At 40.1% G+C, this 143,442-nt stretch overlaps 6 protein-coding genes, 2 long non-coding RNA genes, 7 other non-coding genes and 4 pseudogenes across 21 annotated transcripts; 1 reads left to right on the top strand and 18 right to left on the bottom strand.

The window, feature by feature from the left end:
- Positions 1-12,508: 12,508 nt before the first annotated feature.
- On the bottom strand, positions 12,509-25,755 carry LOC145657510 (N-acylneuraminate cytidylyltransferase-like; annotated as a pseudogene). The gene is made up of 7 exons (XR_014123249.1): positions 25,141-25,755; positions 24,877-25,020; positions 24,282-24,437; positions 23,857-23,990; positions 23,463-23,551; positions 23,126-23,297; positions 12,509-15,843 (listed from the first exon to the last, which is right to left on the bottom strand). The product of XR_014123249.1 is annotated as an N-acylneuraminate cytidylyltransferase-like (transcript).
- Positions 22,338-22,478, bottom strand: LOC145657737 (U4 spliceosomal RNA). Its single transcript, XR_014123612.1, has one exon. It is a non-coding gene; the product is annotated as a U4 spliceosomal RNA (small nuclear RNA).
- Positions 25,756-25,917: 162 nt separating the features above from the next.
- Positions 25,918-32,252, bottom strand: LOC145657509 (N-acylneuraminate cytidylyltransferase-like; annotated as a pseudogene). The gene is made up of 8 exons (XR_014123248.1): positions 31,642-32,252; positions 31,378-31,521; positions 30,783-30,938; positions 30,358-30,491; positions 29,970-30,058; positions 29,635-29,806; positions 27,563-27,728; positions 25,918-27,093 (listed from the first exon to the last, which is right to left on the bottom strand). The product of XR_014123248.1 is annotated as an N-acylneuraminate cytidylyltransferase-like (transcript).
- On the bottom strand, positions 28,847-28,987 carry LOC145657736 (U4 spliceosomal RNA). The gene has a single exon (XR_014123611.1). It is a non-coding gene; the product is annotated as a U4 spliceosomal RNA (small nuclear RNA).
- A 166-nt stretch (positions 32,253-32,418) lies between the features above and the next one.
- Positions 32,419-38,682, bottom strand: LOC113569165 (N-acylneuraminate cytidylyltransferase-like; annotated as a pseudogene). The gene is made up of 8 exons (XR_014123247.1): positions 38,282-38,682; positions 38,018-38,161; positions 37,432-37,587; positions 37,007-37,140; positions 36,480-36,574; positions 36,132-36,303; positions 34,064-34,229; positions 32,419-33,594 (listed from the first exon to the last, which is right to left on the bottom strand). The product of XR_014123247.1 is annotated as an N-acylneuraminate cytidylyltransferase-like (transcript).
- Positions 35,345-35,485, bottom strand: LOC118241004 (U4 spliceosomal RNA). The gene has a single exon (XR_004775777.1). It is a non-coding gene; the product is annotated as a U4 spliceosomal RNA (small nuclear RNA).
- A 1,794-nt stretch (positions 38,683-40,476) lies between the features above and the next one.
- LOC145657352 (uncharacterized) lies at positions 40,477-42,880 on the top strand. The gene is made up of 3 exons (XM_081711711.1): positions 40,477-40,822; positions 41,489-42,381; positions 42,795-42,880. The coding sequence occupies exons 1-2, from the start codon at positions 40,477-40,479 to the stop codon at positions 42,373-42,375; spliced, it is 1,233 nt and encodes a 410-aa protein (XP_081567837.1). The 3' UTR covers positions 42,376-42,381; positions 42,795-42,880.
- LOC113569273 (N-acylneuraminate cytidylyltransferase-like) lies at positions 42,774-45,285 on the bottom strand. The gene is made up of 5 exons (XM_035523769.2): positions 44,813-45,285; positions 44,553-44,692; positions 43,983-44,138; positions 43,503-43,634; positions 42,774-42,869 (listed from the first exon to the last, which is right to left on the bottom strand). Exons 1-4 carry the CDS (start codon positions 45,034-45,036, stop codon positions 43,621-43,623), a joined length of 534 nt encoding a protein of 177 aa, XP_035379662.2. The 5' UTR covers positions 45,037-45,285; the 3' UTR covers positions 42,774-42,869; positions 43,503-43,620.
- Positions 45,286-49,303: 4,018 nt separating this feature from the next.
- On the bottom strand, positions 49,304-55,134 carry LOC145657508 (N-acylneuraminate cytidylyltransferase-like). The gene is made up of 8 exons (XM_081712691.1): positions 54,888-55,134; positions 54,625-54,767; positions 54,104-54,259; positions 53,628-53,761; positions 53,217-53,311; positions 52,862-53,033; positions 50,769-50,934; positions 49,304-50,278 (listed from the first exon to the last, which is right to left on the bottom strand). Exons 1-8 carry the CDS (start codon positions 55,100-55,102, stop codon positions 49,815-49,817), a joined length of 1,545 nt encoding a protein of 514 aa, XP_081568817.1. The 5' UTR covers positions 55,103-55,134; the 3' UTR covers positions 49,304-49,814.
- LOC118241001 (U4 spliceosomal RNA) lies at positions 52,096-52,236 on the bottom strand. Its single transcript, XR_004775774.1, has one exon. It is a non-coding gene; the product is annotated as a U4 spliceosomal RNA (small nuclear RNA).
- A 5,997-nt stretch (positions 55,135-61,131) lies between the features above and the next one.
- On the bottom strand, positions 61,132-74,548 carry LOC145657511 (uncharacterized). Its single transcript, XR_014123250.1, has 3 exons — positions 72,797-74,548; positions 65,081-65,543; positions 61,132-64,297 (listed from the first exon to the last, which is right to left on the bottom strand). It is a non-coding gene; the product is annotated as an uncharacterized LOC145657511 (long non-coding RNA).
- A 10,919-nt stretch (positions 74,549-85,467) lies between these two features.
- LOC118240984 (N-acylneuraminate cytidylyltransferase-like) lies at positions 85,468-92,646 on the bottom strand (annotated as a pseudogene). The gene is made up of 8 exons (XR_014123246.1): positions 92,033-92,646; positions 91,769-91,912; positions 91,174-91,329; positions 90,749-90,882; positions 90,361-90,449; positions 90,026-90,197; positions 87,924-88,089; positions 85,468-87,424 (listed from the first exon to the last, which is right to left on the bottom strand). The product of XR_014123246.1 is annotated as an N-acylneuraminate cytidylyltransferase-like (transcript).
- Positions 89,238-89,378, bottom strand: LOC113569629 (U4 spliceosomal RNA). The gene has a single exon (XR_003409814.1). It is a non-coding gene; the product is annotated as a U4 spliceosomal RNA (small nuclear RNA).
- Positions 92,647-92,809: 163 nt separating the features above from the next.
- Positions 92,810-105,293, bottom strand: LOC118240986 (N-acylneuraminate cytidylyltransferase-like). Of its 3 annotated transcripts, XM_081712694.1 has the most exons (11): positions 105,157-105,293; positions 104,328-104,483; positions 103,848-103,979; positions 103,119-103,214; positions 98,406-98,548; positions 97,820-97,975; positions 97,395-97,528; positions 96,868-96,962; positions 96,520-96,691; positions 94,452-94,617; positions 92,810-93,982 (listed from the first exon to the last, which is right to left on the bottom strand). In XM_081712694.1, the coding sequence occupies exons 3-11, from the start codon at positions 103,862-103,864 to the stop codon at positions 93,747-93,749; spliced, it is 1,215 nt and encodes a 404-aa protein (XP_081568820.1). In that variant the 5' UTR covers positions 103,865-103,979; positions 104,328-104,483; positions 105,157-105,293; the 3' UTR covers positions 92,810-93,746. The 3 variants fall into 3 exon arrangements, with proteins under 3 accessions (XP_081568820.1, XP_081568819.1, XP_081568818.1); XM_081712693.1 differs by lacking the exons at positions 104,328-104,483; positions 105,157-105,293 and adding an exon at positions 103,438-103,532 and having other exon boundaries at positions 103,848-104,312; XM_081712692.1 differs by lacking the exons at positions 103,119-103,214; positions 103,848-103,979; positions 104,328-104,483; positions 105,157-105,293 and adding an exon at positions 98,669-98,907.
- Positions 95,733-95,873, bottom strand: LOC118241005 (U4 spliceosomal RNA). Its single transcript, XR_004775778.2, has one exon. It is a non-coding gene; the product is annotated as a U4 spliceosomal RNA (small nuclear RNA).
- A 4,356-nt stretch (positions 105,294-109,649) lies between the features above and the next one.
- On the bottom strand, positions 109,650-115,487 carry LOC118242551 (N-acylneuraminate cytidylyltransferase-like). Its single transcript, XM_081712674.1, has 8 exons — positions 115,241-115,487; positions 114,978-115,120; positions 114,457-114,612; positions 113,981-114,114; positions 113,570-113,664; positions 113,207-113,378; positions 111,114-111,279; positions 109,650-110,624 (listed from the first exon to the last, which is right to left on the bottom strand). The coding sequence occupies exons 1-8, from the start codon at positions 115,453-115,455 to the stop codon at positions 110,161-110,163; spliced, it is 1,545 nt and encodes a 514-aa protein (XP_081568800.1). The 5' UTR covers positions 115,456-115,487; the 3' UTR covers positions 109,650-110,160.
- Positions 112,441-112,581, bottom strand: LOC118241002 (U4 spliceosomal RNA). Its single transcript, XR_004775775.1, has one exon. It is a non-coding gene; the product is annotated as a U4 spliceosomal RNA (small nuclear RNA).
- A 951-nt stretch (positions 115,488-116,438) lies between the features above and the next one.
- On the bottom strand, positions 116,439-118,405 carry LOC145657641 (N-acylneuraminate cytidylyltransferase-like). Its single transcript, XM_081713869.1, has 2 exons — positions 117,777-118,405; positions 116,439-117,296 (listed from the first exon to the last, which is right to left on the bottom strand). The coding sequence occupies exons 1-2, from the start codon at positions 117,967-117,969 to the stop codon at positions 116,887-116,889; spliced, it is 603 nt and encodes a 200-aa protein (XP_081569995.1). The 5' UTR covers positions 117,970-118,405; the 3' UTR covers positions 116,439-116,886.
- Positions 118,406-121,671: 3,266 nt separating this feature from the next.
- On the bottom strand, positions 121,672-134,034 carry LOC145657506 (uncharacterized). Its single transcript, XR_014123245.1, has 2 exons — positions 133,155-134,034; positions 121,672-125,897 (listed from the first exon to the last, which is right to left on the bottom strand). It is a non-coding gene; the product is annotated as an uncharacterized LOC145657506 (long non-coding RNA).
- Between the last annotated feature and the right edge of the window lie 9,408 nt (positions 134,035-143,442).

Below are 143,442 nucleotides of genomic sequence, written 5' to 3'. Positions count from 1 at the left end.
TCTGCTTGTGATAAATTCAGTGAAATCTAAAAACAACAGTTAAGGATCTTGGAGTAACACATGATGCAGGGTGAACATTTGATTCACATATAAACAGTTTCAGTTTCAGTACATAAGCTTTAGCTGGTCCAGAATGTTGCTGCCCAATTCTTGTCCAGAAGAGAAAGTCCTGGCAATAAAAAAATAACATAGGAATATAGGTAAAAATACATAAAAATGTGCATAGTATTTTTATGTACATTTTACTGCTGTAAAATCAAGTACAACATACTTTCCAATTTTAATTAAAAAGTTCTTACCATTTATTTTTGAAATATTCAGTAAATGTTACTTAAATATATTAACTTTACAAATTATATTTATTTAAATGAAGCCAATTTAATGTTTTTATAGGCAGTCATCAAAATATTAAGTATATTGTCAATTTTTTATGAAGTAAATAAGTAGATTTTATTTTTATTGTCACTTAGCTTATGTCAAGTTATATTACTAACATTAAATATGTAAATGTTGCTCATTTTTATTTGATAAATGTCAAATAACATTAAATAACAAATAAATAATCATTTTCTATGCATTTAAAATATTTTAATCTCAAATCACACACCTAAAATACAAATTAAATGGTTTATTTTATCAACATTAATCACCAATTAATCACACACATTCACATTACCTGGGAAAGTCTGGAAACAAGTTTTCAATGGTGCATTCCATAAAACTTTTGATCATTTGGAACAACTGCATAGAATTAACCTTCTACCATTTGACTATTATGTCAGGGAATTTCCTCGCTGAATGTTCGACGGGATGGGGTGGGGGGACTGGAGCCCTTATTACAAATGAAAAATCAGCAGCCGTAAATGTAACAGTCGCACAAACATGCATACCCCCCACTGATATAGAACCTTTTTGTTTGTTATTGCTTTGTTAAAAAAAGGAAAAAGTATGTGTGAATGTAAATTAATTTGTCTGTGGTTCCATAAAACAATCCAGTTTATTCACCAACATGAACTTATCAAAACACAAATAAAATAGCACCATTAATATGACTAGAATATACAATGCATTTAGTTTTCTTTCATACTCCAGCAGGCATAACATATAGAAATGCATATAACATGATAGGAGATCAACAGGAGATAAGGCTTAACAACAGGAGAAAAGGTTTTAACCTGACAGAGCTGGTTAATATTGACATTATCAAAATTTTAATAGCTATATTTTAAAATTAGCAACATTAACAATCAATGCTTCTTAACTGCTTGGACAAATCCATATCAGTATCTCATCCATCCACTTCAGCCCCTACCCAATGTTCTTCTCTCAGTGTAGCTTTGACTGGTATGTTAGAGGTTCCAATCTATAATGCATTAAGATATCTAAACATTTCCATGTCCTGAAGTTGCATTTTTTGCATGACCATATAGGCCCACTGTTTCTCTCTATTGATACTGGCATTGAAACCTGTCAATCTGTCCTGATGTGAATTTGGAACCCTGATCAGACTGAACCTATGTAGGTAAACCGAATGTAGTACAAAACTTCACAAGTGCCTTTATGACGGTTTTTGACTTTAATTAACATAATGGCATTGCTTCTGGGAATCTAGTAGTTGTACGCATAAGTGTTAGCAAATAACAATTTCCTGAACTAGTCTTTGGTAATGGCCCTACACAATCAATCAAGAGTCTCTTAAAAGGTTCACCTGTTACCAGAATGGGACACAAGGGAGCAGGAGGGATGACTTGATTTGGTTTTCCAACAAGCTGACATGTGTGACAAGATGGACAGTAACTAATGACATGTGACTTCATAGCAGGCCAAAAGAAATGTTTCAACAAATGCCTATATGTTTTTTGGATACTTAGGTGTCCTGAAAAAGGGTGATCATGAGCCAAAGACAGGACATGTGTTCTATAGGGCTTAGGAGCCACAATCTGCTGCACCTCCTCCCATTCACCACTTGCATTTGAAGGAGACCATTTTCTCATTAAACCCCCATTTAATATAAAGTAGCATGTTGGAGTACCAGAGTTGTCTGTACTGGCCTCAAAACAAGTGTCAAAACTAGCATCATCTTTCTGAGTAGCAGTCAAAGCAGTCCTATTAATAGGATCTGGGGTCATCCTGGGGTAAAGGCTGCTCATTCTGACGCTCTGGATTCCGAGACTCTGAACTCAAGACCGATTCATTACCTAAAAATGTTTCTGATAAGTTCACGTCACCAAACTTACATGACTATGCACGGGTCATGATGCATGCAGGGAATACATGCTCTAAAGTCTGATCAGAAATGGTCACATTTTACAGTAGTTTACCCACAACCTCAGGAAGTCGAAATAGTGTACCACCAACAATATCATTACCAAGGATAGATGAAACCCCCTTTACAGGTAACTCAGAACTAACTGCAACTTTAAATAAACCAGAGCTCTGATTTGTACACAAATTTACATGATGAAAAGGAATTCTACATACCCCTAGTTCAATTCCTTGTACTAGTACATCACTTCCGCAATATGACAACTCCGAAAACGGTAGTATACTGTCCAAAACAAACGATTGAGCTGCCCCAGTATCCTGCAGGATATTTATGGACTTGCTCTGCTCACCTTCTGTCAATGCAACAGTACCTGAGAATACAAAAGGCTTAAAGACAGGTTCAACCTCAGCAGTAGGTACTTCACAATTCCCAGGGTCTATCGTCATCTTGCAATATGCATTCACTTTTTTTACAGATGTGCTGTTACGAGCGTTTTTGCATTTCAAAACAGGACACATGGCAATAAGGTACCCCTGATCGTGACAATAGAAACACTCATGGGTATCCAAACCAGTGGTCTCATCTGGTGGTGGTGGCTCTGAACCAATAGTGGCTTTGCCGATTGGTTTACTAGTCATCGAACGACCTGTGGTCTCGCTGCGTGGAGTTGAGTAAAAGAAGGTTTTGTGTGTTAACACAAATTCACCTGCCAATATGGCTGCAGCAGACAAATTATCTACCTTTCTCTCATTAAAAAAAATAAAAACAAACATAATTTTATCTGGAAGACAGTGTCTAAATTATTCCAACAAAATCAGCTCTTTAAGCTGTTCGAAAGTAGTCACTCCACTCGCTGCACACCATTTCTCAAACAACCCAAACTTCTCTCTGGCAAATTCCACATACGTTTGGCTGGGCATTTATTTTGTGTTTCTGAACTTCTGGTGATAGGCTTCTGGCACCAGTTCATAAGCTTTCAAAATAGTAGACTTTACCAAGTCATAATCTAAACACTGCTCCACAGTCAAAGAAGAGCATACTTCCTTTGCTTTACCTGTAGGTTTGCAATGTACAAGCAAAGACCAAATGCTAGGTGGCCAGTTGAGTGTGCCGACTTGCATCACACATTGCATTTTCTGGAACAGGAATAGCTGGATGAGCCATTGCACTGGAGGAGCGAGGCTTAGGAACCGGCGCTCTGGCACATGTGGCAGAAACTGCTGCTGGTGAGACCACTTCCTGAGGAAGAGACACAGGCTATTCCAAGCCCATACTTATCCATACTTAAGGAAATCTCTTTTTCAGCCTCCACCTGAACCCCCGCAATCTGTAGTTCTGTCTTTGATTTCCAGCTCAAGTTCTTTTACCCTTATTTCCAACATAGGATCCCTCCCAGGAGACGGATACCTACCAGAGTCCATGGCCAACCTACCTGCAAAGCAAGTCTCAGCCTCCACTGTTTCTGTGCTCTGGGCTGAGTCAGCGGCAGTATCTGAAGAACTGCCTCTATGCAGAAGGACCCCATCTTTGGCTATGCGTGCCTCCAACATCAACTTGATATCCCTCTTAGGAGTGGAACGAGGCACAACCACATCATAGAAGTCAGCTATGAAAAGCAGTTCAACCTTACGGCATTTATCAAACTGCTCAATAGTGGGACGAACAGTAAACTCGGCCAGGTCAAAACATGGACATGGCCCACAGTCAGAAAACCACAAGCTGCCCCACCCAAAAAAAAAGGGGGAAAAAAACATCTGCCAAACAAAGACCAAACCAACCAAACCAAAGATAGAGAACAACAAAACCCCAGCCCCAAAGAAAAAGAGGGAAGGAACACAACAGAGCACGAGCCCCCAATTCTGTTACGACCCTGTCTAGGTGGTGAGGTTGCAACAGCACTGTGAAAAAAAATAAATAAATTGTAGCAGGATGGTATGTGGAATCATTAATCACTGGACTGAACTGGCAGATGAGGTGAACATACACACACACATACATACATATATATATATATATATATATATATATATATATATATGTGTGTGTGTGTGTGTGTGTGTATGTGTATATATGTACGTATATATATATATATATAGGTGTAGAATCAGTGGTCATATAAATATTCCACAAATATTTTGGTCTTCAGTCTGCGTTTGAAGACTGCATGGGACTTTGCTGTTCAGACAGCCAGTGGAAGTTCATGCCTCCATCTGGTAGCCAAGAGAGAGAATAGTCTTGACACTTGTCATCCCTGAAGCTTGAAGCATGGTGTTTGAAGCCAAGCTGTACTTGAAGTTCAAAGTACTCAAGGTAACATTTCAAAATGAAAATTAATGTCCAAAATGTACACGGACCCTGACTTTAGCACTGCCATCTAATACAACCTGATTCTAAATGTTTTTTCAGTGGGTCTAGTTTACACTGCCTGCCTGTCAAGCCTGTCAAGGTTCTGTTAATGACATAAACCATTAAAAAGTATAGACCTGATATATCTTACTGACCACCTTAGCATTATAGACCATCTCAAGGACTTTGTTCAGCTGAGGCAGGTTTACTATTAATCGCGAAGGTCAGATGTAGCTCAGTCAGTGATAGATCATTTTCTGAAATTGCCCCTAAACTCTCAAATAGTGTCCCTAGGAAATTAGGAATGCAAGTTTTATATATGTTTTACATCAAAACATCAAACATCCAAACTAAAAATGTATTTCTTCAGGTTAGCTTATTCATGAGATAGTATGTATGTGGATTGTTTTATAATTCTAACTGCATAATTAACTCTCATACTGTTGATATTAGATATTTTATTAATTATATTTTATTTTGTCTGATTTTATGACTTGATTTCATTGTTTTAATAATGTAAAGCGCTTTGAGATTTTGTGTTTTTGAGATTTTCATAAATTCTTCTTCTTCTTCGTCTTCTTCATCTGTGTTATTTTAACATGTTATTTTAAGACAAGCTGAAGTTGGGGTTTGTTTTCTATAGAGCTGTTATGTTTTGTTGTTTATACCCTTTTATACACTTTTGTTGATTGTGACCGTGCTTTCATAGTGGACCAGCTTGTTTGTGGCCTGCAAGTTGCAAAATGATTGCTTTTCAATTGTAGAGTCAATAAACTATATAATGGCTTTTTTTGGAAAGTACATGTATGGTGCAAGCAGTGTGAACATTAAAACAGGAAAGAAATGACTACTTAAACAAATAGAGGTATTCTAATTTTCTTTGCACCTTTCTCTTGTGTGATGATGTCCAGTTCAATTCTGGGCCTAAGATTTTCAAAGATTTCCAAAAGGTATGATGTGAAAATTGTCATTTTGGATTTAATGCTCACAGATCACGGGCAGTATCTGAATTCCATCCTGATGATCTTTCTGCTAAAGAATTACAGAGTGAATTTGTTGCAATACAAGGTGATACTTTGGTTAACTCCTTAATTAAATTGGAATGTACAAACCACTGATTTCATATCTGCAGATTTTCTTATGGATACTCATGCAAATAACAATGCAGATAAAAAAGCATACAACTAAAATATTTCAGGCTGTGAATCAAGCAAAAGTGTTATGAGACCAGAATGTAAAAATATAAGCAACAAAACAAGTTGAACAGTTACTATCAAACTCCAGTCTTGATTATTTGTGCCTTTCTGAAACTTTGTTAACCCCCACAACCCAACTGGGTGTGCTTAATTTCCCATGCTTTAATATCTACCAGCAAAATAGAGTTTGAAGTAAAGTGGGTGGTGTATTGATTTATATGAAGGACTGCATCCAGTATAAACAGGTGGATATTTCTAACAGTCCTTGTAGTTATATAATCTCCTGAAATGTATTTTATTGTAATAGTAGTTTATTGATCACAAACTATAAAGGCTGTGTTTTGTAGCTTTTTATTTAATGTTCTTAAACAATACATTGGCACAATTCTAAATTTTAAGCAGCCCCACTTGTTCAATATTCCCCCTGGTTCCTGACCCTTAATATCCTCCTTCTTATACAGCTTTTCTCAACTTTCTTTTTGTGAACTATTGCCAACCCTTTTTTTGCCTGCCTGCCATCTTGTGTATTGACCTGTGCTTCCATCCTAAACTATGCCCTCTGCCTAACCCTAGGAAAACACTTGGACTCTGATCTCCACTTATGACCCTGGAACGGAACAGCTACAAGCAAAGCCCCCCGCTCTTGACTCTTAGTTTAAATTATCGGTCTCTCATATTCATACTCTGCTTGTTATTAGCCTTCTTATCAGAAAAGAATTTAACCTCTTGCAATTGGATCCTTCCGTGACTGAAGTGTTTCCTATCATTACATAAATGACATTGTCAAAATATTCCATTTGATTGAAATGGGACATAGTCCAACAGCATTAACAAAGTCATCTCAATAAAATGGAATGTATATGCATGTGCACAATCTTATTTTAGTTGCTAGAAAGCTGACAAAGACACAATAAAGACAAATTTTGTGTCATATATCCCAAAGAAAGCCTTGGAGCAATCCAAGAAAGAAATAACACAAACCAAATAATAATCACCAAGAAAAACAGACCTGTGATAAATTATTGGTAAGAATTACATAAAATATATATAAATTTACAAAAATAAAAGATTGTAAGCATAATGTAAAACAGAGTCGACCTTGGTTCAGTGACACAATATGGAAGTTAATAAAGAAAAGCAATGCAGCTTTAAAACAACTATTATGATCAGGATTGAACACTGATTACTTGATTTTTAAATCTTAGAAATATGACATATGATAACAAGTGAACTTAGGAAGGTAAAGCAGTGACACTTTATTTTGAGTGGTCCTTTAGATTAAATAAACTCAGCAGACTCAGTCAACAGACTCTCACGCAACAGAGTCTCAGTAATATATCAGTGATGTAGAAGTAGTGAAGCATCTAAATATAGTTGTGTTCAAAATAATAGCAGGGTGTTTTAAAAAGTGAGTAAAGCTCAAAATTCTTATAATAGCTTTTATTGTCATATGCACAAATGCATTGAGAACACTGCACATTCTATTCCAAATCAAAATTAAAATTCTTCAAATGTGTTATTACTTTACAGAAAGTGAAGAAAAGGGAACATTAGGCTCTTAAAAATAGCAGTGTCAGTATTTTTCTTTACAAACTCACATGTTTACTATATAAACTGAAAAATGCTTGAATATTGAGCTTTCTTGTGAATCACTAAACTAATATTTAATTCTATAACCACTGTTTCTGAGAACTGCTTCACATCTGTGCTGCATGGAGTCAACCAACTTCTGGCCCCTGTGAGCAGGTATTCCAGCCCAGGACAACTAGACTACATTCCACAATTCCTCTTCTTTTCTTGGTTTTGCCAAGCATTTTTGACGTCACCCCACAAGTTTTCTATTGGATTAAGGTCCGGAGAGTGGGCTGACCACTCCGTAAAATTAATCTTCTTGGTCTGGAACCAAGATGTTGTACGGTTACTGGTGTGTTTGGGGTCACTGTCTTGTTGAAGCATCCATTTCAAGGGTATTTCATCGTCGGCACGATTCAACACGACCTCTTCAAGTATTTTGATGTATTCAAACTGATCCATGATTCCTGGTATGCAATATATAGGCCCGACACCATAGTATGAGAAACACCCGCGTTTCAGGATGCCTGCGCCACCATGCTTCACTGTCTTCACAGTGTACTGTGGCTTGACTTCAGTGTTTGTGGGCCCTAGACCCAAAAAGAACAATCTTGCTTTCATCAGTCCCCAAAATATTGCGCCATTTCTCTTTAGGCCAGTGTTCTTTGGCAAATTGTAACCTCTTCAGCATGTCATTTTTGCAGCAATGGGACTTTGCAGGGGCTTCTTGTCGATAGCTTGACTTCACATAGGCGTCTTCTAATTGTAACGTTTCCCAGGTAACTGTAGACCTTCTTTGATCTCCCTGAAGCTGATTCTCTATTCTTCAATCCATTTGAATGGGAGTTTTCCATTTTTCTTCCATGTCTTTCTGGTTTTGGTTGCATTGTAAAGCATTTGAGATCATTTTAGCTGAGCAGCCTATCATCTTCTACACTTCTTTATATGCTTTCCCCTCTCCAATCAACTTTTTAATCAAAGTACACTGTTCTTCTGAGCAATGTCTGGAACCGCTCGTTTTACTCAGTTTTTAATGCACTATAACCAGTATGCACAACATCTGCTGCTTTCATCCTGTAATAGGGACCACCTGTTTGACACCTGTTTTTTCACAGAATTAATGACCTCCCTAATTGAACTTCACACTGCTATTATTTTTGAACACGCCCCTTTTAGTTAATTATTCAGTTACACAGAATCAGCAGCATACATGTCATGAATGCTGGGCCTGTTGATTTTTATTACTCTATCACACCAACTAGTACATTTTTAGCCATGTAGAAATATAATCTCTACCAAAAACAGTGATTGATATAGTTAGTGATATTGGACTGCTATTATTTTGAACACAACTGTACATTCAGTAGGTTAATCAAGAGACTTTTGATTAACTGTTTAATTATTATTTCTTTATAATGTGAATAATTCTGTGTTTTTTCATTTTATTTACAATGACCAAGTTCATCAGTAGATGTTAACCTGAGCAGTAACTGAACACATAACAGGTATAATACATACCATTTTAGCATACTCAACAAGCTGTTAGATAAGATTTTGATATCCTGTAACTGGATTTTACCTCGATTTTGTTTAGGGTTAGGGTCAGAATTAGGTCCAGGATAAAGGTTAAGACTAGGCTATGGGTTGAGTTTAAGGTTGGGGTTAGGATTAAGGTTAGGATTAGAATTAGGTTTTGGTTGAGGTTAAGGTTAGTTGGGTTGGTTTGAGGCCTGTTCACTGGTGTCTAACCCTTCCGCTTATGAGTAAACTTAACAGCATCATGAACACCCCCCTCCCCCATCATCTTATATAATGTAGGATCAAATAACACAAAAGCAGGCAACCTTTCTTGCATCCATGAGGCCATCCCCTGGAACATGACCTGTTGACAACATGCTTGATCCCTCCCATTCCAAGGGATTTGAAATTCAGCAACCAAGACTCTGAACCTGCATACACCTCTCAACACGACTTACAAAATCTGAGAGCTCCTGGCACATGTCCCCTAGCAATGGACACCCTGGAACCATTTTTTCTGCAATATCTTATTTCTGCTCAGTACTGCTGGTCTTCCTGTACTGTGTGCAATGAGGCTAATGTCACTTGATATCTTTCCATACATTAGCACCTTTACCTCTCTGTCATTGTCCCTGGTGGCATAGATTTCATTAAAGCCTAGTCACTGAAACCTGGTAATAGTGGTCCACTTCTCAGAAGGCCTGCTGTTTGATGCCAATAACTATCATGCCATGTGTTTTGTCACTGTGGTATACCTAAGGACATCATGGTTGACAAGGAGTCAAAATTCACTTACCCAAGTTTGGCATAACTGAGTGAAAATTAGTTTATTTCTAGGCCTGATCCTTCATCTCCAGGCCCAAACAGCAGGCCAAACACCACAGACAAGATCTGCATTTCACTGACTATTTATATTCTTTGTATAGATCAACAGTGTTATCAAAACTGATTCTTAAAATAAACAACACATAAATACCTGCACAAAATGTGTTTATTATGTCTAACCAATATAATTCAAAACTATATTTTTAACATATAGTTATCAACCGTTATAATATGCAGTGATTACTATCTGTTGCCTTCATGCATTTTCTGCAGTAGACAACACCTTTGATAGAACCTTCACCTGGGTAGCATGAATATGTGGTTCCTGCCATCCTGAGCTTACATCGTAGCAGCAGATATTTCCAGTAGACTCAGAGGGCTATGAATCACAGGACTAATGCTGTATCCATGTTGTGGATATGCTGAACCCCATTATGATGGCAGGATCATTTGGATTATCTGATCCAGTGTCTGCACTGTTCCCTATAAGGACACTCTTTTTCCTCAAGACGTTTTGCAGTTGTGTAGTTGTGCAGTTGTAGCCTTTTGTGTTTTTTATGGTTGTGTCATTATTTTCCCTAAAGTTTCATGTTGCCTCACTATACTTGTAAATTTTGCTTGTATTATTCTGTCTCATTAAAGAATCCCTTGCATGCAGTCTGCTTGTGAGTAATTATTCCATTATAAATTCACTCTGGTCCATTCTTGCTCATCAAAACAATATAAAACACTGTAAACAGTGTTAATTATAGGTATTGTGTCATTGTATGATTCACTTGAAGATTAAATCTAAAATGGGTAAATAGAGGTATTTAAGAATTTATATTTTCCTAACATCAGGTCCAAAAGCTCACATCTGAAGTCAAATTTGCTAAGGAATTATCAGAACAGAGAATATAATTGGTTGCTTTCTCTAACTTATTAAATTGGCAAGTTTGTAAGGAAATGTTAAACTTTCTTTCACACCAATTTTGGACAAAGATTTGCTTTAATAATTACAAATGGTTAATTTCTTTGAGCCAGTACTTGAAGCATAAGTTTTAGCAAACACTGCTCACGTAGCTGCTTCACTGCAGAAGATTTATATTGTGCATAAACATAGACAAAGATAATTGTCATACTACACTACACTGCCGTCACCGGATGGCACCTCATCCAATCAGAGACATACCGTGAGATCATCACCTGAGTATTGATTTCACCTGCTTTCACTTAAGTCCATGTTTAAACACTACCCAGAACTGATCTATGTTGCGAAGTATTGCCTCCAGTATTTACTGTGCGTACCGAGCGTTATTATCTAGTTTTATCTACTGTGTTTCGGTTTTGTCTTTTCTCTTTCCCGATTATCGCTTTCCTGATTATCGCATTAATTTACCTGGTTACCATAGCTCTCTGTTTTCTTTTGGCTCGGACTGATTTGCTTCATGATCTGGATTACCCCTAGCATTTCCTTACTGGTTTTGACCCTGGCCTCTTCATCCACCATTAATTTGAGTTGCAATAAAACCCCTACCTTCTGTCCGCGAGCGTCTGACTTTGCTTATCACGTCACAATAATACGCACGGAGACCTCTTGCTTGTCTTTTTGTAACGGGGAAGGGATGATTTGCGAACACACTTGCGAAGTGCCGGCGCTTTGGATGTTATGAAGGACAAGATTTACGGAGGAAGCCATAATGTGAACAACGAGGCGGATATTATAAATGATTAATAAATTTAATAACAGAAACAGAACAGCACAGAACGGACAGGTTAACATAAAACAGGCTAACAAGTTGAGTACGTGAACTGGTAGACTAACGGAGAATAATGAGAAATATAACTAGAACTAAAGGGGAATACACAGAACTGGGTTGCTTATTAATGACCACCAACAACACAGGGAACAATAAAAAACTAAACAAGGAAAGCAACATAGACAGCGGTGGTAACTAAACAGGGAGCGCGGGGAGAAAGTGCATAGAAACGACGGGCGAGATCAAACGGGAATATATTAAACACATACGAGCGAAGACAAATGTGATCTAACCAGAAACAATGAGCGACAAACAAGAGACGCAGAAACTGGGTTTACATAGGAATGCAATAAGGGGCAAACTCGGAACAGCTCTAGACAAAGGGGAGGAGACACGGAACTATGGAGACTGACAAAAACCCGGAAGTAACTCGGTTGCTAGGGAAACGGGGTGTGACACTTCAGATTATGATTTTACAACAGTGACATCGTGGAGATATCATGGAAAGTCACTTAGCTCCCTAGAGTACCACACAACATATGTTGAATTCTGGGAGACTCTTTTACAGTCCCATCCTTTAAAATAACAAATTATTTGTAGTATTTAATTGTCGAAGTCCAGGAAGAAGCCATGTGTAAATATGAGACTGCAGAAAGGACAAATATTCCTGAGCAATAAACATATTTGAATAGACAGCATGTGACTCCCTCTTCTTGACAACAGTCAGACCTGTTGTGTAAGTTACGTTTTTACATAACTACTAATATACCTCATGCACAATGCTGGTATAACAGCTTGTGGAGAAGTACACTCTAAGAAAATATATGTTAAAAATGACACAATTTGTCTAAAATTTTAATACATGTAAAAAGTGTATGCAGGGACAGTTATTGTGACAGTGATTTAAAGTTATTGTGTACGTTTTTTTCTATCCAGCGAGTGTATAAACTAATCAACATATAAATACCTGCACAAAATGTGTTTATGTCTAACCGGTATAATATTCAAAATGATGTATTTTTTTAAATGAGAAAAACATCAAAACATTTACTTAGTTACTATTTATTAAACAATAGTAACATTGTCACATAATCAATCAGAACCATAGTATTAATACACAAAAAAGCACAAGATAGTAATAGTACAATAGTAATTACAATATAAGAACACATTTTCAACATTAGTCAAATAAAAAAGTATGGTTCACTTTAAAGAATTCAATCTTATTACAAATTCATATACAAAGCTAGGATTAGATGTGATCTAAATAGTTAAAAATTGTCACGGAACGCTCCCCTTCCCCCTGATAACATGGTATATCCCGCCACATACAGTGGGAGATCATTGACCGTCTCATTTGTAACCATGCCCCTGTTGTCAGCACACACCTGCACATGGTTTATTGTTGTGATGTCTGTATGTATTTAATCCACTGTTGGTATGTGCCTCTTCGTCTGTCTTTGTTACGTCTTTAGTCGTACTCATAGTCGTCTGTTTGTGATGTACATAGTCACTGTCACAGTATGGCCCCTCCTCCCAAACATCTACCCTTGTGTGTGTGTATGTGTGTGTGCTTGTGGCCACGCCCCCATGTATTTCAGAGCTGCTCCTCATTGTGTTGTTAATGTGAGCGTAAATAAGTCCTTACTGTAAACATTAGTATTGTCAGTGTTTGATTCCCCGATGGCCTTAGAGCTATGTTGTCTTCTGTGTCTATAAATAAACGTCATTGTGTGTATCATGGCTCCTCTTTGCATCCTGCTAAGCCTCCCCCCGTCACAGAAACACTGACCGCTGAAGGATGCCAGGAAAGAGGAGCAAGAAGAAGAAGGGGAAGAAGGCATGTAATCGTTCCTCCCCAGCCCTTGTGGGGAAATCCCCCATGTTTTTGGGAACTCTCCACACCGGTACAACAGGGGAGAGTGTTCCTGGGAAATTTTTGGGGGGCCCTGAGAGTAGTACGGGGTTGTACTCGGCGGAGTACCGTAACAGGTATGATGGCGACCAGAGCAGAGTGAGGAGTGTCAGGACATCAGCGTCCGGTCAGACTCAGAGGTCGACCATTTGGAGAATCCCGTAATGGAGGCCCTCCATGAGGATTCCCCATCTGTGATGGACACATGGTCAGCAGAGTCAGAGAGCGACGAGCCTCCAGTGCCCAAGGTTCCGCCCAAAGCACATCGAACTCGAATCAGCAAGCCCCGCGTGACTCACAAAGAGGCGGTGCCATCATCGTCTGAAGACACTCCCTCACCTGGGGCACACAGCCCCAGGGCTCACATGCTTGCACGCAAGCCTCAAAAAGACAAAAAGGAGGCGTCACCAGTGCCCGCCCCAGAGACAGGCAAAACCACTGGTGCGCCTCCTAAGGCATATGCCCCAAAGCCAGAGAAGCCGTCGCCACCCAGCTCAGCAAAAGGTGATCCCCCACAGCAGAGTGAGACTCCGAGCCAGCTGATGACTCGGGGACAGGCTGGGGCTCCTGCCAGCTTCCCCGGACTTATTCATAACTCATTGTTTAATTACATGCATGTACCTGTCCCGGTCACTGTGTCAGTCCCAGTCACATTTAATGTATCCATCGCTTTGTCTCCATTTGTGTCTGTGCCTGTGCCCATCAGTGTGTTTGTCCCTGTGTCTGTTATTGTTCTGTCTCTGTCCTTCCCCCCACTGTCCTGCTCGCACTGGCCCATGATGGTTCGCTCGGTCCTCCGGCTTCGGCATTCGGCGTAGGATTCGGAGCCGTAGCCTGATAGGCTGCCGCGCCGGGAGTCTCGCCATCGGGGAGGGGCTCTGTCACGGTACAGCCCCTCCCCCCAAACGTCTACCCTTGTGTGTGTGGGTGTGTGTGTGTGTGTGGCCATGCCCCCATGTGTTTCACATCTGCTCCCCGTTGTGTTGTTAATGTGAGTGTATATGTAAACGTTAATGTAAACGTTAGTATTGTCAGTGTTTGATCCCTCGATGGCCTTAGAGCTATGTTGTCTTCTGTGTCTATAAACGTCTTTGTGTGTATCACAGCTCCTCCATCACAGCTCTCCCTCCATCACAGTCGCTGTTGAGTGTTACTCCGTTTCACCCTGCATGTTATACATGAATGCTGTTATGTTTACCATTATTGTTTTGTTAATAAACATCTGTCCACAACGAGGAAGTCAGTGCGTCCTGCTCCTTGCCCTGCGGCACACGGGCAATTACAAAAACATTTGCATTTGCAACTAAAAGTTCATTTTATTCTTATACAGTGTCTAATGTCAACATTGAACTTTTTTATAAATTCATCACAGCTTGGAAGGTTGTTAGTTTCATTTTATGTGAATTACAATATTTTTATTCCTAAAATGTCAGTTAAAACACTATAACAAATAGTTCTCATATAGAAATTTCATAAACACAAAAAAAGGTTGAGGATAGCAACCACACCCAGGTCTTCCAGGTAGCAAGTGTATGCTATGACTACTAGCATAGCATATGACTTTGTTATAGCAGACAGAACACACATTTAACTTCTGGCTGACCATCACACTCCATCTCACTGCCCACTCCTTCAGGGAGCATACCTGTGCACTTCACACCTTCCATGTGTCCCTCACACCTCCACCCTTCATTCAAGGGGACCATGCATGCCCCTCACCAGGGGTTCACACCAGACCATCCCATTTCTGACACCATTTGTGACAAAGGCTGAGGGCAGCAACCACACCCAGCCTCAAACCTGGGTCTTCCACAGAGTAAACATGCTCTGACCTCCAGAGCTAGCTGAGTAGGTGAGCACCTGAGGGCAATGTATAAAAGAAAATAGAAGGCACTTCTGATAAGATGTGGAACTGAGATATTGTAATTTATCATGAGTAAAATAAAAGATGACCACAAATGTTTTTGTCAAGTAGGTGGTGCTAAAGAGATGTTCTAACTCAAGGGTGCCTAAATCTCGTCCTGGTGATCTACCACCCTGCAGAGTATAGTTCCAAGCCTAAACTTTATCCAATTAATCATGGCCTTCACTGGGTCCTTACTAGTAGTGCCAGTTGTGCTAGATTAGGTTAGGTAGATTAGGTAAACTCTGCAGGGCAGTAGATCACAAGGATAGCACTTAAGCATCACTGTTCTGAAATTAGTCTGTGAATATTTTTGCCACAGTATTAGTCCTGTGGTCTGACTTCACTCAAGAGCTTTGCAGCAGTTAAGAGGAGAAGCCATTTAATGTAATAGGATTGTACATATTATATATGTAGATTTTATGATTGTATACACACATGAGGGAGCGGATTGAAATGCAAGCAGTTTTATTGATGAAACACGACAGGTTAGAGGAGTCAGGCAGGTACTCGTAATCACGAAGTGTCCGGAAGGCATCCAGGGGTCAGGAAGGAGACGAGGTCTGAAACACAGACAGGATTCGAAAACCAGGAAGTATCTGGAATGCTTGGTATGCAAAATGGAGTTGGCAATAGCTCACAAAGTGAGTGCGAGGGAGGGGAGCTTAAATAGGGGGGCAGTAATGAGAATAGCATTTAGGTGCGTACTTAGTACTCTGGCGAACCAGATTGGAGATGTCTGTGCGAAGAGGTAGACGTGGCAGTGCGGGGATAAGTGGTTCCTAGTGTTTGTAATAGTAGAACTGAACAGAATAGTCACTGTAAATTGTGGAATACAGTGGATTGTTTGTAACCGACAAACTAGTGTAAATAGCCAATGAAAAAATGTTAAAAGGCATCACCTTCCATTTTCTTTCATTACTTCAAAGGTTACAAAGGAGGTAGCTGAGTTACTTCATGTACCTATTAACGATGTAGGGAATTTGTTATCTCTCCTCACTATTGATCCAGTCCATTTCTAATTCTTTTGGCAATTATGGGAGAGCAGGCAGGAAAAGGTTATAGGGTGTTTAGTAAATGGCATTTTCCAAGAAACAGACATGAATGATGATGAGTGAGGGAAGAGGGAGATGCTTCTGGAACTTGGAGAAAGGTTAAATTCGGAGTGATAAATGATCAACTGTACTGACTGCACTGTTCTGGGCCCAGAGATGATTTACAAGATTTTTTTTTTAAAGTAATGGTTTGTTTATAATAAATGGAAGGATTTTAAGGAAGGCATAGAAGAGAAACACTCCTGAATATTTGAAAACATTCTCTGATGGCTCCCATCCACACTGTAAGTCTTCCTGTTTACCTAGGAAAGTATTCTGGGTCTAATATAATAAAAAGTGAATAGGGGCATAATATTATGTATTACTAATTCTAGTCAATACCTCTATAGTGTTTATAAAATTTTAATAGGCAGTCATCCTGCATTTTGCCAAAATCTGCTCTTTCCTATGTATTCTAAAATTTATTCTGTACCTTCAAGCTGGACATGAGGAACTACTTGTGCTCTTTTTGACTGACAAACACCACCCTGTAAACACCACCCTGATGGACTGTGTTTCTTTTGTCCTCTCTGAAAGATCGACAAAGAAAGTTGTCCGATTACACTGCGCAACCAGACACCTACCCTAATCTCCCTTATCTATTCCTCTCTGTCTAGCCAAAGTCCTCCCTCTCTGTATAGCCATGAACCTGGGTTTCAACTTCCTTTTTTGAAAGCCTTTTCAGATACTTGCTAATGGCTTTTACTGAAGCCAGTAATCTTCTCCAATACTCCCCCTCCACCCCACAGTTCCCAAACAACCGGACCTCAGCCTGCAAGACATTAGGTCATGCCCCTTATAGAAAAAGTATTCTGGGCATCTCGCTTCCATATAAGGACAGTGACAAAAACACAAAAGCAGCTCAGAAGTGATCAAAGCTTTGACTGACTCACTCTAAATTTCAAGCATCTTTTGTGCACAATTATTGAACTACAATGGTTTAGGAGCTATCAGAAGTCGCAGAGGGAATGGTCTCATTAATGGAACTAAGAAAAGTGTGATTGCTTTGCATTCATTTGAATTTTTAATTCACATTTTACACAGCTCCACCCTCCTCAATATTCAGGAATTAGTATGGTAGCAAAATCACCATAAGTTATCTCAGGGGATTGTGATTTGTTGCTTGAATATATTTGACTTTTGGTGTTACCTCGCTACCCCCAAACACTTTGAAGTCTAAAGAGTCATCTCAATTTGTTGAAATTAACAAGAACTATTGGCTTGTTTTATAGAGCAAGTCAGTTTACAACAAACATTTTTGATAGCTGACATATCAGATTCATGTAATGAATTGAAATTGTGCATTTCAAGGTTGATAGTGTGGCTGACAATGATGAAGGGAGCTTTAAAAGCAGGAAGGGAAACCAAACTTTAACTGTGTCCACCTAAGAATGAAAAATGTCCTTACTACATATGACAAACCTTTTATTACAGCTGAAGGGAACAAGTAAGAATGAGCTGATCCAGCTCTTAAACCCTGGTCCTACAGGTGGTAAACATGTGCCCCAACAACTGCTCCAAAGAGCCAGCTCTCTGGCATAGCAGCCAGAGCACCCATTTCACCTCCCTGAGCTGACGATCCCCATCACACCCCCCTCTCTCCTTTAGGGGGTGACTGCCTGTGTCACCACACTGCCGTTCCTTTTTGGATGTGCGCACCTGCACTTCACCCCTTTCCTGGGTCCTTTAACACTATTCTGAGACTGATGAACTCCTAATAGTTTGATGCATGCAAGTGTGGTTTTACTTAAACCAGAAGTAGTATCTCAGTGTTGTCAGCTCAGTTTAAACTGGTACGGTTAAATATGCTTGATCACACTTTACCATGGTAGGACTTGTACAAAACACAAGGCATTATGTTCTTACTTGCAAAGACTGTGTGAATGTTCACACTCATCTCAGAACTAGTGGATTTTTCTTTGCAGGAGTGTGACCCATTTGCTGTTATCACAGGCACCAGAAAGCAGAGCTAAACCCAAAGGTATTAAAATATCCATGTGCTGTCTTCTGTTTGCTGTCAGCATCTAATAAACCTCCCATGTGGATGATGTATGAACATGTCAGCTGTGAAAATCATGGTTCTCTGACCCTTTGGGAAGCAGCTGCAGCTTAAAGCCACCAATGCACCACAGCTCTTTTTGTGTGTGTGACTTTGATGAATTGAGTCACATATAGAACATATTGTATGAGTCTGGGAGGGCAAAGAAAAGTCTTTATGACAGTAAGCTCCTGCAAAAGCCAAAAAGGGTTGTCATAAGACTCATCAAGTCTTAAACAATGTATGCTTATGTACAATAACTTTCTTGCCCAATGCCTACAATGCCAAACAAAATAGAATTCTCTCATTTCTCCAAATCATAAAGCAAAATAATTTTCAATTCGGACATCAGCATGCACACTGCAATGAACAAGTCAGATTCCTCAGAGTTTCTCTGCTGCACTATAGGTAACGATGCAACAGATGTAGATTGCTTGAACCTGGCTGGACTGAGGGCTGTGCCCCTGGACACCTCTGTGATGGCGCTCAATGCAGCAAAGTACCAGTGCCAGAGTGCAGCAGGCCATGGTGTGGTGCGGGAATTCTGTGAGCACATTCTGCTGCTGAAGAAGATGCGCACCCTCCAGACAGCAGGGAATCCTCACTGCAAGAGCTTACTTTTTTTAAATTTTATTAAATTTTTTTATGCAGCACTCAATGGGCATCCTTGTTTAACCCCTCTATGTATTTCAAATTCTTCAGTTAACACACCATTAACATTAATTTGTACTTTTGATTTACTATACAATAATTTAATCATATTTACAAACCTCTCTGGGAAACCATAATGTTCCAATGTACACCATAAGTAGTCTCTAGAAATATAATCAAAGGCCTTTTTCTGATCCAGTCCTATTATATAAAAATCTCTCTCAGACCCTTCAATAACCAAATTCCTTATTATTCCTGAATCCTCACAGAGCTTATATCCCGCCCTGACTTCGATGCTTGCCACCAGGTCGAGTATCACTGCGCTTTCCTCCCCCTGCGGGGCCGAGGGCTTGGCCGAACCGGACCTGGTCGCGGCACACCGCCGCGGAGAAGTGTGTCCGGCGGCGGCCAACGGCATGCTCTGCTCCGCACTCCCGTGTCCCTCTTGGGGGACAATGGGGGCAGCGTAAGTCACAGGACCAGCCCTCGTACCAAAGTACTCAGGGTCACACTATCACACGCTGACAGGGGTTTAAATACAGACAAAACACTTAACACCAAATCCTGTGCAGGTGTGTGTTATCCCAGGGGGGCGTACTTACAATTTAGACAACCGTGAATCCCCCCTACATGCAGCGGGCCGTACCACGTGACTCGTAGAGGGAGGAGCATTCCTTGACAGAATTGAATTTGGCCCAGTTGTACTATAATTGGTAGTTTATGAAAAATATAATTTAAAAAAATCAAATGTTTCTTAATCTGGGACTAATCAGACATCACCAAAGAAAGACACTGATATCAACATGTTATGATTCAGTGTTTTTTAAATGTCTAATTTTTCCACTTCCACTTCACACAGTATGTTGCATAGGATTTAATGTTCACTTTAGTTTCTTTTAGGAAGGATAGCTGTTTTATTTGCTATGTTTGTTTTAAACACTCTAAGCTTGTGTGAGGTTTATGTGAGAGTAAAAAGTGGTGGTGTTATGAAAATGTGATGTGTGAAGGGTAATGAAGATATATTATGTTTCTATACATTGAACATGGGTCATTCTTAATACATATGCATTAAAAATAAAATGGTCATTTTTAAATTCAGATAAGATAATTTCTGTACTTTTGACATTGACTGGGCCTTTTGACATTGACTTTCTTGCCCACAAGGTAGCGCTATGCTCAGCTCTGTTGCCATCCTAGATGAGTGCGAGCCACTCCCACCTCGTCTCTAATGGACAATTGTAGTAGCTCAGTAGCTGCACTCCTTCACTGTCAGTAAACTGGTCCCTCAGCACCGATGCAAGCATGTGTCTTCCAACACTGTCTGGGCCGATGGATTGCCCTCCACATCCCCTCCCATTATCATGTATTCCAAAAGCTGACTGAGTGATTAACTGATTTTGCACTAATGAACTCATAGGCATTGTGACATGGCAAGTACAATTCTCTTAATGCTGTGCAGTTACAGTTATAGTATCAAGGAACTCTAAAAATGCTGGCCACAAAACCAGAGAAACAGGAGTTTGTTATGCTTCCAGATTAAAATATCTCATAAAACATGTCTGCTGAGAATTTTATGAAGCAAATCCAGTCCTACCAAGCCCACCTGTGGCCCCATGGCAGGCTGGGGATCTGACGGCTGTGTTTACTGAGGGAGAGTGGCAGAAAGCCGGGGGCGGGGGGCTCTAATAAGGTGACAGGAGCCAGCAGGAGCTAGGCTGCTGCTGCCAGCATGTCAATCACTAGGTGCACCTACGAACAACGCACAGGGTCTCATAAGGCCCTATTGATCCTCTTTAATTGGTTTTGTCACACAAACCATGAGCCAGACTTCAATGAGTAGGAGCACCTCCAACTGTATTGATCCTACTTCTGGGTCTTAACCAAAATTCTTACACTGACCTTTAATTAACTAATTACCCATCTCTGGGAGAAAGAGGAAAAAATACATGTCATGGAATATACATTTTCAACACTTCAAAAAATAATAGGTTATATAAATGCTAAAAGAATTTCCAAGCAATAAATGGTATCATGATAATCCACAGTACTGAACAAAAGCTCTCCTATTTAGCAAAAGAAGCATCGCTAAGCTACAAATGGAATTGAATTCATTGGGTTCCTGAATAAAAATGACATACTATCTCTCTGAAACATGCAAAACGATAGCAAGTGTTACATTTGAAATACTGATTTCAAAAAGTTCTGTGAGGCTCCATTATGTCATAGGTTGCTATAAAACATCAACCAGTTTTATACAGAAAGAAGTAATGCTACAAGAAGCTGTAACTGTAGGCGTCAGGTACTCTGACTCTAGAAATGTGGATTACACTTTGAAATCCAAATGGATCTGTGTAAAATATTTTCTCTCTATTTTTTTTTTTTTTTTAAATGCGATGGAGGAAGATCCTTTATACAATGACAGTGAATATGGCACCATGGTAAAAATGTAATGATGCATACACAAGCGTAACATTTGGCACGTCAAGTTCCCAGATCAATCGTTACACTGTTTCATACACGAAGTATAACTCAGAGCAAAACTTCTTTCAAAGGATGTAACAATGTCCCACAGGTGGTAGTTTATTTATAATACTTTATGGCTATTTTCTAAGAGCTTGTTAAGCATGTCTTATTTAAGAGACTACAAAACTAAACGATGTGACATGAGCAAAGGTTCTTTTTAAAATCGCACGTGTACAAAAATCAAATGATTAACTGTAGACAGCTTTTATAGAGGCTTTTGCTGTGTTGTGTGATGTATATTTAGGCATATTCCTGCCAAACTCCATTTAGAATAGTTATAAAATTAGACTGCCTACATCAACGACCTGATCTAGAACTTTAGCTAGTTAGCGAACTAAAAAAGGAAAATCAATAAAACAAATACAAATTGTAGAAACCATAGTTTTGCATCTAGTAACTATTATCTGTGTTTTATTATTATTATTGAATATAATTATCATCATCATCATTTTAAAATTATTTTCCCAAGACTCGTCCTTGTAACAAGGAGAGCACCTGGGATTAGGAACAGAAATATAGGCAGCTGTTATTTCCTACGGCAATGTTTATCCTACATCTGTTTTGTACTTTTCAGGTAGACGTTTCAGTAACGCCCCCAATGAAACAATAACTCATGTCTCCTCCAGAATAAAAGAATTTGATTAAACCTTTATATACAGGCATTCATACCAATGACACAATACCATATAAACATTGCAAAACTACTCTAACCAATGAAAACGCATTTCTTATTTTCAGACAATAACATCAACCTCCTGGAAGACCACCAAAAATTGCCAGTGCCAACTATATCTCAAGTTGCAACAGCAGGGTATTGGGTAAAGTTTTCAACTAGCAATAATCACGCCTCAGATAAACCTCATAGGCTACGATACTGCCGCTGCGCAAAGATAACCTACCATCCTAGGAGTTCGAGCATCTGAGTAACAGGGTCCCTATGCACGTTGACAGTTCTTTGATTTGCCTTAACAAAAACTCCAGAACTACTAGACATGCAGGCTGAAATTAGAGTTTCATATAAAATAATCAACAATGATCAACACTTCTTGATCAGTGTTTTGTGTAAAAACACAAATACTTCGAATGTTACAAAAAGTGAAAGAACGAACACAATGCATGATGGGTAGTGGACAACAGAGTAAGGGTAAGGGGATGATGGTAGAGGTGGGGGGTTAAATTAGTGTGAACCTTTTGGTCAATCACCATAAGGGGTGTGGATTGCACCAAAGCGGGTGGGGAGAAATTACATTGTTGAAGGCCCAACATGAACACCCTGTAAACATACATGCTCTTTTGCGACTGAAAAAGTGAATTCACAACCTACAGTTCCAATATACAGCAGTACAGAATCACCCAGCATTTTTACCAATGCCTTCGTCAAGACCGTTTTGATTCAAATTTACAGACCCTATGTAAATATAAAACACACAGTCTTGATTTTAAAAAGTCTCCACTGCCCTACCCTAAACACACAAAGAAAGCTGTGGTTTAATTAACCTGATCACAGATCAGCTTAGCATGACCTCTATTAATACCTACCTCTGTTCCTTCTCTCTGCAGCATGGTGATACCATCCAGATCTCTGCTGTTAATGGACACCCTCTCGTCTCCACTTGCAGACAGAGAGATCTGCCTATCTGTCAAACAGCCCAACACATTACAAAGGAGAAGCCGCACCAACTCCGGCTTGTCCTTACCGAAGTAACCAAACCTGCATGGAGGCAAATGTGCACGCACACACACACACACAAACATACACACACACCCCTGGATGCTGATCTTAAGGCTAGTGGCCATTCTTGCCCGAACACTAAGAGAGCAAAAGACGTGAAGGAGTGAGCTGTGGAGATGGTTCTGTGCTGTTCTGCTGGTTTACCTGAGCACCCTCTGTTCTGCAACAGGCCAATCTATGTCAATATCAATGCTGTACTCTGCCGGCATCTCAAAATAGGCCATCTTCCCTCCCTACAAAAGGCGAACAGATCACACTTCATGCCCTTTTCAATATTTTAAATAAAGCTCATAAAAGATTATATAATAAACCACTAACAACTTCTGGGACAACTAATATTCTGCAATAAGAAGGAGGCTCAGGTCATCATCAATAGACAGTGGTGAGTGGGCAGAAACTTCTGACTGGCATTAGACCTGTGATAAAAGTGAGTATCTGAACAATTGTTATAAATGTTTGTAACAATTAAATTAATATTAAATTCTGAGATTAGATTAATTTGCTGCCTGCAGCTTGAACACTGTGGAATTCAGCTCACCTGCAGGACTCCTTCATCTATAAGTTTTTTGGTGGCGATGTAAAAGGATCCATTTTCACAGAGCTCCCCAGCCCAGTCCTGGTGATGGGGCCTCTTGGCTGGGTTCAGGTTCAGGGCCTTAGTGTCGGTGCCCTCTTGAGTAAAAAGAAGAGACAGGAAACACTTCAATTAAACAGCTGTGCAGTAGGCTTGAGAAGAGCTGGAACAATCTTCAACCAAGAGGTCTTTCGGTTCAAGAACACTGATCACAGAACTTGATTTGCTTTCCATTTAAGACTCATAAATGCACAATACATTTCAGAAACATAGCCTAGAGACCTTGCCAAAGAAAGTAAACTACTTAGTTCCATCCCAATGTGACTGAATTCCACTTATACCTCAAACACATCCATCTATGTAGGCTTATCGGTGCATCTTTCACACACCTCCTTTGGTGACCTCTTGCCAACGGAAGTGGTGTCTGCGATCGACAGAGAACACAGAGTCGTAGCCTTGTTTGGTCACCATCTCCACTGCCTGTATAAGGTGGTGTGGGTGGAGGCATGGAGAGGTGGCCTGAATATTACAGATGATGTCCACCTCTAAGGGAGTGGTGCGAAGTGTAAAAAGGGAAATACAAACTATGATTAGACAAAGTCAAATAATAGTCATTGAATTATAACAAATAATTAGTATGTGATATAACATAGAACATGTTACATACTGTATGACTATGTATGTAAAAAAAAAAAAACAAACCTGAATTGGATGCAAATGTTGGTATGAATAAATATGAGAAGGATAGGAAAGTGTCTAATAAAAAGCTCAGTTAAGCAGACTCTGCTGCAGCTGTTTATATGAATAAGTGTTCATTTAAACAGCAAAATGAACAGGGGTTGATTAAGTATGCAGCTGATACCTACAAAATGCATGGCACAATGAGCCAGATATGAAGTCCATTCACTTTTAAACACCAAACTAATGGCTCTGAGTTTCTGATCTGATCAACAGCGGACCACAGCAGAGAACAACATAACTCGCCTGGGTTCATTCGGCAAAACTCTTGAATAGTTTCCAGGGAGCTGGTTGTATCTTTGGACACTTCTGCACTCCTCCTGTGTACTCGAGCCCCCCCATTTCTTTGCCACCCGCTCAATCTCATCGTGGTCAGTGAATACCCACAGGCTGTGGAAATGTCCCGGGAAACATCACGTCAAGACAGGAACAACTGGTTTGGTGGTGGTCATCCGTACATTCATACTGCCACGAGTTGCAATTTGCAAATTACTATATTTAACGAATTACCTGTCAAACACATCAGAGTCTATAGCTGCCCGTATAACCCATCCGATCAGTGGAACACCCGCCAGCAATTTTATGTTCTTCAGAGGAATTCCATTGCTGCCGCCACGAGCGAGAATCACCCCAGCTACGTGTCTCTCCTTAACAGTATCTAGTTTGGTTGACTGATTACTACTGCCTTCAGCAGCGTTATCTACAATTTTCCTCTTTAATCTATTCATTCTCTTCAAAGGCTACGAAAATAAAGGGATCGCAAAAGAAACAAAGCTTCAGTAATCGGTGATGGTAAAAACTGGCTTAAAACCTATTCTGCTACAGAGAACAGGTCCAAGAAATGAAGCGCAATTCAAACTAATTCAGTTTAAAAGCAACTAGCGTAGCGTATTATCGGCCACGTCAGTACAAAACATCGACAATCTAAGATAATGGTAAATAAATGTAAGCGCTTTACTAACCCCAATTGGTGTTTTTCAGACGAGATAAATGTTTAATAGTCTAAGATCCAAGACCTATTTGATTTCATGGAAAGAAGTTTTTTTTAAAAACAATTGTTTTTTATATCCTTTGACATTGTGGCCGTCGCGCAAAAACGGCTTCACTTCCGGTGTTCCGTAATTGACCTTTTCTCTTACACAGCGTGTATAATTTGTAAAACTGCGTGTGCATTTGTTTTACGTTATTGAAATGTAAAACTTTTTTTTTCATTTTCAGTGACAGTATGCAGTGTTTTATTTTTTTTAAACTGACCCTGTTAAAAAAAGGACCTCCTGAGAAATAAGACACAATTTATAAGACAAAATTTATTATACCTGTATTAGTTAGGTTTTCTTTTTGGTAATCATGGTTCACTTTGTATTTTTTAGACAGTATACATTTATGAAACCGGCTTCTTAAAACTGTAGAACTGTATATCGCACGGCATAATGGGAAGCGGGAACGTCGTCAACATGTTACAACGGGACTTTTATTTAATAAATAAAAAAACAAGCACATGCAGTAAAGCCGTTGTAATAATCAACAATAACTCCATTTTGAAACATAAATGGAACCTGCTGCATTTTATTCGAGAGGATTGTTCAATTTAACTAAAGCATGTCGCAACGTTTATTACCAGAGATTGACCACCAGGAAGCAGTGTTTATACATTTACAAATCTGTCCAGGCTATACGGAAGTCTACAAAGCCCATTATTTAAGCATTAAAAAAATGTAACAAATGAATGTTCGAAATACTCAGGATGTAATTGCTGGACACCAGAATCCATTTAATTGTGACGTCCACGAACAACTTATTTATCTGTTGGATAAATGATGCCGTGTAAAATTGTGGCAATTTCATCCGCGAGGATTGGCTATACACCAATCAATATACACCCTACCTAACGTCATCTGGTAAAGCCAGAAATTCTAGTGTTCTTGCAGTTTCTTAACTGACTTTTCATTCAAGAGCAACTTTTTCATTCAAAAGTGTGACAGTTCAGTGCAGTCTGTAGTGGTGGAGAGGAAATCTGTTTCCCTGAAAATCAGAAAATCTTGCAGAACGTTTATGAATTATGGGTAATTTATGGGCTAGGTTGTTTCTTGTGTTGAATGTACATTTGAGAACACAGTTGGAACACTGAATCATAACATGTTGATATCAGTGTGAGGCTTAAAGTAAGCCTTAAACACTGTTTAAGAGTGCACACTCCAGTCACATTCGAACCTACCGAGTCTTTGCTTTAAACGTCCTCATTCTGTTTGAAAGGTAAGCTCTTGCAGTAAGGATTCCCTGCTGTCTGGAGGGTGCGCATCTTCTTCAGCAGCAGAATGTGCTCGCAGAACTCCCGCACCGCACCATGGCCTGCTGCACTCTGGCACTGGTACTTTGCTGCATTGAGCGTCACCACAGAGTTGTCCAGGGGCACAGCGCTCAGTCCAGCCAGGTTCAAGCAATCCACATCTGTTACATCGTTACCTGTAGTGCAGCAGAGAATCACTGAGGGATCCGGCTTGTTCATTCTAGTGTGCATGCCGATGTCCGATTTGCAAATTATTTTTGCTTTATGATTTGGAGAAATGAGAGAATTCCATTTTGTTTGGCATTGGATCAGAATCTTGGCTATTTTTAGATCAAAATGGTTTGGTTTTCAATGTTTTTTGTCATCATGCTAAAAAAATGTCAGTAAACACTGGACTGTGAAACCTCAGTGAATATTGTGCTCAGTAATGAAAAGCAGGTGGCGAATATTTATGCATTTTTTTTAGCTGAATGAGTTTCTGGCACAAAACAACTTTTCCTGATTAGCTGCAGCTATATTTCTAACCATTCTAACAAAATATTTTAACAAAAAAAAAAATCTAATCACTGTATGAGATCTACAAACCACAAAATAATCATTATTTAGAAGGGTAACTAAAGGCAAAAGTATACAGAAATCACTTACCAATATAGGCCACCTCTTTCCATTCTAGCTTCTTCTCCTTCATCAGTTTCTCAACCTCCACCTGCTTCGGCTCATTCAGAGACATCAGAACACAGCCCGTTTTCTGGGACAGCTTGTCTGTGAGTCTCCCCAGTGTGGGGTTCTCACTGGAAGTCAGCAGGATCACCTGATAAGACAGAGTGGAAGAAACAAACATGCAAAACGATAGCAAGTGTTACATTTGAAATGCTGATTTCAAAAAGTTCTGTGAGGCTCCATTATGTCATAGGTTGCTATAAAACATCAAACAGTTTTATACAGAAAGAAGTAATGCTACAAGAAGCTGTAACTGTAGGCGTCAGGTACTCTGATTATAGAAATGTGGATTATACTTTGAAATCCAAATGGATCTGTGTAAAATATTTTCTCTCTATTTTTTTAAATGCGATGGAGGAAGATCCTTTATACAATGACAGCGAATATGGCACCATGGTACAAATGTAATGATGCGTACAAAAGTGTAACGTTTGGCGCGTCAAGTTCCCAGATCAATCGTTACACTGTTTCATACACGAAGTATATCTCAGAGCAAAACTTCTTTCAAAGGATGTAACAATGACCTACAGGTGGCAGTTTATTTATAATACTTTATGGCTATTTTCTAAGAGCTTGTTAACCGTTTCTTATTTAATAGACTACAAAACTAAACAATGTAATAGATGAGCAACAGCAAAGGTCGTTTTTAAAATTGCATGTGTAAAAAAATCAAATGATCAACTGTAGACGTCTTTTATGCATGTTTTTGCTATGCTGTGTGATGTATATTTAGTTATAAAATTAGACTGCCTGTGTCAATGACCTGATTTAGAACTTTAGCTAGCTAGCAAACTAAAAATGAAAAGTCAATAAAACAAATACAAATTGTAGAAACCATAGTTTTGCATCTAGTAACTATTATCTGTGTTTTATTATTATTATTGAATATAATTATCATCATCATCATTTTAAAATTATTTTCCCAAGACTCGTCCTTGTAACAAGGAGAGCACCTGGGATTAGGAACAGAAATATAGGCAGCTGTTATTTCCTACGGCAATGTTTATCCTACATCTGTTTTGTACTTTTCAGGTAGACGTTTCAGTAACGCCCCCAATGAAACAATAACTCATGTCTCCTCCAGAATAAAAGAATTTGATTAAACCTTTATATACAGGCATTCATACCAATGACACAATACCATATAAACATTGCAAAACTACTCTAACCAATGAAAACGCATTTCTTATTTTCAGACAATAACATCAACCTCCTGGAAGACCACCAAAAATTGCCAGTGCCAACTATATCTCAAGTTGCAACAGCAGGGTATTGGGTAAAGTTTTCAACTAGCAATAATCACGCCTCAGATAAACCTCATAGGCTACGATACTGCCGCTGCGCAAAGATAACCTACCATCCTAGGAGTTCGAGCATCTGAGTAACAGGGTCCCTATGCACGTTGACAGTTCTTTGATTTGCCTTAACAAAAACTCCAGAACTACTAGACATGCAGGCTGAAATTAGAGTTTCATATAAAATAATCAACAATGATCAACACTTCTTGATCAGTGTTTTGTGTAAAAACACAAATACTTCGAATGTTACAAAAAGTGAAAGAACGAACACAATGCATGATGGGTAGTGGACAACAGAGTAAGGGTAAGGGGATGATGGTAGAGGTGGGGGGTTAAATTAGTGTGAACCTTTTGGTCAATCACCATAAGGGGTGTGGATTGCACCAAAGCGGGTGGGGAGAAATTACATTGTTGAAGGCCCAACATGAACACCCTGTAAACATACATGCTCTTTTGCGACTGAAAAAGTGAATTCACAACCTACAGTTCCAATATACAGCAGTACAGAATCACCCAGCATTTTTACCAATGCCTTCGTCAAGACCGTTTTGATTCAAATTTACAGACCCTATGTAAATATAAAACACACAGTCTTGATTTTAAAAAGTCTCCACTGCCCTACCCTAAACACACAAAGAAAGCTGTGGTTTAATTAACCTGATCACAGATCAGCTTAGCATGACCTCTATTAATACCTACCTCTGTTCCTTCTCTCTGCAGCATGGTGATACCATCCAGATCTCTGCTGTTAATGGACACCCTCTCGTCTCCACTTGCAGACAGAGAGATCTGCCTATCTGTCAAACAGCCCAACACATTACAAAGGAGAAGCCGCACCAACTCCGGCTTGTCCTTACCGAAGTAACCAAACCTGCATGGAGGCAAATGTGCACGCACACACACACACAAACATACACACACACCCCTGGATGCTGATCTTAAGGCTAGTGGCCATTCTTGCCCGAACACTAAGAGAGCAAAAGACGTGAAGGAGTGAGCTGTGGAGATGGTTCTGTGCTGTTCTGCTGGTTTACCTGAGCACCCTCTGTTCTGCAACAGGCCAATCTATGTCAATATCAATGCTGTACTCTGCCGGCATCTCAAAATAGGCCATCTTCCCTCCCTACAAAAGGCGAACAGATCACACTTCATGCCCTTTTCAATATTTTAAATAAAGCTCATAAAAGATTATATAATAAACCACTAACAACTTCTGGGACAACTAATATTCTGCAATAAGAAGGAGGCTCAGGTCATCATCAATAGACAGTGGTGAGTGGGCAGAAACTTCTGACTGGCATTAGACCTGTGATAAAAGTGAGTATCTGAACAATTGTTATAAATGTTTGTAACAATTAAATTAAATTCTGAGATTAGATTAATTTGCTGCCTGCAGCTTGAACACTGTGGAATTCAGCTCACCTGCAGGACTCCTTCATCTATAAGTTTTTTGGTGGCGATGTAAAAGGATCCATTTTCACAGAGCTCCCCAGCCCAGTCCTGGTGATGGGGCCTCTTGGCTGAGTTCAGGTTCAGGGCCTTAGTGTCGGTGCCCTCTTGAGTAAAAAGAAGAGACAGGAAACACTTCAATTAAACAGCTGTGCAGTAGGCTTGAGAAGAGCTGGAACAATCTTCAACCAAGAGGTCTTTCGGTTCAAGAACACTGATCACAGAACTTGATTTGCTTTCCATTTAAGACTCATAAATGCACAATACATTTCAGAAACATAGCCTAGAGACCTTGCCAAAGAAAGTAAACTACTTAGTTCCATCCCAATGTGACTGAATTCCACTTATACCTCAAACACATCCATCTATGTAGGCTTATCGGTGCATCTTTCACACACCTCCTTTGGTGACCTCTTGCCAACGGAAGTGGTGTCTGCGATCGACAGAGAACACAGAGTCGTAGCCTTGTTTGGTCACCATCTCCACTGCCTGTATAAGGTGGTGTGGGTGGAGGCATGGAGAGGTGGCCTGAATATTACAGATGATGTCCACCTCTAAGGGAGTGGTGCGAAGTGTAAAAAGGGAAATACAAACTATGATTAGACAAAGTCAAATAATAGTCATTGAATTATAACAAATAATTAGTATGTGATATAACATAGAACATGTTACATACTGTATGACTATGTATGTAAAAAAAAAAAAAAAAACCTGAATTGGATGCAAATGTTGGTATGAATAAATATGAGAAGGATAGGAAAGTGTCTAATAAAAAGCTCAGTTAAGCAGACTCTGCTGCAGCTGTTTATATGAATAAGTGTTCATTTAAACAGCAAAATGAACAGGGGTTGATTAAGTATGCAGCTGATACCTACAAAATGCATGGCACAATGAGCCAGATATGAAGTCCATTCACTTTTAAACACCAAACTAATGGCTCTGAGTTTCTGATCTGATCAACAGCGGACCACAGCAGAGAACAACATAACTCGCCTGGGTTCATTCGGCAAAACTCTTGAATAGTTTCCAGGGAGCTGGTTGTATCTTTGGACACTTCTGCACTCCTCCTGTGTACTCGAGCCCCCCCATTTCTTTGCCACCCGCTCAATCTCATCGTGGTCAGTGAATACCCACAGGCTGTGGAAATGTCCCGGGAAACATCACGTCAAGACAGGAACAACTGGTTTGGTGGTGGTCATCCGTACATTCATACTGCCACGAGTTGCAATTTGCAAATTACTATATTTAACGAATTACCTGTCAAACACATCAGAGTCTATAGCTGCCCGTATAACCCATCCGATCAGTGGAACACCCGCCAGCAATTTTATGTTCTTCAGAGGAATTCCATTGCTGCCGCCACGAGCGAGAATCACCCCAGCTACGTGTCTCTCCTTAACAGTATCTAGTTTGGTTGACTGATTACTACTGCCTTCAGCAGCGTTATCTACAATTTTCCTCTTTAATCTATTCATTCTCTTCAAAGGCTACGAAAATAAAGGGATCGCAAAAGAAACAAAGCTTCAGTAATCGGTGATGGTAAAAACTGGCTTAAAACCTATTCTGCTACGGAGAACAGGTCCAAGAAATGAAGCGCAATTCAAACTAATTCAGTTTAAAAGCAACTAGCGTAGCGTATTATCGGCCACGTCAGTACAAAACATCGACAATCTAAGATAATGGTAAATAAATGTAAGCGCTTTACTAACCCCAATTGGTGTTTTTCAGACGAGATAAATGTTTAATAGTCTAAGATCCAAGACCTATTTGATTTCATGGAAAGAAGTTTTTTTTAAAAACAATTGTTTTTTATATCCTTTGACATTGTGGCCGTCGCGCAAAAACGGCTTCACTTCCGGTGTTCCGTAATTGACCTTTTCTCTTACACAGCGTGTATAATTTGTAAAACTGCGTGTGCATTTGTTTTACGTTATTGAAATGTAAAACTTTTTTTTTCATTTTCAGTGACAGTATGCAGTGTTTTATTTTTTTTAAACTGACCCTGTTAAAAAAAGGACCTCCTGAGAAATAAGACACAATTTATAAGACAAAATTTATTATACCTGTATTAGTTAGGTTTTCTTTTTGGTAATCATGGTTCACTTTGTATTTTTTAGACAGTATACATTTATGAAACCGGCTTCTTAAAACTGTAGAACTGTATATCGCACGGCATAATGGGAAGCGGGAACGTCGTCAACATGTTACAACGGGACTTTTATTTAATAAATAAAAAAACAAGCACATGCAGTAAAGCCGTTGTAATAATCAACAATAACTCCATTTTGAAACATAAATGGAACCTGCTGCATTTTATTCGAGAGGATTGTTCAATTTAACTAAAGCATGTCGCAACGTTTATTACCAGAGATTGACCACCAGGAAGCAGTGTTTATACATTTACAAATCTGTCCAGGCTATACGGAAGTCTACAAAGCCCATTATTTAAGCATTAAAAAAATGTAACAAATGAATGTTCGAAATACTCAGGATGTAATTGCTGGACACCAGAATCCATTTAATTGTGACGTCCACAAACAACTTATTTATCTGTTGGATAAATGATGCCGTGTAAAATTGTGGCAATTTCATCCGCGAGGATTGGCTATACACCAATCAATATACACCCTACCTAACGTCATCTGGTAAAGCCAGAAATTCTAGTGTTCTTGCAGTTTCTTAACTGACTTTTCATTCAAGAGCAACTTTTTCATTCAAAAGTGTGACAGTTCAGTGCAGTCTGTAGTGGTGGAGAGGAAATCTGTTTCCCTGAAAATCAGAAAATCTTGCAGAACGTTTATGAATTATGGGTAATTTATGGGCTAGGTTGTTTCTTGTGTTGAATGTACATTTGAGAACACAGTTGGAACACTGAATCATAACATGTTGATATCAGTGTGAGGCTTAAAGTAAGCCTTAAACACTGTTTAAGAGTGCACACTCCAGTCACATTCGAACCTACCGAGTCTTTGCTTTAAACGTCCTCATTCTGTTTGAAAGGTAAGCTCTTGCAGTAAGGATTCCCTGCTGTCTGGAGGGTGCGCATCTTCTTCAGCAGCAGAATGTGCTCGCAGAACTCCCGCACCGCACCATGGCCTGCTGCACTCTGGCACTGGTACTTTGCTGCATTGAGCGTCACCACAGAGTTGTCCAGGGGCACAGCGCTCAGTCCAGCCAGGTTCAAGCAATCCACATCTGTTACATCGTTACCTGTAGTGCAGCAGAGAATCACTGAGGGATCCGGCTTGTTCATTCTAGTGTGCATGCCGATGTCCGATTTGCAAATTATTTTTGCTTTATGATTTGGAGAAATGAGAGAATTCCATTTTGTTTGGCATTGGATCAGAATCTTGGCTATTTTTAGATCAAAATGGTTTGGTTTTCAATGTTTTTTGTCATCATGCTAAAAAAATGTCAGTAAACACTGGACTGTGAAACCTCAGTGAATATTGTGCTCAGTAATGAAAAGCAGGTGGCGAATATTTATGCATTTTTTTTAGCTGAATGAGTTTCTGGCACAAAACAACTTTTCCTGATTAGCTGCAGCTATATTTCTAACCATTCTAACAAAATATTTTAACAAAAAAAAAAATCTAATCACTGTATGAGATCTACAAACCACAAAATAATCATTATTTAGAAGGGTAACTAAAGGCAAAAGTATACAGAAATCACTTACCAATATAGGCCACCTCTTTCCATTCTAGCTTCTTCTCCTTCATCAGTTTCTCAACCTCCACCTGCTTCGGCTCATTCAGAGACATCAGAACACAGCCCGTTTTCTGGGACAGCTTGTCTGTGAGTCTCCCCAGTGTGGGGTTCTCACTGGAAGTCAGCAGGATCACCTGATAAGACAGAGTGGAAGAAACAAACATGCAAAACGATAGCAAGTGTTACATTTGAAATGCTGATTTCAAAAAGTTCTGTGAGGCTCCATTATGTCATAGGTTGCTATAAAACATCAAACAGTTTTATACAGAAAGAAGTAATGCTACAAGAAGCTGTAACTGTAGGCGTCAGGTACTCTGATTATAGAAATGTGGATTATACTTTGAAATCCAAATGGATCTGTGTAAAATATTTTCTCTCTATTTTTTTAAATGCGATGGAGGAAGATCCTTTATACAATGACAGCGAATATGGCACCATGGTACAAATGTAATGATGCGTACAAAAGTGTAACGTTTGGCGCGTCAAGTTCCCAGATCAATCGTTACACTGTTTCATACACGAAGTATATCTCAGAGCAAAACTTCTTTCAAAGGATGTAACAATGACCTACAGGTGGCAGTTTATTTATAATACTTTATGGCTATTTTCTAAGAGCTTGTTAACCGTTTCTTATTTAATAGACTACAAAACTAAACAATGTAATAGATGAGCAACAGCAAAGGTCGTTTTTAAAATTGCATGTGTAAAAAAATCAAATGATCAACTGTAGACGTCTTTTATGCATGTTTTTGCTATGCTGTGTGATGTATATTTAGTTATAAAATTAGACTGCCTGTGTCAATGACCTGATTTAGAACTTTAGCTAGCTAGCAAACTAAAAATGAAAAGTCAATAAAACAAATACGAATTGTGGAAGCCACAGATTTGCATCTAGTAACTATTATCTGTGTTTAAGTATTATTGAATATAATTATTTATTATTATCATTATTTTTCTAAGACTCATCCTTGTAACAAGGAGAGCAGCTGGGATCAGGAACAGAAAGACAGGCAGCTGTTATTTCCTCCTGCAATGTTTATCCTACATCCGTTTTGTACTCTTCAGATAGACGTTTCAGTAACGTCCCCAAAGAAACCACAACTCATGTCTCTTCCAGAATAAAATAATTTGATTATATATAAAGGTTTAGACATTCATACCAATGACACCATAGCATATAAACACTGCAAAACTACTATAACCGTAACTGATGAAAACACGCTTCTTACTTTCAGACAATTTATATCAGCCTCCTGGGAGACTGTCAAAAATTGCCAGTGCCGACTATATCTCAAGTCATCACGGCAGGGTATTGGGTAAAGTTTTCAGTTAGCAATAATCGCACCTCAGATAAACCTCATAAGATAGGATACTGCCACTGCGCAAGAATAACCTAAAACCACATGAGGTCGAGCATCCGAGTAACAGGGTCCCTATGCACATTGACGGTTCTTTGATTTGCCTTAACAAAAACTCCAGAACTACTAGACATGCAGGCTGAAATTAGAGTTTCATATAAAATAATCAACAATGATCAACACTTCTTGATCAATGTTTTGTGTAAAAACACGAATACTTCGAATGTTACAAAAAGTGAAAGAACGAACACAATGCATGATGGGTAGTGGACAACAGAGTAAGGGTAAGGGGATGATGGTAGAGGTGGGGGGTTAAATTAGTGTGAACCTTTTGTCAATCACCATAAGGGGTGTGGATTGCACCAAAGCGGGTGGGGAGAAATTACATTGTTGAAGGCCCAACATGAACACCCTGTAAACATACATGCTCTTTTGCGACTGAAAAAGTGAATTCACAACCTACAGTTCCAATATACAGCAGTACAGAATCACCCAGCATTTTTACCAATGCCTTCGTCAAGACCGTTTTGATTCAAATTTACAGACCCTATGTAAATATAAAACACACAGTCTTGATTTTAAAAAGTCTCCACTGCCCTACCCTAAACACACAAAGAAAGCTGTGGTTTAATTAACCTGATCACAGATCAGCTTAGCATGACCTCTATTAATACCTACCTCTGTTCCTTCTCTCTGCAGCATGGTGATACCATCCAGATCTCTGCTGTTAACGGACACCCTCTCGTCTCCACTTGCAGACAGAGAGATCTGCCTATCTGTCAAACAGCCCAACACATTACACAGGAGAAGCCGCACCAACTCCGGCTTGTCCTTACCGAAGTAACCAAACCTGCATGGAGGCAAATGTGCACGCACACACACACACAAACATACACACACACCCCTGGATGCTGATCTTAAGGGTTGTGGCCATTCTTGCCTGAACACCAAGAGAGCAAAAGACGAGAAAGAGTGAACTGTGGAGATGGTTCTGTGCTCTTCTTCTGGTTTACCCTGCTGGTTTACCTGAGCACCCTCTGTTCTGCAACAGGCCAATCTATGTCAATGTCAATATCAATGCTGTACTTTGCGGGCATCTCAAAATAGGCCATCTTCCCTCCCTACAAAAGGCAAACATCACATATCACCACACTGCATGCCCTTTTCAATATCTTAAATACAGCCCATAAAAGATTATATAAATAAACCACTAACAACTTCTGGGACAACTAATTTTCTTTAATAAGAAGGAGGCTCAGGTCATCAACAGTAGACACTGGTGAGTGGGCAGAAACGTCTGACTGGCATTACGTTGTGGCTTGCAAACAGATTTTTGTTCTGAGTTTTTTCTTAATGGTTATGTTGCTAGACCTTTGATAAAAGTGAGTATCTGAACAATTGTTATAAATGTTTGTCCCTGCCTGATTGGTTTGAATCTTGTCAGTGTCCCTGTGTTATCCTAAGGTGTGTGGCCTAACTGCTCAGACAGAAACAAATTCTGAGATTAGATTAATTTGCTGCCTGCATCTTGAACACCATGGACCTCAGCTTACCTGCAGGACTCCTTCATCTATAAGTTTTTTGGTGGCGATGTAAAAGGATCCATTTTCACAGAGCTCCCCAGCCCAGTCCTGGTGATGGGGCCTCTTGGCTGGGTTCAGGTTCAGGGCCTTAGTGTCGGTGCCCTCTTGAGTAAAAAGAAGAGACAGGAAACACTTCAATTAAACAGCTGTGCAGTAGGCTTGAGAAGAGCTGGAACAATCTTCAACCAAGAGGTCTTTCGGTTCAAGAACACTGATCACAGAACTTGATTTGCTTTCCATTTAAGACTCATAAATGCACAATACATTTCAGAAACATAGCCTAGAGACCTTGCCAAAGAAAGTAAACTACTTAGTTCCATCACAATGTGACTGAATTCCACTTATACCTCAAACACATCCATCTATGTAGGCTTATCGGTGCATCTTTCACACACCTCCTTTGGTGACCTCTTGCCAACGGAAGTGGTGTCTGCGATCGACAGAGAACACAGAGTCGTAGCCTTGTTTGGTCACCATCTCCACTGCCTGTATAAGGTGGTGTGGGTGGAGGCATGGAGAGGTGGCCTGAATATTACAGATGATGTCCACCTCTAAGGGAGTGGTGCGAAGTGTAAAAAGGGAAATACAAACTATGATTAGACAAAGTCAAATAATAGTCATTGAATTATAACAAATAATTAGTATGTGATATAACATAGAACATGTTACATACTGTATGACTATGTATGTAAAAAAAAAAAAAAAAAACCTGAATTGGATGCAAATGTTGGTATGAATAAATATGAGAAGGATAGGAAAGTGTCTAATAAAAAGCTCAGTTAAGCAGACTCTGCTGCAGCTGTTTATATGAATAAGTGTTCATTTAAACAGCAAAATGAATTGGGGTTGATTAAGTATGCAGCTGATACATACAAAACGCATGGCACAATGAGCCAGATTTGAAGTCCATTCACTTTTAAACACCAAACTAATGGCTCCGAGCTTCTGATCTGATCAACAGCAGAGAACAACATAACTTGCCTGGGTTCATTCGGCAAAACTCTTGGAATAGTTTCCAGGGAGCTTGTTGTATCTTTGGACACTTCTGCACTCCTCCTGTGTACTTGAGCCCCCCATTTCTTTGCCACCCGCTCAATCTCATCGTGGTCAGTGGATACCCACAGACTGTGGAAATGTCCCGGGAAACATCACGTCAAGACAGGAACAACTGGTTTGGTGGCGGTCATCCGTACATTCATACTGCCACGAGTTGCAATTTGCAAATTACTATATTTAACGAATTACCTGTCAAACACATCAGAGTCTATAGCTGCCCGTATAACCCATCCGATCAGTGGAACACCCGCCAACAATTTTATGTTCTGCAGAGGAATTCCATTGCTGCCGCCACGAGCGAGAATCACCCCAGCTACGTGTCTCTTCTTAGTAATATCTAGTTTGGCTCGTTTTGACTGATTATTTCTGTCTTCATCAGCGCTAGCTACAATTTTCCTCTTCATTATAGCCATTCCCTTCAACGGCTACGTGTACAGATTTTCCGGCGCATTACTGATGATGTCAGCGGGTACACGCAGGCGGTAGTAGGGTTTATTGAGAAGTACACCTTGATGCTAGTGGAGTTCCTAGACGGGTTCCAAATGAATTCAAGTCCAGGGATCAAATTGCAGCGGGATTTGAATCAGCATTATATACATCAGCGCTATATAAATACATTTGATTTGATTTAACCAATCAGCTTTTGCGCCATCTTTTAGTGTTTTTCATTTAAGTGGAAATCACAACGTGACAATAACTTGGTTTCTGTTTATTGTAATTGTTAATTGTTCTGTTAATTGTCTGTTAACTTGTAAAGATGGGTTGCCTTATGGGTTTCCATGCAAATGTGCTTCTGGAGAACTGAGCTGCATTGCATCAAGACAGATTAGAGGTGGGAAAAGGACACATCTGTTGGCTGTACTGTGTTGTCCTTTCTCTAGACTGAGAGATTCATCATTTTGTTCCAATAGCACCATTCCTGACTGAGGGCTCTGGTTTAATAGTCACCGAGCGAGAGAGAGCAGCTTTGTGGAACAGTGGGTGAGTAGGCCTGGCTGTGCATGAGCAATGACAGCTCAGCAGCATGCTGAACCAGAAGGGCAAGAGTTTATTGGGTTCAGCCTCTCACACAGGGTGAGGACTGTGTGGTATTGCAAATCAACAAGTTTACAGGGAGCTAAGCGAGGATGATGCAGGCTTCCATACTACCAGTATCGCTCCACTGTTCTGGCTTGCTCAACATACATTACCTGGATATCTATTTTTCTTTTAAAATAGGTTCTTTTTTTTTTAAACAGGTTCAATAATCAAGGCAAAAAGCCAAAAGAGGGATTTCTTAAATCAATTGTTTAACCTACATTTCTTTATTTCTGTTGTGCACAGAAGTCTGAAAAACATATTTAAATACAAATTTGTGTTTTCATTATTTTACAGAAATGTGTTCAGCGATGCTTTATAAACTTGCTCCTTGGTCTATATTCATCTTTTTTACTTTTTAGTTATTAACTCCAACCAATCTTTAGTCCAATATTTTCCTCAAAATTCCTCTTTAAGTATGAATAAAATACTACAGGTCTGATCATTGCTGTAAGTTAAGAAGGAGCACATTGATCAAGCTGCATTCCTGAACAGCACTCAGTTGCCATCGTGATTATTTACAGTATAACAGCGTTGCCAAGAGAATAAAGTTACTCCAGTCAGCGAGCGTTTCAGTTTACATTTTGAGTCCCCATGCAACCCATGCATGTTCACCCAATAAGCAAAAGGTTTTTAGATCAATAAAACAAGAGTTAATTCTCCCAATTATTAGCCCAGTGCATAGTAACTACATATACCATAAAACTGGAAAAATCGAAAACATTTCAAATATGCACATGCAAGCATCCTTTACAATATTTATATAGAATCTTGATGCCTCCGTGAACTTGATAGCCCTGTCATGATAAAACCAGTCCTTTTGTTGAATCAGAAATGCACTTCACTAAATAGAAATCAACTTTTTGCCTGGACCAAGAGAACTGCAAACTGAATTCTGTTCTGAGACTTCAGATTTGATGACCAAGGTTGCCCTCTGGTGTCTACTAGAATTCATCACCAAAGGTAAACAATCATACCAGTTTTACAGAGACAGAGTGATGTTTTGAAAACTCCTCATTGTCATGCCAGGCCCAATCAATGTCAAAAGTACAGAAATGATCTTATCTGAATTTAAAAATGACCATTTTATTTTTAAAGCATATGTAATAAGAATGACCCATGTTCAATGTATAGAAACTAGGGGTGGGACTTTAACGCGTTAATTTCAATTAATTAATTACAGGGAAAATAACTAAATAAAAAAATAACGCATTTTAATCACACTTTTGCACTGTGGAACGTTTCTCAGTGCACGGGTTCCAGGCATACAGATGATATTGAGGCACAATGTGATGAGCATGATGGAGATGACGGAAGAGGCTACGCTGGTGGATGGGAAATTTAAATACAAGAAACTTCCAGATGGAAGTACAAACAAAAAATTTGTTATTTGCACTTTATGCAGGAAGGAGTTTGCTCATCACAGAAGCACTTCCACCCTGTCAAAGTCCACGTCAGACAAATTGACCAATTCACTGGCGAGATGGATTGCTGTGGACTGTAGACCACTCTCTGTGGTCGAAGATAAAGGGTTACAAGAGACGCTGCAAATTGCGTCAGCTGATGCAAGTTACGAACTGCCGTCCAGAAAGAGAATGTCCTGCCCTGCCCTGGCCCGAAAATATCTGGCCAGTCCTGCCATGTCTGTTCCTTGTGAGAGACTTTTCTCACTTTGTGCTGCTAATGCTAGCAGCACAAAGGCCAACGGCGCTAGTGCTAACAGCGCCAATGCTAACGGCGCTAGTGCAAATGGCACTATCGGCGCAGCCAATGGCACTATCGGCGCAGCCAATGGCACTATCGGCGCAGCCAATGGCACATGCGCGGGGCCCACCATAGAACAGCGCCCTCTCATCATCACGGAGAGTGACGTGAGGAGAGTGTTTAAAAGGGTGAATACCAGGAAGGCGATGGGACCAGACGGTATCTGCGGGAGGGTCCTCAAAGCCTGCGCAGATCAGCTAGCCCCGGTATTCACCGACATCTTCAATCTCTCCCTGACGCTCGGTATTGTCCCGTCCAGCTTCAAGCGGTCCACCATCGTCCCCGTCCCGAAGAAACCTCGACCCTCCGACCTCAGTCGTGATGAAGTGCTTTGAAAAGCTAGTCAGAGACTTCATCACATCTTCACTGCCAGCCTCCACGGACCCACTGCAGTTTGCATACCGCCACAACCGCTCCACTGACGATGCGATTGCACATCTGCTCCACACTACACTGACTCACCTGGACGAAGGGAGGGGAAATTATGTTAAAATGCTATTTGTCGACTACAGTTCAGCATTTAACACTATCATCCCCTCCCTACTCACTACTAAGTTGGGGGATCTAGGACTGCATGCGACTGGATCTCCAACTTCCTAACAGACAGACCACAATCAGTACGGGTGGGCAACTGCGCCTCATCCACCCTCACCCTCAGCACTGGAGCTCCTCAGGGTTGTGTCCTAAGCCCCCTGCTCTACTCACTGTACACCTACGACTGCACAGCCACTTCCAGCTCTAACATCATTGTCAAGTTTGCTGATGACACCGTTGTCGTGGGTCTGATCTCGGACAACGACGAGAGGGCCTACCTGGAGGAGATTAAACACCTGGAAAACTGGTGCCAGGAAAATAATCTCCTCCTAAACGTCAGTAAGACAAAGGAGCTGATTGTGGATTGCAGCAAGAAGCAGGAGCGGCACTACCAACCTGTGAGGATCAGTGGAACCACGGTGGAGAGAGTAGATAGTTTCAGGTACCTTGGTGTTCACATCTCGCAGGACCTGTCCTGGTCCCGCCATACCAGCTCCCTGGCAAAGAAGGCTCGTCAGCGTCTTTACCACCTCAGACGCCTAAGGGACTTCAGACTGCCCTCCAAGGTACTGCGGAACTTCTACACCTGCACTATCGAGAGCATCCTCACGGGGAACATCACAGTCTGGTTTGGAAATAGCACCAAGCAGGACAGACAAGCACTTCAAAGGGTAGTGCGTTCAGCAGAGCGCATCACTCACTCAGAACTTCCTGACCTGCAGACCACCTACTACAAGCGGTGCCAAATCAAGGCCAGGAAAATTGTGAAGGACCCCACCCATCCCAACAATAGACTCTTCTCTCTGTTGAGGTCAGGGAGGCGCTTCCGCTCCCTGAAGGCCAAGACAGAGAGGCTGAAGAGGAGCTTCTTCCCACAGGCCATTCGGGCCCTGAATCAGGGAAACTGATAAACTGTGGGGACCACCACCACGTAACATGACTGTATATCTGTACATATGTATATATAGATTTAGATTTATACTCAATTAACCTGTTACAACAACTGTAGATATGGTACTATACAATGGATCTGTACATTCTGTAGATTGTGTACATATATACTCAACCATATACATTGTACATTGTGTATATAATCATAATATACATATATATTGTACATACATTATTAATATATTTTGTAAATACATAGAATATATATTTTTATCTGTATATATAGTTTTTTCTCTATGCACCCCTGGTTCTCTTCCTCAGTTTGGACAGAGCACGCTCCACCATTTCACTGCGTGTTGTACTGTGTATGAATATGTATGTGACAAATAAACCGAACTTGAACTTGAATACCTACCTCTGTTCCTTCTCTCTGCAGCATGGTGATACCATCCAGATCTCTGCTGTTAACGGACACCCTCTCGTCTCCACTTGCAGACAGAGATCTGCCCATCTGTCAAACAGCCCAACACATTACACAGGAGAAGCCGCACCAACTCCGGCTTGTCCTTACCGAAGTAACCAAACCTGCATGGAGGCAAATGTGCACGCACACACACACACACCCCTGGATGCTGATCTTAAGGCTAGTGGCCATTCTTGCCCGAACACTAAGAGAGCAAAAGACGTGAAGGAGTGAGCTGTGGAGATGGTTCTGTGCTGTTCTGCTGGTTTACCTGAGCACCCTCTGTTCTGCAACAGGCCAATCTATGGGAATGTTAATATCAATGCTGTACTCTGCAGGCATCTCAAAATAGGCCATCTTCCCTCCCTACAAAAGGCAAACAGATCACACTTCATGCCCTTTTCAATATTTTAAATAAAGCTCATAAAAGATTATATAATAACCACTAACAACTTCTGGGACAACTAATATTCTGCAATAAGAAGGAGGCTCAGGTCATCATCAATAGACAGTGGTGAGTGGGCAGAAACTTCTGACTGGCATTAGACCTGTGATAAAGGTGAGTATCTGAACAATTGTTATAAATGTTTGTAACAATTAAATTAATATTAAATTAATATTAAATTCTGAGATTAGATTAATTTGCTGCCTGCATCTTGAACACTGTGGACCTCAGCTCACCTGCAGGACTCCTTCATCTATAAGTTTTTTGGTGGCGATGTAAAAGGATCCGTTTTCACAGAGCTCCCCAGCCCAGTCCTGGTCACGGGGCCTCTTGGCTGGGTTCAGGTTCAGGGCCTTAGTGTCGGTGCCCTCGTGAGTAAAAAGAAGAGACAGGAAACACTTCAATTAAACAGCTGTGCAGTAGGCTTGAGAAGAGCTGGAACAATCTTCAACCAAGAGGTATTTCGGTTCAAGAACACTGATCACAGAACTTGATTTGCTTTCCATTTAAGACTCATAAATGCACAATACATTTCAGAAACGTAGCCTAGAGACCTTGCCAAAGAAAGTAAACTACTTAGTTCCATCCCAATGTGACTGAATTCCACTTATACCTAAAACAATAAATAAACCTGAAGGAACACCATTCATCATGCTACTTTATTATGGCTTCCATACATCCATCTATGTAGGCTTATCGGTGCATTTTTCACACACCTTCTCTGGTGACCTCTTGCCAACGGAAGTGGTGTCGGCGGACGACAGAGAACACAGAGTTGTAGCCTTGTTTGGTCACCATCTCCACTGCCTGTATAAGGTGGTGTGGGTGGAGGCATGGAGAGGTGGCCTGAATATTACAGATGATGTCCACCTCTAAGGGAGTGGTGCGAAGTGTAAAAAGGGAAATACAAACTATGATTAGACATTATTTATAACAATTAGTATCTGATATAGAACATCTTACATAGTGTATGACTATGTAGCAAAAAAAAAACAAAAAAAAAAACCTGAATTGGATGCAAATGTTGGTATGAATAAATATGAGAAGGATAGAAAAGTGTCTAATAAAAAGCTCAGTTAATCACTTTGCTGCAGTTGTTTATATGAATAAGTGTTAATTTAAACAGCAAAATGAACAGGGGTTGATTAAGTATGCAGCTGACACATACAAAATGTATGGCACAATGAGCCAGATATAAAGTCCATTCACTTTTAAACACCAAACTAATGGCTCCGAGTTTCTGATCTGATCAACAGCGGACCACAGCAGAGAACAACATAACTTGCCTGGGTTCATTCGGCAAAACTCTTGAATAGTTTCCAGGGAGCTGGTTGTATCTTTGGACACTTCTGCACTCCTCCTGTGTACTTGAACCCATTTCTTTGCAACCCGCTCAATCTCATCGTGGTCAGTGGATACCCACAGACTGTGGAAATGTACCAGTAAACCTCACGCCAAGACAGGAACAACTGGTTTGGTGGTGGTCATCCGTACATTCATACTGCCACGAGTTGCAATTAGCAAATTACTATATTTAACGAATTACCTGTCAAACACATCAGAGTCTATAGCTGCCCGTATAACCCATCCGATCAGTGGAACACCCGCCAGCAATTTTATGTTCTTCAGAGGAATTCCTTTGCTGCCGCCACGAGCGAGAATCACCCCAGCTACGTGTCTCTCCTTAACAGTATCTAGTTTGGTTCGTTTTAACTGATTATTTTTGTCTTCATCATCGCTAGCTACAATGTACCTCTTACTTCTAGACATTTCCGTCAAAGGTTACGTGTATAGATTATGTTCTGGGTCATCGCTGATGATGTCAGCGAGTACACGTAGGCGGTAGTAGGGTTTATTGAAAAACCGTTGGATGATACGATCCCAAGAGCCTCCATCAAGACGTTTCCCAACCAGACTCCGAACTTTCGCACTGATTCCTACAACGCGGGGATCATCAGTGGGAACATGGACTAGTACAAGTCTGCGGCATACGAAGGGCGATGAGAGAGGCGAAGAAGGCGCAACCTTCCGATTACAAGTACCTTAACCACTGAGCTATTAGATATATAATCATGTATTATTTTATCACTTATCTACTAATGGTAAACAATGCATAAACTATCAACTATAGACTAACCTCTTCTAACTTTCACAATAATATCAGCCTCCTAAGAGACCGTCAAAAAATGGTCAGCGCCGACTATATTTCAAGTCGTCACGGCGGGGTATTGGGTAAAGTTTTCAACTAGCAATAAACCTTTTTGGTAATCATGCTTTACTTTTTATTTTTTAGAAAGTATACATTTATGAAACCGGCTTCTTAAAACTGTAGAAATGTATATCGCACGGCATGATGGGAAGCGGGAACGACATATAACTGGATGATGTATACCTAATTTACAGATGTAAATGGTATTGTTAATTGTTAATGAAGGTAGTCTGGGTCCTGGATATTGTTTGTGAGGTTTTTGTGATGGAGTGTTTGTATTGAATTGAATTGAATTTTCTTAATAAAGTCAATTTAAAAATGGAACGTCATCAACATGTTACAACTGAGCTTTTACTTAAGAAATAAAAAAAGAAACACATGCAATAAAGACGTTGTAATAATCAGCAATAACTCCATTTTGAAATATAAATGGAACCTGCTGCATTTTATTCTAGAGGATTGTTCAATTTAACTAAAGCATGTAACAACGTTTATTACCAGAGATTGACCACCAGGAAGCAGTGTTTATACATTCACAAATCCCATTATTTTTAAGAGTTTTAAGAATTTCACCTAGTTATACCCAAATCACCACTTACAGTGTGGTGATTCCTGGTGTTTATTGGGTATGTGGACATAATGGATTGTATGTGACGCTGAGAGCCAAATGGACAGATTTATGTGCCCGAGTTATGCTAATGGTGCCATGTTCTATAATTCCAGTACCGGATTCAGCATTAACGGAAACTCTTCATTATGCTCAACAAATACATCATCACATTAAAAAACATGCTGTAGTACCAGGAAGTTTCGATGACAAAGTACACCTTGATGCTATTGGAGTTCCTAGGCGGGGTCCAAATGAATTCAAGGCCAGGGATCAAATTGCAGCGGGATTTGAATCAGCACTTTTCTGGTGGGTTACGATAAATAAAAATGTAGATTGGATAAATTACATATATTATAACCAGCAGCGTTTTATCAGTTATACTCATGATGCATTATCGGCTGTGCCTGAACAATTACAAGCTACTTCATTAATGACCTGGCAGAATCGGGTGGCATTGGATATGTTATTAGCAGAAAAGGGGGTGTTTGTGTTCTGTTTGGAGAATCCCGCTGCACATTTATTCCTAATAATAGCTCCCAACGGCTCCATAACGACAGCTTTATCCAAATTGGAGGCGCTTAGACACGAATTAGCTGAGAATTCGGGTGTTGATAATATCGTTACTGAATGTTTCGATTCAATGTTTGGCCGATGAAAACAACTCATTATGTCAGCACTGACTAGCGTGGTAGTGGGAATTGCTTCGTTAGCGTTATTCGGATGCTTTGTTATTCCTTGTGCTAGACGTTTGATCGTAAGGGCGGCTGATAAATCTGGTTCATCCCAAATGTATACTGGTTATCCACGGTTAACCATCTCTGCCTCATTACCATGGGAAATTACAGCTGTATGTGAGACACAAACTGACACATCTGGATGGTGCTAACTGGGGTTAGGCAACAAATTTTAGCGGGTGACATTACAGCTTTAGTTTATCGTCGTACATATGCTGCTTCTTAGTCTCCCCTACCAAATAATGGTCCATTTGAGATATCTGATGATAAAGGGTGGTTGGCGAAATCATCTCGTCTGGAGGCTGAGGCTTGTTAGGTTCCCAGACTTCATCACCAGGGGTGATCTGTTTTATAAATAGTTGGCAATTCAGCAGATGGGTAATTTATTTTAAGAAGTTTTGTAATATAAACTTTAATATCCCAACCTGCTGCGTCACTTATATAGCATCAGCTCCTGGTGCGCAGGAGATGACTGATAATGTGTGATGATGGTCCCTAGGTAGGCTGGACAGCCAATGACAGGTAAGATCCTGGCCTGAGTACAGGACAACCTAAGGTGGGCACAGTCGCGGGACTTACCACATCCACATTCCATTAATTCTTGGTAATTTGTTGAAGGGGGGAAATGAGGGAGGATGAGGGACATCATATGATTATTTTATAATAATTTTTATAACCACATTATATTCTACATTATGCATGATCATCTAATACCCCACCAGTACATTTGTCATTTTGTATTGTTTTCTTTACTGACTTGGATTTCAGTATTTAATCAGTATTAACCAATAAATATAGTATACATTAGTTGTAACTGCATACAACAAGAGAAATATCCTGACTTCATAGATGGTCAGGAATGTATTAAGCTTGCATACAGTAGTTCACATCAATATGTTAGTTACTCACAGTATTAGTAATATTATGAAGTGTAATAACTTTGTAGAAGTAACAACTCAACTATCCTGCCCCATGTCCGATGATTAGATATGGTTTCTGCTGGCAGAGATGGCCACCTTGTATACAACGTATAGGTAAGAAGGAATGAACGGTTGGGGACAGTCAATTAACCCACACTATTAACTATATAAGCAAACTATTAAAACACTATATCATTAAAAAGTATATCATAGATAGATTGCAAACAAAAAGGCTGGCTATAATGGGTTCATGACAAAAGTCATGAAAGGGGGGAATGAGGTAATAAAATGATATTGTAAGCAGAAAAAATAGGGATGGTCCAGAATAAACTGGTTTCATACAGGAAAGGCCTCTGTAGGCTTCAGCGTAAATGCTTAGGAGGCTTCTTTGACAGGCCTCTAGGGGCCTCAGCCAAAGGGAGAGCCTTGGTTCAAGGACGGGACATCCCGGCCAAGCACCGGAAGAACCTATATGGGCAACCGGTGATATAGAATATGATCGCCTTTTAAAAAGTAGAAGTAGTTCAGGATGAATCTAATGGTACAAAGAACGGGTTGGTGTAAGTATTGAATATCAATTTGCATACATTGAATAATGTATGGTTTGGAGAACAAAAGTGGAACCTGGCCAAGTTTTACGAAAAAATAAAAATGGTTATGAAGAAAATGTATAAAAGGTGTGCCCACACTATTTAGTGTGTATTGAATAAACAGTCTTGAATTTAAGAAGATCTAGGAATGACAAAGCCCCCCCTTTGAGTCTTGGTTCCTCTCAAGGTTTCTTCCTCATGCTTTATGGAGTTTTTCCTTGCCACTGTCACCCTTGGCTTGCCCAGTGGGGGCTTGGACATTTCTAAAGCTGCTCTGTTACAACATCTGTTTAAAAAAAAAAGCGCTATATAAATAAATTTGATTTGATTTAACCAATCAGATTTTGCGCCATCTTTTAGTGTTCTTCATTTAAGTGGAAATCACAATATGACAATAACTTGGTTTCTGTTTATTGTAATTGTTAATTGTTCTGTTAATTGTCTGTTAACTTGTAAAGATGGGTTGCCTTATGGGTTTCCATGCAAATGTGCTTCTGGAGAACTGAGCTGCATTGCATCAAGACAGATTATAGGTGGGAAAAGGACACATCTGTTGGCTGTACTGTGTTGTCCTTTCTCTAGACTGAGAGATTCACCATTTTGTTCCAATAGCACCATTCCTGACTGAGGGCTCTGGTTTAATAGAGTCACCGAGAGAGAGAGAGAGCAGCTTTGTGGAACAGTGGGTGAGTAGGCCTGGCTGTGCATGAGCAATGACAGCTCAGCAGCATGCTGAACCAGAAGGGCAAGAGTTTATTGGGTTCACCCTCTCACACAGGGTGAGGACTGTGTGGTATTGCAAATCAACAAGCTTACAGGGAGCTACCAGAGGATGATGCAGGCTTCCATACTACCAGTATCGCTCCGATGTTGTTCTGGGTTGCTCAACATACATTATCTGGATATCTATTTTTCTTTTGAAACAGGTTCAATAAATCAAGGCAAAAAGCCAAAAGAGGGATTTCTTAAATCAATTGTTTAACATACATTTCTTTATTTCTGTTGTTCACAGAAGTCTGAAAAACATATGTAAATGCAAATTTGTGTTGTTTCATTATTTTACAGAAATGTGTTCAGCGATGCTTTATAAACTTGCTCCTTGGTCTATATTCATCTTTTTTACTTTTTAGTTACTAACTCCAACCAATCTTTAGTCCAATATTTTCCTCAAAATTCCTCTTTAAGTATGAATAAAATACTACAGGTCTGATCATTGCTGTAAGTTAAGAAGGAGCACATTGATCAAGCTGCATTCCTGAACACCACTCAGTTGCCATCGTGATTATTTACAGTATAACAGCGTTGCCAAGAGAATAAACTTACTCCAGTCAGCGAGCGTTTCAGTTTACATTTTGAGTCCCCATGCAACCCATGCATGTTCACCCAATAAGCAAAAGGTTTTTAGATCAATAAAACAAGACAGTTCATTCTCCCAATTATTAGCCCAGTGCATAGTAACTACATATACCATAAAACTGGAAAAATCTAAAACATTTCAAATATGCACATGCAAGCATCCTTTACAATATTTATATAGAATCTTGATGCCTCCATGAATTTGATAGCCCCATGATAAAACCGCCACCACCGCTGCCACCACCGCCGCCACCAACGCCGCCACCGCCGCCACCAACGCCGCCACCGCCGCCACCGCCACTGCTGCCACCACCATTGCCGTCGGGAAAACTTCTCCGCGGCAGTGAGCCGTGACCATCTCTGGTTTGGCCAGGGCAGGTACCGGCCATGGGCCCTGCAGGGGAAGGAACACTGAGGATTCCCTGCTGGCTGGAGGCTGTGCAGAATGTGCTCGCAGAACTCCCGCACCGCACCATGGCCCGCGGTACTCTGGCACTGGTACTTTGCTGCAATGAGCGCCATCGCAGAGGTGTCCAGGGGCACAGCGCTCAGTCCAGCCAGGCTCAAGCAGTCCACATCTGTTGCATCATTACCTATAGTAGTGCACAAGAGAAACACTGAGGGATCCGACTTGTTCGTCGCAGTGTGCATGCCGATGTCCGATTTGAAAATTATTTTGCTTTATGATTTGGAGAAATGAGAGAATTCCATTTTGTTTGGCATTGTAGGCACTGGATCAGAATCTTGGATATTTTTAGATCAAAATGGTTTGGTTTTCAATGTTTTTTTGTCATCATGCTAAAAAAATGTCAGTAAACACTGGACTGTGAAACCTCAGTGAATATTGTGCTCAGTAATGAAAAGCAGGTGGTGAATATTTATGCATATTTTTTTAGCTGAATGAGTTTCTGGCACAAAACAACTTTTCCTGATTAGCTGTAGCTATATTTCTAACCATTCTAACAAAAATATTTTAACAAAAAAAAAAAAAAAAAATCTGATCACTGTATGAGATCTACAAACCAAAAAATAATCATTATTTAGATGGGTAACTAAAGGCAAAAGTACACAGAAATCACTTACCAATATAGGCCACCTCTTTCCATTCTAGCCTCTTCTCCTTTATCAGTTTCTCAACCTCCACCTGCTTCGGCTCATTCAGAGACATCACAACACAGCCCGTTTGCTGGGACAACTTGTCTGTGAGAGTCTTCAGTGTGGGGTTCTCACTGGAAGTCAGAAGGATCACCTGATAGGACAGAGTGGAAGAAAACATGCAAAATTATAGCAGGTGTTACATTTGAAATGCTGATTTCAAAAAGTTCTGTGAGGTTCCATTATGTCATAGGTTGCTATAAAACATCAAACAGTTTTATACAGAAAGAAGTAATGCTACAAGAAGCTGTAACTGTAGGCGTCAGGTACTCTGATTCTAGAAATGTGGATTACACTTTGAAATCCAAATGGATCTGTGTAAAATATCTATATTTTTTTTTAAATGCGATGCAGAAAGATCCTTTATACAATGACAGCGAAAATGGCACCATGGTACAAATGTAATGATGCATACACAAGCGTAACATTTGGCACGTCAAGTTCCCAGATCAATCGTTACACTGTTTCATACACGAAGTATAACTCAGAGCAAAACTTCTTTCAAAGGATGTAACAATGACCCACAGGTGGTAGTTTATTTATAATACTTTATGGCTATTTTCTAAGAGCTTGTTAAGCATGTCTTATTTAATAGACTACAAAACTAAACGATGTGACAGATGAGCAAAGGTTGTTTTTAAAATCGCACGTGTACAAAAATCAAATGATTAACTGTAGACAGCTTTTATACAGGCTTTTGCTGTGTTATGTGATGTATATTTAGGCATATTCCTGCCAAACTCCATTTAGAATAGTTATAAAATTAGACTGCCTACATCAACGACCTGATCTAGAACTTTAGCTAGTTAGCGAACTAAAAAAGGAAAATCAATAAAACAAATACAAATTGTAGAAACCATAGTTTTGCATCTAGTAACTATTATCTGTGTTTTATTATTATTATTGAATATAATGATCATCATCATCATCATCATCATCACCACCATCATTTTAAAATTATTTTCCCAAGACTCGTCCTTGTAACAAGGAGAGCACCTGGGATTAGGAACAGAAATATAGGCAGCTGTTGTTATTTCCTACGGCAATGTTTATCCTACATCTGTCTTGTACTTTTCAGGTAGACGTTTCAGTAACACCCCCAATGAAACAATAACTCATGTCTCCTCCAGAATAAAAGAATTTGATTAAACCTTTATATACAGGCAGTCATACCAATGACACAATACCATATAAACATTGCAAAACTACTCTAACCAATGAAAACGCATTTCTTATTTTCAGACAATAACATCAACCTCCTGGAAGACCACCAAAAATGGCCAGTGCCAACTATATCTCAAGTTGCAACAGCAGGGTATTGGGTAAAGTTTTCAACTAGCAATAATCACGCCTCAGATAAACCTCATAGGCTACGATACTGCCGCTGCGCAAAGATAACCTACCACCCTATGAGTTCGAGCATCTGAGTAACAGGGTCCCTCGATTTGCCTTAACAAAAACTCCAGAACTACTAGACATGCAGGCTGAAATTAGAGTTTCATATAAAATAATCAACAATGATCAACACTTCTTGATCAATGTTTTGTGTAAAAACATGAATACTTCGAATGTTACAAAAAGTGAAAGAACGAACACAATGCATGATGGGTAGTGGACAACAGAGTAAGGGTAAGGGGATGATGGTAGAGGTGGGGGGTTAAATTAGTGTGAACCTTTTGTCAATCACCATAAGGGGTGTGGATTGCACCAAAACGGGTGGGGAGAAATTACATTGTTGAAGGCCCAACATGAACACCCTGTAAACATACATGCTCTTTTGCGACTGAAAAAGTGAATTCACAACCTACAGTTCCAATATACAGCAGTACAGAATCACCCAGCATTTTTACCAATGCCTTCGTCAAGAGCGTTTTGATTCAAATTTACAGACCCTATGTAAATATAAAACACAGTCTTGATTTAAAAAAGTCTCAACTGCCCTACCCTAAACACACAAAGAAAGCTGTGGTTTAATTAACCTGATCACAGATCAGCTTAGCATGACCTCTATTAATACCTACCTCTGTTCCTTCTCTCTGCAGCATGGTGATACCATCCAGATCTCTGCTGTTAACGGACACCCTCTCGTCTCCACTTGCAGACAGAGAGATCTGCCAATCTGTCAAACAGCCCAACACATTACACAGGAGAAGCCGCACCAACTCCGGCTTGTCCTTACCGAAGTAACCAAACCTGCATGGAGGCAAATGTGCAAGCGCGCACACACACACACACACACACACACACACACACACACACACACACCCCTGGATGCTGATCTTAAGGCTAGTGGCCATTCTTGCCCGAACACTAAGAGAGCAAAAGACGTGAAGGAGTGAGCTGTGGAGATGGTTCTGTGCTGTTCTGCTGGTTTACCTGAGCACCCGCTGTTCTGCAACAGGCCAATCTATGTCAATGTCAATATCAATGCTGTACTCTGCCGGCATCTCAAAATAGGCCATCTTCCCTCCCTACAAAAGGCAAACAGATCACACTTCATGCCCTTTTCAATATTTTAAATAAAGCTCATACAAGATTATATAATAAACCACTAACAACTTCTGGGACAACTAATATTCTGCAATAAGAAGGAGGCTCAGGTCATCATCAGTAGACAGTGGTGAGTGGGCAGAAACTTCTGACTAGCATTAGACCTGTGATAAAGGTGAGTATCTGAACAATTGTTATAAATGTTTGTAACAATTAAATTAATATTAAATTAATATTAAATTCTGAGATTAAATTAATTTGCTGCCTGCATCTTGAACACTGTGGACCTCAGCTCACCTGCAGGACTCCTTCATCTATAAGTTTTTTGGTGGCGATGTAAAAGGATCCATTTTCACAGAGCTCCCCAGCCCAGTCCTGGTGATGGGGCCTCTTGGCTGGGTTCAGGTTCAGGGCCTTAGTGTCGGTGCCCTCTTGAGTAAAAAGAAGAGACAGGAAACACTTCAATTAAACAGTTGTGCAGTAGGCTTGAGAAGAGCTGGAACAATCTTCAACCAAGAGGTCTTTCGGTTCAAGAACACTGATCACAGAACTTGATTTACTTTCCATTTAAGACTCATAAATGCACAATACATTTCAGAAACATAAGAGACCTTGCCAAAGAAAATAAACTACTTAGTTCCATCCCAATGTGACTGAATTCCACTTATACCTCAAACACTAAATAAACCTGAAGGAACACCATTCATCATGCTACTTCATTATGGCTTCCATACATCCATCTATATAGGCTTATCAGTGCATTTTTCACACACCTTCTCTGGTGACCTCTTGCCAACGGAAGTGGTGTCGGCGTACGACAGAGAACACAGAGTCGTAGCCTTGTTTGGTCACCATCTCCACTGCCTGTATAAGGTGGTGTGGGTGGAGGCATGGAGAGGTGGCCTGAATATTACAGATGATGTCCACCTCTAAGGGAGTGGTGCGAAGTGTAAAAAGGGAAATACAAACTATGATTAGACAAAGTCAAATAATAGTCATTGAATTATAACAAATAATTAGTATCTGATATAACATAGAACATGTTACATAGTGTATGACTATGTATGTGACAAAAGCTAATAAAGAGCTCAGTTAAGCAGACTCTGCTGCAGTTGTTTATATGAATAAGTGTTAATTTAAACAGCAAAATGAACAGGGGTTGATTAAGTATGCAGCTGATACATACAAAACGCATGGCACAATGAGCCAGATTTGAAGTCCATTCACTTTTAAACACCAAACTAATGGCTCCGAGCTTCTGATCTGATCAACAGCAGAGAACAACAGAACTTGCCTGGGTTCATTCGGCAAAACTCTTGAATAGTTTCCAGGGAGCTTGTTGTATCTTTGGACACTTCTGCACTCCTCCTGTGTACTTGAGCCCCCCATTTCTTTGCCACCCGCTCAATCTCATCGTGGTCAGTGGATACCCACAGACTGTGGAAATGTCCCGGGAAACATCACGTCAAGACAGGAACAACTGGTTTGGTGGCGGTCATCCGTACATTCATACTGCCACGAGTTGCAATTTGCAAATTACTATATTTAACGAATTACCTGTCAAACACATCAGAGTCTATAGCTGCCCGTATAACCCATCCGATCAGTGGAATACCCGCCAGCAATTTTATGTTCTTCAGAGGAATTCCCTTGCTGCCGCCACGAGCGAGAATCACCGCAGCTACGTGTCTCTTCTTAGTAATATCTAGTTTGGCTCGTTTTGACTGATTATTTCTGTCTTCATCAGCGCTATCTACAATTTTCCTCTTCATTATAGCCACTCCCTTCAACTGCCAACTGTAGATTTTCCGGCGCATTGCTGATGATGTCATCTTGTACACGTAGGCGGTAGTAGGGTTTATTGAGAAGTACACCTTGATGCTAGTGGAGTTCCTAGACGGGTTCCAAAGGAATTCAAGTCCAGAGATCAAATTGCAGCGGGATTTGAATCAGCACTATATACAGCGCTATATAAATAAATTTGATTTGATTTAACAATCAGATTTTGCGCCATCTTTTAGTGTTTTTCATTTAAGTGGAAATCACAATATGACAATAACTTGGTTTCTGTTTATTGTAATTGTTAATTGTTCTGTTAATTGTCTGTTAACTTGTAAAGATGGGTTGCCTTATGGGTTTCCATGCAAATGTGCTTCTGGAGAACTGAGCTGCATTGCATCAAGACAGATTAGAGGTGGGAAAAGGACACATCTGTTGGCTGTACTGTGTTGTCCTTTCTCTAGACTGAGAGATGCACCATTTTGTTCCAATAGTACCATTCCTGACTGAGGGCTCTGGTTTAATAGTCACTGAGAGAGAGAGAGAGCAGCTTTGTGGAACAGTGGGTGAGTAGCAAGCCTGAACACCCAACAGGCCTGGCTTTGCATGAGCAATGAGAGCTCAGCAGCATGCTGAACCAGAAGGGCAAGAGTTTATTGGGTTCACCCTCTCACACAGGGTGAGGACTGTGTGGTATTGCAAATCAACAAGCTTACAGGGAGCTAAGCGAGGATGATGCAGGCTTCCATACTACCAGTATCACTCTCAGTATTGCTCCACTGTTGTTCTGGCTTGCTCAACATACATTACCTGGATATCTATTTTTCTTTTAAAATAGGTTCAAATTTTTTTTAAACAGGTTCAATAATCAAGGCAAAAATCCAAAAGAGGGATTTCTTAAATCAATTGTTTAACCTACATTTCTTTATTTCTGTTGTTCACAGAAGTCTGAAAAACATATTTAAATACAAATTTGTGTTATTTCATTATTTTACAAAAATGTATTAAGTGATGTTTTATAAACTTGCTCCTTGGTCTATATTTATAGTTTTTACTTTTCAGTTACCCCAACCCAATCTTTAGTCCAATATTTTCCTCAAAATTCCTCTTTAAGTATGAATAAAATACTACAGGTCTGATCATTGCTGTAAGTTAAGAAGAAGCACACTGATCAAGCTGCATTCCTGAACAGCACTCAGTTGCCATCATGATTATTTACAGTATAACACCGATGCCAAGAGAATAAACTTACTCCAGTTAGCGAGCGTTTCAGTTTACATTTTGAGTCCCCATGCAACCCATGCATGTTCACCCAATAAGCAAAAGGTTTTTAGATCAATAAAACAAGACAGTTCATTCTCCCAATTATTAGCCCAGTGCATAGTAACTACATATACCATAAAACTGGAAAAATCTAAAACATTTCAAATATGCACATGCAAGCATCCTTTAAAATATTTATATAGAATCTTGATGCCTCCATGAATTTGATAGCCCCATGATAAAACCGCCACCACCGCTGACACCATCCACCACCGTCGCTGCTGCCACCACCATCGCCGTCTGGAAAACTTCTCCGCGGCGGTGAGCCGTGACCATCTCTGGTTTGGCCAGGGCAGGTACCGGCCATGGGCCCTGCAGGGGAAGGAACACTGAGGATTCCCTGCTGGCTGGAGGCTGTGCAGAATGTGCTCGCAGAACTCCCGCACCGCACCATGGCCCGCCGCACTCTGGCACTGGTACTTTGCTGCAATGAGCGCCATCGCAGAGGTGTCCAGGGGCACAGCGCTCAGTCCAGCCAGGCTCAAGCAGTCCACATCTGTTGCATCATTACCTATAGTAGTGCACAAGAGAAACACTGAGGGATCCGACTTGTTCGTCGCAGTGTGCATGCCGATGTCCGATTTGAAAATTATTTTGCTTTATGATTTGGAAAAATGAGAGAATTCCATTTTGTTTGGCATTGTAGGCATTGGATCAGAATCTTGGATATTTTTAGATCAAAATGGTTTGGTTTTCAATGTTTTTTGTCATCATGCTAAAAAAATGTCAGTAAACACTGGACTGTGAAACCTCAGTGAATATTGTGCTCAGTAATGAAAAGCAGGTGGTGAATATTTATGCATGTTTTTTTAGCTGAATGAGTTTCTGGCACAAAACAACTTTTCCTGATTAGCTGTAGCTATATTTCTAACCATTCTAACAAAATATTTTAACAACAAAAAAAAAAATCTAATCACTGAGATCTACAAACCAAAAAATAATCATTATTTAGAAGGGTAACTAAAGGCAAAAGTAGACAGAAATCACTTACCAATATAGGCCACCTCTTTCCATTCTAGCCTCTTCTCCTTCATCAGTTTCTCAACCTCCACCTGCTTCGGCTCATTCAGAGACATCACAACACAGCCCGTTTGCTGGGACAACTTGGCTGTGAGAGTCTCCAGTGTGGGGTTCTCACTGGAAGTCAGAAGGATCACCTGATAGGACAGAGTGGAAGAAAACATGCAAAATTATAGCAGGTGTTACATTTGAAATGCTGATTTCAAAAAGTTCTGTGAGGCTCCATAATGTCATAGGTTGCTATAAAACATCAAACAGTTTTATACAGAAAGAAGTAATGCTACAAGAAGCTGTAACTGTAGGCGTCAGGTACTCTGATTCTAGAAATGTGGATTACACTTTGAAATCCAAATGGATCTGTGTAAAATATTTTCTCTCTATTTTTTTTTTAAATGCGATGCAGAAAGATCCTTTATACAATGACAACGAAAATGGCACCATGGTACAAATGTAATGATGCATACACAAGCGTAACATTTGGCACGTCAAGTTCCCAGATCAATCGTTACACTGTTTCATACACGAAGTATAACTCAGAGCAAAACTTCTTTCAAAGGATGTAACAATGACCCACAGGTGGTAGTTTATTTATAATACTTTATGGCTATTTTCTAAGAGTTTGTTAAGCATGTCTTATTTAATAGACTACAAAACTAAACGATGTGACAGATGAGCAAAGGTTGTTTTTAAAATCGCACGTGTACAAAAATCAAATGATTAACTGTAGACAGCTTTTATACAGGCTTTTGCTGTGTTGTGTGATGTATATTTAGGCATATTTTTACTTCAACGCAAAGCATGGTCAGGGGCCTCCAGTTGGCGAGATCCATTGGATCACCCTTCTGGTATAACAAGGAGAGCGCCCCTGACCGCATGCTCTCAGTGAGCAGACCCTGCCGGTGCACAACCTCGGCTACCTCCATGATCTCCGGCCCTAGGACATCCCAGAATGTAGAGTAGAACTCCACTGGTAGTCCGTCCAGGCCAGGGAACTTACGCCGGTTCATCTTGCCAAGTACCCCTGTCAACTCTGCCAGAGTAAAGGGGGCCTCTAAGCTGTCCCGGGTAGTGCTCGGAAGGCTAACCTTAAGATAAGACAGGAACTGCTCCCCTACTTCAAAGTCTGTAGTTCTTTTATTAAAAAGATTACAATAAAAATTTTGTGCAACCTCTATCATCCGGGCCGGATCCAAGCAGGTGTGGCCTTCCGAGGCTTTGAGCAATGTAAAACATTGCTCCTCACGAGCCTGCCGGACCCTCTGAAAAAAAGATGCAGTGCAGCGCTCGTCCTCCTCCACTTGCTGCAACCTGGCATTAAACAGGAGGGCTGCCGCCGACCTCTCGTGCAGGACCCTGAGTTCGTCTTTAAGGGCCTGCACTCTAGCGAGGTCTAGCTCCACGCCCTTTCAAGAAAACATTAAAAATCACCCGCCAGAAAAAGGTGTCTATTAGTGACACAGGACGGGACCAGTGCATCAAAAAAGGCAATACAGGACGAGGCCTCTACCGGAGCATAGGCACAAAGTACCCGTAGGTGTTTGCTTCTCCAGGTGACATCCACCCCCATCGCCCTTCCCGGCACGATGATGAAGGAGCTTACCTTCTCGAAGGTGCGATCCCCCAACAGAATCCCCACCCCCAAAGAGTGGACACCACCCACGCTCCAGTAGGCTTTACCTTGTGGCACTCAGATGCACAAAACATATTTGCATAAACATCACTGAATATACAATCCATCCCTGAACCACACCGAATTGGTTTGAGTAATTCAATCACAATTCGATCACAATGCATCCTGAGTGCACATACCTGGGTTTTGATTGGGTCAAATGAAAGTGTCTACTTTGTGTATTAACTCACTGGCCGCTTTATTAGGTACAGTGACTTTACATTATAAGTGCATTTTATAATATGCATATTTTTATTATGGGACTTCAGTGGTTCTGTGATCATAATGATTTGGAGGGTGGCTAAGACATCTTACATAGCAACAGATGGGCTGTACTCAATGACTGTATACTTTAATGGTCCTTATAATAAACAAATATTTCTAATAAGGTGTGTGGTGAGTATATTTATCAAGCAAATGTTTCCCTTTTAATTGGTGAATCACATCACATCAATATTCACTGCAAGTTGCTTGGCAACTGCTCTCTCCTCCTTAAATTGGCTAAGCCCCAATTTCACCATCTAAGCCCCAAACAGAGATAATATTTTGATATTTTGTATCTGCTAAGATATATCTACCACAGACTTCCAGCTACTATGACCATAACCCTGTGCCACAAGGTGTATGGGAAGGAACTTGAGGTCTGTTAGCAACAACAGTTAATCCTTAGCAACTGAAAAGAGATTTTGAGGTATGCACTCAGTAAGAGGAGGGTGATTGATCTCAGTTTGGATTTAATTAAGTTCTACTGTCAGGAGAAGCCCATTTCCCTGTGACAAACTTTTCAAAAGAAGACCAGCTTGATAATGCATATGCAATCAGGATCTCCATTTTCTCTGTTTTAAGAGAGAGAGAGAGAGGCCTTCATCTACTTATGCAAAACAATAGCTGATTGGCATAAAGATGGTTTGCAAAGGATAGAGAAAGTTAGGCTGCTTCTAAATGGGAGCAAGATACCTAGAATCGATTTTCATGTGTCTGACTAAAAGGGAACTGTGAACCGTTCTTCTGTGTGAGACTGTGGGTTGATGTACGCCAAAGGCCAAAAGTGTGCAAGGAGTTTGTTGTGTTTTGTGGGAAGTTCAATCCATCACATACAGTGAATACATCACCACAGTCTTTTACTAATTAAGCTCTTACATATCAAACTTCTAGGGAGTATGAGAAAGAATAGTCCAAATGGAATTCTTGCTGAGTTTGTACACCCCTCTAGCTCACATAGTAGAGCAGGTAGAACAAGGTGCTAGCAACCCCAAGGTCATGGGTTCCATTTCTAAAGAGCACATATGATATGAAAATGATACGTATAAGTAATTCACTCTGAATTATGGCATTTGCTAATAATTGAAATTTATGGAATATCATATCAGCAACATACCCCCTGAAAATTAATGACTAAGTGCCTTGAACACGCTGGATTGCAATTAAAGCTAAAAGGTGATATTCTGATGGATGTAGAATTTAAACAAAAATACATTTACAGCTAGTTAATTTGTTTTATATTAATACATTTATTACTTTCTATCATATGCAAAAGAAGAATGACAAAGGTTTCCAAAGACTGGCCTGCAGTGGTTGTTTAAGAGGAATGAGGCTAAGTCCTTGTTATTCACTCTCAGTGGTGTCTTGTCACTATTCCCTAGGGTAGCTCCTCTCCTCTCTTGCCTAACTAAGGTAAGCGTACAATACAGAATGATGTATCGGACTCCAGACTCAGCCTCTTTAATCTGCCCCACTGAGGAACCAGAATGGAACCTATTCTCCCCTGTTCTCTGACTCACGGTATCAGCTTCTGCATAATTTACAGTGCAAGACCTGTTTGAAAATCTTTTTCTTCTATGTCTGGTTATTTCAGTGCAATTTAAGAAGACAGTTAAGGAGAGGTGACTTTGCAGGCATGAGATCATTTTGTTTCAATTCAGTTTAGAATTAGCTTTAGATATAGATTATTTTACTTTCTAAAGAATTATACCTCCATATTCATATTCATATTGAAAATGGCACTGGATATTGATGAGGGGTTTTAAAATTTGGTAAAGGTCAGTTAATTATGGAATGCTTTTCAGCAAAAGCAGAAAAAAAGTTGGTCTAGAACACTCTAGGAAAGATGTAAGTACTATGGTGAGGAAAGGTAGTGATGGCATTTTTAATACACATTATGTGACAGTGTAGAAATTTCAATAACTTATTATAATAATTGTTTCATCATCTTATTTAATAGTCCTCTAGCATTTTGTTAGTGTAAATGGAGAGCTTTTACAGCCTATAAGAGTGCATAAGAGTAATAAGACCTATAAGAGTAAAAAGTTCTATTTTAGGTTCCTTACTCTTCTCATTATACACACAGCCCGTTAGACTAGAACACTCTGGTAAATTCATAAACACAATGTTGACTTTTATCTCTTTCTCTTAAACAGATGATTTCAGTTTTCAGTTAAACTGCATTATACAGCTTATCTACATAAAATAGAATACTGTGTTACAATAAGAAAAGCCTAGATGACTAGAAATGTCCTTCACGTAAACTGAAAAAAATGTACTATTGTGGGGTAGTAAATCTGCTTGTGATAAATTCAGTGAAATCTAAAAACAACAGTTAAGGATCTTAGAGTAACACATGATGCAGGGTTAACATTTGATTCACATATAAACAGTTTCAGTTTCAGTACATAAGTTTTAGCTGGTCCAGAATGTTGCTGCCCAATTCTTGTCCAGAAGAGAAAGTCCTGGCAATAAAAAAATAAGATAGGAACATAGGTAAAAATACATAAAAATGTCCATAGTATTTTAATGTACATTTTACTGCTGCAAAATCAAGTACAACATACTTTCCAATTTTAATTAAAAAGTTCTTACCATTTATTTTTGAAATATTCAGTAAATGTTACTTAAATAAATTAACTTTACAAATTATATTTATTTAAATGAAGCCAATGTAATGTTTTTATAGGCAATCAAAAATATTAAGTATATTGTCAATTTTTTATGAAGTAAATAAATAGATTTTATTTTTATTGTCACTTAGCTTATGTCAAGTTATATTACTAACAATAAATATGTAAATGTTGCTCATTTTTATTTGATAAATGTCAAATGACATTAAATAACAAATAAATAATCATTTTCTATGCATTTAAAATATTTTAATCTCAAATCACACACCTAAAATACAAATTAAATGGTTTATTTTATCAACATTAATCACCAATTAATCACACATATTCACATTACCTGGGAAAGTCTGGAAACAAGTTTTCAATGGTACATTCCATAAAATATTTGATCATTTGGAACAACTGCATAGAATTAACCTTCTACCATTTGACTATTATGTCAGGAAATTTCCTCGCTGAATGTTCGCCGGGATGAGGTGGGGGGACTGGAGCCCTTATTACAAATGAAAAATCAGCAGCCGTAAATGTAACAGTCGCACAAACATGCATACCCCCACTGATATAGAACCTTTTTGTTTGTTATTGCTTTGTTAAAAAAAGGAAAAAGTATGTGTGAATGTAAATTAATTTGTCTGTGGTTCCATAAAACAATCCAGTTTATTCACCAACATGAACTTATCAAAACATAAATAAAATAGCACCATTAACATGACTAGAATATACAATGCATTTAGTTTTCTTTGATAACATATAGAAATGCATATAACATGATAGGAGATCAACAGGAGATAAGGCTTAACAACAGGAGAAAAGGTTTTAATCTGACAGAGCTAGTTAATATTGACATTATCAAAATTTTAATAGCTATATTTTAAAATTAGCAACATTAACAATCAATGCTTCTTAACTGCTTGGACAAATCCATATCAGTATCTCATCCATCCACTTCAGCCCCTACCCAATGTTCTTCTTTCAGTGTAGCTTTGACTGGTATGTTAGAGGTTCCAATCTATAATGCATTAAGATATCTAAACATTTCGATGTCCTGAAGTTGCATTTTTTGCATGACCATATAGGCCCACTGTTTCTCTCTATTGATACTGGCATTGAAACCTGTCAATCTGTCCTGATGTGAATTTGGAACCCTGATCAGACTGAACCTACGTAGGTAAACCGAATGTAGTACAAAACTTCACAAGTGCCTTTATGATGGTTTTTTACTTTAATTAACATAATGGGATTGCTTCTGGGAACCTAGTAGTTGTACACATAAGTGTTAGCAAATAACAATTTCCTGAACTAGTCTTTGGTAATGGCCTTACACAATCAATCAAGAGTCTCTTAAAAGGTTCACCTGTTACCGGAATGGGACACAAGGGAGCAGGAGGGATGACTTGATTTGGTTTTCCAACAAGCTGACATGTGTGACAAGATCGACAGTAACTAATGACATGTGACTTCATAGCAGGCCAAAAGAAATGTTTCAACAAATGCCTATATGTTTTTTGGATACTTAGGTGTCCTGAAAAAGGGTGATCATGAGCCGAAGACAGGACATGTGTTCTATAGGGCTTAGGAGCCACAATCTGCTGCACCTCCTCCCATTCACCACTTGCATTTGAAGGAGACCATTTTCTCATTAAACCCCCATTTAATATAAAGTAGCATGTTGGAGTACCAGAGTTGTCTGTACTGGCCTCAAAACAAGTGTCAAAACTAGCATCATCTTTCTGAGCAGCAGTCAAAGCAGTCCTATTAATAGGATCTGGGGTCATCCTGGGGTAAAGGCTGCTCATTCTGACGCTCTGGATTCCGAGACTCTGAACTCAAGACCGATTCATTACCTAAAAATGTTTCTGATAAGTTCACCTCACCGAACTTATGTGCCTGTGCACGGGTCATGATGCATGCAGGGAATACATGCTCTAAAGTCTGATTAGAAATGGCCACATTTTACAGTAGTTTACCCACAACCTCAGGAAGTCGAAATAGTGTTCCACCAACAATATCATTACCAAGGATAGATGAAACCCCCTTTACAGGTAACTCAGAACTAACTGCAACTTTAAATAAACTAGAGCTCTGATTTGTACACAAATTTACATGATAAAAAGGAATTCTACATACCCCTAGTTCAATTCCTTGTATTAGTACATCACTTCCGCCATATGACAACTCCGAAAACGGTAGTATACTGTCCAAAACAAACAATTGAGCTGCCCCAGTATCCTGCAGGATAGTTATGGACTTGCTCTGCTCACCTTCTGTCAATGCAACAGTACCTGAGAACACAAAAGGTTTAAAGCAGTAGGTACTTCACAATTCCCAGGGTCTATCGTCATCTTGCAATATGCATTCACTTTTTTTACAGATGTGCTGTTACGAGCATTTTTGCATTTCAAAACAGGACACATGGCAATAAGGTACCCCTGATCGTGACAATAGAAATAGTTTGGGTATCCAAACCAGTGGTCTCATCAGGTGGTGGTGGCTCTGAACCAATAGTGGCTTTGCCGATTGGTTTACTAGTCATCGAACGACCTGTGGTCTCGCGTGGAGTTGAGTAAAAGGTTTTGTGTGTTAACACAAATTCACCTGCCAATATGGCTGCAGCAGACAAATTATCTACCTTTCTCTCATTAAAAAAAATAAAAACAAACATAATTTTATCTGGAAGACAGTGCCTAAATTATTCCAACAAAATCAGCTCTTTAAGCTGCTCGAAAGTAGTCACTCCACTCGCTGCACACCATTTCTCAAACAACCCAAACTTCTCTCTGGCAAATTCCACATACGTTTGGCTGGGCATTTATTTTGTGTTTCTGAACTTCTGGTGATAGGCTTCTGGCACCAGTTCATAAGCTTTCAAAATAGTAGACTTTACCAAGTCATAATCTAAACACTGCTCCACAGTCAAAGAAGAGCATACTTCCTTTGCTTTACCTGTAGGTTTGCAATGTAAAAGCAAAGACCAAATGCTAGGTGGCCAGTTGAGTGTGGTAGCAATGCGTTCAAAAGTAGGGAAATATGCATCAATTTTATGTTCCCTAAATACTGGCACCAACCCGATATGCCGACTTGCATCAAACATTGCATTTTCTGGAACAGGAATAGCTGGACGAGCCATTGCACTGGAGGAGCGAGGCTTAGGAACCGGCGCTCTGGCACATGTGGCAGAAACTGGTGCTGGTGAGACCACTTCCTGAGGAAGAGACACAGGCTATTCCAAGCCCATACTTATCCATACTTAAGGAAATCTCTCTTTCAGCCTCCACCTGAACCCCCGCAATCTGTAGTTCTGTCTTTGATTTCCAGCTCAAGTTCTTTTACCCTTATTTCCAACATAGGATCCCTCCCAGGAGACGGATACCTACCAGAGTCCATGGCCAACCTACCTGCAGAGCAAGTCTCAGCCTCCACTGTTTCTGTGCTCTGGGCTGAGTCAGCGGCCGTATCTGAAGAACTGCCTCTATGCAGAAGGACCCCATCTTTGGCTATGCGTGCCTCCAACATCAACTTGATATCCCTCTTAGGAGTGGAACGAGGCACAACCACATCATAGAAGTCAGCTATGAAAAGCAGTTCAACCTTACGGCATTTATCAAACTGCTCAATAGTGGGACGAACAGTAAACTCGGCCAGGTCAAAACATGGACATGGCCCACAGTCAGAAAACCACAAGCTGCCCCACCCAAAAAAAAGGGGGAAAAAAACATCTGCCAAACAAAGACCAAACCAACCAAACCAAAGATAGAGAACAGCAAAACCCCAGCCCCAAAGAAAAAGAGGGAAGGAACACAACAGAGCACGAGCCCCCAATTCTGTTACGACCCTGTCTAGGTGGTGAGGTTGCAACAGCACTGTGAAAATAAATAAATAAATTGTAGCAGGATGGTATGTGGAATCATTAATCACTGGACTGAACTGGCAGATGAGGTGAACATATACACACACATATATATATATATGTGTGTGTGTTTGTGTATGTGTATATATGTACGTATATATATATATATATATATATATATATATATATAGGTGTAGAATCAGTGGTCATATAAATATTCCACAAATATTTTGGTCTTCAGTCTGCGTTTGAAGACTGCATGGGACTTTGCTGTTCAGACAGCCAGTGGAAATTCATGCCTCCATCTGGTAGCCAGGAGAGAGAATAGTCTTGACGCTTGTCATCCCTGAAGCTTGAAGCATGGTGTTTCAAGCCAAGCTGTACTTGAAGTTCAAAGTACTCAAGGTAACATTTCAAAATGAAAATTAATGTCCAAAATATAGACCTGATATATCTTACTGACCACCTTAGCATTATAGACCATCTCAAGGACTTTGTTCAGCTGAGGCAGGTTTACTATTAATCGCGAAGGTCAGATGTAGCTCAGTCAGTGATAGATCATTTTCTGAAATTGCCCCTAAACTCTCAAATAGTGTCCCTAGGAGATTAGGAATGCAAGTTTTATATATGTTTTACATCAAAACATCAAACATCCAAACTAAAAATGTATTTCTTCAGGTTAGCTTATTCATGAGATAGTATGTATGTGGATTGTTTTATAATTCTAACTGCATAATTAACTCTCATACTGTTGATATTAGATATTTTATTAATTATATTTTATTTTGTCTGATTTTATGACTTGATTTCATTGTTTTAATAATGTAAAGCGCTTTGAGATTTTGTGTTTTTGAGATTTTCATAAATTCTTCTTCTTCTTCGTCTTCTTCATCTGTGTTATTTTAACATGTTATTTTAAGACAAGCTGAAGTTGGGGTTTGTTTTCTATAGAGCTGTTATGTTTTGTTGTTTATACCCTTTTATACACTTTTGTTGATTGTGACCGTGCTTTCATAGTGGACCAGCTTGTTTGTGGCCTGCAAGTTGCAAAATGATTGCTTTTCAATTGTAGAGTCAATAAACTATATAATGGCTTTTTTTGGAAAGTACATGTATGGTGCAAGCAGTGTGAACATTAAAACAGGAAAGAAATGACTACTTAAACAAATAGAGGTATTCTAATTTTCTTTGCACCTTTCTCTTGTGTGATGATGTCCAGTTCAATTCTGGGCCTAAGATTTTCAAAGATTTCCAAAAGGTATGATGTGAAAATTGTCATTTTGGATTTAATGCTCACAGATCACGGGCAGTATCTGAATTCCATCCTGATGATCTTTCTGCTAAAGAATTACAGAGTGAATTTGTTGCAATACAAGGTGATACTTTGGTTAACTCCTTAATTAAATTGGAATGTACAAACCACTGATTTCATATCTGCAGATTTTCTTATGGATACTCATGCAAATAACAATGCAGATAAAAAAGCATACAACTAAAATATTTCAGGCTGTGAATCAAGCAAAAGTGTTATGAGACCAGAATGTAAAAATATAAGCAACAAAACAAGTTGAACAGTTACTATCAAACTCCAGTCTTGATTATTTGTGCCTTTCTGAAACTTTGTTAACCCCCACAACCCAACTGGGTGTGCTTAATTTCCCATGCTTTAATATCTACCAGCAAAATAGAGTTTGAAGTAAAGTGGGTGGTGTATTGATTTATATGAAGGACTGCATCCAGTATAAACAGGTGGATATTTCTAACAGTCCTTGTAGTTATATAATCTCCTGAAATGTATTTTATTGTAATAGTAGTTTATTGATCACAAACTATAAAGGCTGTGTTTTGTAGCTTTTTATTTAATGTTCTTAAACAATACATTGGCACAATTCTAAATTTTAAGCAGCCCCACTTGTTCAATATTCCCCCTGGTTCCTGACCCTTAATATCCTCCTTCTTATACAGCTTTTCTCAACTTTCTTTTTGTGAACTATTGCCAACCCTTTTTTTGCCTGCCTGCCATCTTGTGTATTGACCTGTGCTTCCATCCTAAACTATGCCCTCTGCCTAACCCTAGGAAAACACTTGGACTCTGATCTCCACTTATGACCCTGGAATGGAACAGCTACAAGCAAAGCCCCCCGCTCTTGACTCTTAGTTTAAATTATCGGTCTCTCATATTCATACTCTGCTTGTTATTAGCCTTCTTATCAGAAAAGAATTTAACCTCTTGCAATTGGATCCTTCCGTGACTGAAGTGTTTCCTATCATTACATAAATGACATTGTCAAAATATTCCATTTGATTGAAATGGGACATAGTCCAACAGCATTAACAAAGTCATCTCAATAAAATGGAATGTATATGCATGTGCACAATCTTATTTTAGTTGCTAGAAAGCTGACAAAGACACAATAAAGACAAATTTTGTGTCATATATCCCAAAGAAAGCCTTGGAGCAATCCAAGAAAGAAATAACACAAACCAAATAATAATCACCAAGAAAAACAGACCTGTGATAAATTATTGGTAAGAATTACATAAAATATATATAAATTTACAAAAATAAAAGATTGTAAGCATAATGTAAAACAGAGTCGACCTTGGTTCAGTGACACAATATGGAAGTTAATAAAGAAAAGCAATGCAGCTTTAAAACAACTATTATGATCAGGATTGAACACTGATTACTTGATTTTTAAATCTTAGAAATATGACATATGATAACAAGTGAACTTAGGAAGGTAAAGCAGTGACACTTTATTTTGAGTGGTCCTTTAGATTAAATAAACTCAGCAGACTCAGTCAACAGACTCTCACGCAACAGAGTCTCAGTAATATATCAGTGATGTAGAAGTAGTGAAGCATCTAAATATAGTTGTGTTCAAAATAATAGCAGGGTGTTTTAAAAAGTGAGTAAAGCTCAAAATTCTTATAATAGCTTTTATTGTCATATGCACAAATGCATTGAGAACACTGCACATTCTATTCCAAATCAAAATTAAAATTCTTCAAATGTGTTATTACTTTACAGAAAGTGAAGAAAAGGGAACATTAGGCTCTTAAAAATAGCAGTGTCAGTATTTTTCTTTACAAACTCACATGTTTACTATATAAACTGAAAAATGCTTGAATATTGAGCTTTCTTGTGAATCACTAAACTAATATTTAATTCTATAACCACTGTTTCTGAGAACTGCTTCACATCTGTGCTGCATGGAGTCAACCAACTTCTGGCCCCTGTGAGCAGGTATTCCAGCCCAGGACAACTAGACTACATTCCACAATTCCTCTTCTTTTCTTGGTTTTGCCAAGCATTTTTGACGTCACCCCACAAGTTTTCTATTGGATTAAGGTCCGGAGAGTGGGCTGACCACTCCGTAAAATTAATCTTCTTGGTCTGGAACCAAGATGTTGTACGGTTACTGGTGTGTTTGGGGTCACTGTCTTGTTGAAGCATCCATTTCAAGGGTATTTCATCGTCGGCACGATTCAACACGACCTCTTCAAGTATTTTGATGTATTCAAACTGATCCATGATTCCTGGTATGCAATATATAGGCCCGACACCATAGTATGAGAAACACCCGCGTTTCAGGATGCCTGCGCCACCATGCTTCACTGTCTTCACAGTGTACTGTGGCTTGACTTCAGTGTTTGTGGGCCCTAGACCCAAAAAGAACAATCTTGCTTTCATCAGTCCCCAAAATATTGCGCCATTTCTCTTTAGGCCAGTGTTCTTTGGCAAATTGTAACCTCTTCAGCATGTCATTTTTGCAGCAATGGGACTTTGCAGGGGCTTCTTGTCGATAGCTTGACTTCACATAGGCGTCTTCTAATTGTAACGTTTCCCAGGTAACTGTAGACCTTCTTTGATCTCCCTGAAGCTGATTCTCTATTCTTCAATCCATTTGAATGGGAGTTTTCCATTTTTCTTCCATGTCTTTCTGGTTTTGGTTGCATTGTAAAGCATTTGAGATCATTTTAGCTGAGCAGCCTATCATCTTCTACACTTCTTTATATGCTTTCCCCTCTCCAATCAACTTTTTAATCAAAGTACACTGTTCTTCTGAGCAATGTCTGGAACCGCTCGTTTTACTCAGTTTTTAATGCACTATAACCAGTATGCACAACATCTGCTGCTTTCATCCTGTAATAGGGACCACCTGTTTGACACCTGTTTTTTCACAGAATTAATGACCTCCCTAATTGAACTTCACACTGCTATTATTTTTGAACACGCCCCTTTTAGTTAATTATTCAGTTACACAGAATCAGCAGCATACATGTCATGAATGCTGGGCCTGTTGATTTTTATTACTCTATCACACCAACTAGTACATTTTTAGCCATGTAGAAATATAATCTCTACCAAAAACAGTGATTGATATAGTTAGTGATATTGGACTGCTATTATTTTGAACACAACTGTACATTCAGTAGGTTAATCAAGAGACTTTTGATTAACTGTTTAATTATTATTTCTTTATAATGTGAATAATTCTGTGTTTTTTCATTTTATTTACAATGACCAAGTTCATCAGTAGATGTTAACCTGAGCAGTAACTGAACACATAACAGGTATAATACATACCATTTTAGCATACTCAACAAGCTGTTAGATAAGATTTTGATATCCTGTAACTGGATTTTACCTCGATTTTGTTTAGGGTTAGGGTCAGAATTAGGTCCAGGATAAAGGTTAAGACTAGGCTATGGGTTGAGTTTAAGGTTGGGGATAGGATTAAGGTTAGGATTAGAATTAGGTTTCGGTTGAGGTTAAGGTTAGTTGGGTTGGTTTGAGGCCTGTTCACTGGTGTCTAACCCTTCCGCTTATGAGTAAACTTAACAGCATCATGAACACCCCCCTCCCCCATCATCTTATATAATGTAGGATCAAATAACACAAAAGCAGCCAACCTTTCTTGCATCCATGAGGCCATCCCCTGGAACATGACCTGTTGACAACATGCTTGATCCCTCCCATTCCAAGGGATTTGAAATTCAGCAACCAAGACTCTGAACCTGCATACACCTCTCAACACGACTTACAAAATCTGAGAGCCCCTGGCACATGTCCCCTAGCAATGGACACCCTGGAACCATTTTTCTGCAATATCTTATTTCTGCTCAGTACTGCTGGTCTTCCTGTACTGTGTGCAATGAGGCTAATGTCACTTGATATCTTTCCATACATTAGCACCTTTACCTCTCTGTCATTGTCCCTGGTGGCATAGATTTCATTAAAGCCTAGTCACTGAAACCTGGTAATAGTGGTCCACTTCTCAGAAGGCCTGCTGTTTGATGCCAATAACTATCATGCCATGTGTTTTGTCACTGTGGTATACCTAAGGACATCATGGTTGACAAGGAGTCAAAATTCACTTACCCAAGTTTGGCATAACTGAGTGAAAATTAGTTTATTTCTAGGCCTGATCCTTCATCTCCAGGCCCAAACAGCAGGCCAAACACCACAGACAAGATCTGCATTTCACTGACTATTTATATTCTTTGTATAGATCAACAGTGTTATCAAAACTGATTCTTAAAATAAACAACACATAAATACCTGCACAAAATGTGTTTATTATGTCTAACCAATATAATTCAAAACTATATTTTTAACATATAGTTATCAACCGTTATAATATGCAGTGATTACTATCTGTTGCCTTCATGCATTTTCTGCAGTAGACAACACCTTTGATAGAACCTTCACCTGGGTAGCATGAATATGTGGTTCCTGCCATCCTGAGCTTACATCGTAGCAGCAGATATTTCCAGTAGACTCAGAGGGCTATGAATCACAGGACTAATGCTGTATCCATGTTGTGGATATGCTGAACCCCATTATGATGGCAGGATCATTTGGATTATCTGATCCAGTGTCTGCACTGTTCCCTATAAGGACACTCTTTTTCCTCAAGACGTTTTGCAGTTGTGTAGTTGTGCAGTTGTAGCCTTTTGTGTTTTTTATGGTTGTGTCATTATTTTCCCTAAAGTTTCATGTTGCCTCACTATACTTGTAAATTTTGCTTGTATTATTCTGTCTCATTAAAGAATCCCTTGCATGCAGTCTGCTTGTGAGTAATTATTCCATTATAAATTCACTCTGGTCCATTCTTGCTCATCAAAACAATATAAAACACTGTAAACAGTGTTAATTATAGGTATTGTGTCATTGTATGATTCACTTGAAGATTAAATCTAAAATGGGTAAATAGAGGTATTTAAGAATTTATATTTTCCTAACATCAGGTCCAAAAGCTCACATCTGAAGTCAAATTTGCTAAGGAATTATCAGAACAGAGAATATAATTGGTTGCTTTCTCTAACTTATTAAATTGGCAAGTTTGTAAGGAAATGTTAAACTTTCTTTCACACCAATTTTGGACAAAGATTTGCTTTAATAATTACAAATGGTTAATTTCTTTGAGCCAGTACTTGAAGCATAAGTTTTAGCAAACACTGCTCACGTAGCTGCTTCACTGCAGAAGATTTATATTGTGCATAAACATAGACAAAGATAATTGTCATACTACACTACACTGCCGTCACCGGATGGCACCTCATCCAATCAGAGACATACCGTGAGATCATCACCTGAGTATTGATTTCACCTGCTTTCACTTAAGTCCATGTTTAAACACTACCCAGAACTGATCTATGTTGCGAAGTATTGCCTCCAGTATTTACTGTGCGTACCGAGCGTTATTATCTAGTTTTATCTACTGTGTTTCGGTTTTGTCTTTTCTCTTTCCCGATTATCGCTTTCCTGATTATCGCATTAATTTACCTGGTTACCATAGCTCTCTGTTTTCTTTTGGCTCGGACTGATTTGCTTCATGATCTGGATTACCCCTAGCATTTCCTTACTGGTTTTGACCCTGGCCTCTTCATCCACCATTAATTTGAGTTGCAATAAAACCCCTACCTTCTGTCCGCGAGCGTCTGACTTTGCTTATCACGTCACAATAATACGCACGGAGACCTCTTGCTTGTCTTTTTGTAACGGGGAAGGGATGATTTGCGAACACACTTGCGAAGTGCCGGCGCTTTGGATGTTATGAAGGACAAGATTTACGGAGGAAGCCATAATGTGAACAACGAGGCGGATATTATAAATGATTAATAAATTTAATAACAGAAACAGAACAGCACAGAACGGACAGGTTAACATAAAACAGGCTAACAAGTTGAGTACGTGAACTGGTAGACTAACGGAGAATAATGAGAAATATAACTAGAACTAAAGGGGAATACACAGAACTGGGTTGCTTATTAATGACCACCAACAACACAGGGAACAATAAAAAACTAAACAAGGAAAGCAACATAGACAGCGGTGGTAACTAAACAGGGAGCGCGGGGAGAAAGTGCATAGAAACGACGGGCGAGATCAAACGGGAATATACTAAACACATACGAGCGAAGACAAATGTGATCTAACCAGAAACAATGAGCGACAAACAAGAGACGCAGAAACTGGGTTTACATAGGAATGCAATAAGGGGCAAACTCGGAACAGCTCTAGACAAAGGGGAGGAGACACGGAACTATGGAGACTGACAAAAACCCGGAAGTAACTCGGTTGCTAGGGAAACGGGGTGTGACACTTCAGATTATGATTTTACAACAGTGACATCGTGGAGATATCATGGAAAGTCACTTAGCTCCCTAGAGTACCACACAACATATGTTGAATTCTGGGAGACTCTTTTACAGTCCCATCCTTTAAAATAACAAATTATTTGTAGTATTTAATTGTCGAAGTCCAGGAAGAAGCCATGTGTAAATATGAGACTGCAGAAAGGACAAATATTCCTGAGCAATAAACATATTTGAATAGACAGCATGTGACTCCCTCTTCTTGACAACAGTCAGACCTGTTGTGTAAGTTACGTTTTTACATAACTACTAATATACCTCATGCACAATGCTGGTATAACAGAGCTTGTGGAGAAGTACACTCTAAGAAAATATATGTTAAAAATGACACAATTTGTCTAAAATTTTAATACATGTAAAAAGTGTATGCAGGGACAGTTATTGTGACAGTGATTTAAAGTTATTGTGTACGTTTTTTTCTATCCAGCGAGTGTATAAACTAATCAACATATAAATACCTGCACAAAATGTGTTTATGTCTAACCGGTATAATATTCAAAATGATGTATTTTTTTAAATGAGAAAAACATCAAAACATTTACTTAGTTACTATTTATTAAACAATAGTAACATTGTCACATAATCAATCAGAACCATAGTATTAATACACAAAAAAGCACAAGATAGTAATAGTACAATAGTAATTACAATATAAGAACACATTTTCAACATTAGTCAAATAAAAAAGTATGGTTCACTTTAAAGAATTCAATCTTATTACAAATTCATATACAAAGCTAGGATTAGATGTGATCTAAATAGTTAAAAATTGTCACGGAACGCTCCCCTTCCCCCTGATAACATGGTATATCCCGCCACATACAGTGGGAGATCATTGACCGTCTCATTTGTAACCATGCCCCTGTTGTCAGCACACACCTGCACATGGTTTATTGTTGTGATGTCTGTATGTATTTAATCCACTGTTGGTATGTGCCTCTTCGTCTGTCTTTGTTACGTCTTTAGTCGTACTCATAGTCGTCTGTTTGTGATGTACATAGTCACTGTCATAGTATGGCCCCTCCTCCCAAACATCTACCCTTGTGTGTGTGTATGTGTGTGTGCTTGTGGCCACGCCCCCATGTATTTCAGAGCTGCTCCTCATTGTGTTGTTAATGTGAGCGTAAATAAGTCCTTACTGTAAACATTAGTATTGTCAGTGTTTGATTCCCCGATGGCCTTAGAGCTATGTTGTCTTCTGTGTCTATAAATAAACGTCATTGTGTGTATCATGGCTCCTCTTTGCATCCTGCTAAGCCTCCCCCCGTCACAGAAACACTGACCGCTGAAGGATGCCAGGAAAGAGGAGCAAGAAGAAGAAGGGGAAGAAGGCATGTAATCGTTCCTCCCCAGCCCTTGTGGGGAAATCCCCCATGTTTTTGGGAACTCTCCACACCGGTACAACAGGGGAGAGTGTTCCTGGGAAATTTTTGGGGGGCCCTGAGAGTAGTACGGGGTTGTACTCGGCGGAGTACCGTAACAGGTATGATGGCGACCAGAGCAGAGTGAGGAGTGTCAGGACATCAGCGTCCGGTCAGACTCAGAGGTCGACCATTTGGAGAATCCCGTAATGGAGGCCCTCCATGAGGATTCCCCATCTGTGATGGACACATGGTCAGCAGAGTCAGAGAGCGACGAGCCTCCAGTGCCCAAGGTTCCGCCCAAAGCACATCGAACTCGAATCAGCAAGCCCCGCGTGACTCACAAAGAGGCGGTGCCATCATCGTCTGAAGACACTCCCTCACCTGGGGCACACAGCCCCAGGGCTCACATGCTTGCACGCAAGCCTCAAAAAGACAAAAAGGAGGCGTCACCAGTGCCCGCCCCAGAGACAGGCAAAACCACTGGTGCGCCTCCTAAGGCATATGCCCCAAAGCCAGAGAAGCCGTCGCCACCCAGCTCAGCAAAAGGTGATCCCCCACAGCAGAGTGAGACTCCGAGCCAGCTGATGACTCGGGGACAGGCTGGGGCTCCTGCCAGCTTCCCCGGACTTATTCATAACTCATTGTTTAATTACATGCATGTACCTGTCCCGGTCACTGTGTCAGTCCCAGTCACATTTAATGTATCCATCGCTTTGTCTCCATTTGTGTCTGTGCCTGTGCCCATCAGTGTGTTTGTCCCTGTGTCTGTTATTGTTCTGTCTCTGTCCTTCCCCCCACTGTCCTGCTCGCACTGGCCCATGATGGTTCGCTCGGTCCTCCGGCTTCGGCATTCGGCGTAGGATTCGGAGCCGTAGCCTGATAGGCTGCCGCGCCGGGAGTCTCGCCATCGGGGAGGGGCTCTGTCACGGTACAGCCCCTCCCCCCAAACGTCTACCCTTGTGTGTGTGGGTGTGTGTGTGTGTGTGGCCATGCCCCCATGTGTTTCACATCTGCTCCCCGTTGTGTTGTTAATGTGAGTGTATATGTAAACGTTAATGTAAACGTTAGTATTGTCAGTGTTTGATCCCTCGATGGCCTTAGAGCTATGTTGTCTTCTGTGTCTATAAACGTCTTTGTGTGTATCACAGCTCCTCCATCACAGCTCTCCCTCCATCACAGTCGCTGTTGAGTGTTACTCCGTTTCACCCTGCATGTTATACATGAATGCTGTTATGTTTACCATTATTGTTTTGTTAATAAACATCTGTCCACAACGAGGAAGTCAGTGCGTCCTGCTCCTTGCCCTGCGGCACACGGGCAATTACAAAAACATTTGCATTTGCAACTAAAAGTTCATTTTATTCTTATACAGTGTCTAATGTCAACATTGAACTTTTTTATAAATTCATCACAGCTTGGAAGGTTGTTAGTTTCATTTTATGTGAATTACAATATTTTTATTCCTAAAATGTCAGTTAAAACACTATAACAAATAGTTCTCATATAGAAATTTCATAAACACAAAAAAAGGTTGAGGATAGCAACCACACCCAGGTCTTCCAGGTAGCAAGTGTATGCTATGACTACTAGCATAGCATATGACTTTGTTATAGCAGACAGAACACACATTTAACTTCTGGCTGACCATCACACTCCATCTCACTGCCCACTCCTTCAGGGAGCATACCTGTGCACTTCACACCTTCCATGTGTCCCTCACACCTCCACCCTTCATTCAAGGGGACCATGCATGCCCCTCACCAGGGGTTCACACCAGACCATCCCATTTCTGACACCATTTGTGACAAAGGCTGAGGGCAGCAACCACACCCAGCCTCAAACCTGGGTCTTCCACAGAGTAAACATGCTCTGACCTCCAGAGCTAGCTGAGTAGGTGAGCACCTGAGGGCAATGTATAAAAGAAAATAGAAGGCACTTCTGATAAGATGTGGAACTGAGATATTGTAATTTATCATGAGTAAAATAAAAGATGACCACAAATGTTTTTGTCAAGTAGGTGGTGCTAAAGAGATGTTCTAACTCAAGGGTGCCTAAATCTCGTCCTGGTGATCTACCACCCTGCAGAGTATAGTTCCAAGCCTAAACTTTATCCAATTAATCATGGCCTTCACTGGGTCCTTACTAGTAGTGCCAGTTGTGCTAGATTAGGTTAGGTAGATTAGGTAAACTCTGCAGGGCAGTAGATCACAAGGATAGCACTTAAGCATCACTGTTCTGAAATTAGTCTGTGAATATTTTTGCCACAGTATTAGTCCTGTGGTCTGACTTCACTCAAGAGCTTTGCAGCAGTTAAGAGGAGAAGCCATTTAATGTAATAGGATTGTACATATTATATATGTAGATTTTATGATTGTATACACACATGAGGGAGCGGATTGAAATGCAAGCAGTTTTATTGATGAAACACGACAGGTTAGAGGAGTCAGGCAGGTACTCGTAATCACGAAGTGTCCGGAAGGCATCCAGGGGTCAGGAAGGAGACGAGGTCTGAAACACAGACAGGATTCGAAAACCAGGAAGTATCTGGAATGCTTGGTATGCAAAATGGAGTTGGCAATAGCTCACAAAGTGAGTGCGAGGGAGGGGAGCTTAAATAGGGGGGCAGTAATGAGAATAGCATTTAGGTGCGTACTTAGTACTCTGGCGAACCAGATTGGAGATGTCTGTGCGAAGAGGTAGACGTGGCAGTGCGGGGATAAGTGGTTCCTAGTGTTTGTAATAGTAGAACTGAACAGAATAGTCACTGTAAATTGTGGAATACAGTGGATTGTTTGTAACCGACAAACTAGTGTAAATAGCCAATGAAAAAATGTTAAAAGGCATCACCTTCCATTTTCTTTCATTACTTCAAAGGTTACAAAGGAGGTAGCTGAGTTACTTCATGTACCTATTAACGATGTAGGGAATTTGTTATCTCTCCTCACTATTGATCCAGTCCATTTCTAATTCTTTTGGCAATTATGGGAGAGCAGGCAGGAAAAGGTTATAGGGTGTTTAGTAAATGGCATTTTCCAAGAAACAGACATGAATGATGATGAGTGAGGGAAGAGGGAGATGCTTCTGGAACTTGGAGAAAGGTTAAATTCGGAGTGATAAATGATCAACTGTACTGACTGCACTGTTCTGGGCCCAGAGATGATTTACAAGATTTTTTTTTTAAAGTAATGGTTTGTTTATAATAAATGGAAGGATTTTAAGGAAGGCATAGAAGAGAAACACTCCTGAATATTTGAAAACATTCTCTGATGGCTCCCATCCACACTGTAAGTCTTCCTGTTTACCTAGGAAAGTATTCTGGGTCTAATATAATAAAAAGTGAATAGGGGCATAATATTATGTATTACTAATTCTAGTCAATACCTCTATAGTGTTTATAAAATTTTAATAGGCAGTCATCCTGCATTTTGCCAAAATCTGCTCTTTCCTATGTATTCTAAAATTTATTCTGTACCTTCAAGCTGGACATGAGGAACTACTTGTGCTCTTTTTGACTGACAAACACCACCCTGTAAACACCACCCTGATGGACTGTGTTTCTTTTGTCCTCTCTGAAAGATCGACAAAGAAAGTTGTCCGATTACACTGCGCAACCAGACACCTACCCTAATCTCCCTTATCTATTCCTCTCTGTCTAGCCAAAGTCCTCCCTCTCTGTATAGCCATGAACCTGGGTTTCAACTTCCTTTTTTGAAAGCCTTTTCAGATACTTGCTAATGGCTTTTACTGAAGCCAGTAATCTTCTCCAATACTCCCCCTCCACCCCACAGTTCCCAAACAACCGGACCTCAGCCTGCAAGACATTAGGTCATGCCCCTTATAGAAAAAGTATTCTGGGCATCTCGCTTCCATATAAGGACAGTGACAAAAACACAAAAGCAGCTCAGAAGTGATCAAAGCTTTGACTGACTCACTCTAAATTTCAAGCATCTTTTGTGCACAATTATTGAACTACAATGGTTTAGGAGCTATCAGAAGTCGCAGAGGGAATGGTCTCATTAATGGAACTAAGAAAAGTGTGATTGCTTTGCATTCATTTGAATTTTTAATTCACATTTTACACAGCTCCACCCTCCTCAATATTCAGGAATTAGTATGGTAGCAAAATCACCATAAGTTATCTCAGGGGATTGTGATTTGTTGCTTGAATATATTTGACTTTTGGTGTTACCTCGCTACCCCCAAACACTTTGAAGTCTAAAGAGTCATCTCAATTTGTTGAAATTAACAAGAACTATTGGCTTGTTTTATAGAGCAAGTCAGTTTACAACAAACATTTTTGATAGCTGACATATCAGATTCATGTAATGAATTGAAATTGTGCATTTCAAGGTTGATAGTGTGGCTGACAATGATGAAGGGAGCTTTAAAAGCAGGAAGGGAAACCAAACTTTAACTGTGTCCACCTAAGAATGAAAAATGTCCTTACTACATATGACAAACCTTTTATTACAGCTGAAGGGAACAAGTAAGAATGAGCTGATCCAGCTCTTAAACCCTGGTCCTACAGGTGGTAAACATGTGCCCCAACAACTGCTCCAAAGAGCCAGCTCTCTGGCATAGCAGCCAGAGCACCCATTTCACCTCCCTGAGCTGACGATCCCCATCACACCCCCCTCTCTCCTTTAGGGGGTGACTGCCTGTGTCACCACACTGCCGTTCCTTTTTGGATGTGCGCACCTGCACTTCACCCCTTTCCTGGGTCCTTTAACACTATTCTGAGACTGATGAACTCCTAATAGTTTGATGCATGCAAGTGTGGTTTTACTTAAACCAGAAGTAGTATCTCAGTGTTGTCAGCTCAGTTTAAACTGGTACGGTTAAATATGCTTGATCACACTTTACCATGGTAGGACTTGTACAAAACACAAGGCATTATGTTCTTACTTGCAAAGACTGTGTGAATGTTCACACTCATCTCAGAACTAGTGGATTTTTCTTTGCAGGAGTGTGACCCATTTGCTGTTATCACAGGCACCAGAAAGCAGAGCTAAACCCAAAGGTATTAAAATATCCATGTGCTGTCTTCTGTTTGCTGTCAGCATCTAATAAACCTCCCATGTGGATGATGTATGAACATGTCAGCTGTGAAAATCATGGTTCTCTGACCCTTTGGGAAGCAGCTGCAGCTTAAAGCCACCAATGCACCACAGCTCTTTTTGTGTGTGTGACTTTGATGAATTGAGTCACATATAGAACATATTGTATGAGTCTGGGAGGGCAAAGAAAAGTCTTTATGACAGTAAGCTCCTGCAAAAGCCAAAAAGGGTTGTCATAAGACTCATCAAGTCTTAAACAATGTATGCTTATGTACAATAACTTTCTTGCCCAATGCCTACAATGCCAAACAAAATAGAATTCTCTCATTTCTCCAAATCATAAAGCAAAATAATTTTCAATTCGGACATCAGCATGCACACTGCAATGAACAAGTCAGATTCCTCAGAGTTTCTCTGCTGCACTATAGGTAACGATGCAACAGATGTAGATTGCTTGAACCTGGCTGGACTGAGGGCTGTGCCCCTGGACACCTCTGTGATGGCGCTCAATGCAGCAAAGTACCAGTGCCAGAGTGCAGCAGGCCATGGTGTGGTGCGGGAATTCTGTGAGCACATTCTGCTGCTGAAGAAGATGCGCACCCTCCAGACAGCAGGGAATCCTCACTGCAAGAGCTTACTTTTTTTAAATTTTATTAAATTTTTTTATGCAGCACTCAATGGGCATCCTTGTTTAACCCCTCTATGTATTTCAAATTCTTCAGTTAACACACCATTAACATTAATTTGTACTTTTGATTTACTATACAATAATTTAATCATATTTACAAACCTCTCTGGGAAACCATAATGTTCCAATGTACACCATAAGTAGTCTCTAGAAATATAATCAAAGGCCTTTTTCTGATCCAGTCCTATTATATAAAAATCTCTCTCAGACCCTTCAATAACCAAATTCCTTATTATTCCTGAATCCTCACAGAGCTTATATCCCGCCCTGACTTCGATGCTTGCCACCAGGTCGAGTATCACTGCGCTTTCCTCCCCCTGCGGGGCCGAGGGCTTGGCCGAACCGGACCTGGTCGCGGCACACCGCCGCGGAGAAGTGTGTCCGGCGGCGGCCAACGGCATGCTCTGCTCCGCACTCCCGTGTCCCTCTTGGGGGACAATGGGGGCAGCGTAAGTCACAGGACCAGCCCTCGTACCAAAGTACTCAGGGTCACACTATCACACGCTGACAGGGGTTTAAATACAGACAAAACACTTAACACCAAATCCTGTGCAGGTGTGTGTTATCCCAGGGGGGCGTACTTACAATTTAGACAACCGTGAATCCCCCCTACATGCAGCGGGCCGTACCACGTGACTCGTAGAGGGAGGAGCATTCCTTGACAGAATTGAATTTGGCCCAGTTGTACTATAATTGGTAGTTTATGAAAAATATAATTTAAAAAAATCAAATGTTTCTTAATCTGGGACTAATCAGACATCACCAAAGAAAGACACTGATATCAACATGTTATGATTCAGTGTTTTTTAAATGTCTAATTTTTCCACTTCCACTTCACACAGTATGTTGCATAGGATTTAATGTTCACTTTAGTTTCTTTTAGGAAGGATAGCTGTTTTATTTGCTATGTTTGTTTTAAACACTCTAAGCTTGTGTGAGGTTTATGTGAGAGTAAAAAGTGGTGGTGTTATGAAAATGTGATGTGTGAAGGGTAATGAAGATATATTATGTTTCTATACATTGAACATGGGTCATTCTTAATACATATGCATTAAAAATAAAATGGTCATTTTTAAATTCAGATAAGATAATTTCTGTACTTTTGACATTGACTGGGCCTTTTGACATTGACTTTCTTGCCCACAAGGTAGCGCTATGCTCAGCTCTGTTGCCATCCTAGATGAGTGCGAGCCACTCCCACCTCGTCTCTAATGGACAATTGTAGTAGCTCAGTAGCTGCACTCCTTCACTGTCAGTAAACTGGTCCCTCAGCACCGATGCAAGCATGTGTCTTCCAACACTGTCTGGGCCGATGGATTGCCCTCCACATCCCCTCCCATTATCATGTATTCCAAAAGCTGACTGAGTGATTAACTGATTTTGCACTAATGAACTCATAGGCATTGTGACATGGCAAGTACAATTCTCTTAATGCTGTGCAGTTACAGTTATAGTATCAAGGAACTCTAAAAATGCTGGCCACAAAACCAGAGAAACAGGAGTTTGTTATGCTTCCAGATTAAAATATCTCATAAAACATGTCTGCTGAGAATTTTATGAAGCAAATCCAGTCCTACCAAGCCCACCTGTGGCCCCATGGCAGGCTGGGGATCTGACGGCTGTGTTTACTGAGGGAGAGTGGCAGAAAGCCGGGGGCGGGGGGCTCTAATAAGGTGACAGGAGCCAGCAGGAGCTAGGCTGCTGCTGCCAGCATGTCAATCACTAGGTGCACCTACGAACAACGCACAGGGTCTCATAAGGCCCTATTGATCCTCTTTAATTGGTTTTGTCACACAAACCATGAGCCAGACTTCAATGAGTAGGAGCACCTCCAACTGTATTGATCCTACTTCTGGGTCTTAACCAAAATTCTTACACTGACCTTTAATTAACTAATTACCCATCTCTGGGAGAAAGAGGAAAAAATACATGTCATGGAATATACATTTTCAACACTTCAAAAAATAATAGGTTATATAAATGCTAAAAGAATTTCCAAGCAATAAATGGTATCATGATAATCCACAGTACTGAACAAAAGCTCTCCTATTTAGCAAAAGAAGCATCGCTAAGCTACAAATGGAATTGAATTCATTGGGTTCCTGAATAAAAATGACATACTATCTCTCTGAAATGGCCAAAGACATATTCTCCAATATCTATCTTGCCAGAAAAGACACTCTCTGAGGCATGTTTTTACTAACAGCTTTTAATTGAATCACCTCAGGGATGAATTTATGGCAGCACTAAACCAGAGGTGGGATTTCAACAGTGTCAGTCAGGCATCTTCAGATCTACACCAGTCTTTGCTATGTTTGTAATCTTTGCTGAACTGTTGATGATACCAGAGGACATATATCACCTTAGTATTATTAAGAAACGTTCTCTTACTTAATTCTGACAAAACAGAGTTGCTTCTATTAGGCCCCACAGTACCTTAGAGAACTCTTAGCAGTCAGTCAGGCATTTTATTAACTACTTCCCATCTTAGGAAGGGGTATAGATCTGGAGATCCATGGGCATTGAGAGTTACTGGGATGTTATAATGCTGTCACTTCACCTCTCTTTTGACACTCAAGTTTGTGGACTGAGAGCGGCAGAGTGCTGATGTTCCAGGGTGCCCTCATGCCTGTGTTTCCTTGTTGCTCTATCCTTTTAGCTATGCTGCTATAGCTAGATCTAATGGAGTTCCTATTTGCATATTATAGTTCCCTAATTTACAAACCCTCATACCTGGACATGCCTAATAATCTGTTCTTTCTTTCTACCAAGGTACAGCTATACCTGATGTCATGATGTTACAGAGCCTCAACCCGTCTCAGCTGCCATAGCTACTCCCACCATCCCCTGATGTCCCCTGCTGTAGCCCACCACACCTTCATCCCAGCACACTACTTCTCTGATGCCCTTAATGGATATTCTCATGTGGAATGGGTTTCAAATATATGCACACCATCAGGACCAGACTAGGACTTCTAGAAAACTGGAGTAGACAATAATTGCTTATTTTTCTCTTACAATTGTTACTATTGTGGTGACTGTTGAGTCTTGGTTCCTCTCAAGGTGTCTTCCTCATGCTTTATGGAGTTTTTCCTTGCCACTGTGACCCTTGGCTTGCTCGGTGGGGGCTTGGACATTTGTAAAGCTGCTTTGTGACAACATCTGTTATAAAAAGTGTTATATAAATAAATTTGATTTGATTTGACCAACTGGATTTTGCTCCATCTCTTAGTGTTTTTCATTTAAGTGGAAATCACAATATGACAATAACTTGGTTTCTGTTTTTTGTAATTGTTAATTGTTCTGTTAATTGTGTTAACTTGTAAAGATGGGTTGCCTTATGGGTTTCCATGCAAATATGCTTCTGGAGAACTGAGCTGCATTGCATCAAGACAGATTATAGGTGGGAAAAGGACACATCTGTTGGCCGTGCTGTTGTCCTTTCTCTAGACTGAGAGAGTCACCATTTTGTTCCAATAGCACTATTCCTGACTGAGGGCTCTGGTTTAATAGAGTCACTGAGAGAGAGAGAGAGCAGCTTTGTGGAACAGTGGGTGAGTAGCAAGCCTGAACACCCAACAGGCCTGGCTGTGCATGAGCAATGACAGCTCAGCAGCATGCTGAACCAGAAGGGCAAGAGTTTATTGGGTTCACCCTCTCACACAGGGTGAGGACTGTGTGGTATTGCAAATCAACAAGCTTACAGGGAGCTACCAGAGGATGATGCAGGCTTCCATACTACCAGTATTGCTCCGCTGTTGTTCTGGGTTGCTCAACATACATTATCTGGATATCTATTTTTCTTTTGAAACAGGTTCAATAATCAAGGCAAAAAGCCAAAAGAGGGATTTCTTAAATCAATTGTTTAACATACATTTCTTTATTTCTGTTGTTCACAGAAGTCTGAAAAACATATGTAAATGCTAATTTGTGTTGTTTCATTATTTTACAGAAATGTGTTCAGCGATGCTTTATAAACTTGCTCCTTGGTCCATATTCATCTTTTTACTTTTTCGTTATTAACTCCAACCAATCTTTAGTCCAATATTTTCCTCAAAATTCCTCTTTAAGTATGAATAAAATACTACAGGTCTGATCATTGCTGTAAGTTAAGAAGGAGCACATTGATCAAGCTGCATTCCTGAACACCACTCAGTTGCCATCGTGATTATTTACAGTATAACAGCATTGCCAAGAGAATAAACTTACTGCAGTCAGCGAGCGTTTCAGTTTACATTTTGAGTCCCCATGCAACCCATGCATGTTCACCCAATAAGCAAAAGGTTTTTAGATCAATAAAACAAGACAGCTAATTCTCCCAATTATTAGCCCAGTGCATAGTAACTACATATACCATAAAACTGGAAAAATCGAAAACATTTCAAACATGCACATGCAAGCATCCTTTACAATATTTATATAGAATCTTGATGCCTCTGTGAATTTGATAGCCCCATGATGATAAAACCAGTCCTTTTGTTGAATCAGAAATGCACTTCACTAAATAGAAATCAACTTTTTGCCTGGACCAAGAGAACTGCAAACTGAATTCTGTTCTGAGACTTCAGATTTGATGACCAAGGTTGCCCTCTGGTGTCTACTAGTGTTCATCACCAAAGGTAAACAATCATGCCAGTTTTACAGAGACAGAGTGATGTTTTGAAAACTCCTCATTGTCATGCCAGGCCCAATCAATGTCAAAAGTACAGAAATGATCTTATCTGAATTTTAAAATGACCATTTTATTTTTAAAGCATATGTAATAAGAATGACCCATGTTCAATGTATAGAAACTAGGGGTGGGACTTTAACGCGTTCATTTCGATTAATTAATTACAGGGAAAATAACTAAATAAAAAATTAACGCATTTTAATCACACCTTTACATCTTGGAACGTTTCTCAGTGCACGAGTTCCAGGCATACAGATTATGTTGACGCACAATGTGATGAGCATGATGGAGAGGACGGAAGAGGCTACGCTGGTGGATGGGAAATTTAAATACAAGAAACTCCCAGATGGAAATATAAACAAAAAATTTGTTATTTGCACTTTATGCAGGAAGGAGTTTGCTTCTCACAGAAGCACTTCCACCCTTCGTTACCACCTCAACGCAAAACATGTTGGGGCTAGCGCGCAGGTCAGTAATGTTAACTTAGCTGCTAAATGTGATAGTATTCCTAGTACGAGCAAACTCGCCACTCAACAGTCGACCACATGTCGAGGTTCACATTCAGAAACAAAATGTCAAAGTCCACGTCAGACAAATTGACCAATTCACTGGCGAGATGGATTGCTGTGGACTGTAGACTGCTCTCTGTGGTCGAAGATAAAGGGTTACAAGAGACGCTGCAAATTGCGTCAGCTGATGCAAGTTACGAACTGCCGTCCAGAAAGACAATGTCCTGCCCTGCCGTGGCCCGAAAATATCTGGCCAGTCCTGCCACGTCTGTTCCTTGTGAGAGACTTTTCTCGCTTGCTGGTAACATAGTTCAGAAGAAGAGGGCAGCATTGACCTCTGAAAATGTCGAAAGGCCAGTTTGTCTCAGTAACTGGCTGAGGAAGCAGTAGATGTTGTCATAAGGTCAATGGGTTTGTGTTATTGACTTAACTAAATGTTGATCATATTGACATGCTCGATGTTGTTGTTGTTTAACTTGGGGAGTTTTGCTCAGGATATTGTAAGAATAAGAAGAACTGAAGTCAGAGGATGTCTTAATACCATTTTAGATGATGGTAGACAATATTTTATCTATTTTATTTTATTTATGGGAGCAGTTGAAGTCAATCAGTACTTTTGTATTTTTTGTCAGAATTTCTAGTGTTCTGAAAACTGTTTGCTCTGTGTTTTCTGCACTAATCTATTGGTCTGTATAGTAGACTGGTGGGAAAATAAACAAGATTTTGAAGTTTAAGCTTATGTTCATTGATTCATTCGTCATCCAAACTTAAATTAATATTTCTCATGTTAAATATTGAAATGTGATTAAAATGTGATTAATTTCGATTAATTAATTACAAAGCTTCTAATTATTTAGATACATTTTTTTTAATCAAGTCCCACCCCTAATAGAAACATAATATATCGTCATTACCCTTCACACATCACATTTTCATAACACCACTTTCTACTTTTTTCAGAACTTTTTTCAGAACGGCTGAATTCAATTCGGTCACGGAATGCTCCTCCCCCCGCGTGCAAGGGGGATTCACTGTTGTCTAAATTATTAACTACACACCCTTAGACAAAACACACCTTTTTTGTCTGTATTTAATCCCCTGCCACTGTGTGACAGTGTGACCCCGAGCGCCTTTGGTACGAGGGCCTCTCCTGAGACAAGGGGGGCCCCCATTGTCCCCCAAAAGGGATGCGGGGGCGGGAAGTGGTGCACGCCGCAGCCGCCGCCCCCGCCACCACCGCCACCACCACCACCGCCCCCGCCACCATCGTCGTCGAGAAAACTTCTCCGCGCCGGTGAGCCGTGACCATCCCTGGTTTGGCCAGGGCAGGTACCGGCCATGGGCCCTGCAGGGGAAGGAACACGCGGAGATACTCGCACTGGTAGCAAGCGGCAAAGTCTGGGTGGGAGGTAAGCTCTGGTACTGAAGATTCCCTGCTGGCTGGAGGCTGTGCAGAATGTGCTCGCAGAACTCCCGCACCGCACCATGGCCCGCGGTACTCTGGCACTGGTACTTTGCTGCAATGAGCGCCATCCCAGAGGTGTCCAGGGGCACAGCGCTCAGTCCAGCCAGGCTCAAGCAGTCCACATCTGTTGCATCATTACCTATAGTAGTGCACAAGAGAAACACTGAGGGATCCGACTTGTTCATCGCAGTGTGCATGCCGATGTCCGATTTGAAAATTATTTTGCTTTATGATTTGGAGAAATGAGAGAATTCCATTTTGTTTGGCATTGTAGGTATTGGATCAGAATCTTGGATATTTTTAGATCAAAATGGTTTGGTTTTCAATGTTTTTTGTCATCATGCTAAAAAAATGTCAGTAAACACTGGACTGTGAAACCTCAGTGAATATTGTGCTCAGTAATGAAAAGCAGGTGGTGAATATTTATGCATATTTTTTTAGCTGAATGAGTTTCTGGCACAAAACAACTTTTCCTGATTAGCTGTAGCTATATTTCTAACCATTCTAACAAAATATTTTAACAAAAAAAAACAAACAAACAAAAAAAAAAATCTAATCACTGTATGAGATCTACAAACCAAAAAATAATCATTATTTAGAAGGGTAACTAAAGACAAAAGTAGAGAGAAATCACTTACCAATATAGGCCACCTCTTTCCATTCTAGCTTCTTCTCCTTCATCAGTTTCTCAACCTCCACCTGCTTCGGCTCATTCAGAGACATCACAACACAGCCCGTTGTCTGGGACAGCTTGTCTGTGAGTCTCCCCAGTGTGGGGTTCTCACTGGAAGTCAGAAGGATCACCTGATAGGACAGAGTGGAAGAAACAAACATGCAAAACGATAGCAAGTGTTACATTTGAAATACTGATTTCAAAAAGTTCTGTGAGGCTCCATTATGTCATAGGTTGCTATAAAACATCAACCAGTTTTATACAGAAAGAAGTAATGCTACAAGAAGCTGTAACTGTAGGCGTCAGGTACTCTGACTCTAGAAATGTGGATTACACTTTGAAATCCAAATGGATCTGTGTAAAATATTTTCTCTCTATTTTTTTTTTTTTTAAATGCGATGGAGGAAGATCCTTTATACAATGACAGTGAATCTGGCACCATGGTAAAAATGTAATGATGCATACACAAGCGTAACATTTGGCACGTCAAGTTCCCAGATCAATCGTTACACTGTTTCATACACGAAGTATAACTCAGAGCAAAACTTCTTTCAAAGGATGTAACAATGTCCCACAGGTGGTAGTTTATTTATAATACTTTATGGCTATTTTCTAAGAGCTTGTTAAGCATGTCTTATTTAAGAGACTACAAAACTAAACGATGTGACATGAGCAAAGGTTCTTTTTAAAATCGCACGTGTACAAAAATCAAATGATTAACTGTAGACAGCTTTTATAGAGGCTTTTGCTGTGTTGTGTGATGTATATTTAGGCATATTCCTGCCAAACTCCATTTAGAATAGTTATAAAATTAGACTGCCTACATCAACGACCTGATCTAGAACTTTAGCTAGTTAGCGAACTAAAAAAGGAAAATCAATAAAACAAATACAAATTGTAGAAACCATAGTTTTGCATCTAGTAACTATTATCTGTGTTTTATTATTATTATTGAATATAATTATCATCATCATCATTTTAAAATTATTTTCCCAAGACTCGTCCTTGTAACAAGGAGAGCACCTGGGATTAGGAACAGAAATATAGGCAGCTGTTATTTCCTACGGCAATGTTTATCCTACATCTGTTTTGTACTTTTCAGGTAGACGTTTCAGTAACGCCCCCAATGAAACAATAACTCATGTCTCCTCCAGAATAAAAGAATTTGATTAAACCTTTATATACAGGCATTCATACCAATGACACAATACCATATAAACATTGCAAAACTACTCTAACCAATGAAAACGCATTTCTTATTTTCAGACAATAACATCAACCTCCTGGAAGACCACCAAAAATTGCCAGTGCCAACTATATCTCAAGTTGCAACAGCAGGGTATTGGGTAAAGTTTTCAACTAGCAATAATCACGCCTCAGATAAACCTCATAGGCTACGATACTGCCGCTGCGCAAAGATAACCTACCATCCTAGGAGTTCGAGCATCTGAGTAACAGGGTCCCTATGCACGTTGACAGTTCTTTGATTTGCCTTAACAAAAACTCCAGAACTACTAGACATGCAGGCTGAAATTAGAGTTTCATATAAAATAATCAACAATGATCAACACTTCTTGATCAGTGTTTTGTGTAAAAACACAAATACTTCGAATGTTACAAAAAGTGAAAGAACGAACACAATGCATGATGGGTAGTGGACAACAGAGTAAGGGTAAGGGGATGATGGTAGAGGTGGGGGGTTAAATTAGTGTGAACCTTTTGGTCAATCACCATAAGGGGTGTGGATTGCACCAAAGCGGGTGGGGAGAAATTACATTGTTGAAGGCCCAACATGAACACCCTGTAAACATACATGCTCTTTTGCGACTGAAAAAGTGAATTCACAACCTACAGTTCCAATATACAGCAGTACAGAATCACCCAGCATTTTTACCAATGCCTTCGTCAAGACCGTTTTGATTCAAATTTACAGACCCTATGTAAATATAAAACACACAGTCTTGATTTTAAAAAGTCTCCACTGCCCTACCCTAAACACACAAAGAAAGCTGTGGTTTAATTAACCTGATCACAGATCAGCTTAGCATGACCTCTATTAATACCTACCTCTGTTCCTTCTCTCTGCAGCATGGTGATACCATCCAGATCTCTGCTGTTAATGGACACCCTCTCGTCTCCACTTGCAGACAGAGAGATCTGCCTATCTGTCAAACAGCCCAACACATTACAAAGGAGAAGCCGCACCAACTCCGGCTTGTCCTTACCGAAGTAACCAAACCTGCATGGAGGCAAATGTGCACGCACACACACACACAAACATACACACACACCCCTGGATGCTGATCTTAAGGCTAGTGGCCATTCTTGCCCGAACACTAAGAGAGCAAAAGACGTGAAGGAGTGAGCTGTGGAGATGGTTCTGTGCTGTTCTGCTGGTTTACCTGAGCACCCTCTGTTCTGCAACAGGCCAATCTATGTCAATATCAATGCTGTACTCTGCCGGCATCTCAAAATAGGCCATCTTCCCTCCCTACAAAAGGCGAACAGATCACACTTCATGCCCTTTTCAATATTTTAAATAAAGCTCATAAAAGATTATATAATAAACCACTAACAACTTCTGGGACAACTAATATTCTGCAATAAGAAGGAGGCTCAGGTCATCATCAATAGACAGTGGTGAGTGGGCAGAAACTTCTGACTGGCATTAGACCTGTGATAAAAGTGAGTATCTGAACAATTGTTATAAATGTTTGTAACAATTAAATTAAATTCTGAGATTAGATTAATTTGCTGCCTGCAGCTTGAACACTGTGGAATTCAGCTCACCTGCAGGACTCCTTCATCTATAAGTTTTTTGGTGGCGATGTAAAAGGATCCATTTTCACAGAGCTCCCCAGCCCAGTCCTGGTGATGGGGCCTCTTGGCTGAGTTCAGGTTCAGGGCCTTAGTGTCGGTGCCCTCTTGAGTAAAAAGAAGAGACAGGAAACACTTCAATTAAACAGCTGTGCAGTAGGCTTGAGAAGAGCTGGAACAATCTTCAACCAAGAGGTCTTTCGGTTCAAGAACACTGATCACAGAACTTGATTTGCTTTCCATTTAAGACTCATAAATGCACAATACATTTCAGAAACATAGCCTAGAGACCTTGCCAAAGAAAGTAAACTACTTAGTTCCATCCCAATGTGACTGAATTCCACTTATACCTCAAACACATCCATCTATGTAGGCTTATCGGTGCATCTTTCACACACCTCCTTTGGTGACCTCTTGCCAACGGAAGTGGTGTCTGCGATCGACAGAGAACACAGAGTCGTAGCCTTGTTTGGTCACCATCTCCACTGCCTGTATAAGGTGGTGTGGGTGGAGGCATGGAGAGGTGGCCTGAATATTACAGATGATGTCCACCTCTAAGGGAGTGGTGCGAAGTGTAAAAAGGGAAATACAAACTATGATTAGACAAAGTCAAATAATAGTCATTGAATTATAACAAATAATTAGTATGTGATATAACATAGAACATGTTACATACTGTATGACTATGTATGTAAAAAAAAAAAAAAAAACCTGAATTGGATGCAAATGTTGGTATGAATAAATATGAGAAGGATAGGAAAGTGTCTAATAAAAAGCTCAGTTAAGCAGACTCTGCTGCAGCTGTTTATATGAATAAGTGTTCATTTAAACAGCAAAATGAACAGGGGTTGATTAAGTATGCAGCTGATACCTACAAAATGCATGGCACAATGAGCCAGATATGAAGTCCATTCACTTTTAAACACCAAACTAATGGCTCTGAGTTTCTGATCTGATCAACAGCGGACCACAGCAGAGAACAACATAACTCGCCTGGGTTCATTCGGCAAAACTCTTGAATAGTTTCCAGGGAGCTGGTTGTATCTTTGGACACTTCTGCACTCCTCCTGTGTACTCGAGCCCCCCCATTTCTTTGCCACCCGCTCAATCTCATCGTGGTCAGTGAATACCCACAGGCTGTGGAAATGTCCCGGGAAACATCACGTCAAGACAGGAACAACTGGTTTGGTGGTGGTCATCCGTACATTCATACTGCCACGAGTTGCAATTTGCAAATTACTATATTTAACGAATTACCTGTCAAACACATCAGAGTCTATAGCTGCCCGTATAACCCATCCGATCAGTGGAACACCCGCCAGCAATTTTATGTTCTTCAGAGGAATTCCATTGCTGCCGCCACGAGCGAGAATCACCCCAGCTACGTGTCTCTCCTTAACAGTATCTAGTTTGGTTGACTGATTACTACTGCCTTCAGCAGCGTTATCTACAATTTTCCTCTTTAATCTATTCATTCTCTTCAAAGGCTACGAAAATAAAGGGATCGCAAAAGAAACAAAGCTTCAGTAATCGGTGATGGTAAAAACTGGCTTAAAACCTATTCTGCTACGGAGAACAGGTCCAAGAAATGAAGCGCAATTCAAACTAATTCAGTTTAAAAGCAACTAGCGTAGCGTATTATCGGCCACGTCAGTACAAAACATCGACAATCTAAGATAATGGTAAATAAATGTAAGCGCTTTACTAACCCCAATTGGTGTTTTTCAGACGAGATAAATGTTTAATAGTCTAAGATCCAAGACCTATTTGATTTCATGGAAAGAAGTTTTTTTTAAAAACAATTGTTTTTTATATCCTTTGACATTGTGGCCGTCGCGCAAAAACGGCTTCACTTCCGGTGTTCCGTAATTGACCTTTTCTCTTACACAGCGTGTATAATTTGTAAAACTGCGTGTGCATTTGTTTTACGTTATTGAAATGTAAAACTTTTTTTTTCATTTTCAGTGACAGTATGCAGTGTTTTATTTTTTTTAAACTGACCCTGTTAAAAAAAGGACCTCCTGAGAAATAAGACACAATTTATAAGACAAAATTTATTATACCTGTATTAGTTAGGTTTTCTTTTTGGTAATCATGGTTCACTTTGTATTTTTTAGACAGTATACATTTATGAAACCGGCTTCTTAAAACTGTAGAACTGTATATCGCACGGCATAATGGGAAGCGGGAACGTCGTCAACATGTTACAACGGGACTTTTATTTAATAAATAAAAAAACAAGCACATGCAGTAAAGCCGTTGTAATAATCAACAATAACTCCATTTTGAAACATAAATGGAACCTGCTGCATTTTATTCGAGAGGATTGTTCAATTTAACTAAAGCATGTCGCAACGTTTATTACCAGAGATTGACCACCAGGAAGCAGTGTTTATACATTTACAAATCTGTCCAGGCTATACGGAAGTCTACAAAGCCCATTATTTAAGCATTAAAAAAATGTAACAAATGAATGTTCGAAATACTCAGGATGTAATTGCTGGACACCAGAATCCATTTAATTGTGACGTCCACGAACAACTTATTTATCTGTTGGATAAATGATGCCGTGTAAAATTGTGGCAATTTCATCCGCGAGGATTGGCTATACACCAATCTAACGCCCTACCTAACGTCATCTGGTAAAGCCAGAAATTCTAGTGTTCTTGCAGTTTCTTAACTGACTTTTCATTCAAGAGCAACTTTTTCATTCAAAAGTGTGACAGTTCAGTGCAGTCTGTAGTGGTGGAGAGGAAATCTGTTTCCCTGAAAATCAGAAAATCTTGCAGAACGTTTATGAATTATGGGTAATTTATGGGCTAGGTTGTTTCTTGTGTTGAATGTACATTTGAGAACACAGTTGGAACACTGAATCATAACATGTTGATATCAGTGTGAGGCTTAAAGTAAGCCTTAAACACTGTTTAAGAGTGCACACTGCAGTCACATTCGAACCTACCGAGTCTTTGCTTTAAACGTCCTCATTCTGTTTGAAAGGTAAGCTCTTGCAGTAAGGATTCCCTGCTGTCTGGAGGGTGCGCATCTTCTTCAGCAGCAGAATGTGCTCGCAGAACTCCCGCACCGCACCATGGCCTGCTGCACTCTGGCACTGGTACTTTGCTGCATTGAGCGTCACCACAGAGTTGTCCAGGGGCACAGCGCTCAGTCCAGCCAGGTTCAAGCAATCCACATCTGTTACATCGTTACCTGTAGTGCAGCAGAGAATCACTGAGGGATCCGGCTTGTTCATTCTAGTGTGCATGCCGATGTCCGATTTGAAAATTATTTTTGCTTTATGATTTGGAGAAATGAGAGAATTCCATTTTGTTTGGCATTGGATCAGAATCTTGGCTATTTTTAGATCAAAATGGTTTGGTTTTCAATGTTTTTTGTCATCATGCTAAAAAAATGTCAGTAAACACTGGACTGTGAAACCTCAGTGAATATTGTGCTCAGTAATGAAAAGCAGGTGGCGAATATTTATGCATTTTTTTTAGCTGAATGAGTTTCTGGCACAAAACAACTTTTCCTGATTAGCTGCAGCTATATTTCTAACCATTCTAACAAAATATTTTAACAAAAAAAAAAATCTAATCACTGTATGAGATCTACAAACCACAAAATAATCATTATTTAGAAGGGTAACTAAAGGCAAAAGTATACAGAAATCACTTACCAATATAGGCCACCTCTTTCCATTCTAGCTTCTTCTCCTTCATCAGTTTCTCAACCTCCACCTGCTTCGGCTCATTCAGAGACATCAGAACACAGCCCGTTTTCTGGGACAGCTTGTCTGTGAGTCTCCCCAGTGTGGGGTTCTCACTGGAAGTCAGCAGGATCACCTGATAAGACAGAGTGGAAGAAACAAACATGCAAAACGATAGCAAGTGTTACATTTGAAATGCTGATTTCAAAAAGTTCTGTGAGGCTCCATTATGTCATAGGTTGCTATAAAACATCAAACAGTTTTATACAGAAAGAAGTAATGCTACAAGAAGCTGTAACTGTAGGCGTCAGGTACTCTGATTATAGAAATGTGGATTATACTTTGAAATCCAAATGGATCTGTGTAAAATATTTTCTCTCTATTTTTTTAAATGCGATGGAGGAAGATCCTTTATACAATGACAGCGAATATGGCACCATGGTACAAATGTAATGATGCGTACAAAAGTGTAACGTTTGGCGCGTCAAGTTCCCAGATCAATCGTTACACTGTTTCATACACGAAGTATATCTCAGAGCAAAACTTCTTTCAAAGGATGTAACAATGACCTACAGGTGGCAGTTTATTTATAATACTTTATGGCTATTTTCTAAGAGCTTGTTAACCGTTTCTTATTTAATAGACTACAAAACTAAACAATGTAATAGATGAGCAACAGCAAAGGTCGTTTTTAAAATTGCATGTGTAAAAAAATCAAATGATCAACTGTAGACGTCTTTTATGCATGTTTTTGCTATGCTGTGTGATGTATATTTAGTTATAAAATTAGACTGCCTGTGTCAATGACCTGATTTAGAACTTTAGCTAGCTAGCAAACTAAAAATGAAAAGTCAATAAAACAAATACGAATTGTGGAAGCCACAGATTTGCATCTAGTAACTATTATCTGTGTTTAAGTATTATTGAATATAATTATTTATTATTATCATTATTTTTCTAAGACTCATCCTTGTAACAAGGAGAGCAGCTGGGATCAGGAACAGAAAGACAGGCAGCTGTTATTTCCTCCTGCAATGTTTATCCTACATCCGTTTTGTACTCTTCAGATAGACGTTTCAGTAACGTCCCCAAAGAAACCACAACTCATGTCTCTTCCAGAATAAAATAATTTGATTATATATAAAGGTTTAGACATTCATACCAATGACACCATAGCATATAAACACTGCAAAACTACTATAACCGTAACTGATGAAAACACGCTTCTTACTTTCAGACAATTTATATCAGCCTCCTGGGAGACTGTCAAAAATTGCCAGTGCCGACTATATCTCAAGTCATCACGGCAGGGTATTGGGTAAAGTTTTCAGTTAGCAATAATCGCACCTCAGATAAACCTCATAAGATAGGATACTGCCACTGCGCAAGAATAACCTAAAACCACATGAGGTCGAGCATCCGAGTAACAGGGTCCCTATGCACATTGACGGTTCTTTGATTTGCCTTAACAAAAACTCCAGAACTACTAGACATGCAGGCTGAAATTAGAGTTTCATATAAAATAATCAACAATGATCAACACTTCTTGATCAATGTTTTGTGTAAAAACACGAATACTTCGAATGTTACAAAAAGTGAAAGAACGAACACAATGCATGATGGGTAGTGGACAACAGAGTAAGGGTAAGGGGATGATGGTAGAGGTGGGGGGTTAAATTAGTGTGAACCTTTTGTCAATCACCATAAGGGGTGTGGATTGCACCAAAGCGGGTGGGGAGAAATTACATTGTTGAAGGCCCAACATGAACACCCTGTAAACATACATGCTCTTTTGCGACTGAAAAAGTGAATTCACAACCTACAGTTCCAATATACAGCAGTACAGAATCACCCAGCATTTTTACCAATGCCTTCGTCAAGACCGTTTTGATTCAAATTTACAGACCCTATGTAAATATAAAACACACAGTCTTGATTTTAAAAAGTCTCCACTGCCCTACCCTAAACACACAAAGAAAGCTGTGGTTTAATTAACCTGATCACAGATCAGCTTAGCATGACCTCTATTAATACCTACCTCTGTTCCTTCTCTCTGCAGCATGGTGATACCATCCAGATCTCTGCTGTTAATGGACACCCTCTCGTCTCCACTTGCAGACAGAGAGATCTGCCTATCTGTCAAACAGCCCAACACATTACAAAGGAGAAGCCGCACCAACTCCGGCTTGTCCTTACCGAAGTAACCAAACCTGCATGGAGGCAAATGTGCACGCACACACACACACAAACATACACACACACCCCTGGATGCTGATCTTAAGGGTTGTGGCCATTCTTGCCTGAACACCAAGAGAGCAAAAGACGAGAAAGAGTGAACTGTGGAGATGGTTCTGTGCTCTTCTTCTGGTTTACCCTGCTGGTTTACCTGAGCACCCTCTGTTCTGCAACAGGCCAATCTATGTCAATGTCAATATCAATGCTGTACTTTGCGGGCATCTCAAAATAGGCCATCTTCCCTCCCTACAAAAGGCAAACATCACATATCACCACACTGCATGCCCTTTTCAATATCTTAAATACAGCCCATAAAAGATTATATAAATAAACCACTAACAACTTCTGGGACAACTAATTTTCTTTAATAAGAAGGAGGCTCAGGTCATCAACAGTAGACACTGGTGAGTGGGCAGAAACGTCTGACTGGCATTACGTTGTGGCTTGCAAACAGATTTTTGTTCTGAGTTTTTTCTTAATGGTTATGTTGCTAGACCTTTGATAAAAGTGAGTATCTGAACAATTGTTATAAATGTTTGTCCCTGCCTGATTGGTTTGAATCTTGTCAGTGTCCCTGTGTTATCCTAAGGTGTGTGGCCTAACTGCTCAGACAGAAACAAATTCTGAGATTAGATTAATTTGCTGCCTGCATCTTGAACACCATGGACCTCAGCTTACCTGCAGGACTCCTTCATCTATAAGTTTTTTGGTGGCGATGTAAAAGGATCCATTTTCACAGAGCTCCCCAGCCCAGTCCTGGTGATGGGGCCTCTTGGCTGGGTTCAGGTTCAGGGCCTTAGTGTCGGTGCCCTCTTGAGTAAAAAGAAGAGACAGGAAACACTTCAATTAAACAGCTGTGCAGTAGGCTTGAGAAGAGCTGGAACAATCTTCAACCAAGAGGTCTTTCGGTTCAAGAACACTGATCACAGAACTTGATTTGCTTTCCATTTAAGACTCATAAATGCACAATACATTTCAGAAACATAGCCTAGAGACCTTGCCAAAGAAAGTAAACTACTTAGTTCCATCACAATGTGACTGAATTCCACTTATACCTCAAACACATCCATCTATGTAGGCTTATCGGTGCATCTTTCACACACCTCCTTTGGTGACCTCTTGCCAACGGAAGTGGTGTCTGCGATCGACAGAGAACACAGAGTCGTAGCCTTGTTTGGTCACCATCTCCACTGCCTGTATAAGGTGGTGTGGGTGGAGGCATGGAGAGGTGGCCTGAATATTACAGATGATGTCCACCTCTAAGGGAGTGGTGCGAAGTGTAAAAAGGGAAATACAAACTATGATTAGACAAAGTCAAATAATAGTCATTGAATTATAACAAATAATTAGTATGTGATATAACATAGAACATGTTACATACTGTATGACTATGTATGTAAAAAAAAAAACAACAAACCTGAATTGGATGCAAATGTTGGTATGAATAAATATGAGAAGGATAGGAAAGTGTCTAATAAAAAGCTCAGTTAAGCAGACTCTGCTGCAGTTGTTTATATGAATAAGTGTTCATTTAAACAGCAAAATGAATTGGGGTTGATTAAGTATGCAGCTGATACATACAAAACGCATGGCACAATGAGCCAGATTTGAAGTCCATTCACTTTTAAACACCAAACTAATGGCTCCGAGCTTCTGATCTGATCAACAGCAGAGAACAACATAACTTGCCTGGGTTCATTCGGCAAAACTCTTGAATAGTTTCCAGGGAGCTTGTTGTATCTTTGGACACTTCTGCACTCCTCCTGTGTACTTGAGCCCCCCATTTCTTTGCCACCCGCTCAATCTCATCGTGGTCAGTGGATACCCACAGACTGTGGAAATGTCCCGGGAAACATCACGTCAAGACAGGAACAACTGGTTTGGTGGCGGTCATCCGTACATTCATACTGCCACGAGTTGCAATTTGCAAATTACTATATTTAACGAATTACCTGTCAAACACATCAGAGTCTATAGCTGCCCGTATAACCCATCCGATCAGTGGAACACCCGCCAGCAATTTTATGTTCTGCAGAGGAATTCCATTGCTGCCGCCACGAGCGAGAATCACCGCAGCTACGTGTCTCTTCTTAGTAATATCTAGTTTGGCTCGTTTTGACTGATTATTTCTGTCTTCATCAGCGCTAGCTACAATTTTCCTCTTCATTATAGCCATTCCCTTCAACGGCTACGTGTACAGATTTTCCGGCGCATTACTGATGATGTCAGCGGGTACACGCAGGCGGTAGTAGGGTTTATTGAGAAGTACACCTTGATGCTAGTGGAGTTCCTAGACGGGTTCCAAATGAATTCAAGTCCAGGGATCAAATTGCAGCGGGATTTGAATCAGCATTATATACATCAGCGCTATATAAATACATTTGATTTGATTTAACCAATCAGCTTTTGCGCCATCTTTTAGTGTTTTTCATTTAAGTGGAAATCACAACGTGACAATAACTTGGTTTCTGTTTATTGTAATTGTTAATTGTTCTGTTAATTGTCTGTTAACTTGTAAAGATGGGTTGCCTTATGGGTTTCCATGCAAATGTGCTTCTGGAGAACTGAGCTGCATTGCATCAAGACAGATTAGAGGTGGGAAAAGGACACATCTGTTGGCTGTACTGTGTTGTCCTTTCTCTAGACTGAGAGATTCATCATTTTGTTCCAATAGCACCATTCCTGACTGAGGGCTCTGGTTTAATAGTCACCGAGCGAGAGAGAGCAGCTTTGTGGAACAGTGGGTGAGTAGGCCTGGCTGTGCATGAGCAATGACAGCTCAGCAGCATGCTGAACCAGAAGGGCAAGAGTTTATTGGGTTCAGCCTCTCACACAGGGTGAGGACTGTGTGGTATTGCAAATCAACAAGTTTACAGGGAGCTAAGCGAGGATGATGCAGGCTTCCATACTACCAGTATCGCTCCACTGTTCTGGCTTGCTCAACATACATTACCTGGATATCTATTTTTCTTTTAAAATAGGTTCTTTTTTTTTTAAACAGGTTCAATAATCAAGGCAAAAAGCCAAAAGAGGGATTTCTTAAATCAATTGTTTAACCTACATTTCTTTATTTCTGTTGTGCACAGAAGTCTGAAAAACATATTTAAATACAAATTTGTGTTTTCATTATTTTACAGAAATGTGTTCAGCGATGCTTTATAAACTTGCTCCTTGGTCTATATTCATCTTTTTTACTTTTTAGTTATTAACTCCAACCAATCTTTAGTCCAATATTTTCCTCAAAATTCCTCTTTAAGTATGAATAAAATACTACAGGTCTGATCATTGCTGTAAGTTAAGAAGGAGCACATTGATCAAGCTGCATTCCTGAACAGCACTCAGTTGCCATCGTGATTATTTACAGTATAACAGCGTTGCCAAGAGAATAAAGTTACTCCAGTCAGCGAGCGTTTCAGTTTACATTTTGAGTCCCCATGCAACCCATGCATGTTCACCCAATAAGCAAAAGGTTTTTAGATCAATAAAACAAGAGTTAATTCTCCCAATTATTAGCCCAGTGCATAGTAACTACATATACCATAAAACTGGAAAAATCGAAAACATTTCAAATATGCACATGCAAGCATCCTTTACAATATTTATATAGAATCTTGATGCCTCCGTGAACTTGATAGCCCTGTCATGATAAAACCAGTCCTTTTGTTGAATCAGAAATGCACTTCACTAAATAGAAATCAACTTTTTGCCTGGACCAAGAGAACTGCAAACTGAATTCTGTTCTGAGACTTCAGATTTGATGACCAAGGTTGCCCTCTGGTGTCTACTAGAATTCATCACCAAAGGTAAACAATCATACCAGTTTTACAGAGACAGAGTGATGTTTTGAAAACTCCTCATTGTCATGCCAGGCCCAATCAATGTCAAAAGTACAGAAATGATCTTATCTGAATTTAAAAATGACCATTTTATTTTTAAAGCATATGTAATAAGAATGACCCATGTTCAATGTATAGAAACTAGGGGTGGGACTTTAACGCGTTAATTTCAATTAATTAATTACAGGGAAAATAACTAAATAAAAAAATAACGCATTTTAATCACACTTTTGCACTGTGGAACGTTTCTCAGTGCACGGGTTCCAGGCATACAGATGATATTGAGGCACAATGTGATGAGCATGATGGAGATGACGGAAGAGGCTACGCTGGTGGATGGGAAATTTAAATACAAGAAACTTCCAGATGGAAGTACAAACAAAAAATTTGTTATTTGCACTTTATGCAGGAAGGAGTTTGCTCATCACAGAAGCACTTCCACCCTGTCAAAGTCCACGTCAGACAAATTGACCAATTCACTGGCGAGATGGATTGCTGTGGACTGTAGACCACTCTCTGTGGTCGAAGATAAAGGGTTACAAGAGACGCTGCAAATTGCGTCAGCTGATGCAAGTTACGAACTGCCGTCCAGAAAGAGAATGTCCTGCCCTGCCCTGGCCCGAAAATATCTGGCCAGTCCTGCCATGTCTGTTCCTTGTGAGAGACTTTTCTCACTTTGTGCTGCTAATGCTAGCAGCACAAAGGCCAACGGCGCTAGTGCTAACAGCGCCAATGCTAACGGCGCTAGTGCAAATGGCACTATCGGCGCAGCCAATGGCACATGCGCGGGGCCCACCATAGAACAGCGCCCTCTCATCATCACGGAGAGTGACGTGAGGAGAGTGTTTAAAAGGGTGAATACCAGGAAGGCGATGGGACCAGACGGTATCTGCGGGAGGGTCCTCAAAGCCTGCGCAGATCAGCTAGCCCCGGTATTCACCGACATCTTCAATCTCTCCCTGACGCTCGGTATTGTCCCGTCCAGCTTCAAGCGGTCCACCATCGTCCCCGTCCCGAAGAAACCTCGACCCTCCGACCTCAGTCGTGATGAAGTGCTTTGAAAAGCTAGTCAGAGACTTCATCACATCTTCACTGCCAGCCTCCACGGACCCACTGCAGTTTGCATACCGCCACAACCGCTCCACTGACGATGCGATTGCACATCTGCTCCACACTACACTGACTCACCTGGACGAAGGGAGGGGAAATTATGTTAAAATGCTATTTGTCGACTACAGTTCAGCATTTAACACTATCATCCCCTCCCTACTCACTACTAAGTTGGGGGATCTAGGACTGCATGCGACTGGATCTCCAACTTCCTAACAGACAGACCACAATCAGTACGGGTGGGCAACTGCGCCTCATCCACCCTCACCCTCAGCACTGGAGCTCCTCAGGGTTGTGTCCTAAGCCCCCTGCTCTACTCACTGTACACCTACGACTGCACAGCCACTTCCAGCTCTAACATCATTGTCAAGTTTGCTGATGACACCGTTGTCGTGGGTCTGATCTCGGACAACGACGAGAGGGCCTACCTGGAGGAGATTAAACACCTGGAAAACTGGTGCCAGGAAAATAATCTCCTCCTAAACGTCAGTAAGACAAAGGAGCTGATTGTGGATTGCAGCAAGAAGCAGGAGCGGCACTACCAACCTGTGAGGATCAGTGGAACCACGGTGGAGAGAGTAGATAGTTTCAGGTACCTTGGTGTTCACATCTCGCAGGACCTGTCCTGGTCCCGCCATACCAGCTCCCTGGCAAAGAAGGCTCGTCAGCGTCTTTACCACCTCAGACGCCTAAGGGACTTCAGACTGCCCTCCAAGGTACTGCGGAACTTCTACACCTGCACTATCGAGAGCATCCTCACGGGGAACATCACAGTCTGGTTTGGAAATAGCACCAAGCAGGACAGACAAGCACTTCAAAGGGTAGTGCGTTCAGCAGAGCGCATCACTCACTCAGAACTTCCTGACCTGCAGACCACCTACTACAAGCGGTGCCAAATCAAGGCCAGGAAAATTGTGAAGGACCCCACCCATCCCAACAATAGACTCTTCTCTCTGTTGAGGTCAGGGAGGCGCTTCCGCTCCCTGAAGGCCAAGACAGAGAGGCTGAAGAGGAGCTTCTTCCCACAGGCCATTCGGGCCCTGAATCAGGGAAACTGATAAACTGTGGGGACCACCACCGCGTAACATGACTGTATATCTGTACATATGTATATATAGATTTAGATTTATACTCAATTAACCTGTTACAACAACTGTAGATATGGTACTATACAATGGATCTGTACATTCTGTAGATTGTGTACATATATACTCAACCATATACATTGTACATTGTGTATATAATCATAATATACATATATATTGTACATACATTATTAATATATTTTGTAAATACATAGAATATATATTTTTATCTGTATATATAGTTTTTTCTCTATGCACCCCTGGTTCTCTTCCTCAGTTTGGACAGAGCACGCTCCACCATTTCACTGCGTGTTGTACTGTGTATGAATATGTATGTGACAAATAAACCGAACTTGAACTTGAATACCTACCTCTGTTCCTTCTCTCTGCAGCATGGTGATACCATCCAGATCTCTGCTGTTAACGGACACCCTCTCGTCTCCACTTGCAGACAGAGATCTGCCCATCTGTCAAACAGCCCAACACATTACACAGGAGAAGCCGCACCAACTCCGGCTTGTCCTTACCGAAGTAACCAAACCTGCATGGAGGCAAATGTGCACGCACACACACACACACCCCTGGATGCTGATCTTAAGGCTAGTGGCCATTCTTGCCCGAACACTAAGAGAGCAAAAGACGTGAAGGAGTGAGCTGTGGAGATGGTTCTGTGCTGTTCTGCTGGTTTACCTGAGCACCCTCTGTTCTGCAACAGGCCAATCTATGGGAATGTTAATATCAATGCTGTACTCTGCAGGCATCTCAAAATAGGCCATCTTCCCTCCCTACAAAAGGCAAACAGATCACACTTCATGCCCTTTTCAATATTTTAAATAAAGCTCATAAAAGATTATATAATAACCACTAACAACTTCTGGGACAACTAATATTCTGCAATAAGAAGGAGGCTCAGGTCATCATCAATAGACAGTGGTGAGTGGGCAGAAACTTCTGACTGGCATTAGACCTGTGATAAAGGTGAGTATCTGAACAATTGTTATAAATGTTTGTAACAATTAAATTAATATTAAATTAATATTAAATTCTGAGATTAGATTAATTTGCTGCCTGCATCTTGAACACTGTGGACCTCAGCTCACCTGCAGGACTCCTTCATCTATAAGTTTTTTGGTGGCGATGTAAAAGGATCCGTTTTCACAGAGCTCCCCAGCCCAGTCCTGGTCACGGGGCCTCTTGGCTGGGTTCAGGTTCAGGGCCTTAGTGTCGGTGCCCTCGTGAGTAAAAAGAAGAGACAGGAAACACTTCAATTAAACAGCTGTGCAGTAGGCTTGAGAAGAGCTGGAACAATCTTCAACCAAGAGGTATTTCGGTTCAAGAACACTGATCACAGAACTTGATTTGCTTTCCATTTAAGACTCATAAATGCACAATACATTTCAGAAACGTAGCCTAGAGACCTTGCCAAAGAAAGTAAACTACTTAGTTCCATCCCAATGTGACTGAATTCCACTTATACCTAAAACAATAAATAAACCTGAAGGAACACCATTCATCATGCTACTTTATTATGGCTTCCATACATCCATCTATGTAGGCTTATCGGTGCATTTTTCACACACCTTCTCTGGTGACCTCTTGCCAACGGAAGTGGTGTCGGCGGACGACAGAGAACACAGAGTTGTAGCCTTGTTTGGTCACCATCTCCACTGCCTGTATAAGGTGGTGTGGGTGGAGGCATGGAGAGGTGGCCTGAATATTACAGATGATGTCCACCTCTAAGGGAGTGGTGCGAAGTGTAAAAAGGGAAATACAAACTATGATTAGACATTATTTATAACAATTAGTATCTGATATAGAACATCTTACATAGTGTATGACTATGTAGCAAAAAAAAAACAAAAAAAAAACCTGAATTGGATGCAAATGTTGGTATGAATAAATATGAGAAGGATAGAAAAGTGTCTAATAAAAAGCTCAGTTAATCACTTTGCTGCAGTTGTTTATATGAATAAGTGTTAATTTAAACAGCAAAATGAACAGGGGTTGATTAAGTATGCAGCTGACACATACAAAATGTATGGCACAATGAGCCAGATATAAAGTCCATTCACTTTTAAACACCAAACTAATGGCTCCGAGTTTCTGATCTGATCAACAGCGGACCACAGCAGAGAACAACATAACTTGCCTGGGTTCATTCGGCAAAACTCTTGAATAGTTTCCAGGGAGCTGGTTGTATCTTTGGACACTTCTGCACTCCTCCTGTGTACTTGAACCCATTTCTTTGCAACCCGCTCAATCTCATCGTGGTCAGTGGATACCCACAGACTGTGGAAATGTACCAGTAAACCTCACGCCAAGACAGGAACAACTGGTTTGGTGGTGGTCATCCGTACATTCATACTGCCACGAGTTGCAATTAGCAAATTACTATATTTAACGAATTACCTGTCAAACACATCAGAGTCTATAGCTGCCCGTATAACCCATCCGATCAGTGGAACACCCGCCAGCAATTTTATGTTCTTCAGAGGAATTCCTTTGCTGCCGCCACGAGCGAGAATCACCCCAGCTACGTGTCTCTCCTTAACAGTATCTAGTTTGGTTCGTTTTAACTGATTATTTTTGTCTTCATCATCGCTAGCTACAATGTACCTCTTACTTCTAGACATTTCCGTCAAAGGTTACGTGTATAGATTATGTTCTGGGTCATCGCTGATGATGTCAGCGAGTACACGTAGGCGGTAGTAGGGTTTATTGAAAAACCGTTGGATGATACGATCCCAAGAGCCTCCATCAAGACGTTTCCCAACCAGACTCCGAACTTTCGCACTGATTCCTACAACGCGGGGATCATCAGTGGGAACATGGACTAGTACAAGTCTGCGGCATACGAAGGGCGATGAGAGAGGCGAAGAAGGCGCAACCTTCCGATTACAAGTACCTTAACCACTGAGCTATTAGATATATAATCATGTATTATTTTATCACTTATCTACTAATGGTAAACAATGCATAAACTATCAACTATAGACTAACCTCTTCTAACTTTCACAATAATATCAGCCTCCTAAGAGACCGTCAAAAAATGGTCAGCGCCGACTATATTTCAAGTCGTCACGGCGGGGTATTGGGTAAAGTTTTCAACTAGCAATAAACCTTTTTGGTAATCATGCTTTACTTTTTATTTTTTAGAAAGTATACATTTATGAAACCGGCTTCTTAAAACTGTAGAAATGTATATCGCACGGCATGATGGGAAGCGGGAACGACATATAACTGGATGATGTATACCTAATTTACAGATGTAAATGGTATTGTTAATTGTTAATGAAGGTAGTCTGGGTCCTGGATATTGTTTGTGAGGTTTTTGTGATGGAGTGTTTGTATTGAATTGAATTGAATTTTCTTAATAAAGTCAATTTAAAAATGGAACGTCATCAACATGTTACAACTGAGCTTTTACTTAAGAAATAAAAAAAGAAACACATGCAATAAAGACGTTGTAATAATCAGCAATAACTCCATTTTGAAATATAAATGGAACCTGCTGCATTTTATTCTAGAGGATTGTTCAATTTAACTAAAGCATGTAACAACGTTTATTACCAGAGATTGACCACCAGGAAGCAGTGTTTATACATTCACAAATCCCATTATTTTTAAGAGTTTTAAGAATTTCACCTAGTTATACCCAAATCACCACTTACAGTGTGGTGATTCCTGGTGTTTATTGGGTATGTGGACATAATGGATTGTATGTGACGCTGAGAGCCAAATGGACAGATTTATGTGCCCGAGTTATGCTAATGGTGCCATGTTCTATAATTCCAGTACCGGATTCAGCATTAACGGAAACTCTTCATTATGCTCAACAAATACATCATCACATTAAAAAACATGCTGTAGTACCAGGAAGTTTCGATGACAAAGTACACCTTGATGCTATTGGAGTTCCTAGGCGGGGTCCAAATGAATTCAAGGCCAGGGATCAAATTGCAGCGGGATTTGAATCAGCACTTTTCTGGTGGGTTACGATAAATAAAAATGTAGATTGGATAAATTACATATATTATAACCAGCAGCGTTTTATCAGTTATACTCATGATGCATTATCGGCTGTGCCTGAACAATTACAAGCTACTTCATTAATGACCTGGCAGAATCGGGTGGCATTGGATATGTTATTAGCAGAAAAGGGGGTGTTTGTGTTCTGTTTGGAGAATCCCGCTGCACATTTATTCCTAATAATAGCTCCCAACGGCTCCATAACGACAGCTTTATCCAAATTGGAGGCGCTTAGACACGAATTAGCTGAGAATTCGGGTGTTGATAATATCGTTACTGAATGTTTCGATTCAATGTTTGGCCGATGAAAACAACTCATTATGTCAGCACTGACTAGCGTGGTAGTGGGAATTGCTTCGTTAGCGTTATTCGGATGCTTTGTTATTCCTTGTGCTAGACGTTTGATCGTAAGGGCGGCTGATAAATCTGGTTCATCCCAAATGTATACTGGTTATCCACGGTTAACCATCTCTGCCTCATTACCATGGGAAATTACAGCTGTATGTGAGACACAAACTGACACATCTGGATGGTGCTAACTGGGGTTAGGCAACAAATTTTAGCGGGTGACATTACAGCTTTAGTTTATCGTCGTACATATGCTGCTTCTTAGTCTCCCCTACCAAATAATGGTCCATTTGAGATATCTGATGATAAAGGGTGGTTGGCGAAATCATCTCGTCTGGAGGCTGAGGCTTGTTAGGTTCCCAGACTTCATCACCAGGGGTGATCTGTTTTATAAATAGTTGGCAATTCAGCAGATGGGTAATTTATTTTAAGAAGTTTTGTAATATAAACTTTAATATCCCAACCTGCTGCGTCACTTATATAGCATCAGCTCCTGGTGCGCAGGAGATGACTGATAATGTGTGATGATGGTCCCTAGGTAGGCTGGACAGCCAATGACAGGTAAGATCCTGGCCTGAGTACAGGACAACCTAAGGTGGGCACAGTCGCGGGACTTACCACATCCACATTCCATTAATTCTTGGTAATTTGTTGAAGGGGGGAAATGAGGGAGGATGAGGGACATCATATGATTATTTTATAATAATTTTTATAACCACATTATATTCTACATTATGCATGATCATCTAATACCCCACCAGTACATTTGTCATTTTGTATTGTTTTCTTTACTGACTTGGATTTCAGTATTTAATCAGTATTAACCAATAAATATAGTATACATTAGTTGTAACTGCATACAACAAGAGAAATATCCTGACTTCATAGATGGTCAGGAATGTATTAAGCTTGCATACAGTAGTTCACATCAATATGTTAGTTACTCACAGTATTAGTAATATTATGAAGTGTAATAACTTTGTAGAAGTAACAACTCAACTATCCTGCCCCATGTCCGATGATTAGATATGGTTTCTGCTGGCAGAGATGGCCACCTTGTATACAACGTATAGGTAAGAAGGAATGAACGGTTGGGGACAGTCAATTAACCCACACTATTAACTATATAAGCAAACTATTAAAACACTATATCATTAAAAAGTATATCATAGATAGATTGCAAACAAAAAGGCTGGCTATAATGGGTTCATGACAAAAGTCATGAAAGGGGGGAATGAGGTAATAAAATGATATTGTAAGCAGAAAAAATAGGGATGGTCCAGAATAAACTGGTTTCATACAGGAAAGGCCTCTGTAGGCTTCAGCGTAAATGCTTAGGAGGCTTCTTTGACAGGCCTCTAGGGGCCTCAGCCAAAGGGAGAGCCTTGGTTCAAGGACGGGACATCCCGGCCAAGCACCGGAAGAACCTATATGGGCAACCGGTGATATAGAATATGATCGCCTTTTAAAAAGTAGAAGTAGTTCAGGATGAATCTAATGGTACAAAGAACGGGTTGGTGTAAGTATTGAATATCAATTTGCATACATTGAATAATGTATGGTTTGGAGAACAAAAGTGGAACCTGGCCAAGTTTTACGAAAAAATAAAAATGGTTATGAAGAAAATGTATAAAAGGTGTGCCCACACTATTTAGTGTGTATTGAATAAACAGTCTTGAATTTAAGAAGATCTAGGAATGACAAAGCCCCCCCTTTGAGTCTTGGTTCCTCTCAAGGTTTCTTCCTCATGCTTTATGGAGTTTTTCCTTGCCACTGTCACCCTTGGCTTGCTCAGTGGGGGCTTGGACATTTCTAAAGCTGCTCTGTTACAACATCTGTTTAAAAAAAAAAGCGCTATATAAATAAATTTGATTTGATTTAACCAATCAGATTTTGCGCCATCTTTTAGTGTTCTTCATTTAAGTGGAAATCACAATATGACAATAACTTGGTTTCTGTTTATTGTAATTGTTAATTGTTCTGTTAATTGTCTGTTAACTTGTAAAGATGGGTTGCCTTATGGGTTTCCATGCAAATGTGCTTCTGGAGAACTGAGCTGCATTGCATCAAGACAGATTATAGGTGGGAAAAGGACACATCTGTTGGCTGTACTGTGTTGTCCTTTCTCTAGACTGAGAGATTCACCATTTTGTTCCAATAGCACCATTCCTGACTGAGGGCTCTGGTTTAATAGAGTCACCGAGAGAGAGAGAGAGAGCAGCTTTGTGGAACAGTGGGTGAGTAGGCCTGGCTGTGCATGAGCAATGACAGCTCAGCAGCATGCTGAACCAGAAGGGCAAGAGTTTATTGGGTTCACCCTCTCACACAGGGTGAGGACTGTGTGGTATTGCAAATCAACAAGCTTACAGGGAGCTACCAGAGGATGATGCAGGCTTCCATACTACCAGTATCGCTCCGATGTTGTTCTGGGTTGCTCAACATACATTATCTGGATATCTATTTTTCTTTTGAAACAGGTTCAATAAATCAAGGCAAAAAGCCAAAAGAGGGATTTCTTAAATCAATTGTTTAACATACATTTCTTTATTTCTGTTGTTCACAGAAGTCTGAAAAACATATGTAAATGCAAATTTGTGTTGTTTCATTATTTTACAGAAATGTGTTCAGCGATGCTTTATAAACTTGCTCCTTGGTCTATATTCATCTTTTTTACTTTTTAGTTACTAACTCCAACCAATCTTTAGTCCAATATTTTCCTCAAAATTCCTCTTTAAGTATGAATAAAATACTACAGGTCTGATCATTGCTGTAAGTTAAGAAGGAGCACATTGATCAAGCTGCATTCCTGAACACCACTCAGTTGCCATCGTGATTATTTACAGTATAACAGCGTTGCCAAGAGAATAAACTTACTCCAGTCAGCGAGCGTTTCAGTTTACATTTTGAGTCCCCATGCAACCCATGCATGTTCACCCAATAAGCAAAAGGTTTTTAGATCAATAAAACAAGACAGTTCATTCTCCCAATTATTAGCCCAGTGCATAGTAACTACATATACCATAAAACTGGAAAAATCTAAAACATTTCAAATATGCACATGCAAGCATCCTTTACAATATTTATATAGAATCTTGATGCCTCCATGAATTTGATAGCCCCATGATAAAACCGCCACCACCGCTGCCACCACCGCCGCCACCAACGCCGCCACCGCCGCCACCAACGCCGCCACCGCCGCCACCGCCACTGCTGCCACCACCATTGCCGTCGGGAAAACTTCTCCGCGGCAGTGAGCCGTGACCATCTCTGGTTTGGCCAGGGCAGGTACCGGCCATGGGCCCTGCAGGGGAAGGAACACTGAGGATTCCCTGCTGGCTGGAGGCTGTGCAGAATGTGCTCGCAGAACTCCCGCACCGCACCATGGCCCGCGGTACTCTGGCACTGGTACTTTGCTGCAATGAGCGCCATCGCAGAGGTGTCCAGGGGCACAGCGCTCAGTCCAGCCAGGCTCAAGCAGTCCACATCTGTTGCATCATTACCTATAGTAGTGCACAAGAGAAACACTGAGGGATCCGACTTGTTCGTCGCAGTGTGCATGCCGATGTCCGATTTGAAAATTATTTTGCTTTATGATTTGGAGAAATGAGAGAATTCCATTTTGTTTGGCATTGTAGGCACTGGATCAGAATCTTGGATATTTTTAGATCAAAATGGTTTGGTTTTCAATGTTTTTTTGTCATCATGCTAAAAAAATGTCAGTAAACACTGGACTGTGAAACCTCAGTGAATATTGTGCTCAGTAATGAAAAGCAGGTGGTGAATATTTATGCATATTTTTTTAGCTGAATGAGTTTCTGGCACAAAACAACTTTTCCTGATTAGCTGTAGCTATATTTCTAACCATTCTAACAAAAATATTTTAACAAAAAAAAAAAAAAAAATCTGATCACTGTATGAGATCTACAAACCAAAAAATAATCATTATTTAGATGGGTAACTAAAGGCAAAAGTACACAGAAATCACTTACCAATATAGGCCACCTCTTTCCATTCTAGCCTCTTCTCCTTTATCAGTTTCTCAACCTCCACCTGCTTCGGCTCATTCAGAGACATCACAACACAGCCCGTTTGCTGGGACAACTTGTCTGTGAGAGTCTTCAGTGTGGGGTTCTCACTGGAAGTCAGAAGGATCACCTGATAGGACAGAGTGGAAGAAAACATGCAAAATTATAGCAGGTGTTACATTTGAAATGCTGATTTCAAAAAGTTCTGTGAGGTTCCATTATGTCATAGGTTGCTATAAAACATCAAACAGTTTTATACAGAAAGAAGTAATGCTACAAGAAGCTGTAACTGTAGGCGTCAGGTACTCTGATTCTAGAAATGTGGATTACACTTTGAAATCCAAATGGATCTGTGTAAAATATCTATATTTTTTTTTAAATGCGATGCAGAAAGATCCTTTATACAATGACAGCGAAAATGGCACCATGGTACAAATGTAATGATGCATACACAAGCGTAACATTTGGCACGTCAAGTTCCCAGATCAATCGTTACACTGTTTCATACACGAAGTATAACTCAGAGCAAAACTTCTTTCAAAGGATGTAACAATGACCCACAGGTGGTAGTTTATTTATAATACTTTATGGCTATTTTCTAAGAGCTTGTTAAGCATGTCTTATTTAATAGACTACAAAACTAAACGATGTGACAGATGAGCAAAGGTTGTTTTTAAAATCGCACGTGTACAAAAATCAAATGATTAACTGTAGACAGCTTTTATACAGGCTTTTGCTGTGTTATGTGATGTATATTTAGGCATATTCCTGCCAAACTCCATTTAGAATAGTTATAAAATTAGACTGCCTACATCAACGACCTGATCTAGAACTTTAGCTAGTTAGCGAACTAAAAAAGGAAAATCAATAAAACAAATACAAATTGTAGAAACCATAGTTTTGCATCTAGTAACTATTATCTGTGTTTTATTATTATTATTGAATATAATGATCATCATCATCATCATCATCATCACCACCATCATTTTAAAATTATTTTCCCAAGACTCGTCCTTGTAACAAGGAGAGCACCTGGGATTAGGAACAGAAATATAGGCAGGTGTTGTTATTTCCTACGGCAATGTTTATCCTACATCTGTCTTGTACTTTTCAGGTAGACGTTTCAGTAACACCCCCAATGAAACAATAACTCATGTCTCCTCCAGAATAAAAGAATTTGATTAAACCTTTATATACAGGCAGTCATACCAATGACACAATACCATATAAACATTGCAAAACTACTCTAACCAATGAAAACGCATTTCTTATTTTCAGACAATAACATCAACCTCCTGGAAGACCACCAAAAATGGCCAGTGCCAACTATATCTCAAGTTGCAACAGCAGGGTATTGGGTAAAGTTTTCAACTAGCAATAATCACGCCTCAGATAAACCTCATAGGCTACGATACTGCCGCTGCGCAAAGATAACCTACCACCCTATGAGTTCGAGCATCTGAGTAACAGGGTCCCTCGATTTGCCTTAACAAAAACTCCAGAACTACTAGACATGCAGGCTGAAATTAGAGTTTCATATAAAATAATCAACAATGATCAACACTTCTTGATCAATGTTTTGTGTAAAAACATGAATACTTCGAATGTTACAAAAAGTGAAAGAACGAACACAATGCATGATGGGTAGTGGACAACAGAGTAAGGGTAAGGGGATGATGGTAGAGGTGGGGGGTTAAATTAGTGTGAACCTTTTGTCAATCACCATAAGGGGTGTGGATTGCACCAAAACGGGTGGGGAGAAATTACATTGTTGAAGGCCCAACATGAACACCCTGTAAACATACATGCTCTTTTGCGACTGAAAAAGTGAATTCACAACCTACAGTTCCAATATACAGCAGTACAGAATCACCCAGCATTTTTACCAATGCCTTCGTCAAGAGCGTTTTGATTCAAATTTACAGACCCTATGTAAATATAAAACACAGTCTTGATTTAAAAAAGTCTCAACTGCCCTACCCTAAACACACAAAGAAAGCTGTGGTTTAATTAACCTGATCACAGATCAGCTTAGCATGACCTCTATTAATACCTACCTCTGTTCCTTCTCTCTGCAGCATGGTGATACCATCCAGATCTCTGCTGTTAACGGACACCCTCTCGTCTCCACTTGCAGACAGAGAGATCTGCCAATCTGTCAAACAGCCCAACACATTACACAGGAGAAGCCGCACCAACTCCGGCTTGTCCTTACCGAAGTAACCAAACCTGCATGGAGGCAAATGTGCAAGCGCGCACACACACACACACACACACACACACACACACACACACACACACACACACACCCCTGGATGCTGATCTTAAGGCTAGTGGCCATTCTTGCCCGAACACTAAGAGAGCAAAAGACGTGAAGGAGTGAGCTGTGGAGATGGTTCTGTGCTGTTCTGCTGGTTTACCTGAGCACCCGCTGTTCTGCAACAGGCCAATCTATGTCAATGTCAATATCAATGCTGTACTCTGCCGGCATCTCAAAATAGGCCATCTTCCCTCCCTACAAAAGGCAAACAGATCACACTTCATGCCCTTTTCAATATTTTAAATAAAGCTCATACAAGATTATATAATAAACCACTAACAACTTCTGGGACAACTAATATTCTGCAATAAGAAGGAGGCTCAGGTCATCATCAGTAGACAGTGGTGAGTGGGCAGAAACTTCTGACTAGCATTAGACCTGTGATAAAGGTGAGTATCTGAACAATTGTTATAAATGTTTGTAACAATTAAATTAATATTAAATTAATATTAAATTCTGAGATTAAATTAATTTGCTGCCTGCATCTTGAACACTGTGGACCTCAGCTCACCTGCAGGACTCCTTCATCTATAAGTTTTTTGGTGGCGACGTAAAAGGATCCATTTTCACAGAGCTCCCCAGCCCAGTCCTGGTGATGGGGCCTCTTGGCTGGGTTCAGGTTCAGGGCCTTAGTGTCGGTGCCCTCTTGAGTAAAAAGAAGAGACAGGAAACACTTCAATTAAACAGTTGTGCAGTAGGCTTGAGAAGAGCTGGAACAATCTTCAACCAAGAGGTCTTTCGGTTCAAGAACACTGATCACAGAACTTGATTTACTTTCCATTTAAGACTCATAAATGCACAATACATTTCAGAAACATAAGAGACCTTGCCAAAGAAAATAAACTACTTAGTTCCATCCCAATGTGACTGAATTCCACTTATACCTCAAACACTAAATAAACCTGAAGGAACACCATTCATCATGCTACTTCATTATGGCTTCCATACATCCATCTATATAGGCTTATCAGTGCATTTTTCACACACCTTCTCTGGTGACCTCTTGCCAACGGAAGTGGTGTCGGCGTACGACAGAGAACACAGAGTCGTAGCCTTGTTTGGTCACCATCTCCACTGCCTGTATAAGGTGGTGTGGGTGGAGGCATGGAGAGGTGGCCTGAATATTACAGATGATGTCCACCTCTAAGGGAGTGGTGCGAAGTGTAAAAAGGGAAATACAAACTATGATTAGACAAAGTCAAATAATAGTCATTGAATTATAACAAATAATTAGTATCTGATATAACATAGAACATGTTACATAGTGTATGACTATGTATGTGACAAAAGCTAATAAAGAGCTCAGTTAAGCAGACTCTGCTGCAGTTGTTTATATGAATAAGTGTTAATTTAAACAGCAAAATGAACAGGGGTTGATTAAGTATGCAGCTGATACATACAAAACGCATGGCACAATGAGCCAGATTTGAAGTCCATTCACTTTTAAACACCAAACTAATGGCTCCGAGCTTCTGATCTGATCAACAGCAGAGAACAACAGAACTTGCCTGGGTTCATTCGGCAAAACTCTTGAATAGTTTCCAGGGAGCTTGTTGTATCTTTGGACACTTCTGCACTCCTCCTGTGTACTTGAGCCCCCCATTTCTTTGCCACCCGCTCAATCTCATCGTGGTCAGTGGATACCCACAGACTGTGGAAATGTCCCGGGAAACATCACGTCAAGACAGGAACAACTGGTTTGGTGGCGGTCATCCGTACATTCATACTGCCACGAGTTGCAATTTGCAAATTACTATATTTAACGAATTACCTGTCAAACACATCAGAGTCTATAGCTGCCCGTATAACCCATCCGATCAGTGGAATACCCGCCAGCAATTTTATGTTCTTCAGAGGAATTCCCTTGCTGCCGCCACGAGCGAGAATCACCGCAGCTACGTGTCTCTTCTTAGTAATATCTAGTTTGGCTCGTTTTGACTGATTATTTCTGTCTTCATCAGCGCTATCTACAATTTTCCTCTTCATTATAGCCACTCCCTTCAACTGCCAACTGTAGATTTTCCGGCGCATTGCTGATGATGTCATCTTGTACACGTAGGCGGTAGTAGGGTTTATTGAGAAGTACACCTTGATGCTAGTGGAGTTCCTAGACGGGTTCCAAAGGAATTCAAGTCCAGAGATCAAATTGCAGCGGGATTTGAATCAGCACTATATACAGCGCTATATAAATAAATTTGATTTGATTTAACAATCAGATTTTGCGCCATCTTTTAGTGTTTTTCATTTAAGTGGAAATCACAATATGACAATAACTTGGTTTCTGTTTATTGTAATTGTTAATTGTTCTGTTAATTGTCTGTTAACTTGTAAAGATGGGTTGCCTTATGGGTTTCCATGCAAATGTGCTTCTGGAGAACTGAGCTGCATTGCATCAAGACAGATTAGAGGTGGGAAAAGGACACATCTGTTGGCTGTACTGTGTTGTCCTTTCTCTAGACTGAGAGATGCACCATTTTGTTCCAATAGTACCATTCCTGACTGAGGGCTCTGGTTTAATAGTCACTGAGAGAGAGAGAGAGCAGCTTTGTGGAACAGTGGGTGAGTAGCAAGCCTGAACACCCAACAGGCCTGGCTTTGCATGAGCAATGAGAGCTCAGCAGCATGCTGAACCAGAAGGGCAAGAGTTTATTGGGTTCACCCTCTCACACAGGGTGAGGACTGTGTGGTATTGCAAATCAACAAGCTTACAGGGAGCTAAGCGAGGATGATGCAGGCTTCCATACTACCAGTATCACTCTCAGTATTGCTCCACTGTTGTTCTGGCTTGCTCAACATACATTACCTGGATATCTATTTTTCTTTTAAAATAGGTTCAAATTTTTTTTAAACAGGTTCAATAATCAAGGCAAAAATCCAAAAGAGGGATTTCTTAAATCAATTGTTTAACCTACATTTCTTTATTTCTGTTGTTCACAGAAGTCTGAAAAACATATTTAAATACAAATTTGTGTTATTTCATTATTTTACAAAAATGTATTAAGTGATGTTTTATAAACTTGCTCCTTGGTCTATATTTATAGTTTTTACTTTTCAGTTACCCCAACCCAATCTTTAGTCCAATATTTTCCTCAAAATTCCTCTTTAAGTATGAATAAAATACTACAGGTCTGATCATTGCTGTAAGTTAAGAAGAAGCACACTGATCAAGCTGCATTCCTGAACAGCACTCAGTTGCCATCATGATTATTTACAGTATAACACCGATGCCAAGAGAATAAACTTACTCCAGTTAGCGAGCGTTTCAGTTTACATTTTGAGTCCCCATGCAACCCATGCATGTTCACCCAATAAGCAAAAGGTTTTTAGATCAATAAAACAAGACAGTTCATTCTCCCAATTATTAGCCCAGTGCATAGTAACTACATATACCATAAAACTGGAAAAATCTAAAACATTTCAAATATGCACATGCAAGCATCCTTTAAAATATTTATATAGAATCTTGATGCCTCCATGAATTTGATAGCCCCATGATAAAACCGCCACCACCGCTGACACCATCCACCACCGTCGCTGCTGCCACCACCATCGCCGTCTGGAAAACTTCTCCGCGGCGGTGAGCCGTGACCATCTCTGGTTTGGCCAGGGCAGGTACCGGCCATGGGCCCTGCAGGGGAAGGAACACTGAGGATTCCCTGCTGGCTGGAGGCTGTGCAGAATGTGCTCGCAGAACTCCCGCACCGCACCATGGCCCGCCGCACTCTGGCACTGGTACTTTGCTGCAATGAGCGCCATCGCAGAGGTGTCCAGGGGCACAGCGCTCAGTCCAGCCAGGCTCAAGCAGTCCACATCTGTTGCATCATTACCTATAGTAGTGCACAAGAGAAACACTGAGGGATCCGACTTGTTCGTCGCAGTGTGCATGCCGATGTCCGATTTGAAAATTATTTTGCTTTATGATTTGGAAAAATGAGAGAATTCCATTTTGTTTGGCATTGTAGGCATTGGATCAGAATCTTGGATATTTTTAGATCAAAATGGTTTGGTTTTCAATGTTTTTTGTCATCATGCTAAAAAAATGTCAGTAAACACTGGACTGTGAAACCTCAGTGAATATTGTGCTCAGTAATGAAAAGCAGGTGGTGAATATTTATGCATGTTTTTTTAGCTGAATGAGTTTCTGGCACAAAACAACTTTTCCTGATTAGCTGTAGCTATATTTCTAACCATTCTAACAAAATATTTTAACAACAAAAAAAAAAATCTAATCACTGAGATCTACAAACCAAAAAATAATCATTATTTAGAAGGGTAACTAAAGGCAAAAGTAGACAGAAATCACTTACCAATATAGGCCACCTCTTTCCATTCTAGCCTCTTCTCCTTCATCAGTTTCTCAACCTCCACCTGCTTCGGCTCATTCAGAGACATCACAACACAGCCCGTTTGCTGGGACAACTTGGCTGTGAGAGTCTCCAGTGTGGGGTTCTCACTGGAAGTCAGAAGGATCACCTGATAGGACAGAGTGGAAGAAAACATGCAAAATTATAGCAGGTGTTACATTTGAAATGCTGATTTCAAAAAGTTCTGTGAGGCTCCATTATGTCATAGGTTGCTATAAAACATCAAACAGTTTTATACAGAAAGAAGTAATGCTACAAGAAGCTGTAACTGTAGGCGTCAGGTACTCTGATTCTAGAAATGTGGATTACACTTTGAAATCCAAATGGATCTGTGTAAAATATTTTCTCTCTATTTTTTTTTTAAATGCGATGCAGAAAGATCCTTTATACAATGACAACGAAAATGGCACCATGGTACAAATGTAATGATGCATACACAAGCGTAACATTTGGCACGTCAAGTTCCCAGATCAATCGTTACACTGTTTCATACACGAAGTATAACTCAGAGCAAAACTTCTTTCAAAGGATGTAACAATGACCCACAGGTGGTAGTTTATTTATAATACTTTATGGCTATTTTCTAAGAGTTTGTTAAGCATGTCTTATTTAATAGACTACAAAACTAAACGATGTGACAGATGAGCAAAGGTTGTTTTTAAAATCGCACGTGTACAAAAATCAAATGATTAACTGTAGACAGCTTTTATACAGGCTTTTGCTGTGTTGTGTGATGTATATTTAGGCATATTTTTACTTCAACGCAAAGCATGGTCAGGGGCCTCCAGTTGGCGAGATCCATTGGATCACCCTTCTGGTATAACAAGGAGAGCGCCCCTGACCGCATGCTCTCAGTGAGCAGACTCTGCCGGTGCACAACCTCGGCTACCTCCATGATCTCCGGCCCTAGGACATCCCAGAATGTAGAGTAGAACTCCACTGGTAGTCCGTCCAGGCCAGGGAACTTACGCCGGTTCATCTTGCCAAGTACCCCTGTCAACTCTGCCAGAGTAAAGGGGGCCTCTAAGCTGTCCCGGGTAGTGCTCGGAAAGCTAACCTTAAGATAAGACAGGAACTGCTCCCCTACTTCAAAGTCTGTAGTTCTTTTATTAAAAAGATTACAATAAAAATTTTGTGCAACCTCTATCATCCGGGCCGGATCCAAGCAGGTGTGGCCTTCCGAGGCTTTGAGCAATGTAAAACATTGCTCCTCACGAGCCTGCCGGACCCTCTGAAAAAAAGATGCAGTGCAGCGCTCGTCCTCCTCCACTTGCTGCAACCTGGCATTAAACAGGAGGGCTGCCGCCGACCTCTCGTGCAGGACCCTGAGTTCGTCTTTAAGGGCCTGCACTCTAGCGAGGTCTAGCTCCACGCCCTTTCAAGAAAACATTAAAAATCACCCGCCAGAAAAAGGTGTCTATTAGTGACACAGGACGGGACCAGTGCATCAAAAAAGGCAATACAGGACGAGGCCTCTACCGGAGCATAGGCACAAAGTACCCGTAGGTGTTTGCTTCTCCAGGTGACATCCACCCCCATCGCCCTTCCCGGCACGATGATGAAGGAGCTTACCTTCTCGAAGGTGCGATCCCCCAACAGAATCCCCACCCCCAAAGAGTGGACACCACCCACGCTCCAGTAGGCTTTACCTTGTGGCACTCAGATGCACAAAACATATTTGCATAAACATCACTGAATATACAATCCATCCCTGAACCACACCGAATTGGTTTGAGTAATTCAATCACAATTCGATCACAATGCATCCTGAGTGCACATACCTGGGTTTTGATTGGGTCAAATGAAAGTGTCTACTTTGTGTATTAACTCACTGGCCGCTTTATTAGGTACAGTGACTTTACATTATAAGTGCATTTTATAATATGCATATTTTTATTATGGGACTTCAGTGGTTCTGTGATCATAATGATTTGGAGGGTGGCTAAGACATCTTACATAGCAACAGATGGGCTGTACTCAATGACTGTATACTTTAATGGTCCTTATAATAAACAAATATTTCTAATAAGGTGTGTGGTGAGTATATTTATCAAGCAAATGTTTCCCTTTTAATTGGTGAATCACATCACATCAATATTCACTGCAAGTTGCTTGGCAACTGCTCTCTCCTCCTTAAATTGGCTAAGCCCCAATTTCACCATCTAAGCCCCAAACAGAGATAATATTTTGATATTTTGTATCTGCTAAGATATATCTACCACAGACTTCCAGCTACTATGACCATAACCCTGTGCCACAAGGTGTATGGGAAGGAACTTGAGGTCTGTTAGCAACAACAGTTAATCCTTAGCAACTGAAAAGAGATTTTGAGGTATGCACTCAGTAAGAGGAGGGTGATTGATCTCAGTTTGGATTTAATTAAGTTCTACTGTCAGGAGAAGCCCATTTCCCTGTGACAAACTTTTCAAAAGAAGACCAGCTTGATAATGCATATGCAATCAGGATCTCCATTTTCTCTGTTTTAAGAGAGAGAGAGAGAGGCCTTCATCTACTTATGCAAAACAATAGCTGATTGGCATAAAGATGGTTTGCAAAGGATAGAGAAAGTTAGGCTGCTTCTAAATGGGAGCAAGATACCTAGAATCGATTTTCATGTGTCTGACTAAAAGGGAACTGTGAACCGTTCTTCTGTGTGAGACTGTGGGTTGATGTACGCCAAAGGCCAAAAGTGTGCAAGGAGTTTGTTGTGTTTTGTGGGAAGTTCAATCCATCACATACAGTGAATACATCACCACAGTCTTTTACTAATTAAGCTCTTACATATCAAACTTCTAGGGAGTATGAGAAAGAATAGTCCAAATGGAATTCTTGCTGAGTTTGTACACCCCTCTAGCTCACATAGTAGAGCAGGTAGAACAAGGTGCTAGCAACCCCAAGGTCATGGGTTCCATTTCTAAAGAGCACATATGATATGAAAATGATACGTATAAGTAATTCACTCTGAATTATGGCATTTGCTAATAATTGAAATTTATGGAATATCATATCAGCAACATACCCCCTGAAAATTAATGACTAAGTGCCTTGAACACGCTGGATTGCAATTAAAGCTAAAAGGTGATATTCTGATGGATGTAGAATTTAAACAAAAATACATTTACAGCTAGTTAATTTGTTTTATATTAATACATTTATTACTTTCTATCATATGCAAAAGAAGAATGACAAAGGTTTCCAAAGACTGGCCTGCAGTGGTTGTTTAAGAGGAATGAGGCTAAGTCCTTGTTATTCACTCTCAGTGGTGTCTTGTCACTATTCCCTAGGGTAGCTCCTCTCCTCTCTTGCCTAACTAAGGTAAGCGTACAATACAGAATGATGTATCGGACTCCAGACTCAGCCTCTTTAATCTGCCCCACTGAGGAACCAGAATGGAACCTATTCTCCCCTGTTCTCTGACTCACGGTATCAGCTTCTGCATAATTTACAGTGCAAGACCTGTTTGAAAATCTTTTTCTTCTATGTCTGGTTATTTCAGTGCAATTTAAGAAGACAGTTAAGGAGAGGTGACTTTGCAGGCATGAGATCATTTTGTTTCAGTTCAGTTTAGAATTAGCTTTAGATATAGATTATTTTACTTTCTAAAGAATTATACCTCCATATTCATATTCATATTGAAAATGGCACTGGATATTGATGAGGGGTTTTAAAATTTGGTAAAGGTCAGTTAATTATGGAATGCTTTTCAGCAAAAGCAGAAAAAAAGTTGGTCTAGAACACTCTAGGAAAGATGTCAGTACTATGGTGAGGAAAGGTAGTGATGGCATTTTTAATACACATTATGTGACAGTGTAGAAATTTCAATAACTTATTATAATAATTGTTTCATCATCTTATTTAATAGTCCTCTAGCATTTTGTTAGTGTAAATGGAGAGCTTTTACAGCCTATAAGAGTGCATAAGAGTAATAAGACCTATAAGAGTAAAAAGTTCTATTTTAGGTTCCTTACTCTTCTCATTATACACACAGCCCGTTAGACTAGAACACTCTGGTAAATTCATAAACACAATGTTGACTTTTATCTCTTTCTCTTAAACAGATGATTTCAGTTTTCAGTTAAACTGCATTATACAGCTTATCTACATAAAATAGAATACTGTGTTACAATAAGAAAAGCCTAGATGACTAGAAATGTCCTTCACGTAAACTGAAAAAAATGTACTATTGTGGGGTAGTAAATCTGCTTGTGATAAATTCAGTGAAATCTAAAAACAACAGTTAAGGATCTTAGAGTAACACATGATGCAGGGTTAACATTTGATTCACATATAAACAGTTTCAGTTTCAGTACATAAGTTTTAGCTGGTCCAGAATGTTGCTGCCCAATTCTTGTCCAGAAGAGAAAGTCCTGGCAATAAAAAAATAAGATAGGAACATAGGTAAAAATACATAAAAATGTCCATAGTATTTTAATGTACATTTTACTGCTGCAAAATCAAGTACAACATACTTTCCAATTTTAATTAAAAAGTTCTTACCATTTATTTTTGAAATATTCAGTAAATGTTACTTAAATAAATTAACTTTACAAATTATATTTATTTAAATGAAGCCAATGTAATGTTTTTATAGGCAATCAAAAATATTAAGTATATTGTCAATTTTTTATGAAGTAAATAAATAGATTTTATTTTTATTGTCACTTAGCTTATGTCAAGTTATATTACTAACAATAAATATGTAAATGTTGCTCATTTTTATTTGATAAATGTCAAATGACATTAAATAACAAATAAATAATCATTTTCTATGCATTTAAAATATTTTAATCTCAAATCACACACCTAAAATACAAATTAAATGGTTTATTTTATCAACATTAATCACCAATTAATCACACATATTCACATTACCTGGGAAAGTCTGGAAACAAGTTTTCAATGGTACATTCCATAAAATATTTGATCATTTGGAACAACTGCATAGAATTAACCTTCTACCATTTGACTATTATGTCAGGAAATTTCCTCGCTGAATGTTCGCCGGGATGAGGTGGGGGGACTGGAGCCCTTATTACAAATGAAAAATCAGCAGCCGTAAATGTAACAGTCGCACAAACATGCATACCCCCACTGATATAGAACCTTTTTGTTTGTTATTGCTTTGTTAAAAAAAGGAAAAAGTATGTGTGAATGTAAATTAATTTGTCTGTGGTTCCATAAAACAATCCAGTTTATTCACCAACATGAACTTATCAAAACATAAATAAAATAGCACCATTAACATGACTAGAATATACAATGCATTTAGTTTTCTTTGATAACATATAGAAATGCATATAACATGATAGGAGATCAACAGGAGATAAGGCTTAACAACAGGAGAAAAGGTTTTAATCTGACAGAGCTAGTTAATATTGACATTATCAAAATTTTAATAGCTATATTTTAAAATTAGCAACATTAACAATCAATGCTTCTTAACTGCTTGGACAAATCCATATCAGTATCTCATCCATCCACTTCAGCCCCTACCCAATGTTCTTCTTTCAGTGTAGCTTTGACTGGTATGTTAGAGGTTCCAATCTATAATGCATTAAGATATCTAAACATTTCGATGTCCTGAAGTTGCATTTTTTGCATGACCATATAGGCCCACTGTTTCTCTCTATTGATACTGGCATTGAAACCTGTCAATCTGTCCTGATGTGAATTTGGAACCCTGATCAGACTGAACCTACGTAGGTAAACCGAATGTAGTACAAAACTTCACAAGTGCCTTTATGATGGTTTTTTACTTTAATTAACATAATGGGATTGCTTCTGGGAACCTAGTAGTTGTACACATAAGTGTTAGCAAATAACAATTTCCTGAACTAGTCTTTGGTAATGGCCTTACACAATCAATCAAGAGTCTCTTAAAAGGTTCACCTGTTACCGGAATGGGACACAAGGGAGCAGGAGGGATGACTTGATTTGGTTTTCCAACAAGCTGACATGTGTGACAAGATCGACAGTAACTAATGACATGTGACTTCATAGCAGGCCAAAAGAAATGTTTCAACAAATGCCTATATGTTTTTTGGATACTTAGGTGTCCTGAAAAAGGGTGATCATGAGCCGAAGACAGGACATGTGTTCTATAGGGCTTAGGAGCCACAATCTGCTGCACCTCCTCCCATTCACCACTTGCATTTGAAGGAGACCATTTTCTCATTAAACCCCCATTTAATATAAAGTAGCATGTTGGAGTACCAGAGTTGTCTGTACTGGCCTCAAAACAAGTGTCAAAACTAGCATCATCTTTCTGAGCAGCAGTCAAAGCAGTCCTATTAATAGGATCTGGGGTCATCCTGGGGTAAAGGCTGCTCATTCTGACGCTCTGGATTCCGAGACTCTGAACTCAAGACCGATTCATTACCTAAAAATGTTTCTGATAAGTTCACCTCACCGAACTTATGTGCCTGTGCACGGGTCATGATGCATGCAGGGAATACATGCTCTAAAGTCTGATTAGAAATGGCCACATTTTACAGTAGTTTACCCACAACCTCAGGAAGTCGAAATAGTGTTCCACCAACAATATCATTACCAAGGATAGATGAAACCCCCTTTACAGGTAACTCAGAACTAACTGCAACTTTAAATAAACTAGAGCTCTGATTTGTACACAAATTTACATGATAAAAAGGAATTCTACATACCCCTAGTTCAATTCCTTGTATTAGTACATCACTTCCGCCATATGACAACTCCGAAAACGGTAGTATACTGTCCAAAACAAACAATTGAGCTGCCCCAGTATCCTGCAGGATAGTTATGGACTTGCTCTGCTCACCTTCTGTCAATGCAACAGTACCTGAGAACACAAAAGGTTTAAAGCAGTAGGTACTTCACAATTCCCAGGGTCTATCGTCATCTTGCAATATGCATTCACTTTTTTTACAGATGTGCTGTTACGAGCATTTTTTGCATTTCAAAACAGGACACATGGCAATAAGGTACCCCTGATCGTGACAATAGAAATAGTTTGGGTATCCAAACCAGTGGTCTCATCAGGTGGTGGTGGCTCTGAACCAATAGTGGCTTTGCCGATTGGTTTACTAGTCATCGAACGACCTGTGGTCTCGCGTGGAGTTGAGTAAAAGGTTTTGTGTGTTAACACAAATTCACCTGCCAATATGGCTGCAGCAGACAAATTATCTACCTTTCTCTCATTAAAAAAAATAAAAACAAACATAATTTTATCTGGAAGACAGTGCCTAAATTATTCCAACAAAATCAGCTCTTTAAGCTGCTCGAAAGTAGTCACTCCACTCGCTGCACACCATTTCTCAAACAACCCAAACTTCTCTCTGGCAAATTCCACATACGTTTGGCTGGGCATTTATTTTGTGTTTCTGAACTTCTGGTGATAGGCTTCTGGCACCAGTTCATAAGCTTTCAAAATAGTAGACTTTACCAAGTCATAATCTAAACACTGCTCCACAGTCAAAGAAGAGCATACTTCCTTTGCTTTACCTGTAGGTTTGCAATGTAAAAGCAAAGACCAAATGCTAGGTGGCCAGTTGAGTGTGGTAGCAATGCGTTCAAAAGTAGGGAAATATGCATCAATTTTATGTTCCCTAAATACTGGCACCAACCCGATATGCCGACTTGCATCAAACATTGCATTTTCTGGAACAGGAATAGCTGGACGAGCCATTGCACTGGAGGAGCGAGGCTTAGGAACCGGCGCTCTGGCACATGTGGCAGAAACTGGTGCTGGTGAGACCACTTCCTGAGGAAGAGACACAGGCTATTCCAAGCCCATACTTATCCATACTTAAGGAAATCTCTCTTTCAGCCTCCACCTGAACCCCCGCAATCTGTAGTTCTGTCTTTGATTTCCAGCTCAAGTTCTTTTACCCTTATTTCCAACATAGGATCCCTCCCAGGAGACGGATACCTACCAGAGTCCATGGCCAACCTACCTGCAGAGCAAGTCTCAGCCTCCACTGTTTCTGTGCTCTGGGCTGAGTCAGCGGCCGTATCTGAAGAACTGCCTCTATGCAGAAGGACCCCATCTTTGGCTATGCGTGCCTCCAACATCAACTTGATATCCCTCTTAGGAGTGGAACGAGGCACAACCACATCATAGAAGTCAGCTATGAAAAGCAGTTCAACCTTACGGCATTTATCAAACTGCTCAATAGTGGGACGAACAGTAAACTCGGCCAGGTCAAAACATGGACATGGCCCACAGTCAGAAAACCACAAGCTGCCCCACCCAAAAAAAAGGGGGAAAAAAACATCTGCCAAACAAAGACCAAACCAACCAAACCAAAGATAGAGAACAGCAAAACCCCAGCCCCAAAGAAAAAGAGGGAAGGAACACAACAGAGCACGAGCCCCCAATTCTGTTACGACCCTGTCTAGGTGGTGAGGTTGCAACAGCACTGTGAAAATAAATAAATAAATTGTAGCAGGATGGTATGTGGAATCATTAATCACTGGACTGAACTGGCAGATGAGGTGAACATATACACACACATATATATATATATATGTGTGTGTGTTTGTGTATGTGTATATATGTACGTATATATATATATATATATATATATATATATATATAGGTGTAGAATCAGTGGTCATATAAATATTCCACAAATATTTTGGTCTTCAGTCTGCGTTTGAAGACTGCATGGGACTTTGCTGTTCAGACAGCCAGTGGAAATTCATGCCTCCATCTGGTAGCCAGGAGAGAGAATAGTCTTGACGCTTGTCATCCCTGAAGCTTGAAGCATGGTGTTTCAAGCCAAGCTGTACTTGAAGTTCAAAGTACTCAAGGTAACATTTCAAAATGAAAATTAATGTCCAAAATATAGACCTGATATATCTTACTGACCACCTTAGCATTATAGACCATCTCAAGGACTTTGTTCAGCTGAGGCAGGTTTACTATTAATCGCGAAGGTCAGATGTAGCTCAGTCAGTGATAGATCATTTTCTGAAATTGCCCCTAAACTCTCAAATAGTGTCCCTAGGAGATTAGGAATACAAGTTTTATATATGTTTTACATCAAAACATCAAACATCCAAACTAAAAATGTATTTCTTCAGGTTAGCTTATTCATGAGATAGTATGTATGTGGATTGTTTTATAATTCTAACTGCATAATTAACTCTCATACTGTTGATATTAGATATTTTATTAATTATATTTTATTTTGTCTGATTTTATGACTTGATTTCATTGTTTTAATAATGTAAAGCGCTTTGAGATTTTGTGTTTTTGAGATTTTCATAAATTCTTCTTCTTCTTCTTCTTCTTCGTCTTCTTCTTCGTCTGTGTTATTTTAACGTGTTATTTTAAGACAAGCTGGGGTTGGGGTTTGTTTTCTATAGAGCTGTTATGTTTTGCTGTTTATACCCTTTTATACACTTTTGTTGATTGTGACCATGCTTTCATAGTGGACCAGCTTGTTTGTGGCCTGCAAGTTGCAAAATGATTGCTTTTGAATTGTAGAGTCATTAAACTATATAATGACTTTTTTTGGAAAGTACATGTATGGTGCAAGCAGTGTGAACATTAAAACAGGAAAGAAATGACTACTTAAACAAATAGAGGCATTCTAATTTTCTTTGCACCTTTCTCTTGTGTGATGATGTCCAGTTCAATTCTGGGCCTAAGATATTCAAAGATTTCCAAAAGGTATGTGAAAATTGTCATTTTGGATTTAATGCTCACAGATCACGGGCAGTATCTGAATTCTATCCTGATAATCTTTCTGCTGAAGAATTACAGAGTGAATTTGTTGCAATACAAGGTGATACTTTGGTTAACTCCTTAATTAAATTGGAATGTACAAACCACTGGTTTCATATCTGCAGATTTTCTTATGGATACTCATGCAAATAACAATGCAGATAAAAAAGCATACAACTAAAATATTTCAGGCTGTGAATCAAGCAAAAGTGTTATGAGACCAGAATGTAAAAATATAAGCAACAAAACAAGTTGAACAGTTACTATCAAACTCCAGTCTTGATTATTTGTGCCTTTCTGAAACTTTGTTAACCCCCACAACCCAACTGGGTGTGCTTAATTTCCCATGCTTTAATATCTACCAACAAAATAGAGTTTGTAAAGTGTAAAGTGGGTGGTGTATTGATTTATATGAAGGACTGCATCCAGTATAAACACGTGGATATTTCTAACAGTCCTTGTAGTTATATCATTTTACTGTAATGGTAGTTTATTGATCACCAACTGTAAAGGCTGTGTTTTGTAGCTTTTTATTTAATGTTCTTAAACAATACATTGGCACAATTCTAAATTTTAAGCAGCCCCACTTGTTCAATATTTCCCCTGGTTCCCGACCCTTAATATCCTCCTTCTTATACAGCTTTTCTCAACTTTCTTTTTGTGAACTATTGCCAACCCTTTTTTTTGCCTGCCTGCCATCTTGTGTATTGCCTGTGCTTCCATCCTAAATTATGCCCTCTGCCTAACCCTAGGACAACACTTGGACTCTGATCTCCACTTATGACCCTGGAACGGAACAGCTACAAGCAAAGCCCCCCGCTCTTGACTCTTAGTTTAAATTATCGGTCTCTCATATTCATACTCTGCTTGTTATTAGCCTTCTTATCAGAAAAGAATTTAACCTCTTGCAATTGGATCCTTCCGTGACTGAAGTGTTTCCTATCATTACATAAATGACATTGTCAAAATATTCCATTTGATTGAAATGGGACATAGTCCAACAGCATTAACAAAGTCATCTCAATAAAATGGAATGTATATGCATGTGCACAATCTTATTTTAGTTGCTAGAAAGCTGACAAAGACACAATAAAGACAAATTTTGTGTCATATATCCCAAAGAAAGCCTTGGAGCAATCCAAGAAAGAAATAACACAAACCAAATAATAATCACCAAGAAAAACAGACCTGTGATAAATTATTGGTAAGAATTACATAAAATATATATAAATTTACAAAAATAAAAGATTGTAAGCATAATGTAAAACAGAGTCGACCTTGGTTCAGTGACACAATATGGAAGTTAATAAAGAAAAGCAATGCAGCTTTAAAACAACTATTATGATCAGGATTGAACACTGATTACTTGATTTTTAAATCTTAGAAATATGACATATGATAACAAGTGAACTTAGGAAGGTAAAGCAGTGACACTTTATTTTGAGTGGTCCTTTAGATTAAATAAACTCAGCAGACTCAGTCAACAGACTCTCACGCAACAGAGTCTCAGTAATATATCAGTGATGTAGAAGTAGTGAAGCATCTAAATATAGTTGTGTTCAAAATAATAGCAGGGTGTTTTAAAAAGTGAGTAAAGTTAAAAATTCTTATAATAGCTTTTATTGTCATATGCACAAATGCATTGAGAACACTGCACATTCTATTCCAAATCAAAATTAAAATTCTTCAAATGTGTTATTACTTTACAGAAAGTGAAGAAAAGGGAACATTAGGCTCTTAAAAAAAATAGCAGTGTCAGTATTTTTCTTTACAAACTCACATGTTTACTATATAAACTGAAAAATGCTTGAATATTGAGCTTTCTTGTGAATCACTAAACTAATATTTAATTCTATAACCACTGTTTCTGAGAACTGCTTCACATCTGTGCTGCATGGAGTCAACCAACTTCTGGCCCCTGTGAGCAGGTATTCCAGCCCAGGACAACTAGACTACATTCCACAATTCCTCTTCTTTTCTTGGTTTTGCCAAGCATTTTTGACGTCACCCCACAAGTTTTCTATTGGATTAAGGTCCGGAGAGTGGGCTGACCACTCCGTAAAATTAATCTTCTTGGTCTGGAACCAAGATGTTGCACGGTTACTGGTGTGTTTGGGGTCACTGTCTTGTTGAAACATCCATTTCAAGGGTATTTCATCGTCGGCACGATTCAACACGACCTCTTCAAGTATTTTGATGTATTCAAACTGATCCATTATTCCTGGTATGCAATAAATAGGCCCGACACCATAGTATGAGAAACACCCGCGTTTCAGGATGCCTGCGCCACCATGCTTCACTGTCTTCACAGTGTACTGTGGCTTGACTTCAGTGTTTGTGGGCCCTAGACCCAAAAAGAACAATCTTGCTTTCATCAGTCCCCAAAATATTGCGCCATTTCTCTTTAGGCCAGTGTTCTTTGGCAAATTGTAACCTCTTCAGCATGTCATTTTTGCAGCAATGGGACTTTGCAGGGGCTTCTTGTCGATAGCTTGACTTCACATAGGCGTCTTCTAATTGTAACGTTTCCCAGGTAACTGTAGACCTTCTTTGATCTCCCTGAAGCTGATTCTCTATTCTTCAATCCATTTGAATGGGAGTTTTCCATTTTTCTTCCATGTCTTTCTGGTTTTGGTTGCATTGTAAAGCATTTGAGATCATTTTAGCTGAGCAGCCTATCATCTTCTACACTTCTTTATATGCTTTCCCCTCTCCAATCAACTTTTTAATCAAAGTACACTGTTCTTCTGAGCAATGTCTGGAACCGCTCGTTTTACTCAGTTTTTAATGCACTATAACCAGTATGCACAACATCTGCTGCTTTCATCCTGTAATAGGGACCACCTGTTTGACACCTGTTTTTTCACAGAATTAATGACCTCCCTAATTGAACTTCACACTGCTATTATTTTTGAACACGCCCCTTTTAGTTAATTATTCAGTTACACAGAATCAGCAGCATACATGTCATGAATGCTGGGCCTGTTGATTTTTATTACTCTATCACACCAACTAGTACATTTTTAGCCATGTAGAAATATAATCTCTACCAAAAACAGTGATTGATATAGTTAGTGATATTGGACTGCTATTATTTTGAACACAACTGTACATTCAGTAGGTTAATCAAGAGACTTTTGATTAACTGTTTAATTATTATTTCTTTATAATGTGAATAATTCTGTGTTTTTTCATTTTATTTACAATGACCAAGTTCATCAGTAGATGTTAACCTGAGCAGTAACTGAACACATAACAGGTATAATACATACCATTTTAGCATACTCAACAAGCTGTTAGATAAGATTTTGATATCCTGTAACTGGATTTTACCTCGATTTTGTTTAGGGTTAGGGTCAGAATTAGGTCCAGGATAAAGGTTAAGACTAGGCTATGGGTTGAGTTTAAGGTTGGGGTTAGGATTAAGGTTAGGATTAGAATTAGGTTTTGGTTGAGGTTAAGGTTAGTTGGGTTGGTTTGAGGCCTGTTCACTGGTGTCTAACCCTTCCGCTTATGAGTAAACTTAACAGCATCATGAACACCCTCCTCCCCCATCATCTTATATAATGTAGGATCAAATAACACAAAAGCAGGCAACCTTTCTTGCATCCATGAGGCCATCCCCTGGAACATGACCTGTTGACAACATGCTTGATCCCTCCCATTCCAAGGGATTTGAAATTCAGCAACCAAGACTCTGAACCTGCATACACCTCTCAACACGACTTACAAAATCTGAGAGCCCCTGGCACATGTCCCCTAGCAATGGACACCCTGGAACCATTTTTCTGCAATATCTTATTTCTGCTCAGTACTGCTGGTCTTCCTGTACTGTGTGCAATGAGGCTATTGTCACTTGATATCTTTCCATACATTAGCACCTTTACCTCTCTGTCATTGTCCCTGGTGGCATAGATTTCATTAAAGCCTAGTCACTGAAACCTGGTAATAGTGGTCCACTTCTCAGAAGGCCTGCTGTTTGATGCCAATAACTATCATGCCATGTGTTTTGTCACTGTGGTATACCTAAGGACATCATGGTTGACAAGGAGTCAAAATTCACTTACCCAAGTTTGGCATAACTGAGTGAAAATTTGTTTATTTCTAGGCCTGATCCTTCATCTCCAGGCCCAAACAGCAGGCCAAACACCACAGACAAGATCTGCATTTCACTGACTATTTATATTCTTTGTATAGATCAACAGTGTTATCAAAACTGATTCTTAAAATAAACAACACATAAATACCTGCACAAAATGTGTTTATTATGTCTAACCAGTATAATTCAAAACTATATTTTTAACATATAGTTATCAACCATTATAATATGCAGTGATTACTATCTGTTGCCTTCATGCATTTTCTGCAGTAGACAACACCTTTGATAAAACCTTCACCTGGGTAGCATGAATATGTGGTTCCTGCCATCCTGAGCTTACATCGTAGCAGCAGATATTTCCAGTAGACTCAGAGGGCTATGAATCACAGGACTAATGCTGTATCCATGTTGTGGATATGCTGAACCCCATTATGATGGCAGGATCATTTGGATTATCTGATCCAGTGTCTGCACTGTTCCCTATAAGGACACTCTTTTTCCTCAAGACGTTTTGCAGTTGTGTAGTTGTGCAGTTGTAGCCTTTTGTGTTTTTTATGGTTGTGTCATTATTTTCCCTAAAGTTTCATGTTGCCTCACTATACTTGTAAATTTTGCTTGTATTATTCTGTCTCATTAAAGAATCCCTTGCATGCAGTCTGCTTGTGAATAATTATTCCATTATAAATTCACTCTGGTCCATTCTTGCTCATCAAAACAATATAAAACACTGTAAACAGTGTTAATTATAGGTATTGTGTCATTGTATGATTCACTTGAAGATTAAATCTAAAATGGGTAAATAGAGGTATTTAAGAATTTATATTTTCCTAACATCAGGTCCAAAAGCTCACATCTGAAGTCAAATTTGCTAAGGAATTATCAGAACAGAGAATATAATTGGTTGCTTTCTCTAACTTATTAAATTGGCAAGTTTGTAAGGAAATGTTAAACTTTCTTTCACACCAATTTTGGACAAAGATTTGCTTTAATAATTACAAATGGTTAATTTCTTTGAGCCAGTACTTGAAGCATAAGTTTTAGCAAACACTGCTCACGTAGCTGCTTCACTGCAGAAGATTTATATTGTGCATAAACATAGACAAAGATAATTGTCATACTACACTACACTGCCGTCACCGGATGGCACCTCATCCAATCAGAGACATACCGTGAGATCATCACCTGAGTATTGATTTCACCTGCTTTCACTTAAGTCCATGTTTAAACACTACCCAGAACTGATCTATGTTGCGAAGTATTGCCTCCAGTATTTACTGTGCGTACCGAGCGTTATTATCTAGTTTTATCTACTGTGTTTCGGTTTTGTCTTTTCTCTTTCCCGATTATCGCTTTCCTGATTATCGCATTAATTTACCTGGTTACCATAGCTCTCTGTTTTCTTTTGGCTCGGACTGATTTGCTTCATGATCTGGATTACCCCTAGCATTTCCTTACTGGTTTTGACCCTGGCCTCTTCATCCACCATTAATTTGAGTTGCAATAAAACCCCTACCTTCTGTCCGCGAGCGTCTGACTTTGCTTATCACATCACAATAATACGCACGGAGACCTCTTGCTTGTCTTCTTGTAACGGGGAAGGGATGATTTGCGAACACACTTGCGAAGTGCCGGCGCTTTGGATGTTATGAAGGACAAGATTTACGGAGGAAGCCATAATGTGAACAACGAGGCGGATATTATAAATGATTAATAAATTTAATAACAGAAACAGAACAGCACAGAACGGACAGGTTAACATAAAACAGGCTAACAAGTTGAGTACGTGAACTGGTAGACTAACGGAGAATAATGAGAAATATAACTAGAACTAAAGGGGAATACACAGAACTGGGTTGCTTATTAATGACCACCAACAACACAGGGAACAATAAAAAACTAAACAAGGAAAGCAACATAGACAGCGGTGGTAACTAAACAGGGAGCGCGGGGAGAAAGTGCATAGAAACGACGGGCGAGATCAAACGGGAATATACTAAACACATACGAGCGAAGACAAATGTGATCTAACCAGAAACAATGAGCGACAAACAAGAGACGCAGAAACTGGGTTTACATAGGAATGCAATAAGGGGCAAACTCGGAACAGCTCTAGACAAAGGGGAGGAGACACGGAACTATGGAGACTGACAAAAACCCGGAAGTAACTCGGTTGCTAGGGAAACGGGGTGTGACACTTCAGATTATGATTTTACAACAGTGACATCGTGGAGATATCATGGAAAGTCACTTAGCTCCCTAGAGTACCACACAACATATGTTGAATTCTGGGAGACTCTTTTACAGTCCCATCCTTTAAAATAACAAATTATTTGTAGTATTTAATTGTCGAAGTCCAGGAAGAAGCCATGTGTAAATATGAGACTGCAGAAAGGACAAATATTCCTGAGCAATAAACATATTTGAATAGACAGCATATGACTCCCTCTTCTTGACAACAGTCAGACCTGTTGTGTAAGTTACGTTTTTACATAACTACTAATATACCTCATGCACAATGCTGGTATAACAGCTTGTGGAGAAGTACACGCTAAGAAAATATATGTTAAAAATGACACAATTTGTCTAAAATTTTAATACATGTAAAAAGTGTATGCAGGGACAGTTATTGTGACAATGATTTAAAGTTATTGTGTACGTTTTTTTCTATCCAGCGAGTGTATAAACTAATCAACATATACCTGCACAAAATGTGTTTATGTCTAACCGGTATAATATTCAAAATGATGTATTTTTTTAAATGAGAAAAACATCAAAACATTTACTTAGTTACTATTTATTAAACAATAGTAACATTGTCACATAATAAATCAGAACCATAGTATTAATACACAAAAAAGCACAAGATAGTAATAGTACAATAGTAATTACAATATAAGAACACATTTTCAACATTAGTCAAATAAAAAAGTATGGTTCACTTTAAAGAATTCAATCTTATTACAAATTCATATACAAAGCTAGGATTAGATGTGATCTAAATAGTTAAAAATTGTCACGGAACGCTCCCCTTCCCCCTGATAACATGGTATATCCCGCCACATACAGTGGGAGATCATTGACTGTCTCATTTGTAACCATGCCCCTGTTGTCAGCACACACCTGCACATGGTTTATTGTTGTGATGTCTGTATGTATTTAATCCGCTGTTGGTATGTGCCTCTTCGTCTGTCTTTGTTACGTCTTTAGTCGTACTCATAGTCGTCTGTTTGTGATGTACATAGTCACTGTCACGGTACGGCCCCTCCTCCCAAACATCTACCCTTGTGTGTGTGTATGTGTGTGTGCTTGTGGCCACGCCCCCATGTATTTCAGAGCTGCTCCTCGTTGTGTTGTTAATGTGAGCGTAAATAAGTCCTTACTGTAAACATTAGTATTGTCAGTGTTTGATCCCCCGATGGCCTTAGAGCTACGTTGTCTTCTGTGTCTATAAATAAACGTCATTGTGTGTATCATGGCTCCTCTTTGCAGCCTGCTAAGCCTCCCCCCGTCACAGAAACACTGACCGCTGAAGGATGCCAGGAAAGAGGAGCAAGAAGAAGAAGGGGAAGAAGGCATGTAATCGTTTCTCCCCAGCCCTTGCGGGGAAATCCCCCATGTTTTTGGGAACTCTCCACATCGGTACAACAGGGGAGAGTGTTCCTGGGAAATTTACTGGGGGGCCCTGAGAGTAGTACGGGGTTGTACTCGGCGGAGTACCGTAACAGGTATGATGGCGACCAGAGCAGAGTGAGGAGTGTCAAGACATCAGCGTCCGGTCAGACTCAGAGGTCGACCATTTGGAGAATCCCGTAATGGAGGCCCTCCATGAGGATTCTCCATCTGTGATGGACGCAGAGTCAGAGAGCGACGAGCATCCAGTGCCCAAGGTTGCGCCCAAAGCACATCGAACTCGAATCAGCAAGCCCCGCGTGACTCACAAAGAGGCGGTGCCATCATCGTCTGAAGACACTACCTCACCTGGGGCACACAGCCCCAGGGCTCACATGCTTGCACGCAAGCCTCAAAGAGACAAAAAGGATGCGTCACCAGTGCCCGCCCCAGAGACAGGCAAAACCACTGGTGCGCCTCCTAAGGCATGTGTACCAAAGCCAGAGAAGCCGTCGCCACCCAGCTCAGCAAAAGGTGATCCCCCACAACAGAGTGAGACTCCGAGCCAGCTGATGACTGGGGGACAGGCTGGGGCTCCTGCCAGTTTCCCCGGACTTATTCATAACTCATTGTTTAATTATGTGCATGTACCTGTCCCGGTCACTGTCAGTCCCAGTCACATTTAATGTATCCATCGCTTTGTCTCCATTTGTGTCTGTGCCTGTGCCCATCAGTGTGTTTGTCCCTGTGTCTGTTATTGTTCTGTCTCTGTCCTTCCCTCCACTGTCCTGCTCGCACTGGCCCATGATGGTTCGCTCGGTCCTCCGGCTTCGGCATTCGACGTAGGATTTGGAGCCGTAGCCTGATAGGCTGCTGCGCCGGAAGTCTCACCATCGGGGAGGGGCTCTGTCCCGGTACGGCCCCTCCCCCCAAACGTCTACCCTTGTGTGTGTGTGTGTGTGTGTGTGTGTGTGTGTGTGTGTGTGTGTGTGTGTGGCCACGCCCCCATGTGTTTCACATCTGCTCCCCGTTGTGTTGTTAATGTGAGTGTATATGTAAACGTTAAAGTAAACATTAATATTGTCAGTGTTTGATCCCCCGATGGCCTTAGAGCTATGTTGTCTTCTGTGTCTATAAACGTCTTTGTGTGTATCACAGCTCCTCTTCGCATCCTGCTAAGTCTCCCCCCATCACAGTCGCTGTTGAGTGTTACTCCGTTTCACCCTGCATGTTATACATGAATGCTGTTATGTTTACCATTAGTGTTTTGTTAATAAACATCTGTCCACAACGAGGAAGTCAGTGCGTCCTGCTCCTTGCCCTGCGGCACACGGGCCATTACAAAAACATTTGCATTTGCAACTAAAAGTTAATTTTATTCTTATACAGTGTCTAATGTCAACATTGAACTTTTTTATAAATTCATCACAGCTTGGAAGGTTGTTAGTTTCATTTTATGTGAATTACAATATTTTTATTCCTAAAATGTCAGTTAAAACACTATAACAAATAGTTCTCATATAGAAATTTCATAAACACAAAAAAAGGTTGAGGATAGCAACCACACCCAGGTCTTCCAGGTAGCAAGTGTATGCTATGACTACTAGCATAGCATATGACTTTGTTATAGCAGACAGAACACACATTTAACTTCTGGCTGACCATCACACTCCATCTCACTGCCCACTCCTTCAGGGAGCATACCTGTGCACTTCACACCTTCCATGTGTCCCTCACACCTCCACCCTTCATTCAAGGGGACCATGCATGCCCCTCACCAGGGGTTCACACCAGACCATCCCATTTCTGACACCATTTGTGACAAAGGCTGAGGGCAGCAACCACACCCAGCCTCAAACCTGGGTCTTCTACAGAGTAAACATGCTCTGACCTCCAGAGCTAGCTGAGTAGGTGAGCACCTGAGGGCAATGTATAAAAGAAAATAGAAGGCACTTCTGATAAGATGTGGAACTGAGATATTGTAATTTATCATGAGTAAAATAAAAGATGACCACAAATGTTTTTGTCAAGTAGGTGGTGCTAAAGAGATGTTCTAACTCAAGGGTGCCTAAATCTGGTCCTGGTGATCTACCACCCTGCAGAGTATAGTTCCAAGCCTAAACTTTATCCAATTAATCATGGCCTTCAATGGGTCCTTACTAGTAGTGCCAGTTGTGGTAGATTAGGTTAGGTAGATTAGGTAAACTCTGCAGGGCAGTAGATCACAAGGATAGCACTTAAGCATCAGTGTTCTGAAATTAGTCTGTGAATATTTTTGCCACAGTATTAGTCCTGTGGTCTGACTTCACTCAAGAGCTTTGCAGCAGTTAAGAGGAGAAGCCATTTAATGTAATAGGATTGTACATATTATATATGTAGATTTTATGATTGTATACACACATGAGGGAGCGGAATGAAATGCAAGCAGTTTTACTGACGAAACAGGACAGGTTAGAGGAGTCAGGCAGGTACTCGTAATCAGGAAGTGTCCGGAAGACATCCAGGGGTCAGGAAGGAGACGAGGTCTGAAACACAGACAGGATTCGAAAACCAGGAAGTATCTGGAATGCTTGGTATGCAACATGGAGTTGGCAATAGCTCACAAAGTGAGTGCGAGGGAGGGGAGTTTAAATAGGGGGGCAGTAATGAGAATAGCATTTAGGTGTGTACTTAGTACTCTGGCGAACCAGATTGGAGATGTCTGCGAGAAGAGGTAGACGTGGCAGTGTGGGGATAAGTGGTTCCTAGTGTTTGTAATAGTAGAACTGAACAGAATAGTCACTGTAAATTGTGGAATACAGTGGATTGTTTGTAACCGACAAACTAGTGTAAATAGCCAATGAAAAAATGTTAAAAGGCATCATCTTCCATTTTCTTTCATTACTTCAAAGGTTACAAAGGAGGTAGCTGAGTTACTTCATGTACCTATTAACAATGTAGGGAATTTGTTATCTATCCTCACTATTGATCCAGTCCATTTCTAATTCTTTTGGCAATTATGGGAGAGCAGGCAGGAAAAGGTTATAGGGTGTTTAGTAAATGGCATTTTCCAAGAAACAGACATGAATGATGATGAGTGAGGGAAGAGGGAGATGCTTCTGGAACTTGGAGAAAGGTTAAATTCGGAGTGATAAATGATCAACTGTACTGACTGCACTGTTCTGGGCCCAGAGATGATTTACAAGATTTTTTTTTAAAGTAATGGTTTGTTTATAATAAATGGAAGGATTTTAAGGAAGGCATAGAAGAGAAACACTCCTGAATATTTGAAAACATTCTCTGATGGCTCCCATCCACACTGTAAGTCTTCCTGTTTACCTAGGAAAGTATTCTGGGTCTAATATAATAAAAAGTGAATAGGGGCATAATATTATGTATTACTAATTCTAGTCAATACCTCTATAGTGTTTATAAAATTTTAATAGGCAGTCATCCTGCATTTTGCCAAAATCTGCTCTTTCCTATGAATTCTAAAATTTATTCTGTACCTTCAAGCTGGACATGAGGAACTACTTGTGCTCTTTTTGACTGACAAACACCACCCTGTAAACACCACCCTGATGGACTGTGTTTCTTTTGTCCTCTCTGAAAGATCGACAAAGAAAGTTGTCCGATTACACTGCGCAACCAGACACCTACCCTAATCTCCCTTATCTATTCCTCTCTGTCTAGCCAAAGTCCTCCCTCTCTGTATAGCCATGAACCTGGGTTTCAACTTCCTTTTTCGAAAGCCTTTTCAGATACTTGCTAATGGCTTTTACTGAAGCCAGTAATCTTCTCCAATACTCCCCCTCCACCCCACAGTTCCCAAACAACCGGACCTCAGTAGCCCATGCATAATTAAAGAAGCTTTTATCACATGCTATTCAAAGTCACCTCAGGGCATTAGAGTTAGCTGGGGTCACTGAACTGTCCTTGGAGAACTGATGCATGACCACAGTGCAGGCTTTATCTGTCCTTCACACCTTCATGCTCCCCGGCTATGGATAATAAACCACATCTCTCTGTGGCATTTTACTGCCAGCTAGCAATTCAAGACAAAAACACCACCAAATCCCATGAGCATGGCAATAAAGGCATCCTTCAGGAGAAATAAATCAACAAAATAACAAAAACTCATTCAGCAGCATAGAGGTCAGAGGGAGCCTGCAAGACATTAGGTCATGCCCCTTATGGAAAAAGTATTCTGGGCATCTTGCTTCCATATAAGGACAGTGACAAAAACACAAAAGCAGCTCAGAAGTGATCAAAGCTTTGATTGACTTACTAATCTCACAAAAAATATGTAGGTCCTGATGCACATTAACCACAAGCAAAGCAAGTGTGTGCTCTGGCACTCGGAATTTCAAGCATCTTTTGTGCACAATTATTGAACTGCAATGGTTTAGGAGCTATCAGAAGTCGCAGAGGGAATGGTCTCATTAATGGCACTATGAAAAGTGTGATTGCTTTGCATTCATTTGAATTTTTAATTCACATTTTACACAGCTCCACCCTCCTCAATATTCAGGAATTAGTGTGGTAGCAAAATCACCATAAGTTATCTCAGGGGATTGTGATTTGTTGCCTGAATATATTTGACTTTTGGTGTTATCTGATAACCTCGCTACCCCCAAACACTTTGAAGTCTAAAGAGTCATCTCAATTTGTTGAAATTAACAAGAACTATTGGCTTGTTTTATAGAGCAAGTCAGTTTACAACAAACATTTTTGATAGCTGACATATCAGATTCATGTAATGAATTGAAATTGTGCATTTCAAGGTTGATAGTGTCGCTGACAATGATGAAGGGAGCTTTAAAAACAGGAAGGGAAACCAAACTTTAACTGTGTCCACCTAAGAATGAAAAATGTCCTTACTACAAATGACAAACCTTTTATTACAGCTGAAGGGAACAAGTAAGAATGAGCTGATCCAGCTCTTAAACCCTGGTCCTACAGGTGGTAAACATGTGCCCCAACAACTGCTCCAAAGAGCCAGCTCTCTGGCATAGCAGCCAAAGCACCCATTTCACCTCCCTGAGCTGACGATCTCCATCACACCCCCCTCTCTCCTTTAGGGGGTGACTGCCTGTGTCACCACACTGCGGTTCCTTTTTGGATGTGCGCACCTGCACTTCACCCCTTCCCTGGGTCCTTAAACACTATTCTGAGACTGATGAACTCCTAATAGTTTGATGCATGCAAGTGTGGTTTTACTTAAACCAGAAGTAGTATCTCAGTGTTGTCAGCTCAGTTTAAACTGGTACGGTTAAATATGCTTGATCACACTTTACCATGGTAGGACTTGTACAAAACACAAGGCATTATGTTTTTACTTGCAAAGACTGTGTGAATGTTTACACTCATCTCAGGACTAGTGGATTTTTCTTTGCAGGAGTGTGACCCATTTGCTGTTATCACAGGCACCAGAGAGCAGAGCTAAACCCAAAGGTATTAAAATATCCATGTGCTGTCTTCTGTCTGCTGTCAGCATCTAATAAACCTCCCATGTGGATGATGTATGAACATGTCAGCTGTGAAAATTATGGTTCTCTGACCCTTTGGGAAGCAGCTGCAGCTTAAAGCCACCAATGCACCACAGCTCTTCTTGTGTGTGTGACTTTGATGAATTGAGTCACATATAGAACATATTGTATGCCATCATCTGAGTTTGGGAGTCTGGGAGGGCAAAGAAAAGTCTTTATGATTTGACCTTAGAGATACTGAATCTCTCACTTGTAGTATGGTAATAACTATATTAGTGCAAGTATTACATTTTTACTTGGATTTTAGAATGCAGAGAAAATGAAGCACTTGAGCCAGTGACCTTCTACACCATGAATTCTGAAATCAATCCAAAGAAGAATGTAGGTCAGGCAGTAAGCTCCTGCAAAAGCCAAAAAGGGCTGTCATAAGACTCATCAAGTCTTAAACAATGTACGCTTATGTACAATAACTTTCTTGCCCAATGCCTACAATGCCAAACAAAATAGAATTCTCTCATTTCTCCAAATCATAAAGCAAAATAATTTTCAATTTGGACGTCAGCATGCACACTGCAATGAACAAGCCAGATCCCTCAGAGTTTCTCTGCTGCACTATAGGTAACGATGCAACAGATGTGGACTGCTTGAACCTGGCTGGACTGAGCGCTGTGCCCCTGGACACCTCTGTGATGGCGCTCAATGCAGCAAAGTACCAGTGCCAGAGTGCAGCAGGCCATGGTGCGGTGCGGGAGTTCTGTGAGCACATTCTGCTGCTGAAGAAGATGCGTACCCTCCAGACAGCAGGGAATCCTCACTGCCAGAGCTTGCCACCAGGCCGAGTATCACTGCGCCTTCCTCCCCCTGCGGGGCCGAGGGCTTGGCCAAACCGGACCTGGTCACGGCACACCGCTGCGAAGAAGTGTGTCCGGCGGCGGCCAACGGCATGCTCTGCTCCCCACTCCCATGTCCCTCTTGGGGGACAATGGGGGCAGCGTAAGTCACAGGACCGGCCCTCGTACCAAAGTACTCGGGGTCACACTATCACATGCTGACAAGGGTTTAAATACAGACAAAACACTTAACACCAAATCCTGTGCAGGTGTGTGTTGTCCCAGGGGGGCGTAGTTACAAATTAGACAACCGTGAATCCCCCCTACACGCGGCGGGCCGTACCACGTGACTCGTAGAGGGAGGAGCATTCCTTGACAGAATTGAATTTGGCCCAGTTGTACTATAATTGGTAGTTTATGAAAAATATCAGAAAAAAAAATCAAATGTTTCTTAATCTGGGACTAAACAGACATCACCAAAGAAAGACACTGATATCAACATGTTATGATTCAGTGTTTTTTAAATGTCTAATTTTTCCACTTCCACTTCACACAGTATGTTGCATAGGATTTAATGTTCACTTTAGTTTCATTTAGAAAGGATAGCTGTTTTATTTGCTATGTTTGTTTTAAACACTCTAAGCTTATGTGAGGTTTATGTGAGTGTAAAAAGTGGTGGTGTTATGAAAATGTGATGTGTAAAGGGTAATGAAGATATATTATGTTTCTATACATTGAACATGGGTCATTCTTAATACATATGCATTAAAAATAAAATGGTCATTTTTAAATTCAGATAAGATCATTTCTGTACTTTTGACATTGACTGGGCCTTTTGACATTGACTTTCTTGCCCACAAGGTAGCGCTATGCTCAGCTCTGTTGCCATCCTAGATGAGTGCGAGCCACTCCCACCTCGTCTCTAATGGACAATTGTATTAGCTCAGTAGCTGCACTCCATCACTGTCAGTAAACTGGTCCCTCAGCACCGATGCAAGCATGTGTCTTCCAACACTGTCTGGGCCAATGGATTACCCTCCACATCCCCTCCCATTATCATGTATTCCAAAAGCTGACTGAGTGATTAACTGATTTTGCACTAATGAACTCATAGGCATTGTGACATGGCAAGTACAATTCTCTTAATGCTGTGCAGTTACAGTTATAGTATCAAGGAACTCTAAAAATGCTGGCCACAAAACCAGAGAAACAGGAGTTTGTTATGCTTCCAGATTAAAATATCTCATAAAACATGTCTGCTGAGAATTTTATGAAGCAAATCTAGTCCTACCAAGCCCACCTGTGGCCCCATGGCAGGCTGGGGATCTGACAGCTGTGTTTACTGAGGGAGAGTGGCAGAAAGCCGGGGGCGGGGGGCTCTAATAAGGTGACAGGAGCCAGCAGGAGCTAGGCTGCTGCTGCCAGCCTGTCAATCACTAGGTGCACCTACGAACAACGCACAGGGTCTCATAAAGCCCTATTGATCCTCTTTAATTGGTTTTGTCACACAAACCATGAGCCAGACTGCAAAGAATAGGAGCGCCTCCAACTGCATTGATCCTACTTCTGGGTCTTAACCAAAATTCTTACACTGACCTTTAATTAACTAATTACCCATCTCTGGGAGAAAGAGGAAAAAATACATGTCATGGAATATACATTTTCAACACTTCAAAAAATAATAGGTTATATAAATGCTAAAATAATTTCCATGCAATAAATGGTATCATGATAATCCACAGTACTGAACAAAAGCTCTCCTATTTAGCAAAAGAAGCATCGCTAAGCTACAAATGGAAATGAATTCATTGGGTTCCTGAATAAAAATGACATACTATCTCTCTGAAATGGCCAAAGACATATTCTCCAATATCTATCTTGCCAGAAAAGACAC

This window comes from Electrophorus electricus, chromosome 4 (assembly GCF_041902795.1).
Source record: "Electrophorus electricus isolate QZ-2024a chromosome 4, ASM4190279v1, whole genome shotgun sequence".
Lineage (NCBI taxonomy): Eukaryota > Metazoa > Chordata > Actinopteri > Gymnotiformes > Gymnotidae > Electrophorus > Electrophorus electricus.
This window is presented reverse-complemented; position numbering and strand designations above follow the sequence as displayed.

What these genes read in the sequence shown, in the direction of transcription:
- LOC145657352 (XM_081711711.1), top strand. Translation starts at nt 40,477, where the DNA reads ATGACGGAAGAGGCTACGCTGGTGGATGGGAAATTTAAATACAAGAAA. An exon ending in TCCTGCCATGTCTGTTCCTT is followed by an intron (nt 40,823 to 41,488) that starts GTGAGAGACTTT and finishes CTCACTACTAAG; the next exon opens with TTGGGGGATCTAGGACTGCA.
- LOC113569273 (XM_035523769.2), bottom strand. Translation starts at nt 45,036, where the DNA reads ATGTCTAGAAGTAAGAGGTACATTGTAGCTAGCGATGATGAAGACAAA. An exon ending in GACTCTGATGTGTTTGACAG is followed by an intron (nt 44,693 to 44,812) that starts GTAATTCGTTAA and finishes ACATTTCCACAG; the next exon opens with TCTGTGGGTATCCACTGACC. An exon ending in GTTTTGCCGAATGAACCCAG is followed by an intron (nt 44,139 to 44,552) that starts GCAAGTTATGTT and finishes CCACTCCCTTAG; the next exon opens with AGGTGGACATCATCTGTAAT.
- LOC145657508 (XM_081712691.1), bottom strand. Translation starts at nt 55,102, where the DNA reads ATGAAGAGGAAAATTGTAGATAGCGCTGATGAAGACAGAAATAATCAG. An exon ending in TAGATGAAGGAGTCCTGCAG is followed by an intron (nt 53,312 to 53,627) that starts GTGAGCTGAGGT and finishes TGCCTTTTGTAG; the next exon opens with GGAGGGAAGATGGCCTATTT. An exon ending in TGCAGAGAGAAGGAACAGAG is followed by an intron (nt 50,935 to 52,861) that starts GTAGGTATTAAT and finishes CTGTCCTATCAG; the next exon opens with GTGATCCTTCTGACTTCCAG.
- LOC118240986 (XM_081712692.1), bottom strand. Translation starts at nt 98,892, where the DNA reads ATGGCTATAATGAAGAGGAAAATTGTAGCTAGCGCTGATGAAGACAGA. An exon ending in GACTCTGATGTGTTTGACAG is followed by an intron (nt 98,549 to 98,668) that starts GTAATTCGTTAA and finishes ACATTTCCACAG; the next exon opens with TCTGTGGGTATCCACTGACC. An exon ending in GAAAGAGGTGGCCTATATTG is followed by an intron (nt 93,983 to 94,451) that starts GTAAGTGATTTC and finishes GCTGCACTACAG; the next exon opens with GTAACGATGTAACAGATGTG.
- LOC118242551 (XM_081712674.1), bottom strand. Translation starts at nt 115,455, where the DNA reads ATGAAGAGGAAAATTGTAGATAGCGCTGATGAAGACAGAAATAATCAG. An exon ending in GACTCTGATGTGTTTGACAG is followed by an intron (nt 115,121 to 115,240) that starts GTAATTCGTTAA and finishes ACATTTCCACAG; the next exon opens with TCTGTGGGTATCCACTGACC. An exon ending in GCAGAACAGCGGGTGCTCAG is followed by an intron (nt 113,379 to 113,569) that starts GTAAACCAGCAG and finishes GCCTCCATGCAG; the next exon opens with GTTTGGTTACTTCGGTAAGG.
- LOC145657641 (XM_081713869.1), bottom strand. Translation starts at nt 117,969, where the DNA reads ATGTTTTCTTCCACTCTGTCCTATCAGGTGATCCTTCTGACTTCCAGT. An exon ending in GAAAGAGGTGGCCTATATTG is followed by an intron (nt 117,297 to 117,776) that starts GTAAGTGATTTC and finishes GCACTACTATAG; the next exon opens with GTAATGATGCAACAGATGTG.